Source organism: Rhododendron vialii, chromosome 3a (assembly GCF_030253575.1).
Source record: "Rhododendron vialii isolate Sample 1 chromosome 3a, ASM3025357v1".
NCBI lineage: Eukaryota > Viridiplantae > Streptophyta > Magnoliopsida > Ericales > Ericaceae > Rhododendron > Rhododendron vialii.
Window position 1 is genome coordinate 13,626,952 of NC_080559.1, and position 144,179 is coordinate 13,771,130.

The following is a 144,179-nucleotide window of genomic DNA, read 5'->3' on the forward strand; positions in this document are numbered from 1 at the left end:
CTGTTCCTGGTTATTCTGGTATTGAAAAAAAAAAGAAGAAGAAGGAAAGCTTCTTCAACAAATTGGTGCTGTTTTGGATATCGGTTTTCCACGAGACAAGATGCGTAAGGTTTTCAACGCCTTAATTATTACGGAGAGCTACCCCGACAGTCATTGAGGAGGTTGCACTTATGTAATTATCTATTCAGATGTCACGAAAAAATGCTAAGGGAGAAAGATGTTAGGTCCAGTCACTAAATATAGCATCACTGGCATATGGATTTAAAGCGAGCTGCCGCACCTGCGCTACTGATTATTTCTACATAATGTAGCAAGTTAGCAACTAGATTGGAACATTATTAGAATATAGAGTGTTACTATCTTAGTCCCACATTGGTTAGTAGAATTTTGTAATGAGGTGTCACTTTATATAAATGAGAATCAAATTAACACCCTCTACACTATGCGTCAGGGGAAGTTGCTTTCTAGCCCTTACCAATTTTGTCGCTTGGTTGATAAATTGAACTATCTTACTATTACGCGCCCTGACATCTCAGTTAGTATGGTGAGCCAGTTTAAGTTTATGTCTACTCCTCGTCTTCCACATTGGGAGGCCGTTCTCAGAATTGTAAAGTATCTCATTGGGTAGAAGGACCATCATTGGTGGAAATCTAGCGTGGTCTGTTTTATCGAGTTAATGGTCACTTGCGTATTGAGGCGTTTACTGATTCTAATTGGGCAGAAGGACCATCATTGGTGGAAATCTTGTCAATTGGAAAAGTAAGAAGCAAACAGTGGTAGTGGTTGCATGGTCAAGTGCAGAGGCAGAGCCATGGCTCACACAACCTGTGAAATTGTGTGGGTGCGATCTTTTCTTGAGGAGCTAGGATTCAATGTGCAATTGCCTATGAATCTGTACTGTGGTAATCAAGCAGCAATTCCCATCGCATAAATTGTGTGGGTGCGATCTTTTCTTGAGGAGCTAGGATTCAATGTGCAATTGCCTATGAATCTGTACTGTGATAATCAAGCAGCAATTCCCATCGCATCCAATCCAGTATTTCATGAAAGGACTAAGCATATTCAAGTTGATTGTCATCTGGTGCATGAGAAGTTAGCCAGTGGTGTGATAGCTACTCCATTTGTGTCCACAGGCTCTCAACTGACTGACATGTTTACTAAGTCGTTCAAGCAGCGATTAGAAATGTTATGTAACAAGCTGGGACTATGTGATATCTATTTTCCAGCTTGATGGAGAGTGTTAGAATATAGAGTGTGTAATCCCACATTGGTTAGTAGAAAATTGTAATGAGATGTCACATATTATAACATTGTGATGTGTGTTAGGGTTAATTAACACCCTATACACTTTCTCTCTTCTCCCTCACAACAAACATAATGCAATTGCAGAGAAAAGATGGAAAACAACAGGCTTATGACAAGAAAACAAGATCCCATGAACTTCACCCAGCTATTAAATCAAGGAAGAGTACAAAACTTTGGGCTGCTATCTCATGTTCTTGTACCCATCCTTGTTGCATGCAATACAAAATGAGCGGTAAAGCAAAACTTATAAGCTCTATTAAATCATGTGACTTCAGATGCTTGGAACTTCCTAATTCAGAATATGGAGTAGATAAATAGCCGAATAACTATCCTGCCACTCACACCCATCTACTTTCATTGCTGGATGGAAAAGCTATTGAGATCTCTCTTCCCCTCTCTACACCATCTTAATTCACAGCCAACTCACAGCTGGTTATTCTTTCTAATAGCTTTTACTTGTCAATCAAGTAGCATTGGTATGTTTTCCAACCCATACTAATCCCTGATTCATGTCTCTCAATCATCCAGCATCTCAAGAATTTGCTTTCAATTTATATGGTTTAATCGTTGGGATTATAAGTACATAGTATTTTCATGGATGAGCTTAAAGAGCACAACAAAGACGATATTTGGGTATAACATTACCATAATACCTTTTGTTACCTCTTAAAGGTCTAAAAATCCCCTAGACCCCGTTCATTTTGGGATTTTGGACTCTCTCTGCGCACAGTCCCCAATAAATTTTCTCTCAATTATTACTCTCATTTCTCTCTCTATCTCTCTCTACTCACTATCCAAAATCCAAATCCTAAAATGAACAAGCCACTAGATACCTAGTTAAAAGTACTTATTTGTCCCATAATGAGAAAAGCAAGGGTTTCAGCCCCATCGACCAGGGATCATGTAAAGCCTTTTTCTTCCTTCGTAAGTTAGGGATGCTGCTTGCTGCCTGGGAGATTTCTTCCTTCGTAAGTTAGGGATGCTGCTTGCTGCGTGGGAGATGCCTGCCCAAAAGAATTATCAACTAGCTAGTCAGACAAGCAGGGTCATAACTGGAGACACACTGAAAAGCATGCCCTTCAACCTCTTCAGTTTTTTTTATGCTTGAGATTATCTATGCACAATTACCTGTTTAGCCACTCTCTAACAATTTTCCATAAATCCTATTCTGAATAAAGCAAATATTATAATTCCTCTGCCCAAGAATCATAGTCATGGTTTTATTTTATTTTTTTTGCAAATTCTCGCACTGCCCAGGACTAAAAGTGATAGTTCATATTTTCCTTTCCTGATGCCAAACTTATCACTCACAGTCAAAGGTCAACGATTTGTACTAGCCTCCCACCGGCCAAATATAAGCAAAAATGGAATGTTGTAACATCATAATTGTTTACGGGTTATACTATTATGCTGTCCTGTTTAAAACAAGACAACAGTTCTCTGGTAGTGGGAGTCCAATATTACAGCTTTACCACGGAATTGCATGGGACCAAGTGCACAATGGAGAATCTTTAGTTGGCAGTTGGCACCAAGATGGCAATGGTTCTGTAAAATCTATCATATCCGCAAAACAAGAATAAGAAACCAGGATAATGATATAGAAGAGAATCAGGTCTCGCCTAATTAAAACAGGGCAATAAACATGACAACACCATGCCGTTCCACATTATCCTACAGTATGTGAAGGAAGAAATTAGTAAATTACCTGAGGAAGCATCATCAAACGCAATATTAAGAGATTGACAGTCAGAAAAATACAGTCTGGCAAACATCCTGAAGTTCCCAGCACTTTCAACAGTTCTAAACTTCGGATGACATAATGGTGAAGAAACCACAACAGAAGATATACCGTTGACCAAGGAATCCGGGTGGCTTAAAGATCCAGGCCTTCCAATTAGATCAACTACATATTCTCTGAAAATATCATACATCCACATTATTGGCAAGGACTGATATATGACCTCAAGTCTGACAAGTATGACACGATAACTTGACGTTTAGTCTATTGTAAGGACTTATATATCAAGGTGAAACAGACATTCATCTTTGTGAACAGAGTCTAGAAGTTAACCAAGAAGAATTAACTGAATTTCCAGCCAACCAGTAAATACTTGTGCAACTTCGCTTCAGTAAATGAACAAAAGAGAACAAATTCTTGCAAACCCCAAACTCCTTATTAAAAACTTTAAAATGGGAGAATCAGAACATAATATTACTATGCAGCGGAAGAGAAGGATAAATACAGAGGGGAAATCAATAGCAGACATATACCCAAATTGTTATAACCTTCTTATAACTAGGTCCTCCAAGCCTTAACTACTCCATAAATCGTTTTTCCATGTCAAATAAAAATAAATAAATACGCTACTAAATCAAAAATAACTACTTCATTAATCTCTCACAGCCTAATAGATGGAAGTAGCTAATAGATGCAAATCTACCTTTACTTAGATGCATCTTAATTCCCATATACTTGTGTACTCTCACTTCTAATGCCCTTGAAAGTTACCTGTTTTCGCAATTCCCATGTACTTGTTATCATCTTTCTTCCCCTCTTTTCACCCACCATCACGTATGATCGTCAAAACAGTGAACTTTTGCATCCCCACTCTATTAGTGTTCTTCAATTTCATCCAAAATTCCCAAATTTTCTCGTCCCCTTATTTTTGTTATGGTTTGTGATGGCTATTTGGTCTATTCATTGCCTGAATCAGCTTCCATTATTGGGTGTGGGTGTGAGTGTGTGTATTTATATATGTTCCAGCCTGCAACTAGAACTTTGATGGTGGCCTGTATACCACCTCAAATGTCCCCTAGGAACTTCATCAGTTTCTGTAAATTTGACAAATCAAAGACAACACACCTGTCATTGTCAAATCGCACAAGACAGGAGAAAGCCAACTCCCTCTCACAGTATTTACACCCCTTAGCTATTCGGCATGGTAAGTTAACCATGTCTGCTAACACCTGTGATAATGTAATTATCAGGTCATCAGCAAGCACTGGAAAAGCAGCTACGAAATTTGACATGTACACCAGTGCTTATAAGAAAAAATAAGTTTGATAGGTGGGTATGAGCACACTATGAAGCACCGACACGCCTAATTCGTCACCGTATACGGGTCAGACAGGGGAAAACACCAACGTACATATGGGACACACCAGGTGGCATGTATATTTAGCTTTATTAATTTCCTTTTTGACTTGACACATCTTGGACGCATGTCCCAACTCAGACACCACATGGGATGCGGCAGGGCTTGTGCTTACACATTATAACCTTATTTCAGGGGTCAAATGAGTAATATTGGAAAGTAAAGAGTTTGTCACCTTGCCCGTGTCCATGCTTCTTGTGACTAAAGATTGCATGCACTACGTAAATAACAGGTAGCGAAATCTCCATATGCGTGTGTACTACAGACAATATCAAAGAGTAATCAGTTCATCAAAAAATTGAGTTGGGGCATTTACTTTAAAGAGAAGTGGCTCGATGAACGCAAAAGCCGACACACAAGCTTCCAATAGGAAGCATGACAGAGCCTAACCAGTCCTTCAAAAGTCCAGCTCCCTCTTTCCAGCGGTTATCAAAACATTCTTCTCCAGAAGAAGCTACACCCCTTACGACAATAGTGCAAGGTTGCAATATAAAATCACAACACACTTAAAATCAGAGGATTCAAAAGCAAAAGAAGTGAGGGAACTTACCCCATACGATTGCATACAAGCTCAGCCAGGTGATCAACCACCTCTTTTCTAGTTATCCAGTTACTAGATAAGCTCAGTACCATACTCTGAAGTTCTTTCAAACCAGAATCCCAAGATTTATCAATCAAAACAACCTCTGTTGGTGAACCGTCGGCAGGGTCAACAGCCTTCAATGTATCAAATGATGGGACCCAACCACTATCTTCTAGATCAGTGCTCATAGACCATAAATATGGATCCATCCCGTGAATCAAGTAAAATCCATCAGGAACTTTGTCACAGTAAGACATGCAGCCCTTCAACTGGTGCAAACAGACAAATAAACCATATGCGCTTTAGTCATGAACTTGCACGGTTGAAGTAGTATAGAACTGCTTAAAGCATTGACAAAATTTGGCGTTTTGAGGATTTACCCAGTTAGACAAGAAAAAAACACAAGCCATTACCATTTTTCTGATTCAGGAAGGGGAAGAAATTCTTGATCTTTCAAGCCATTATACTTTTCAGATGAACTAGGAGTTCGCTAAAGGAACCCAGAACAGTTGTTACAAAGTTCATAAAATCTCTACAATCCTACATGTGCAGCAAATTCTTTTCGTGGATGTGATAGATACGTCAAATCCAACCCCACGATTGGCTGAATGATTATCCTACGTTATAACTCAGCTGCCTTCATTGGATCTGCCAAAAAGAGGCCACCAAAACAAGAAGAATATGAACCCAATTTTGTAAGGAATGCATTTCTAAGTTCATTTGTTTGGGCCAAGCCAATATACTTAAAATCCATTTAGCTCATACAATGTCTCAGCTTGTTGCAAGGATACGAATGACATTTAACAAACATGCTACCCCTTGCCTTTTCTAGTTACAAATACTCCTTTTTTCCACACGACTCTTTTGTCCATAAAGTTGAAGATAGTGGGGAATTATTGATAGCTCAAACTTCCAAAAATAATCTGCTAAATCTCCCTTGAGTTTTATGTTCAAAATGCATCGATGTAAAAGGGATAATAAAACTTCTGTTCTCCACAACACAAACCTAAATTTTCTCATTTCCCACGTACTCCATGGCATTACTTCCAAGTGTCAAATGATTTTCTATAGGATATCGCCTTCGTCAATAATTCACCTAATTGCAGTAACACTTAAGGCAATTTTCTCGAATTTGACAATGTCAAAAAAAACCACCGACCTTAACTAGTCTTCTCCAAATTGCAATTCAACTTGTTTCTACATTTCTCCACTTAAGCTTCAATCAAAGCACCTAATCAAACTTGCGTGGTTGATCTTGACAACAACTACTAACCAAATTTCCTTCAAAACAATCTGCCAGCCCGGTCCCCTTTCCACTGGTCAAGGAGGACTGTGGCAGATAATGATTTTGAAACCCCAATACTTAACGGCTGAATATGCAATATAAAAGATCCAAAAAGAGGCATATCAAAACTACAGTTGTCACAGTTAGCCCATTTGTAAAACCTTTTCTTCTCGAACATTTCAGCAATCTGACACGGTATATGAAACAAAGTTAAAATAGCCCTGGCTAATTCAGGGGGGCTAACAAACATCATCACGTTTTAGTATCCAAAACAGCTGCCATTGGTAACAGGGCAGCTCTCTCATCCAAAAAAGATGATGTGATGATCTTTATACATTCATTCCAGGTTTTTGAAAAGAATTCTGAAACAGCCACCTCATTGTAAACAGTGTAAGAATTGCTTTAACATACCCAACCATTACATATAAAGGTCGTAGAAATAATATGTACAAACAATCACAGCTGCCAACAGATTCAAAGTGGTCAGCACCAAGCTGGGTTAAGAAAATGAAGAAGCATGATAAATAAGATCGCATTTCAGCTACCGGACGCTATAAGATACTCACATTGACGTCTTTTTGACACTGCTTGTTGTTTCCTCATAAGCAATCTAAATGTAATAAGAGACACAACTGCATATAATGTGACTGTGCCTACAACTGCTCCTAGTACAATGCCGGCTAGTGCCCCCTTGCTAATACCAGATTTTGAAGAGAAGGGAATCACTGGAAGAGAGAGAAAAATTATAAGCACTGGAAGAGAGAGAAAAATTATAAGCCCAAACCAATTAAAAGAAGCCACGAACATAGGTTTGTCTTTTGTTGCTGCAATTAATATCATCCCTAGCATATCCATCACTGTTGCAGCAAGATGCTGTTATACAGCCAAACATTTCATTGTTATGACCAAGGAAAGAAAGCAAAGACAGCAAAAGAAAAGAAAAACAATAGAGATAACAAAAATAAAACAGAAAACTGGACATAGACCCGGAGGTTTCTACATATCGAGATAACACTATCTTTATTCTACAAGGCCCAACTCAAAATCCATTGTTGAAGAATGACAGCAAAAAAGAGAATGTTTCCAAACAGAGCTTCTAAAAGGGAACCAGGACTGGCAAAATTGAAAGAGGCCCAAATTTCTATAGCCTCAACTCTCAAGTATCAAACCCCTCAAAAGGTAGTTGTTACTGGGTTCATTTTTTTTTTAAACTTAACTGGGTTCATTCTTTAGTTCATTTTTATCAAAAAAAAAACTCTTATCGCATCAAGAATGTTAGTTTTTAACTTGTCTAGTTTAACATGATGTTTGTACTACTTTAGGAAAATCACTCGATTAGTTGATTGCAACCTTAATCCAATCCACCAACCAGCAAAGTGAAAACCTCCATATGATTGACCAACGACCATGTCCAAAGGATACATAGTTACAATAGGTTCTTTTGATTTAATTATCAACCTATACCAAACCAAACCAAGCCTTAAGTCCCAAAATTTGGGGTCGGCTAAAATAAACAGAATGCCCTAGCATAAGGAACATTCATAATCGGATTCCTGTCATAAGGATCTAACGAAGTTTTTTATGTTCTGGTTGTCAGCTACCTAACGCACAACCCTCCTCCTTTGTCTAGGCTTGGGACCAGCTGTTCGGAAAACAAGACTCGAAGAATGACACAAGCGGGGTTTAAAATGTTCGTTAAAAATGATCCCTCAAAAAAAAGCCATGGACCACATATTGTTGACCACTTTGCGTCCATTGAATAAGGGTCGCATTAGTAGCACACAAAACTTAGAAAAGCAGTTCCAATTCTCACCATTTGTGACTCCACTCCAGCTGCGCCTGCCCATCACTACTACATGGTCACTCCACCATGGCCTCTCATGGCTCTCTTTCTCGTTCCACATCACTGAAATCCTTCATGTGGGCCTCTCTCACTTTAAATCCAATCCATCCAGCAGAAAAGAAACAAAGGTTCAATATTCTCAAGATTCCAAAACCCCAACCCAATGACATTGTCGTTTGAAATAAATTAATTATGATAAAATTAACACTATTCCCATATTCGAATGAGGGACCATGTTTCCCTGACCTTCTAACTCAATTATAGCGTAAATGGGGTCATAAAACAGTGCATTACGTAAATGTACCAATAACAACAGTTCCAAAATCCAATCAAAAAACCACAGTTCTAAAACCCCTATTCAACTGTAGCTTTAGGCAGTCTTAGGGCATATGTATTTGCATGTTAAAAATCCCAAATGTGGTAAAGAGAGGTATAGTGAGAGTTTCTGACCAGTCTTTTGCAAAAATAAGCAAAACCTAGATAATTGATTGAATATAAAGATGATTGCAATTACGAATTTACAATCATTTGTGTCGAATAGGAGGAGGACCAAGAACAGTTTTGTGTTGAATAGGCAGGCCATACGAAACTTGTAAAATTAATTAATCGGCTAATTCAAATCAAGTTTAAAACATTTTCTTTTTCACGAGATGCACAAGAGCAACAAACTAAAAAATTCATGAATCAAATCGACAAAATTACAAGATGCCTGCTTTACAATTTCAAAGTTCTAAAAACATGGAAATGTGGGATTCAAGTAACAAAAAATCAACAACATATAAGGGGTTTCAACAACGAGCGGTACTTGGAAATAAATGACGACATCTACCTCTACAAAATCTAATCTAGAAACCTCGCCATGAAACTTTAGATCCTTCAAACAAAAGTAGAGAAAACAAAATGGAATCTGTACCAAAATTTTGATCATCCATACCTTCAAAAATCAGCTGGAAAAAAAATGTTGATAAATTTATGATTGAGAGTTGATAGAGTCTCCGCCGGCAAGGTGCTTTCGAGGGTATCCACTTAATACCAATAAAGATGATCGCTATTACGATCAGAGAGCCGCTCCTCTTCCGAGACCCAGCCATGGCCTCCATCACTTGTATCTCTACAGCAAGCATCATAACCCACATCGCAAGTATCACCTGACGAAGCTGACTCCGATGGACGGCCAAGCAATCGATGCACAAGAAGTTCCCGTGTGTAGCGGATTGGAAACGAATAACCCCCAAAGAGAGAAAGCAATGCAGAAGAGCCCAGAAAACACAATTATCAAGAACGCGAATCCACGGCCCAAGATACCCACACGCTTCTCTTCTGACACAAGCACCTAACACTCATCAACAGTGGACAACGGTCCACGTACACCGCTATAAACAGGCAGATGACGCCACCCAAATCAACCACCCAAAAAAATGTACTTACTACGCAAGGCAGCAGGATTACAGCACTTGGGCCACTAACATAGCAATGCGCAAAATTATCATATTAGACACCAAACCACTGCGCCACGTACAATCAGGGGGCACAAATTAAAAAATCGAGCCAAAATTGACAACCCACCGACTGCTTCTTTTTATATCATGTTAGCACATTCCACCTATGATTAATCCGTGCTCAATGTGTGCAGATTCTCAGCTAGCAATATTGTTTTTGAAGGCTAAGAGAAAAAACAAATAAAGAAAATACCACAAACAAGCCGAATTTTATAATATTCAGATTCATTTGTTAAGTTTTTAGGGAACTTGAGCTTTAACTCAAACAGTTCATGAATTGTTTGGTTCATTTGCAGCCCTATACAACAATAGACGTGATACTATATAAAAAGATCCCCCACATGAGAGAAAGAGAGAATCTAATGCACATTGCATTCCTTTCAATTGTATGTACATTGCATACAATTAGTCCTCAAGAGTAAAAACCTAAAACAGAAGGTTTTCTCTATGTGAACAATTCAAAAAACTGCACTGCAAAATATAATAGTCTTTACTTTTTTTGGTTAAAAAAGTGGATAAAACATCACTTCCTCTACTTGAAAAACAGGACAGCCACCAGCAATGTAGAATCTCTCAAACAAAAGAAAAACATCATGTCGTTTGGCCTAAAATTTGCACTTGCAAATCCCATCTCTAATCAACGCTTCATGTGGATACACTAGCATCTTTCGTCCTGTTAATAACAACCCATACTTAACTGGGAGACACAAACTGATTCTCAAACCGAACTGCAGTGGCTTGAATTTTGACATGGCAATCAACCATTCTTACCCGATATCTCTTAGGGTGCACCTGCAAGAGAGAAAGACTAAAATCACAAGGCATAGACATGTAAGTGATGGTATTCCTTATTCAATGAAGGCCCCATAGGGTAGGATTGCAAACGAGCTAAGATGAACCAATTAGTTAGTCATTCAATCTTGATATAAAATGTTAATGTGCTTACGTATTATCATTATATAAATGGATCTCAAACGATCTTTTACAAAAAGCCGATATTTTAATAACCCTACCTTAAGGTTCAAATACATTAGGAAGTTCAAACAAAAGACAAGCTACCTATGCATGACTCTGGTCTCCCATATAGAAGTATCCTTGCAAGGAAAACAACAACAAAGGCGCAGTTCCTGAATAGAAACCAAAAAGACAAAAATTGGTAAGCATACATTTTAAACTCGGATGAAATGCATCTCAATATCCCAGAAAATGCACACATTCCTTCTCCAGCCTCCAGAAACACTTCACATTTGCCCAAAAAGGAACATCAAACCAAGCTTGCTTGGCTATTGCCCTCCTGAAAAATAAAATCAATAATTGAAGAACTCCGAACACATAGAAATGAACACCTAGAGCAACAAGCAAAATGAATACTTGTACTAGACAAGTGAAATAAATCGAATAAGCGACACAACCTAAGAAGATTGAAAAGTATCCTCTACCTTCTTGTAAGTGCAACACGAATTAGGAAGGATTACCTTAACTCTCCTTACCGACTTGATAAAATGGCCTCAAAAGCAGCCCAACCAGAACGGTAAAATAAGCCACAGTTACAATGCACTTTACCCAAGCACACCAAATGCTCTTCCTGTGGAAAACATCACTGTCAAGCAACATTTTCATCTATCTTGCAGGTGGAAACCCCCCACCCACAACTCCCAACAACACACACATAAATACGATCCAAAATAAACAAGTGAATACCAAAATTTGTAGTGCAAAACTTTTCTAACTACGTTTGTTCTTTGACAATCCCCTATGGTTTTCTGTAAGTCTTAATTCCTTCATAAAATTTGAGTTACAGATATGATCATTGAACTCCGCTAGATGAGGTTTAAGGCTAACAAAGGGCAAAGTCAGGGGGCTCAACACATAGCTTAAGCAACAAACACCTACACCAGTTTGTCACAGTTTAGCTTAAGCAACAAACACCTACACCAGTTTGTCACAGTTTAAAATTCTCATTAAATGCTTGAGATATCTCACAAAAAATGCTACAAGCAACATTAAAAGGGTAAATGATGAAAAGCAATAGGGAAATTCAGAATACCTTAAAGAGTAGCAGGAGATACATGCCCATTGCATTCAATCTCCTTAGCGCAACTGATGTTAGCAATCTCATTAAATGCCATGATTACCAAATAGTTCAAGCCGTAGTAAAATAGAAAACCCTACATTAAACACATGCAGTAGAAGATTGATATGCTTTCCGACTTACGAGCATAATTAATGTTAGCAATCTTGTTTAACGCCATGACTACCTGATAGTTCGACCTGATGTTGAATGGAAAGCTCCTACATACACCACTTGCAGTCAAGTCGTCTTCTTTTATGCTTCAAAATCACCATATAACAACCATCTCACTCAACATATCAGGTCAGTTGTATCTGAGCAATGAGGCAAATGTTTACGCTTGAACTGAGGATTCTTTAACCTTCAAATTTTCCTTATGGAATTCAAGTACTCTCCGTTGATAACCAGCTTCAACTTTGTGAGAAAAGAATTCTCGGAGTCTCTGGAATCGGTCCCAACTGGTGATGCAGTAGCAATAAAAATAAAATTCTCTCCATTTCCGACATCTATCTCGTACAACTCCACGAAAAACTCCTGCAACTCACGCACCAATTTCTCATAGAATGACCTGCTTGGCGGAATCACATTAATTACAAGAATTCCATGGTCCGAAACAACCAATCTAGCAGCATGAAGAACAGACTTCCCCACAAACTCCAATGGTGGGGCCATTGTACCCATCCTGGCATCACTTGAATCCAAATCAACCATAATCACATCGAATATAGAATCTAATTTAACACCAAAGCAATCACTCAAAGAATCAAAATTTGCATTTTCGCCTCGGCCTGCAATTTGTTGCACAAATCTTATTCCATCTCCAACACAAACTCTAACAAACTTAGATTCTCGTAACCCGAAATACTTTCTTGCGACGGTTAAAACAACCTCATCAGCCTCCACCCCTAACACCTCAAACCCCAACTGATCATTCAAAAACGTAACCAAAGCCCCACCTCCTACTCCCAAGCACAATGCTTTCAGCCTAAACCCGTCTCGAACCCTCCGTTCCAAACACGAACCGATCACTGACAGACCAGCCACCATTGGACCCAAATAAGGCTGAACCAAACTACCCATGTCCAGCCTAAACAACCCTAAATCTCCCAAACCAGCAAAACCCACATCAGAACTTCTATCAATGGGGACAATTCTAACCTGGGTCTGAATCAAATTGGGCATTCGCTTGAACCTCAACCTCCTCCTAAACCCTCTTCCCTCCAACTCAACATCCTCGACCAACATCTCACCAACACAAGACCCCACGCATGTGTCCACCACAGCACTGCGAATGAGATCGTCTTCGTAATCCAAGAAGGGTATTTCGGGAAGACCGTGTTGGAAAGATGATTTAGGAGACAAGGCAAGGAGTAATGGGGTTAAAGCGTCTTGGACGTGGGATAGAGATTGTATAGAGCGTGTGTAGGGTGTGGGGTGAGGGGAGGAGGGGAGGTTACCGATGAGGATGAGGCGGGAGATGTGGTGGTGGTGGTGGTGGTGGTGGGAGGCGAGGAGGAGAAGGTGGCCGGAGTGGGTGGAGAAGGTCCAGTCGGACTCGCGGTGGGTGGGGACGAGCATGGCGGCGATGAGAGGGGTGGTGTGTTGAGTGGGTGAGTCGAGGACGGCGACTCGGAGGAGTGGGGTGTGGAGAGGGTTGGGGGAGAGAGAGGAAGAGGAGGAGGAGGGGTTGGGGAATGTGAATGTGGTGAAGCGGGAAGGAACTAGAGATTCGAAGGTGCCTTGGTCGATTGACATCGCGAGAGAGAGAGAGAGAGGCTGTAAGCTGCTGGACTGCCTCAAAGATGGATCCGGGATGGAGTTTTGAAACTTTTGTGGGGTTCTTTTTTTTTTTCGTTGCTACCCACAAGACGAATTGTGCACAAACTGTGTACATTTTTTGTTATGAGCCCACCACGAATTTTCAGAAATGCTAATTCGAATCTGTGCCGACAGACTTTTTGTTTTTTTTTTAAAGACTCTCCTGTTTCTCCCCCTTTCTCTCTTAAGTCCCATCCATTTTCGCATTTTGTGGGGCGGGGAGGGTGAGGTAAGCAGATCAGAGCCACTTTGGATGACACTTACGGCCCGTTTGGATGCGGGTAAAGAATTTGGGGTATTAGTTAATAAGGGGATAAGATAGTAGGGGTATTAGTTAATAAGAGATGGCCCACATTGATGTAATATTTATGAAGAGGGATTAAATAGTAGGTTGTTTGGATGAGGTATTAGAAAAGGGAATTAAATAGTACTTCGTTTGGATGAAGGATTAATAGGGGTATAAGAATGGTGGATGATGTAAAAACTGTGAAATGACCATTTTGCTCTTGTGCAGTTCTTAAATTTATTATGTATTACGTTTTATATATAATTGCAAATTTAATTATTATTTCACAATTTTAGACGTAATATTTATTTGCACTAACAAATTAATGAATTTAGTATTATTATAATTTAAAAAAATTTATATATAAAATTCGGTTTTTTTAAAAAAAATTCGGCATTTTTTTTTAAAAAAATTCTGGAATTTTTTTTAATAAAAAAAACACATTGTTTGGTAGTTGAAAATGTGTATCAAACTAGTTAGGTCAATTCTCATGTGCACAAACAATATTATTTGGTGAAAACATGTTTAACTAATTAGTTTGGTCAACTTTTTTCTTATAAATTATGGAAGTTACTCTTCCTCTCATATCACATTTCAACTTCATTCAAAGAATTAGTTTATAATTTTGTTTGTCAACCTCTTTAATGGCACGCCAAGTTTGGACTGCGGTCGAAGAACAAATGTTACGAACCTTGTAGATGAAGGGATTTGGCAAGCCAAGGGCGGTGGGTGGCATCCCGGCTACTTGACAGTTCTTGAAAATCAAATGCAAACTTTATTGCCCCAAGCCGGTATCGATCAACATCATATCGCTACTAAGATGAAAGCATGGAAGAGGAATTATTGTTATCTTGCATCTATGCTTTACCATCCTGGGTTTGGGTGGAATGCAAATGAAAACAAGTTGGTGGTAGAAGATGAAGTTTGGAATGACTTCGTCCGAGTAAGTTAAAATGTTATAAAGTCTTGTTTAGTAAATACGATTTTGTCTCATTTCGTAAATTATCTAAATGATTTTTCCAACTTGATGTAGGATCAGCCACAGGTGACACGTTATCGAGACATGCAATTTCCGTATTTCATCCAATGGGGCCATATTTTTGGTCGTCGTGAAAACTAGAAGTTGAAGTTAGGTGTTCGAAGAAATATTTAATTGTGACAATAAAAAATGGATTTGCCATTTGATGGCTTCCCTTTTCTTTTTCTTTTTTTCCGTATTGTGTTATAATAAATCGTAAGTGTGATTTGCTTTTATGTTTGAACCCATTATCGGCTTTTGTTGTAGCATGTTTTGAATTGAATTTAAGAACCCAATCTACTTCCTACTTTTTTAAATTACACACATTCTCTGATATTTCGATGATTTCATACTCCCAACAAAGTTAGCTTTTAAGATAACAGAAAGGTAAATAATGGGAAATACCCAATCATATAAAATAAATAATTAACTCTAGAATTCGTAACAGAGAGAGGAAGGGGGACCAATTAAGCTCCCATCCCGTAGTGTTATCGTTCAGTCAAAGTCTTGAAATTACAAATTTTTACAAGGTTATTCCGAATCGAATAGATGTGCCAATAAAATACAACATGTGAATCCTAAGAAAAATATCTCAATAAAGTATGTTATTAGACTTCTTCGATGTTCATCTTCCAAGGCAATCACGGATGTGGAAGCACTGTCACTTGATCGACGTTTGGTTTGGGCCAACTGCATCTCTTGATTCAACAGGTATCTTTCCTCATGAAATTGTAACAATGCTCCTTCTGCTTCGTCGAACGTGTTGTACCGTTTCTTCAAGTTCCCCGGGTATCCATTAACTTGCAATTCCGTGGTCTCTCAACTTGTATATATCCCCGGCTTACGGCCAACAAATACCACCCAATAGTTCTCTTTATCTTCGCTCCCCATCGAAAAATCTATTAGAATACAACAATATCGTATTTCAATGTCAAACAATACTAATAGTATGCTCAGAAATTCTATTTGGCTCAGATATATTTGATTGGCGCATAGTGCACTACTTGGCTACAAGTTATGTTGCCGAGCGATGATTGAACCATTGGCCCTCATAACTTGTCCCGCCAAGATAAGTGACTCGCCTCAAAATGTCTCGTTTCATATCATCATAGCCTATAATGGGACCATAGATAAGCCAACAATAAAATAGCCCACAAAACTGCTGAAAACAGTATGACAAACCACCACCACCACACATAGAGGATGCCGAACAGCATGTCACTGCGCTGCACTGCACATTTGCACAGTAGTGTGATTTGCAATTTGTGGGCTATTTTCCTGCAGTTCATGGGCTGTTTTTCTGCAGTTCGTGGGCTGTTTTTTTTTTTAGTTTTAGGACACAGTTTGGATACAGCTTACATTCAGCGAAAAACCAACCACTTAAACCCAAAATACAGCATGCTGCAACCCATAAAACTGCCACAAAAACAGCCACCTAATCTGCAGAAAATAACAACTTAGATAACTACAGAAACAGCCACCAAAACTGTAAAAAATTACAACCTAGAAAATAGCAGAAAACAGCCACCAAAACAGCACAAAAAACTACAGAAAACAGCCACCAAAGCAGTCCAAAATACTGCAGAAACAGCCACCAAAACTGCAGAAAATTGCAACCCATAAAACTGCAGAAAATTGCCACCAAAATAGCCCAAAAAACTGCAAAAAAACAGCCACCAAAACAGCCCAGAATACTGCAGAAACAGCCACCAAAACTACAGAAAATTGCAACCCAGAAAATTGCCACCAAAACAGCCCAAAAACTGTAGAAAACAGCCACCAAAACAGCCTAGAATACTGCAGAAAACAGCCACCAAAACAGCCCAGAATACTGCAACCCATAAAACTGCAGAAAACTGCCCCCAAAATAGCCCAAAAACTGCAAAAACCAGCAACCAAAACAGCCCAGAATACTGCAGAAATAGCCACCAAAACTGCAGAAAATTGCAACCCAGAAAACTGCAAAAAATAGCCACCAAAATAGCCAAAAAACTGCCACCTAAAGTGCATAAAATAGCAACTCAGAAAACTGCAAAACAGAATATCCACCTAAACTTAGTCAAAGTTGTACAAAAACAACTTGCATACCCATAACGTAGCTTACTAAACCAAACATGGGCTCAGAAATATAATTTGGAAATCAGAAGGCTACTCATAGCTGCAACAAAAAAAGTTACCCCGCCAAGGTATCCACGTACAAAATTTATCAATTCAATTGATTCATCATTGCCCATGAAAAAAGAGAACACACACATGTTTCAATTTCTGAGTTTAGCATGCTATTTTTGTGTTTAACCTGTGACTGACTCAGTTTATAACACACACACACACACACTTGGCTTTGCTTATAACACATCATATCCATCAAATTTGGACATGTATTCTCATAAAAGCATGCTAACCGTAGAAAATAGCATGGTAACAGCAGAAAACGCCCATGTCCTGCACTACCAGTTGCACCACAACACAACACACACAGCTGCACTGCATTGGAATTGCAGAAACCATCCAAACCTAGGTACAACAGACACTCAGAGCAGCAGCAGTTTGTTTATAGCAGTACCAAAAAACTGCACTAGAGTATAACACATACACCCACTTGGCTCAGCTCATAAGATATCATAGCCACCAAATTTCTTTTCTATGTCATAGTTTAGCATGGTAACACCAGAAAACAGGCTTGTAAACCTCAGAAGGTGCAATAAAGTATGCCGTAAAGTATGCCACACAATTTTCCATATGCTGTACAGTTTCTACACTAGGACAATTTCCAAATTTTCTGAGTTTGGCATGCAATTTTCTGCACTCAACTATCCACAAACACAGTTAAGCAGCAGACACAAGACATAGATTTAAGGTCCGTTTTTCTGCAGTTTGCACACACACACACACACAGTGCATAAACTGTACAGCACATAAAACTGCACTAACAGAACAGAATCTCACAAAAGTGCATAACAAAACAACCTTCAAAACTGTTGAAAACAGCCACCTAAACTACAATAAATACCAACTCAGAAAACTGCACAACACAACAGCCACCTCAACTGAGTCAAAGTTGCAGAAAACAGCTTAGAAACTTGGGAAATAGCTTACAAAACCAAACATGGGCTCAAAAAATTGAATTTTTTTGGGAATCACAAGGGTATGCTTGGCTGCAACAAAAAAGTTATCCCGCCAAGGTTTCCACGTAAATCACACAATTACTCATGGCTTAATTCATTCATCATTGCCCATACAAGCATGGTAACAGCACAAAACAACATTGTAAACCTCAGAAAGTGTAGCAGCAAATATGGATAGCAGTAGCACCTTGTAAACCTCAGAATCTATAAAACTCATAAATTGCAGTAGCACCTAGGTACTGCATTGCAATTGCAATTGCAACACACAAACACACCTGCACTGCATTGCAATTGCAGAAACCAACACACACACACACCTGCACTGCTTTGCAATTGCACAATCCAACACCGACACACACACACACACACACACACACACACCTGTACAGCTTTGAAACTGCAGAAAATAACATTCTAATATTATCTTTAAAATTGCTCAAACCTGTTGTACACCTTAAAACCAGCATTCCACACATACACACACACACACACACACACACACCTGCATAGACCTGGAAAGTGGGCTGTATTTCCACTAATTTTCTGCACCTGCTCCACATATGAACATAACCACAGGTGAAAACTGGATTGGGCTCAGTCAATATTTATGGAATCATAAGGGTACTCTTGGTTGCAACTAATGTTACCCCGCCAAGGTATCTACCTTAAGTAAAAAATTAATTCAATCATCATTGCCCCAGTATGACAAAGATTAGTTGCGAAAACCTGTCATGCAAGAAATATTCATATTACATTCCACATTTTCAAAAAAGTTCATCAATTATAGCAACATAAGTCATACAAGGCCAAATCGTATGATCACTCACCATTGTTCCTAGTTTAAGTCCTACAAATTCATGACTTAAGTCATTCATTACACATTTACAAATGGCATATACTATACGATGAGGTAGTTCAGCCACTTCAAAAAAGTGGCTTAACTACCAATCATGCTTATAAAGGTACTTAAACCACTTCTAAACCAGTTCAAAAGGGCACAAGTTGTTCAAACACTACTAAATTGGACCATACACAACGCCACTAAGGATGGCTTCAACATAAGCTTGTCTCTCCTCGGGCTTGATGCTGTAGAAGTTATCTACCATTTGCTTCTCTTGGCAAATCACCGCACTTAACTTGAACTTCTCCGTCAAGGTAATATCGAGCTTTGATAGCTCATCTGGCACTTGAGTGCGTCGTGCGGATAGCTCTTTGTCATAGCCGAAGGAATTGACCATCTTCTCCATATGGCCCGTGCTCAAGGTCATCCAATTCTGCATGCTTGCAAGCATGGACAACTCCTCATCACCCATTCTTGTCCTCTTTCTCTTTGTGCCTCCGGCATTGGGCTGCGGCACTGAGGTTTGGGGAGTGGAAGTGGGGAGTGAGCTATGAGGTGTGAATGTTTGAGGTATGGGAGTTGCGGGAGTTGCGGGAGACAATGGCCTTTCATTTGGGAATGCACCATACTCTTCACTAAATTGAGGAATATAGCAATCATTGGAAGTTGGGAGTGTTTGGTTCACATTAGTTGTGCGCCCCATTGTTGCGGGAGTCTCCGCTCCCACCCCCGTAGCTCTATCCTTTCCGAATATGAATTGCCAATCATCAAAGTACCGGAAGGTCTTCCCGTACATGCTAGTTACCTTCTTATGGGCCTACATATATAAGTTGGCCGTTAGTACAAATATTGACTTCAAGCATTGGAACTACAAATTCAAACTTTGGAAGTTACCTTTTCATAATTGTCCCATATGTCTTTCTCCGCTAATATGCGCTTGTTGACATCATCCCACCCGAAGCCACTAAGGGCAATAATGTCAACAATTTTTGCCTACGTGACTTTCCAATACTTAACTTTTGAGTCAATGTGGGGGTTAGCCTTAAGGTTAGTCCCCGGTAGAAATTTGTCCAACTCTTTCTCCAAGTGGTTGAAGAAACCACATTTGAAGCCATTACCGGCTCTCCACTTGTCCCCCACCAACACATTCACTATGCACTTCATTAGTGCACCCTCCTCCTTACTCCTCCAATTCCTACGTTTTCCCTTCGTATGTGCTTCCACTACTTCGACGTCATTGTCCATTGCTACAAATGCATTGTTTAAGTTGAATATATGCACGTAAAAGTACGACCTCACACATTAGTTTAAGTACATTGGAAAATAGATTAGTACATTAAATGTTTTGCAAACTCAAATGTTACAAAGGAAATGGTACGTTACAAGTTCTTGAAACACAAATGTTGCAAAGGAATGCTATGTTACAAATTCTTTAAACACAAATGATACAAAGATGTTCCAAACACAATTACAATGCCATCACAAATTCGATAAACTAATGGTTATACAAGAGATTTGGATCTTGTCCCCCACTGTGGGCACGCCACCCAGAAAATTTTGCTTGGAAAATTGGGTGCGGCCCTTTTGTGTTTGGAAAAGCGCGGCGAAACGCCTCGATTCAGAGTCGCCACTCGGGTTTTAGCGGTGAAATCACCCAAGGAACCGAACTCGAAAACGTTTGCCACGTTTGTTTGATTTTGAAAAAGGCTTGTAGACTGGTCCGTCGTCACCTTCGATATCTGAAGTTCGGGAGCCAGATTACGATAGGGGAAGGGTTTTATGGCACCCCTCTCGCCCAATCCGGAGATCAGTCTCTACTCGGGCATTTTATAAAACGTTTGCATTTTTCTCTCATTTGATCATTTTTTAGCCAGTTAGGGCGGGGGAACAGTTAACGGGGGTTAAAACTATAACAAGTTGTGATTTATGTGGCAAAATGTTTATGGATAACTTGATTGCAATGCTAAATATAGATTGAGAACAAGCACTGAACAAACTGGACAAATTGCAGTACGCTGCCCCGCAGGGGCATGAGCAAGTTCTACCAGCATGCACTGGTCGAGCCACTGCATGTTGGTTAGACTTGCGCACGCCACAGCAAGACTGGCGTACTCCACTTATCTGGTTTCACAGTCTTTGTTTGCAACCCTCTGGGCTCTGAAAAAGGACCAGCGCACACCCAGGACAAACCATGCAGTTTAAACAAGCAGGATATATATATTTACAGACAGATGAAATGGCTTGCAGCCATAAAAAAAAAGAAAAAAGACAGAAAACCCCCCTAAACAGAGCGGGGACATGCAGCAGGCCAAGATCATACCAAGATGCAAGGGCCAGCCACTGGGTCGTGGGACAACTGTCGTACGCCAGTCTTTATAGACCGTACGCCAGTTGGTTTTTGGATCCAGCGCTTGGTTTTGCATCATCTGGGCTCTGGAACATGACCAGAAGGATCCCAGGGGCCCTCTAAACAGATAAAGAATAAGCAATAACCACTATATCTAAACAGTTCTAAACAAACAGAAAGCAGTAAACTGGTTACTTAGCATGCAAGGGTGATTTGACAGAAAGATAAAATAAAAGGAATGACGATCCATAATCCCCACGCCAGTTGTGCTCGTACTGCCATGACTGGCGTACGGCATATAGAAACTGGCGTGCGCCAAGTATCATCACATACGATTGTTGTATTTTACTAGTTCAAGGCCAGGACTAGTATTGTTTACTAGCCTGGGCCTTGCTGGTTCCCCTCAGGGGCCGAAAACAGAAAGGAATACAAAGGTGATATACCTTTTGGGTGTTGAGGTTTGAAGGTAGTTTTGAACCTAAAGGTTGAAGATGGATGTTGTATGGTGACTGGATATCAGTGGGGGTATATGGAAGTGGGTTGCTTTCCTTTCTCTTTCAATGGAAGAAGAGAGATAGAGAGCAAGGAGAGGGGGATGAAGAGAGCTTTTCTTCTTAATGAGGCTAACCCCTTGCAAATGAATGCAAGGGGGGGTATTTATAGGGGAGAGAGACTGAGATCAGTCTGGGACCAAGGCCTTGTTTGGCTGGTTGGGGCAAGGTTGGAGCCTTCCCATGCATTAAATGCATGGGACTAGTTGATGGGGGGTGTAGGAGAGAGGGGGAGCGGGCCTGGCCGATATAATCATCAGGGGCTACTGTGGCCGACGTCAGGGTAGCACAAAAGTCTCGTCCATGTGGCTGAATAAAGTTGATTTGACTGGGTTTGACTTGCGTGCGCCACACATTGACCGGCGTGCGCCAGTGATAGCTGAGTCAACGGTCGATGACTGACACGTGGCAGCTAACTGGCGTACGCGTCCAATACACTGGCGTATGCCAGTTAGGTTTTGCTGGGGCTGTTTGGCTCTGGTTTGAAAGGTCTGAAACGGGTTTGAGAAAGGTTAAGGGCGCTCAAAGCTCAACCACACCTTTGTCCTTAAACTGTTTTCGACTAAAATCATCATTGGGGAAATAAAAGATCGACAAATAACGTTATCTGGACAGTCCAAAATGGGGTGTCTACAGAAGCCCCCCTTTGACGGCACTTGAGGCACCATCGACTGGAGACAAGTAACGTCAAAGGTTTTTTTCTAGACACCCTCTTCGAGGCTATTCAGAATACGTGAATTTTTAAAAGACCTGTTTGATTTTGGGATTGGACGGATAGATCGTCGTTGATTTGAAATTGGGCGAGTGGATCGCCGTTGATTTGAAATTTGGACGGATAGATCGTCGTTGATTTGAAATCGGACGGATGGACCGTCGTTGATTTGAAATTGGACGGATGGACCGTCGTTGATTTGAAATTGGATGGATTGACCGTCGTTGATTTGAAATTGGACGGATAGATCGTCGTTGTTTTGAAATTGGACGGATGGACCGTCGTTGATTTGAAATTGGTTGATTTGAAATTGGACGGATGGACCGTCGTTGACTTGAAATTGGACGGATCTCTGCTTGGTGATGGGCCCAAGACTTTCTTAGGAAGAGCCGGGCTTGTAGTTGGGGATGAATTTCAGCACAGGACACGAATTGGGCCTGAGGCCCACAAATTACTGGCGTACGGCGTTAAATGACTGGCGTACGCCACTATTTAAGGAGATCCGAGCCCAGATCCGAGCCCAGACCCGGCCCAACTGCTCCCTTACGTCGTATGAGATGCCGAACCAGTGCAGAGAACCGCCATTCGTTCAGTTTTGAAGTCCAAACTCTCAAAAACTCTCTTAAACTTCCAATCCCTCCCTCAATCTTTCATCCTTCTCGCAAAACCACTTACCCACACTCATCCATGGCAGAATCCGGAGGCGGCAATGGCGGTGATAGAGGTGGTAGTGACGAAGTTCGACCAAGGGGCGAACCCGAGAGCCCTCAAATCGACGATCAAACGCTAGGCGAAGCCCCGTCGGCGACTGGTGTAGGGGTTTCTAGCAGCTCGAGCGGCGGTGATGGCCATGCAAAAGAGGTGGTTGGTGGCGAGGAGGGGCGTACGCCAGAAGGGATGAGGCGTACGCCAGGTTCTGTTGTGATAGTGGGTCCACAGGTTCGTCGATTAGATCCAAGCAGTGGGGTAGAGGGTGTGGTGATTACCGGTTTGGGCTCGGCGGGGGCCAGCGGCAGTGGCAGCCATGGTGGCGGTGATGATGGTGGTCGACCGGAGACACCGGTGAGAGATCCGGCGAGGGGCAAGGGTCCCGTGGTTAAGGAGGGCGCATCCGAAGAGGTACCCGTGGAAGGGGCTGAGTTTCGGCCTGCAGTGGGGTCCTCGGTGCACGTACCCATCACTCGGGGAGACTTTGCCGAGTTTGTGTCCGAGGAAGAACTCGGCCGGCTGCTCCGAGAGAATCCGGGGGTGGTGGCTGCAGTGCTGGCAGCATGAGAGGATAGGGCCCGACAAGTGGAGAGAGCGCAGGAGGAGGAGCGCCTGAGGGAGGAGGCCGAGAAGGCCAGGGCCGAGGAGGAGGCCTTCGTGAGCGAGACTGGGGCAGCAGAGGAGGCTCAGGGGGAGGTGTGGTCCTTTGAGCGGGCAGTGACGCTCGTAGAGTCCATGCGGCTGGCACCCCATGCTAGGTTCGATGAGGCCACCTATGCTTTGCCCGAGCCACATTTGTTCATTCCGTCGGGGGTCGAGAGCCTTGCACCTTTGAGGGAGAGCTACGACGCGGAGCTTATACTGAGAGACCCACAGAGGCACCTGTCCGTGGATTGGGCGCAGGTATTCCTTTGCACGCCTTGTCATTTGAATCAATAAGTAGTTTCGAAACTATCGCAGCTTGTAACGTACGAAGGTCAGAACCTTGAACTGTAACTTGACCGAGAAAGTAGGACTTTGAATAGCGTGCCTTGACTTTTGAAACTTAACTTGAATGATAGAACACTTGAAATAGTTGAATCGACTCGTAGAATGCCCATGATTTCGACAAAATCGTTGGTGCCTAACTTGAATGAACCATAAGCTGCCTTGATCAATAAGACTGTCCTTTGAACTTGAATTCGACTATGTAGATTGCCATGACACGTTGAACGCCCGGACGGCATGCCTAATAGCTTGAATCGACCATATTGATAAACTGAATACTTGTGAAATCGACCGAGAAGTGTGCCTCGAGAGAAATAAAGCCTTCGTCGACTGAAAAATACCTTTGAATTGATTCGACTGATAGCAGAGCGGGATAGGATAATATAGGTGCCTGATAGTTTTGTTCGACCTTTTACGATACTGATGAAACTCTTTCTGTTGCCTGTCTTTGTTGTACAGAGGGGAGCAGCCAGCACTCGGGGCCATACAGGTCCAGCGAGTTCACTTGAGTTGTACAGGAGCTTGCCCGAGCGAGTCAGGGCCTTGGTTGACGCCGCAGGGTTCCGGCCATTTATCCTCACGCTGACGCCCGTGAAGAGCGACCACGCTCTGTTGACAGCGCTGGCCGAATGGTGGTGGGATTCTTCGAACACCTTTCACTTATCGATTGGGGAGATGACGGTGACTCCGTCTGACTTTGCAGCACTCACTGGTCTGAGGGTAGGGGGAGAGCCTATCCCGCTCGACTCAGAGATTCACAGGGATCCTGAGGCTCTAGCATAGTTTTTGGGGCAGGCGCCGGCGGGTGAGGCGGAGACCGTCCATTATGACCAGTTCAAGCGGTATTTGCATGGGAGGGAGCCGGAGTCAGACTTGGAGGCGGAACAGATGGCGAGGGCCTACTTGTTGTACTTGTTCGGGGCTACCCTGTACCCGAACAAGCGATCTACGGTGCACCTGTCTTACTTGCCGGCCCTCTACGACTTGAGCACAGCGTCGAGGTTTGATTGGGGAGGAGCAGCGCTGGGCACCTGCTACGGCTTCATGGGGGCGTTCTCACGCGGAAAGAAGGCGACGGCCGGCTACTAGAGGGTGTGGGAGGTAAGAAGCAAGGCTTGTCATTTACTTCCTGCTTTTCCATTTCTTGCACTCGTATTTGATCTGTATATGAACTGTATTTTGATGCTTTGATTGCCTGGCCATTTGCAGCTGTGGGCCTATGAGGTGCTGAAGATGTACCCGCCGGAGAATAAGTGCCCGAACCTGAGGATGCTCCCTCGTGCCATGATCTGGGGTCCCATGTATTGCGGCAAGAAGAAGTCGAGGGGGAGCCTTCTAGCCTTCCGGTCGTACCTGGACGAGCTGTCGGGTACTCAGGTATGTAACACATCAAACTGATCATTCTGCCTTTTAGAATTGCTTTAATGCTGTCACTGATGCCTTTGAATCTGTGCAACTGTCTTCGCAGGTAGAGTGGAACCCGTGGAGCAATGCAGAGCCTGAGCCCGAGTACCTAGCACGGAGCAGGGTGGTGACGGCGAGCCGGGTGCTGTTGGAGTCGGCCTTCGGGTGGCGGTGGTACCTGGGTGACAGGGTGACACGGCAGTCACTGGGCTCTCTCGAGTACCAGGTGCCTGGGCCACTGCCTCGTCACGCTTCTCACACGGACAAGTACACGCTGGCCGAGCTGAGGCGTTTCACTGTTCCGGCCGAGCTTGCTGTCTTTCTGAGGCCTGGGCGTGACTACGCCGTCTACTGGAGGCAGCGCTTGGCTAGGCCGCTTGGAGTGTTGGAGCATGTCGCCGTGCAAAGTGAGGCACTTGAAGCTGGCGAGGAAAGGCGGAGCCGGGAGAGCAGGGCAGCTCGCCCGAGAGAGAGGAGTGACTATGCCACTGCAACCGGGCTGCCTCGGCTTTCTTGGACCCTAGCAGTGCGGGACGCCAAAGGAGAGGAGGCCGTAGTTCAGTTCGAGCCTGCCAGGACAGACCCGGCAGAGATCACAGGGCCGGTAAGACATTCCTTTATCCTTTTATAGCTTCTATACTTTACCTTCAGCATGCATACTTGGCTTGAATTCTGATTTTGCCCCAAAATCGTCCCACAGACTCCGATGGAATGGGTGCGGGAGGCGGCTCGACTGATAAAAGCCATGGAGAAAGAGTTCCATAAGATAGCTGGTGGTGCCTCCTTACAGTTGCACTACCCACCTCCAGTTCCGGCTCCCATTGAGCAGCCTCAGGTATAACTCTTCCCCTTTACCTTTGACTAGAATTTGCTTTCGACGTTTCCTGCACTCAGCATTTCAATATATACAATATGCACAATGTATGCTAACTGAATTGAATGACTATGTAGGGACATGCTAGGGCGGCTCCTAGGAGGAAAAGCGTACGGCCTCCTCCAGCAAAGAGGGCAGCTTCGAGCTCCTCTCGGCCAGCGGCAAGGGTGGAACGGGGAGTGCAAATCACTCCGGCCGGCGAGGAGCTCCAGTTCCGTCGGGAGCTGAGGAAGAGGCCTGCAGAGAAGAAGCTTGCCGAGGGACCCTCGCAGAAGAAAAGGAGAGAAGAGGAAGAGGCAGAGGAAGAAGAGGAAGAGGGGACGTCCCTCAGCAGCGGCTCTGACTCAGCGAGCGACCCCAGGTTCTGAATAGACCATCGAGAGGTAGAGGCCAGCGAGGAGGACGACGACGACGAGGACCTTTTTGACGACTGAGGGCTACCACCGAGCCTTAGTCTATTTTGCCGGTACTTGCCACTTTTGAGTAGATACTTTGATACTTCGACATTTTGGATGGGGCCTGCGTGCCTCTTGACTTTGTGGGCGAGTGTGCCCTGACACTTTTTAGTTCTGCCCGGGCCGTTGCGCCGCTTCAATGCTTGATACATTCCTACCGTTGGCTTTGACACAGTAGTATATAACATATGCAGTTTCTGTTTACCGCTTTTTCCTTTACTTTTGATGAGACTTTATAAAGGAAAAGGATAAAACCCTCCACTAATATCTAACATGCATTAGCGAATGCTCTGAATCGACAATAGACACTTGTATATGTACATGATGGACTTAGCTCGAAGAAAAAGACGGACAGAAAGGCCCTAGGATACGACACATATCCCAAACACGCGGGGGATACAGGATTTTTTGGGCATTAGCAAGCCAAATTCTGAGATTCTCCCCGGGAAAGAAACTGACCCTTGTAAAAGGTGACATAGGTGTATGGAGACTTGCACAAACCATCCAAACCGGCAGAATTGCCCCGGTGCGAGGAAAACACCAAAAAAAAAGCTAAAAATGCCGCAAAAATGGACATAAGACGCAAAAGAAGACTTGATATGGTCCCGGACTGAAATCGACACCCCCATACAGTCACATAAGGCCTATGTAACATGTACGGTATGACAAAATTTGGCAAAAGTCCCTGAAACGAGTTTTGTCCTCCCGTACCCTTGATTTTAGTTTGAAACGGGCCACCGAGGGTCCAAAATCTTCATTGAGCGTGGCCTTTGGAATCCAATGCCTTGCCATAGCCTTCAATGATGTTTGTGACTTGTAAGAACCAACAAACGGTCAAAGCCAGCCCCGGAATTAAAAACGACCATGCGGAGGCAGTAGCTGCTGCAAACTGGTTTCTGGTGAGACCTACTGGCGTACGCCAGAAATGGAGGCTCGTACGCCAGTAAGTGGGGGACACGGACACGCCAGTTATATACTGGCATACGCCAGGTTTCTGAACGCCAGATCCACTTGACTGACCAACTGTCCTTTTTCAGGGGCCACTTTTGTTTTTACCCCCACACGATTTTCACATGCTTTCTGATCCTTCAGAGGGCAGTGTACCCTGCTGCAATGTGTCTTGGACACTAGCATGATGCTTGCATGGATCTTTAGTAATGGGAAGGAAAGGCCAAGGCTTATAAAGCAGAGGGATTACACTGAGGCCTCCACGGCTTGCTCTGCTTCCTCTTTTCCTCAGTATACTTCAATATTTGCCATGGATAACCCCCTCCCAACTTTGCTTAGGCCCTGGTTAGCACAATTTCTAAGTGTCGACTGGCTCAACTTTCAATATCACGGCCTTGCTTCGTTCCGTTTTCTTCGGCATGTGCCACTCCGCCCAGCGCTCCTGCAGGCCGCCCTCAGATTCTGGGATCCTGACGTCCATGTCTTTCGCTTTGGCGATGACGAGATGTGCCCAACTGTTAAGGAATTCCAGGTGTACCTTCGGACCTACTCATCCCCTACGCTTGTAGTTCCGCCCTACCAAGCGAGCATGCCCAAACTGTTGGCCAGTTCACTCAACATTTCCCGGGGCCTGGCGAATACTATCCTCGAGGGCGGCCAAATGAATACCATGCGGCTGATTGAGATGTACTGCCCGGACGGCGATTTGGATAATGATGACGCTCAGGCGCGCCGCCGCTTCGCCTTGGTAATCTGCTTGCTTGCCGCTTATTTGCTCGTGCCGGCCCACGGGCAGGCTAGCCCTTCACTTATGAGCGTTGCTGCCCAGATGGGGGCACGAAGGAATGTGATCCCTTTGGTCCTGGCTGAGACACTCTTGGGTTTGGACTTGGTGTATACGGGCCAGTCAGCCGTTTTCAGCGGCAGCCCGCTTTTGCTTCAGGTAATCTCACTCAGCGCACCTTTTTCCGGTTTTTCACACGTTCTCATTTTACCTCGACGCTCGGCTTAGGCTGCTCCCTAGCTCCTTACTTGTCTTTTCGCTCAGGTTTTATCTGACTTCTTACTTGTCTTTTCCTCTCATGCAGTTGTGGCTGTCGGACAAATTGAATCTACTGCACCCCCCGGTGGCGGGTTGGAATCTCTTTCCGAAGAGGATTCATCAAAGGGAGATGCGCTACCTTGATATGGACACAGAAGGCTGGTACGAGTTCATGCGGCAAATGCAGCCTGACGAGATTGCCTGGAGGTGCCCCTGGCTGGACCTCCCGGACATGGCCATTCACTCCGATGGGTTCGACAGGGTGGTGATCGCGGGCCTGTCGAGCTTTACTTTCTACATCCCCGGCCGTGCTCTTCGACAGTTGGGCGCTTCTCAAGAGAACCACCGCATCAGCATTGGGGACTTTCGTGTCCCGAATTTCAACGCTCAAGCACTCAACGGTTACCAGAGGCGCTGGGGCCTTAGAGCCCTTCAGGCTGAGATGCCGAATTTTGCAACAGGGCTAAGGAGTCGCTACAGGCAGTGGCTGAGAGCCGAGGTGAATGCAAGGGAAAATATTGACTGACTCCGGGCCACTCTGCTATGCTTAGAATAAACTGCGAGCCGTTAGGCTTCTTAAGCATTTTGTTCTGTTTTTCATGCTTCAACTGTTTTTAAGGCTTTTATGCTCAGCTCATGTATTAGAAGTAGTAATTTGCAATAAAGTTGAAAGACAACGGGTTTCCCCTTTCTGATTCGCTTCAGTGCGGCCTTTGACTTGTGCTCAACCTCCTCAAACTGCGATATTGACCCAAAAATGTCGAACCTGGATCGAAGTCTTGATGGAATGTGACCGAATCTCAAGGTGAGATTGCCTACGTATCCCTTTTCAGGGAATCAGGTCAGAACGTAGTTCAGGCTAAGGTTCGCTCGTGTATTTTACCTCTCCTTTTACGCTCTAACTTTTGCCTAGCACCGCCTTTTCAGGTTTTCGGCCTAGCGAGCTTTCGACTCTTACCTATTTATTTTTGCCTAGAACCGCCTCCTTAGGTTTTCGGTCTAGCAGGCTGCTCTAACTTTTGCTTGGAATCGCCCACCCTTGTGGTTTTCGACCCAACGAGCATCTCTCAGGGATAGTAACGTTTGAGTTGATCCAGGTTGACCAGGGTGTTGAATTCGTTGCCGTCGAGGTCAGTGAGTTTAGTAGCACCCCCGGATAGGATGGTCTTGATGATGTACGGCCCGGATCGCTTCGGCCTGAACTTCCTGCGGGGATCAAACATTGGGGCGCGAATTTCCTTTGTGACCATGTCTCCTTCGACCAAGCCCCTGGACTTCACCTTTTTGTTGAATGCGCGGGCAATTCGACGCTGATACCCCTGAACATGATACAAAGCCCGGAGCCTTCTCTCATCAAACAACATCAACTCGATAAATCTTCCGCTTAACCAGTCAGATTCCTCAAGACCGCTTTCGACCATGACTCTCAGCGACGGTACCTCAAGCTCAATGGGAAGTACTGCCTCCATCCCATAGACTAAAGAAAAAGGAGTTGCACCAGTTGAAGTGCGGATAGACGTCCGGTACCCCCAGAGGGCGAGAGGCAGCTGCTCGTGCCAATCCCTTGCAGACTCGGTAGTCTTCTTGATGATCATCTCAACATTCTTGTTTGCAGCTTCGACCGCCCCATTTGTTTGTGGGTGATAGGTTGTTGAATGGTGGACCTCGATACCAAATTCCTCAAAGAGTTCCAGAACCCTTCCCTTGAAATGACTCCCGTTATCTGACACAAAAGCCTGAGGAACCCCGTACCGATAGATGATGTTCTTTCGGATGAAATGAGCAACCTGAATCGTTGTCAGTGTCTTATAGGACTCGGCTTCGACCCACTTGGTGAAGTAGTCTATCGCCACTAGTATGAACTTATGGCCGTTTGAAGCAGACGGTCTGATCATCCTAATAACGTCGATGCCCCAAACGGAGAACGGCCATGGTGAAGTCATGCCGTACAATTTAGACGGAGGGACATGCTGCAAGTTCGCGTGGATTTGACATTTGTAACAGCGCCGGACAAAGTCGATGCACTGCGTCTCCATTGTAGACCAGTAATAACCCTACCTGAGGATTTTCCTAGCGATCATGACGCCGCTCATGTGAGGCTCGCAGACTCCTTCGTGAACCTCCTCCATTATCCTTGTCGCTTCGACGCCGTTGACACGGAGCTTGTGCATCCCGTAGTGCGACCTTCGATACAGCTTCCCCCCCACAGATGATGTACTGAGAAGCTAGCCTTTGCAAAGCAATCCGATCCTTTTTCGTGGCCTCGGTAGGAAACTCCCCACACTCCACAAAGTTCCAAATGTCATGGTACCAGGGTAGGCCATCATCGACATCATCAATGGCGTTGACATACTCGTAAGCAGGCAAGTCCCTCTGTTCAATCACGATCGGCCGCAACTTAACACCTATTGGAAGTTCGATCATTGAAGCCAAAGTCGCCAAGGCATCGGCGAACTGATTCTTCAAGCGTGGGACATGGGTGAAAGTCACCTTATTGAAGCGAGGAATCAGTTCTTCCAAATCTTGGTGATAAGGCTTCAGCTTTTCCTCACGAACTTTCCAATCTCCATTGGCTTGAGAGACCACCAGGTTAGAGTCTCCGATCACCTCCAACTTCTCGACCCCTAGAGCAATGGCTGCTTCCATTCCGACGATGCAGGCCTCGTACTCGGCTTGATTGTTGGTGACATTGAAATTCAACTTGAAGGCGAGCGGAATGTGAGCGCCGGCGGGCGTGATTAACAACACTCCAATCCCAAGTCCCCTCTGGTTAGCAGCCCCATCAAAATAGAGCGTCCATATTTCCTCGATCACAGTTAGAACCTCTTCGTCGGGGAATGTGAAATCCACGTCTTCCAGGCCGTCGATCGGGTGATCGGCTAGAAATTCGGCCACAGCGCGCCCCTTTGCAGACTTCCTCGTGACATGTTGGAGTTCGAACTCAGCTAGCAGAAGCAACCAACGTGCTAGCTTATGGGTGAGCGCAGGCTTCTCGAATAGATACTTGATAGGGTCCATCCGAGAAATCAGTCTCACCGAATAGGCTAGCATGTAGTGTCTAAGCTTTCTGGTAGCGCAAACTAGCGCCCAACACGTCTTTTCCAGAGGGGTATAGCGCTCTTCAGATCCGACCATCTTCTTGCTCAGGTAGTCCACAGCCTTCTCGACCCCATTGCTTCCTTCCTGTGCTAGCAGACACCCCATGGCTGTTGAAGAAACGGATAGATAGAGAATCAAAGGTCGACCCGGCGTTGGCGGCATCAGTACCGGTGGGTTCTGCAAATACCTCTGAATAGACTCGAAAGCGGCCTGGCATTTCTCTGTCCATTCGAATGGGACCCCCTTTTTGAGCAAATGGAATAACGGCCCGCAGGTTAGAGTCAACTTGGAGATGAACCTGCTGATGAACTGGACCTTCCCTAGAAAACTTCGCACACCTTTTTCAGACTTGGGCGGCTCCATCTCAAGAATCGCTTTGATTTTGGAAGGATCCACCTCAATTCCCCTCGCGGTGATCAGAAACCCCAACATTTTGCCTGACGTGACCCCAAACGTGCACTTTTGTGGGTTCAGGCGCACATTGTACTTGCGGAGCCTTTCGAGAAACTGCCTGAGTGACGGAAGATAGTCCTTTTCCTCCTTTGCCTTCACGATCATGTCATCGACGTAGATCTCGACGGTCTTATGGATAAAATCGTGAAACAAGGTCGTTTGAGCCCGTTGGAAAGTGCACCTGGCGTTCTTTAATCCAAACGGCATCTTCACATAGCAGTAAGTGCCCCATTCCGTGACAAATGTCGTTTTCTCTTGGTCCTCGGGCGCCACAGAGATCTGGTTGTATCCGGAGAATCCGTCGACAAAAGAGAGCAAGGCATGCCCCGCCGTGTTATCCACAAGCACGTCGATGTGTGGCAAGGGAAAACTATCTTTAGGGCTTGCCTTGTTTAAGTCCCTGAAGTCGACGCAAACTCGGATCTTTCCATCCTTCTTGGGGACAGGCACGATGTTGGCGACCCATTTGGGGTATTCTGCAACCCTTATGAATCCCGCATCAATCTGCTTTGTAACCTCTTCCTTGATTTTCTGAACCCAATCCGGCCTCATCCTGCGGAGTTTCTGTTTGACGGGGATAGCCCCAGGCTCCAACGGGATTCGATGCTGCACTATTTCGGGATCAATGCCTGGCATATCCCTGTGAGACCACGCGAAAACCTCGGGAAATTCCTTGAGAAGCTCGATTGTTCCGGCGTGATTTTCCGGGGATAGATTTGCACCGATTTGCATCATGCGGGGGTCATCCTCATCTTTCAAATTTACAAAAATTACTTCTTCTTTTAGAGGCTGAGCACGCCTTTCGTCTTCCTTTTCGATGAGGGAACGCAACTCAGCCGGGATGTCCCCGTCGAAGTCCGTTCCTTCATCGTCAGGGTCGACACAATTTATATAGAAGCTAGCAAAGTAGTCAGAAGTAGGGTCATGCATTTCATAAAACCCAACAGGGTTGCCAAGTACAACAGACTCGAACTCGAAGTAAAAGCTACGACGTGGAGGGCCAAGAGGCACAAACTCCGACTCTGAGCTAGACTTAGACTTGACAGACTCTGTGTCATATTCAGACTCATCGTCAATGCATGTTAGATGCGGAGTGAAAATGCAGTTATTGAGACTTCCCTGTGCCTTCACGATGAGAGAGGTAGGATCCTCGAGAGCATTTGAGGAGTCGGGCCCGAGCATCAGCACTTCAGCTTCTTCGCCCATGCCAACCAAACCTACTTGGGAGAACAGCATCTCCAGACCCCCTTGATCAAAAGCTTTCAACCAGTCAAACTCTCCTTTGGTCTGACCCAGCCGTTTCTCGAACTCCCTTTTGGCCAGTTTTTCTTCGGCTGTCTCCTCATCGGACCAGGTGTTCGCAGCAAAGATTTCAAATCCCGGCAGCCAAGTGGAAGTCTCCGGATCCCAAAACGGCTCTATCTGTCCCGAATAAGCAGAGCCTCCTCCCTCTCGCACAAAGTAGCTGTCGGGGTTACCAAAAAGGGTTCGAGGTTTTCCCGTGTCTTTCCTCTTTTCGGCGTCTTTGGCCGGCGGAGTGTAACCAAGACCAAAGCGACCTTTGTTGGAAGGAAAGACAGGGAACTCAGCGATCCCTTGTTGGTTGATCCCGAGTCCTAGGCCCGGCATGAATGACATCTTCCTCATTATTTCGAGGACAGTTGAGCTTATGGTGAAGTCATCATCCATGGCGATGGCGAGGACTAAGCCAGATGTGTCGAAAGAGAATCCTCCGAAGTCTGAGTCTTCTTCCCCGTGCATAATGCCCAAAACAGGTGTGCCGTCGTCTGTGAGCGAGCGGATCCCAGAGTCCGCGCAGATTGTTAAAGTTCCGGTAGGCAGCCCCAGCATGACTTTCTGGTGCAGGGTTGAAGGTACGACCATGATGTCGGCCCTATGAAGCCAAGGCCTGCCCAGCAGCAGGTTAAAGGTGGCAGGGACGTCGACCACGTGGAACTCTACGTCCATTTCGAAGCCCTCAGCATCCAGTTTCAGCATCAGAGTTCCTTCCACCATGCGGCGAGTGTTGTCGTATGCCTTGACGGCCAGATTGGAGGGCGTTAGGTCGCTCTTTGAAAACCCCAAACGATAGGCAACCCTCATTGGGCAAACGTTGATGGCCGAGCCGTTGTCAATTAGCACGGTTGGCACCCAATGTCCCCGGCACTTGACGGTGATGTGCAGTGGGCAGTTGTGAGCGGTTCCTTCGACGGGCAGATCCCTTTCGGTGAATGTGACAGAGTGCTTAGAGAGAAGTGGCAGCACGAGGGCAATCATGGCCTTGGGAGTGATGTCGATCGGTACTATGAGCCGGGCCAACGCGGAGGACAGCTTTTCACAATGCTCCTTTGATGACGATATCAAACCCCAGATAGAGACAGCGGCCGGAATCCGTTTGAGCTTTTTCAAAATGGCGTCTTCTTCTGGAACCCCATTTGGAAAGAGCGGATCAGTTCTCTGAGCAGCGGGAACAGTGGCTTTCTGACCAGGCGGATTGGACGAGCTTCCAGCCTGGAGGTTGGATGGCTGAAACACTCGACCGCTCCTAGTGACGTTGGCCACATCCCACCAAGAAGATGAGTCAATAGAATCCCATAGATCGGCCGGTACTTCTTCCAGCTTGCGCTTCCCTTTGTCCATTGATGCCACCGTTGCAGACGAGTCTGTCCCCAGAGCGATGTCCCATTGTGAGTCCTCCATCACTAGACCCTCCCAAAAGGCAGGATCCTGTGCAGCCTCTTCTTCAAATGGCGCTCCCGGGTTAGTGACGAACGGAACATCCCAAAATCCTCCATCGATGAGAGCCGCGTTAATGGTCCACACTTCGTTCCCCATGTTTAGGTCGACAATGTTGTCAACGTCCCAAATATCAGCAGGCGGTGAGGTCTGAACGGCTTCTTTCGCATCCCAAAGATTGGCTGGAAGCGCATCCAGGACCATGATTGAGCAGTCATCTCCGGGAGCAGAAACAATAGGGCGAGGCTGTTCCACAGAGACAAAGTCGAGAGTAGGATCAAACTCATGGATGCGACGGTCGAGCGTGTCAGCAATAGAATTCACCAAAGGTAACATGGCGCCTAGTGGGCGACGGATATCGGGCACAATCTCCCCTTCTTGGAATTGGTCCCAGTACTTCTCACTGAAGTCGTTTTGGTTCACATCAGTCTCGAGACCCTGACCCAATTGCCATCCATCAGGCTGTGGATCCCACACGTATTCCTCGGCTTCCACTTCGACTTGGTTTAACTCGGGCTGATAAAAGAGCGCGAACAAAGAGAGACCATCCAGAGGGTCAGCCTGAGCCGCGTTCCATTCTCCCTCCCACTGGTCTAGCCATACTTGATTGACTCGAGGGTGCGCGGGAAACCCCATGTTAAACTGCTCAGTCCAATCACTGCAAAGTTCTTCCCACTCCTTGGCTCTGTCTTCCATGGCCCAACCGGCCGCCATCATGTTAATGCTTGGTTCGGAGGGAAAGGGTACAACTGGTCTTGGGTTGATGGTTGAGGTAATATGGTCGGTGGGGTTGAATATGGTGGAGCTGAGGTTTATCTGGTTCACTTGAGGGTTAGGGTCATGTTTGGGTAAGGAGTTGGAGATGACATTGAGCTTTGTGGGTGGAGTCGGAAGGGTGCCATTGTCCACCAAATCCTGTATCGCATGGCGGAGGCGATAGCAGGAGTCGGTGTAATGGCCGGGCATTTGGTGATACGCACAGAAAGTGTTGGGGTTATGGCTAGGGGGTGGATTTTGAGGAAGCGAAGTTGGGGCTAGAGGCCTGAGGTGTCCGGTTTTGATTAGCTTCTCCAACACCGAGGAGAGAGGCGCCTCGAAGTTGGCGAAGTTACGGGGTTGATTGCGGTTTCGGGGTCTTTGAGGGGTTTGAACTTGGTTGATGTCGGCAATGTGGTTAGAGCTTTGGGCAGAGGGGTTGTTGGCAGAGTTCGCGTTGGCGTAACTGTTGCCACCGAACAGAGCAGTGTTGTTCCCGGTGTATGCACGGGGCTTTGATTTTGAGGCTGAGGTGGAGGAAGAATTGTCGCTCCTGGGCAGAACGCCAGTTTGAAGGGCCTCTTCGATGGCCAGCCCGGAATCATAGAAGGTTTTGAAATTTGCGCCCTGAACCAACACGAGGTTTTTGGCGAAGTCGGGCTGCAGATTACGGGAGATGATGCGGATCTGATCCTTCTCGCTGGGGCGGTCGGGCATGAGAGCGGCCTTGGCTCTCCATCTTTGGATAAAGTCTGCAAAGGACTCCTTTGCAGTCATCTTGGTGGATTCCAACTCCCGAGTGGTCATTTTGAGTTGGGCGTTGTAGCTATACTGAGCATTGAAGGCCGTGCCGATGTCCTCCCATGTCCGCCTCTTGGAGATGTCGAGCGACAGGAACCACTGGAAGGCGGGACCAGCAAGAGTTTGCGGAAATAGCTGAGCCATGGCATCCTCCCCGACGCCATGTAGCTTCATGGCTCCATGATAGGCCAACAGGTGGGTTTTCGGGTCTCCAGTACCGTCGAATTTTGCAAAGTCGGGCATTTTGAACCGATCGGGGAGCCTGGCATTCGGAAATGGGCAGAGGCGGTCCATGTCTAGTACTCCCGACCCTTTTCTTTCGGATTTGGCCACAGCTTCTTCCAACTTGGCCATCTTGGCGGCCAAGGCTGCCATTTCTGGACTTGGAGCGGGGTTCTCAACCAGTGGCTCTTCCTCGGCAGCGGCTCCTTGTACACGCCTTTCACCGCCTTCCCCTCCTGCTACAAGGGGAAGTCGCTCCTCAATTAGGGTTTGAAGATTGGCCATAGAGGCGTCGGCCTGGTCAGCCCTTTGTTGCATGATGGCCAGGTTGCGCTGCAGATCGGCTAGCACAGTTGCAAGATTCGGAGGTGGGACATCCGTCATGGTTAGTACTTCTGTTTTAACAAGCTTGGGAGATGCTGGTGGAGACGGAGTAGACGGAGGAGACTCGTGCGGGGTAGTCGGCGGCGAATCCTCCCATGGCACAGTGCAGGCCAGAGCTTCCGTTGCGGTCGACTGAGAGACGAACCCCAAATCAAAACCTCAAACAGACTCGACGGACGGTCCCAAATAGGTTTGACTCTTGATTTCGGAATTCTGCTTTGGCATTGGCGTGGCTAGACAGCAAGGTATAAGAGCTCAGTGACAGCCTGCAGTCATTTTATTTGAAAGAATCGACAAGAGAGGAAAAATGATCATGCCAACGTCGTCGGTGTCCTCCTAGACTCTAGAACTAGGGGGAGTCTGCTTCACGCCACTCAGACAGTTGCCATGGAATCCTCGGATTTTCTTTTCGACGGTGTATCCTTGATTGAATCGAACGTTACTAAGGGATGCCAAAACAGCCTAAGTCTTTGACTTCCTCCCTTCTCGAAGTTTCAAATTTTGATTTTGGAACAACTCGGTGTAGATGGCATGATACCGTAACCGAACTGGCGTTTAGCAGCACTGTGCCGGAGCCTGGTGTAAGTGATTAGCACTTTTAACCCGAGCGGTGTAAGCATCATGCCATTCTCTCCGTCGCTCCTAGCTTTCGGTTTGAAACCTCGATGGGGTTTTAGACAAGGACTTAGAAAGCATCGATTTCCCGAAGTCTCATTGATTAAGGATTTGAAAATTTTGGTAACGTGCAACATCGAGATGCACGACTCGTCATCGGTCCAAGGTAACGCCGAACGGGCGCGAGACAGACTCGACAAAAGATATCCTAAAAAGCCGCCCTAGCACGCTCCTACGCAAAAAACGGTCATGAATATATGTACAAGCATGCGATAAGGAAAACGGTAACATATAGACAGGATATGGGGTTAGAAACAAGTAATCCTACCCTGCGGGTTCCTGTCCTATGTTGAAAGGTTCTAGTGCTTTGTAAACACTGTAGAGGCCGGTTTTGGCTTAAAGGGGTTCCTCTGACTAGAGCCGCGATATACCTCCCATTGCAACGCGTGGAGCAAAACAATGGTCGAATGGTAGTACGACTCATCATCGTCCAAGGTTGTTGGGCGTTCGAGGACCCCGGGCTCCAGTAAACTGTGCCGGTTACCCAAAACACCTCAACGGGGCTGACCAACCATTGATACGAACGGAGAAAGCCGAAGAATGATTCAATGAGAGAGAAATGCAACGCTTTTGAAAACAAATGCCTTTTGAAGCTTGGCTCACTTTTGTTAACTAATACTGGAGAAAAAACTACACAAGAGAACAATAGAAAAAGCCCCAGTTCGGATTGGTCGGATGCTGAGATCCTGTTACGTTACCATTCCGTTCTTCAGCAGCGCGAAGCGTGCTGTTTTGACAAGCTTTTGAGAATTGTTCAATTATGTATTAATCGCCAAATATCAATCAACGCAATGTTCCCCAGCAGAGTCGCCACTGTGGGCACGCCACCCCGGAAATTTTGCTTGGAAAATTGGGTGCGGCCCTTTTGTGTTTGGAAAAGCGCGGCGAAACGCCTCGATTCAGAGTCGCCACTCGGGTTTTAGCGGTGAAATCACCCAAGGAACCGAACTCGAAAACGTTTACCACGTTTGTTTGATTTTGAAAAAGGCTTGTAGACTGGTCCGTCGACACCTTCGATATCTGAAGTTCGGGAGCTAGATTACGAGAGGGGAAGGGTTTTATGGCACCCCTCTCACCCAATCCGGAGATCGGTCTCTACTCGGGCATTTTATAAAACGTTTGCATTTTTCTCTCATTTGATCATTTTTTAGCCAGTTAGGGCGGGGGAACAGTTAACGGGGGTTAAAACTATAACAAGTTGTGATTTATGTGGCAAAATGTTTATGGATGACTTGATTGCAATGCTAAATATAGATTGAGAACAAGCACTGAGCAAACTGGACAAATTGCAGTACGCTGCCCCGCAGGGGCATGAGCAAGTTCTACCAGCATGCACTGGTCGAGCCACTGCATGTTGGTTAGACTTGCGCACGCCACAGCAAGACTGGCGTACTCCACTTATCTGGTTTCACAGTCTTTGTTTGCAACCCTCTGGGCTCTGGAAAAGGACCAGCGCACACCCATGATATATATATATATATATATATATATTTACAGACAGATGAAATGGCTTGTAGCCATAAAAAAAAAAAGAAAAAAGACAGAAAACCCCTCTAAACAGAGCGGGGACATGCAGCAGGCCAAGATCATACCAAGATGCAAGGGCCAGCCACTGGGTCGTGGGACAACTGCCGTACGCCAGTCTTTATAGACTGTACGCCAGTTGGTTTTTGGATCCAGTGCTTGGCTTTGCATCATCTGGGCTCTGGAACACGACCAGAAGGATCCCAGGGGCCCTCTAAACAGATAAAAAATAAGCAATAACCACTATATCTAAACAGTTCTAAACAAACAGAAAGCAGTAAACTGGTTACTTAGCATGCAAGGGTGATTTGACAGAAAGATAAAATAAAAGGAATGATGATCCATGATCCCCACGCCAGTTGTGCTCGTACTGCCATGACTGGCGTACGGCATATAGAAACTGGTGTGCGCCAAGTATCATCACATACGATTGTTGTATTTTACCAGTTCAAGGCCAGGACTAGTATTGTTTACTAGCCTGGGCCTTGCTGGTTCCCCTCAGGGGCCGAAAACAGAAAGGAATACAAAGGTGATATACCTTTTGGGTGTTGAGGTTTGAAGGTAGTTTTGAGCCTAAAGGTTGAAGATGGATGCTGTATGGTGACTGGATATCAGTAGGGGTATATGGAAGTGGGTTGCTTTCCTTTCTCTTTCAATGGAAGAAGAGAGATAGAGAGCAAGGAGAGGGGGTGAAGAGAGCTTTTCTTCTTAATGAGGCTAACCCCTTGCAAATGAATGCAAGGGGAGGTATTTATAGGGGAGAGAGACTGAGATCAGTCTGGGACCAAGGCCTTGTTTGGCTGGTTGGGGCAAGGTTGGAGCCTTCCCATGCATTAAATGCATGGGACTAGTTGATGGGGGGTGTAGGAGAGAGGGGGAGCGGGCCTGGCCGATATAATCATCAGGGGCTACTGTGGCCGACGTCAGGGTGGCACAAAAGTCTCGTCCATGTGGCTGAATAAAGTTGATTTGACTGGGTTTGATTGGCGTGCGCCACACATTGACCGGCGTGCGCCAGTGATAGCTGAGTCAACGGTCGATGACTGACACGTGGCAGCTAACTGGCGTACGCGTCCAATATACTGGCGTATGCCAGTTAGGTTTTGCTGGGGCTGTTTGGCTCTGGTTTGAAAGGTCTGAAACGGGTTTGAGAAAGGTTAAGGGCGCTCAAAGCTCAACCACACCTTTGTCCTTAAACTATTTTCGACTAAAATCATCATTGGGGAAATAAAAGATCGACAAATAACGTTATCTGGACAGTCCAAAATGGGGTGTCTACACCCACCATTGGCTAACCAATGGTTATACATGGCCGCAGCCAGCGCATCCCTCCCCACAGTCCACTCATTGGAAGAATCTACATTATCAATGTGCTCATCATTAGGCACATCGTTCACATGATCTTGTTCCCACGCGGAGTATTCTTGTTCAATGGGATCATTGGGCATCTCTCTCTTAATTAGGTTATGGAGAAGACAACATGCTGTCACAATACGGGTTTGAGTCCTTATGGGGTAATAGGAGGCTGATCTCAAAATTGCAAACCGCATCTTAAGAACCCCAAAGCTCCTCTCAATGACATTCCTAGCAGCGGAGTGCTTCATGTTGAAGTACTCCTCTTTGCTCACTGGCATATGACCTTGTCTCCAGATGTTTATGTGATACCGTTGGCCACGGTATGGTACTAGAAAACCGTTCCCATTTGTGTAACCAGCATCGACAAGGTAATAATGTCCTGTTATGAATGAGAGTTAAGAGAATAACTTAGGAAATGGATAGCTAATGGTAATGGAGCGAAGGGAAACATTAACTTAGGCTATGGAACATACCATGGGGGACTATAAGACCCTCAGGTCTTTCAATGGCGTTCTGAAAGATTCTAGAGTCAGTGGCCGACCCTTCCCAACCAGACAAGACATAGACAAATTTTTGGTTTCTAGTACAAACACCTAAAATATTTGTAGCAATCTCACCCTTCCTTAATCTATATCGCAGCCTGTCAGCAGCTGGGGGATTAACTGGCACATAGGTTCCATCCAATGCCCTAAGATAATTCTAACAAATGTTGGGAAGAGTATTAAAAAATTAAATATGGCCAATTATAGGAAATATTTCAAATGGAAGCAGTCAAATAATGTAAAAACACGAGTGTACCTGAAACCAACTCCATCTACTGTCTTCGTAGTTAGGAGGTACAGGCTCAGGCGTTACTAGGAGCATGTTGTAAAGGCGCAAGACAGCTAGGAGTACATCATTGAAATGCCTACTTACAGTCTCGATAGATCTCCAAAAGTCATATTTCGTACGTCTCTGCTTTGTATGGTGACCGAGGACCCACAAGAATATTGCGACCCTCTCCTCCAAACATACGTTGCGTGAGTCCCCTAATCCAACACCTCGGACTAAAAAGCACAATCTTAAAAAGGTATGCCTATTCACCCTCAACTGGTCGTGGCAGTCAGTGTCATTGCCCCTTATAAGCCTATTGATATTGTTTACATGCATCTGGTAAAAGTTTGGATTAGGAGATAACTCGGGACGAGGTTCAGGTCGGCGTGTCGTGGACGTGATAAAGAGGTAGAGGCGAAATATACCCATTGCAGCAGTAGTAAAGGCATGCAATGCCACGACTGCCTCTTCCTCTTCTCGTCTCCTCACTTGTTTTATGTTTAATCTTAGCATCCTGAAAAACGCTAACAAGAGTTTGATCGATTAAATCTCAACTACAACTATTTATAAGTACTTATACTTAACTTCATTAACATATGATTTAACAATTCCTAAACAACATTTTGTCTCAAATGTTTTATGATTACACACTTCTCAACAACAATTCATAAAAACTTCGAAATATTGATCCAAAACCATCATTAACAAAAGTAAGTAGTTAGTAGCTACATGTGCCATGTACTAATATTTTTCTTATTCAATTTCCAAAGTCTACATTTCTATGACAAACCATTAACCATGTAATAAGCCTTTTCAGCATCCCTACATCCAAACTGAAATGCTAACTTCAAATATGCTGCCTATGCAATCCCATTGAGGAAGGTTTACCTACAAAATCTGACATATATAAAGTTATATGTACACCATAAAGTCACCTCCAACTCATCTCTTCAAAACCACTTTTCAACAATCATAAACAACATATCTGTATTTGATTGAGGAGCTTATGTTTTCTGTTTTACTCTATTCACGCAAACCATTACTTCTCTAATCAACCACAGTGTCAAATCAAAAAAAACACACAATTGCCAATTTCAATCAAAAAAAACACACAATTGCCAACCACAGTGTCAAACCCCATCAATAACCCGATAAGCACACCAGACAAAAAACCCAGCAACATGAGTGCTAATATAGACGTACACATACATAAGATTTTCATGCACAAAATACAACACAAGATTGGACATATGGACAGATATATAGCTTCTGTAGCCCTTTCGTTCTTTCTTTCTTCCTTTGTTTTGATTTTCGGATGAGTAAGCTCATTTTCTACGCTACACAAATCACTTTTTCTTACCTAATAAACAATCACTGAGTGTTCGTATTCCACAGAACCCTATTTTCAGGAATTATGACCAAAAGCTTTGAAATTCACAAAAGGAAAAAATAATCCAAAACAAACATTTTATTATTATTTACATAGTTGTCAAATCGTGAATCGAATCGAGAATCGAAAAGGTCCGGTGGCGAATCGTGAATCGAATCGAATCGTGAATCGTTCCGATTCGGTCAAAATTTTTAAAATGCATAAAAAATATAGATTTCAAGTTTGAATCAACAAAAGTATTGTTTCCAAAGATAAATAGATGATCACATGGTCTAAATAAGCAAGACACTTGCTTTTATTGCAAAAATGTGGGTCTGAAATCTGAGTTGGGAGTGGAAGTGAATAGAATATCATACATTTGGGAGTGGAGAATATAATAACATATAGTTGGAAGTGGGAGTGAACATAATATCATATATTTGGGAGTGGAGAATATAATAACATATAATTGGAAATGGGAGTGAATATAATATTATATAAGTTGGGAGTGGAGAATATAATAGTTGTAGTGGGGAATCTAATAGCATATAGTGGAGAATATAATAGTCTAAATGGCGGGAAGGGGACAATATAAGCCTCATTAACTGTTTACTCTGCCTATTCGATGGCAAACAAATTCGGTGGAATAGATTATCGGTGGCTAAGCTCTTCCTAATCGACGGCCAACAGTTCGAGGGTCGACGATGTTATGATGTCTTTTATTCTGTTAGAGATGCTGCATGAAGCTCTGTTTGAAGCTCGGTTCTTTGAGCTCTGTTCTTCCGGAACCCACAAGTATGTAAAACCCAATTTTTTTTGGATTACGACTGTGGAGAACCAAATTGATCCTCTTAAAATCTTCCTTAAAGGGTTTCGACCCTACGTATGGCAGAAAAAACTATTACAAAACCTGATATTCAACTTTAATTTCATTTTCGGTGGCAAAAATTCAACCCCACCTGCCGGGCTCGAAAACAGACTGAATCATACGATTCTAACGATTCATCGATTCTCGAATCGATTCGTCGATTCTGTCTACGATTCTCCCCCATTTACGATTCTTTGTATCGGTTCGAATCGATGATACCCCGAATCGAACCGAATCGTACGATTCGAATCGCGAATCGTACGATTTCGACAACTATGATTATTTGTCTCTTCGGAACTTTTTTTGAATTTAATCCATATTTTTTAAAATTTCTCCTGTTGAGATGAATACATAATCTAAAAAATAGGGTTTTGCTGTTTCTGCTGTTAGTATTCCACATTGAGCAGAACCCTATTTTCAGGGGTTCAACTAATCTAAACACACAGCCCTGAGTCAGCCGTGTTTAGCCACTAACCACACAAATGTACAACACAGTCGTTCACCTACAAACCTAATCTGAGAGAGAGAGAGAGAGAGTTGTAGATCGTGGAGTTACACAACAAAAAATGACTTCACCCAAAACCCTAACTCACCCAAAACCCACAGCCACAGAACGCAGGAATGATAAGCAACATAAAACCCATCACGCACCTAGAATATGAGTTAATCGAAGTCATACTTGAGTTAATCGAAGCTCCAAGTGGTTGTACACACCAAATCGCCACAAAACCCTCTCTGCTCCTCGAACAACACCAGATTAGGGTTAGCAGTTGAAATGGGTTGCTGGGGGTAGGGAAAGGGGGATAAGGAGGGGTACAATCGTTAGATTTTGAGGGGGATTAGGGGGTATAACGTATGCCCTCCTCAAACCCTGGCCGAAAATAACACCGGCGTATGCCTTCTGCTCCGGTCTTACCCAACGAAGGGGATAACGAAGACCCCAGCCATTTTGCCTTTCCAAACGGGGGATTAGAAGTGGGGCCAGGTATAAAAGAGGGGTCTTAACATATCCCCACCTCTTCTACTCCATCCAAACGGGGTCTTAGGGGTCGTTTGGATGCAGTAAAAGAAGGGGATAAGTAATACCCCTCATTTTAGACATGGGGCCCATCTTTTGCCCTCGTTTGGGAAGGTAACTCGCAGGGGTATTCCATAATCCGACAACTTCGGTAAGACTGGAGAAGAGGGGATTCGCCGGTCTTATTTTCGGATAGCGTTGGAGGTGTTATTAAGTTGTCCCCCCAATACCCCTGCAAATTGGACGATTTTAACCCTCCTTATCCCCCTCCCCCAACCCCCAAACCCCAACACCGAACCCGCCTGAGTTTTTGAGATGAACAGTGAAACAAGAACAGGAAGAAAAATAAGAACAGTAGATCGGAGAGAGGGAGGCGTTCACCAGGAATCGGAGAGAGGGAGTGTGTCGTAGCCGTTCTCTCTTCTTCTTCTTCTTCTTTTTCTTTTTCTCCTCCGCTTGCTGTTGCTGTTGCTGCCGCCGTTCTCTCTCTCTCTGCGATAAGAACAAAGAAAAGGACAAAGGAAAGTGCCTGTTTCTTTTTCCAACCCTACCACTAATTAATTAAAATGAACCCTTTGACCCATGAAAAAAATATCTCAAAAAAGCACACTTTGACCGGGAAAAAATTTAAAATGAACACTGTGAGGCTTGGCGTTGGGGAAAGCCGAAAAAAAAATTTAAGTGTTCCAAATTTCAATCCGATTGAATCGATGGAAAGATTTTAGTTTTCTGATCATTTTATCTTAAATGGTCATAATTAAATTTTGATTCTAGGACTCTCATTAGTTAGCCCTAAGAGATATTTAGTTTTACGATTTTCTTATGGCTAATTAATGAGAGCCATATAGTCAAAATTTAATTATAACCCTTTAGAATAAAATGATCAGAAAAATAAAATCTTTACGGATTGAAATTTGGAATACTTAATTTTTACATCATCCACACTTAAATGCAGGAACACTTAATTTCGGTTTTATTAAACATTTTTAAAAAATGATAAAATTTCCTACATTAAACATTATTAAGTATTTTTATTAAACATTTTCAAACAAATATCCGGTTTAAAAATATAACATAAATATAATAAAGCACTTAAAAAATGAAATGTTAATATTTTATTTATTTTATATAATTATTATATTAGTTAAATAATTTTTGATTAATCATGTGTGGAAAAAAAAAGTTGAATTTCATAATTATATATTTAATTTAATGAATAATCTAACTCAACACTGCACAAGGGTAAAAAGGTCATTTAACAGCTTTTTACATCATCCACCCTTCCTTATACCCCCTATTAATCCTTTATCCAAACCAAGTACTATTTAATTTCCATTCTCTAATACCACATCCAAACAACATACTATTTAATCCCCATCTATAAATATCACATCAATATGGGTCCTCCCTTATTAACTAAGAGCATCTATATTGTAATAAACAAATTAGTATGAATAAGCAAACTTAACAACAATGCTAAAAAAATATCTCACATTGTAATAAGCAAAGTTACAAGTCTTTTAGCAAATAACCAAATTTCACCCATTTCATAACCAAACTTAATAGCTTTTACCAATAATCAAAACTCAATAATCAAACCCAATAACCAAACTCAAAACTAAAAAACACCCCACATTAGAATCGTCTCATCGAGATAAATAATTTGGTGTGGTTGGGTACGTGATTAGAAGTCGTTTGCAATTGGACATAGGTGCATTGCGTATCGTGGAGTTTTTTTTTATAGGGATGCAAAAATAACCAATGTGGAGGTAAAGTTTGTTAAGTTTGATTATGAACTAAATGGATAATCAAATGCTGACGTGGCACATTTTGGTTATTAATTTTGATTATTCTCATTGCGGATGCTCTAATACCTCCTACTATCTTATTCCCCCTTATTAACTAACACCCTCGATTATTTACCCGCATCTAAACGGGCCGTTAACTACAACGTGGAAAGATAATTACCTGGACTGGGCTTGTAGGGGAGCTCTGTTTGATGCTACATAATTGTAGTGATGATAAAATTGGCAATTGATTGACCAAAAAAAAAAAACACACTTTCACAAACTTTTATACGCTTTAACATTAAAGGAAAATTGTACTGAAATAGTTGTAGTACATAACAATTTGTGAAGGTGACATGGCAAAAAGGTTTTAGTGACATAACAAAAAGGGCCCGGTGACGAAAAAATTAAGACTATAATCAATAGGGCAGCGCTAAAGCCACGAGCACTTTTTATAATGCCACGACATGTAAGTTTTTCTCTCAACTTTACCCTCAGTCATCTCTCTCTCTCTCTCTCTCATATCTGCTTCATGCTTCCCCCCTTCTCTCTCTCTGAGTCAGGCAAACCCACTTCTTCTCCTTGTTATCTCTTGGGCTCTCCTTTGATTTCCCTCACCATGAATCTTAATAAAAAAAGATGACCCTCCCTAGATCCCCCTCGTAGACCCTGATCACCGTCCCTTTTGAATTGCTTTTGTGATCGATCCTCTATTTTTATTTGCCCCTCTTAATGAAAGGAATATGGCTAACCCAATCACTAACTTCTAATCTATACTTTCACATGCAAGTAGAATACTAGAGGAAAAAGCATCAGTTTTTATCCCAAAAGTATCAAACCTACACTCCTCTATTCAATTAAGTTGTTAAATTGCCCCCCTCCACAGAGACGAAGAAGAGGAGAGTGAAACAGAATATCACACCTAAACAAACATTACCACTATTTCTTTCAGCAATTTTCAACTTTCTTCTTATCTCTCTCGTTTTGATTTACAATTGTCCCATTTTTCATGAGATACAAGATCTGGCCTTCAAGTCTTCTACGATTCAAGTTTTACATATTTCTAGTGGCTTCTATTTGACAGTATGAGAGAGAGAGAGAGAGAGAGAGAGAGAGAGAGAGAGAGAGATATGAGGAGAGAAGAAACCAGTCGACATAGAGAGAGAGGGGGGGAGGGAGGAAGGTTAAAGAAGAAATAAATGAGAGAGAAGCAGAGAACTTGAGGGTAGAAACGACAAATGAAAGATAAATGTCGTGGCATTAAACAAAACACTCTTGGCATTATCCCCCTCTTAATCAATACAGTAATACCAATAAATACATAGAGTACTAAAATAGTTTAAAGAGACCTTTAATACGCTAAAATAGTAAAAAGGTAGTTTGATGCTATCGAGTATGGTGGAGTTGGATGGGAATGCAATGAGTTTTGATTCTCTCGATGATAAGAGAGACAATATAGAGATCGGAAAATTAGTCAAAACTTTCAGATCATTTCCTTCAAAAATTAGAAACATTAGATTGATGGGCACACACATACATATATAATACTAGCGATAAACCTTTTCAATGCACGGGGATAGGAAAAAAAAAACATTAGTGAGAACCTTTCCCTAGTGTGTTGTGCATTAGTAGGTCAACATGTGTCATTTTTTGAAGAATTAATTTTCTTACACACACACACACACACACACATATATATATATATATATATATATATCTGTGTGTGTTTAAATTTTCTCGCCAAAATATTAGAAAAATTCCACAACAATAAAAAAAAACAATTAAACAAACAAAGAAAACAGGGTTCAAACAAAGGCAAGTATTTATTTCTTATGTTCTTGACTGAACGTAGTTTCCTTTCCGAGCAAACTAAAGTAGATATTTTACATTTTGTAAAATCATATAGAATAATAAAAAAAAGATGGAAAAATGATGCCGTTCAAAAAAAATAGAAAAATGAAAAAATTCCATGTAAGAGCAAGAGTTAAGGAGAAAGCTTCCTTTTATTTTACGTAACTACATTCTTTAGTTATATAGTAAAGTATAGATATATTTGTTTTTCAAAAAATATGGCTTAATTTGTTCATTGAATTAACCTAATTACTATATTATTGAATAGCTATAAAATAGTCCACAAACCATAGAACAAGATCCCAATGATATATATATATATATATATATATATATATATATATATATATATAATGTCTTGCAGAATTTATCCGAGTAGGAGAATTAATTCAATCTCAAGAAGGATGTCATGGATCGCTATCTAGGATGACACTAGAAGCTTGATCCTCCCAACACATGTGAGCAAAGCTTGCGGAAGAATTTCGAGCACCTTAGAATTTCTCTTGTTCCATAGTTGATCTTATTGAATGAACATAATCTTCGCTTTGGCTTGCTACTAGAGACTGTGTCGAAAAAGTTCATTATCGTACCTGGTGCATCTCCAACCGGAGCTGTCAAATTAGTGATGTCAAATTTTTTTTGAAGGCTTATGTTATATTTTGACATCTCTCATTTGACATCAAGCTCTCTTTCTCCAATCCTTACGTTAAAAAAAATAAAGCTCATAAACTTAAAAGAAAAAAAAAAACTCGAAAGGCAGTAGGCAAAATCATGTTTGATCTGAACTAAAAGTTTTCAAACTTTCCTAACAGTTACTTTTTGAAATTTGGCAGGCGAGGGGTAGGCTGTCAAAGTTGGCAATCGAGTGGAAGTCGTCAAAACCATGTCGGCTTTAACACGAGTGAAGGCAGATGGGTTGGATTGTGAGTTGATGTCAAAAATGATTGTTAACTTGTCCACGCCAACTTTGACATCTCCCTTTGGAGATGCTCTAACAGAGTGTTAATTTTTCGAAATCAGAAAATCTCCATAGTTACTCTTTGACCTACTTGCTATATAAATCCTGCTTGAATGTTTTCCTGTGCATCAATTTGACCAACTTTCGATAAAGCTATTACTGCAAACTTGAACGTGCATGTTGCCAATCTTTTTGGCCAAAAAACGACTGAAATCACAAATACATTCAGCACGATGTTATTGTCTGATGGATCGAACTTTCTCATTAGGATGTAAATCTCTGATAAAAATATGTTTGCCTTCGGTTTTGAGAAAATGATCCGAAGATTCCTACTTATATGCATCTCCGCCTATTTAATCTTTGACACCCTCGTTGGAAATTTTGCTCTCTGCATTTATACATGGAGAAAAATTCTTGACTGGAATTACACGACAGTGCTGGTTTTGCAATTGAAGGCCACCTTGCTGAGTTCGAGCCATTAGAATCAACATTCCCTCGAAGAAAATAACCAAACATTGCTTTACATGTGTTGGCATCCAGACATGTACACCGGTATTATATTGGCGTTGGTAGTTGTTGGATTGACTGCTCGAAAAACAAGAACGTATTACCTCGGAATCTGCTACTGAAATATAGAATACCAAAATGAAGAACAACGGCTTGGTTGAGTCGCGGACTAGGTCACTCTCTTTAAGACGTTTCGCGGCTCTGCCCATATCCTGCAAGCAGTTCGTTGAGTACCACGCCGTCCCCAGGATAAAACAGGCCAGAATCCACCACCTCTGCTCGGCCTTCTCTGCACAGAAGAAAACCGAAAACCAAACACAATTCTACCTATTGCTCGAACTCGACAGAAACCATTTTTTTCGTGGAGGGAGAGAGACGATTTTTTTTTTTCTGTATTAAAACCATTCTGAAATACCGATATTTATAGGTGCAGGAGGAGCGGGCTTGGTTTTGGAAAACAAATCAAATCCCTTTGATTATGCACACGTTTTTTTAATCAATCCGAAATCATCTTAATCCGCAACAAATTAGATCCCCCTGATTATGCACATGTTTTTCTTAATCAGAGAAGGATTTTGATTGACTGAACATTCTATAACAAAAAAAACGTGTATCAGAATTTTAGCAAAAGCGTGGGCTTAACTAGCACGTGGCTCAAATCCCGGATTTGCACACTCCCCTGCGCGATTAATCCGTGACGCGCACCCGGTTAACTAGTTTCCGAATCAGTTTTTCAAATTGCCGCCCATTTTCCTGAGCGCGCGAGACCTCTACTTGGGTCCTTATTCACAAATTCATTTGTGTGCAAAGTCATTTAAAGTGAATAGAAGTTTTGTGACTTGGCAATGTGGGACTAGAGAAAACATGCACAATGTGTTTTACAAATACACACCAAAGTTCCAACAATCCCCCACTTATATTTTTAAAACAAAATATTCGAGCAAAGGTATAAAGCTGTGCATAAGTAAAGGTGTCTTTCAACTTGAACCCTTACATAGTGATAGTGCTTCAGATAGTAACTAGAGTGACTTGTGATCTTGAACTCTAAGTCTGAGAGCACTACACACACAACTCTACTAATGTGTAATGTTTAAAGCTAGCACTTTACGGCCATGTGTTTATATCCCAGTTTCATGAATGACCTAGAGAATTTGCCCAAATTCTCCCGAGAAGCGGCCACACTTCAACATTCATATAGGTGAGTCTATCAAGAGTACTCCTGTAGTCTAGGTACTCCACTCCACATAGAGATATAGAACTCATTAAGTGTTAAAAAAAATAACACAACCTCTTTCACTATAGGATGTCATGCTTTTTAGGGATGGACTTGGAGTGTAACTCCTTACAGCATGATTCTTACCATATCACCATGTGACTCGTTTTTCCCTTTGAACCTATTTCTTGGGATCTCCAGTTTATAGGTTGGGTATCCATCACAAGTGACTCATTTCTCAATGGGCTTTAGCCCCATCCCTTTCGAGGTGTTCCACACATTCTCTCGAGCTAATCCTTTCGTCAAAGGATCAACCAGGTTCTCTGCTGACCGTACATAATCCACTCTAATAGCTCCATTAGAAAGCAAATTTCTAACTGTGTTATGTTTACGACGTATTTGTTGTTTCTTACTGTTGAAAAAACGGTTCTGAACTTTTGCAATAGCCGCGGTACTATCGCAATGGATTAGTATGGCCGGTATCGGTTTTTTCCATAAGGGAATCTCTGACAGGAGGTTTCTCAACCAAGCTGCCTCCTCACTAGCCACAGCTAGTGCTATCATCTCAGACTCCATAGTGGATTGCACCAAAATTGTTTGTTTCTTGGACTTCCAAAAGACTGCACCTCCTGCTATGTTGAACACATACCCACTAGTTGCTTTGGAGTCATCTGAAAGGGTGTTCCAATCGGCATCACTGTATCCCTCTAGAATAGCAGGAAACTTCTGATAGTGTAATCCAAGGTTCATGGTTCTCAGATACCGCATGAGCCTCTCAATAACAAACCAATGCTCCATTCCTGGCCTGCTAGTAAACCTGCATAATACCTCCACTGCATAAGCAATATCTGGTCTCGTACAATCACAAGCATAACGAAGACTACCAATAATGCTAGCATACTCAGATTGTTTAACACTATCTCTAGTGTTCTTAAACAATTTAATACTAGGATCAAAAGGAGTGCAAGCAGGTTTACAGTCAAAGTAATTGTATTTCTTCAAGATCTTTTCAATATAATGTGACTGATCAAGAGAAATTTCATTTGCAGATTTAGTAACTTTAACTCCAAAGATTACACTAGCCTCACCCAAATCCTTCATGTCAAAATTTTGGCTAAGCAATAATTTGGTTTCATTCACAACAGATAAGCTAGAGCCAAATATCAGAAGGTCATCCACATACAGACAGATAATGGTGCATGTATGATTATCAGACTTGTAATATATGCATTTATCACTCTCATTGACTTTGAAACCATTTGAAACAGCTAGACTGTCAAATTTTTCATGCCACTGCTTTAGAGCTTGTTTAAGGCCATAAAGAGATTTAACTAGTCTACACACCTTGTGTTCTTGACCATGGACAACAAAACCCTCGGGTTGATCCATATAAATCTTTTCTTCTAAGTCTCCATTTAAAAAAGCAGTTTTAACGTCCATTTGATGTACAACTAAGTTATGAACAGCAGCTATGGCAATCAAGACTCGGATAGAAGTAATCCTTGTCACATGAGAGTAGGTATCGAAAAAATCTATGTTCTCCCTTTGCCTATATCCCTTAGCTACGAGTCTAGCTTTATATTTATCCACAGAACCATCAGGTTTCAATTTCTTTTTAAGCACCCATTTGCAGCCTATTGCTTTGCAGCCCTGTGGAAGATCTACTAATTCCCAAGTTCTATTTGACTCTAACGAGTCCATTTCATCATTTATGGCTTCTTGCCAAAAATCTGCGTCTGGGGAAGTCAAGGCCTCATTGACAGTAGTGGGGTCCTCTTCTAAAGAGAATGCAAAGTCAGGACCAAAATCCTTAGCGATTCGAGCTCTCTTGCTTCTCCTTGGTTCAATCTTAGTGTCTCTAGAGTTCTCGTTTCTAGGTTCTTCTAATCTAGGCACACTACTACTAGATTCAGCACCCCCACTATTTCTGGATTTAGAAGGGAACTTTTCTTTGTAAAAATCAGAATCTATAGATTCTACGATCACCTTATTGTTAATATCGAATAATTTATATGCTTTACTATTCATAGCATAACCAATAAAAACGCATTCATAAGCTCTACTCGCAAGTTTTGACCTTTTCGGGTCGGGAATACGAACATATGCTAAACAGCCCCAAACTTTAAAATATGACACATTGGGCTTTTTGTTTTTCCACAATTCGTAAGATGAAATCAGAGACTTAGAATTAGGAATTCTATTCAGCACATAACATACAGTCAATAAAATTTCACCCCACCAATGTGAAGCTGCACCAGAACTAAGCATTATCGCAACTACGAGTTCACATAAAGTTCGATTCTTGCGTTCTGCCTTTCCATTCATTTCAGATGAGTATGGAGCAGTTTTCTCATGAATAATACCAGTAGATTTATAAAAAGCAATGAATTCATTTGAATCATACTCAGTGCCTCTATCACTACGGAGTCTTTTAATCTTTCTTTGGAACTGGTTTTCGACCTCATTAAGAAAGATTTTAAACATATCAAATGCTTCACTCTTATGCTTAATCAAGTAAACAGAGGTATAATTCGAATGATCATCAATAAACGTGATAAAGTATCGATGTGCATTTCTAGTGAGAACTCTATCTAACTCACACATATCGGTATGAATCAAATCTAACAATTCAGTCTCCTTAAAAGTTGATTTATGAGGCTTCTTTGTGATCTTAGCCTTACTACATGATTCACATTTTTCAAAATCATTTAAGGAGATATTAGGAATAAAACCTAAGTTGCTCATATTCTTAATCAGTTTCTTGTTAACATGACAAAGCCTAGCATGCCACATATTAACAGAATAAACTATGTAAGAAGAAGATGCACTTTTATTCATATCAATAGTAAGCTTAAACATGCCATCAGATGCATAACCCTTTCCAACAAACATGCCATTTTTAGTAAGAGTATACTGATCTGATCCTATAGTCTGGGTAAATCCGGCCTTATTGGGGAGGTAGCCGGATACAAGATTCTTCCTCATTTCTGGAGTGTGCAGGACTTCCTTTAGAGTGACATTCCTTCCAGAAGTGAACTTGAGATCAACCTCACCAGTACCAAGAACCTTAGTGGTGTGGGAGTCTCCCAACAACACTTTCTTATCATCAGCCTCAGAATACCTTTTGAAGAAGGAGCGATCATAACAGACATGGCGAGAGGCGCCAGTGTCTATCCACCACCCTTCTGAACCACTTATCAGATTAACCTCTAATATCATAGCCACTAGTGGTTCTCCATCCACCAGGTTCGCCTGTGGAGCGCGACGCCTGGGGTTCTTGCAATTTCTTGCCATATATGGCCAGGCTTGTTACAATTGTAACACACAAATTGGACGGAGTCCGTGTTTCGAGCCTGGCCTCCAAAAGGGGGTAACTTCTTGTTCTGATTTGGTTTTCCGTTCCGGTTCTGGTTCTGATTTGACTTTGTAATTCCTCCTTTCGGCTTGAGCACAGCCGAACTGTGGTTCTTTTTGTTTGCAACAAAGAGAACCTCATCCTTCTGATCCTGTTTCCGAGCCTCCTTCTCAATTCGGAGCTGAACAATCGAACTTTCCATTGAAAAACCTTTTGACTTATGACGAAGATCCTTTTTAAAGTCTTTCCAACTAGGAGGCAGTTTATCAATAAGAACAGCAACCTGAAATTGTTCACAAATAGACATGCCCTCGGTAAGAATTTCATGTGCAATTTTCTGTAAATCGTGTGCCTGGGAAACCACGGATTTTTCATCAATCATAGAAAACTTCAAGTAGCGACTAATAGCATATTTCTTAGTCCCAGCCTCTTCGGTATCATATTTTTTCTGGAGGGCATCCCAAAGTTCTTTAGCAAAATCAAAGATGGAATAGTAATTGTAAAGCTCATCGGTCAAAGCATTCAGAATGTAGTTCTTGCACAAAAAATCATCATTGGTCCATTTTGAAATCTCTTTAGTGTTTTCAGTAGTAGGGGGATTCGCAGCAACAGGTTTAGTCGAATCACAGTATGCAGCAAGTTTTTGAATAGTCAGAAAGAAAAACATCTTTTGCTTCCAACGTTTAAAGTGCAGCCCCTCGAAGCGAAAAGATTTGTTGATATCAGTGGTGGTAACAGAAATCTTGTTTTCAAAATCCATGACAGATTGGTAACAGAAATCTTGTACACCGGTATTATATTGGCGTTGGTAGTACAAACATGATGCGCTACATTGTACTTGGCAGCAAACAGCAGCCACCTAAACTAGAACTAGAAAATCAAATTGACGTATGGTCCTAGTGGTAAGTTACCAACTTTTACAAGGGGGCGAAAAATGAAATATATAATACAGAGTAAATCAGAAATATATCAAATATACACAACTGCAGTTAGTACCATGGATTTGCTATGCACGTTGAATCCTTTAAACATGACAGGAGCCATTTTTAGCTTCAATCATTAACAGACAAACCTTTTGTTAGAAGGTAATGCATATTCTTCCGACCACCAGAGCACCAAAAAATCATATGCCAGCATAAGAATTACTCTTATGGTGCTTCCCATATTTAGGAAACTTGTGGAATATGACCATGAACTGGTTGATCTGTGGAGTAGGAGATCAATTGCTGCAAATACTCCATAATGGAGGAGAATGATGGACGCTTCCATGGCTCACTGCAGCACCATAAAGTTCATGAGAGAGAGAGAGAGAGAGAGAGAGAGAGAGAGAGAGAGAGAATAAATCTTCCTGTGAATTACTGCCCTGTTCGGATTCTCTGTTTTATTGCTGTTCCCTTGTATAATGTTTGGGATATTTTTTGAGAAGACTTGCTTTTGTTAACGGAATTCGAAACATATTATTATTATTATTATTTGGTAAATAACTCAGGCTTATGAAAACACCAAAATGTATTTATGTATTCTCGAAAATCATTTTCACACAAAAATAAATTCTATAGACCAGTAAGTATTTGTGTATATAGAAGTACTTTTCAGGAACTGAATTAAAAGCATTAAACGAATAGGGAAAAAATTAGGCAATTAATTTCATTCACACTATCATGAATTTCTACTCACTCAGCCCAACAGGCTTCAATTAAGGCAGCTACTTGAGGATTGACGTTGCTGGGAATTTCAAGCCTTTTTCCTTTAAATCCAACAACTACCACCACCTGTTAAAGGTAAGCAATTATTAGTGAAGCTTTCATTTTTAACAAGTAGCACCTATACAAAGACTAGATGAAAACGAAATTCCAAGTGAACTTATAACTTTAATTAATCCTATCCTAATAATACAGGACAGGCAGAGTAATATGATAATAACCTGTCTTGGATCTAAATTTTTCCATGGCTGTTGAAGGGTCACAAGTTCCCACAAAATTACACCAAAACTGTAAACATCTGACTTCTCATTTGATGGCTCATCACGGAGGATTTCTGGTGCCATCCACTCAGGCTAATAAAATAAAACAATAAGCATAAGTCAACAGAAAATCTAAATCATTCATCTAAATACATGAAATATGACACAAACATGTCACACAGAAAGTCCTAGACTCCAGTCAAACTTACAGTTCCGGCAGCTGTTTTAGATGAAAGAAATGTATTGGCTTTTGAACGGGAGAGGCCAAAGTCACAGACCTGGAAAACCACAACTGTCATGATCTAAAAAAGAAAAGAAATGGAGCAACGGTATATCATCTAAAGCAAGTGAAATGGTACCCCTGTAGTAGGCACCATGTACTCCTATGCATTTGACTGGGTTCAAACCTTTCTAACTACAACTAGTCAACTAACCCTACTGACTTTAGCCAAGCAAAAACAAAAATCATTTGAAGAAGCAAAAGGATGCAATCGTAGATATAAATATCATGTTCATTAACTTATATCAGTTGGGGAACCAGTTAACTGCTGGTGTAGTTGATGAACAGAAATTTACTAAGCCCAAAGGTCTTTCTTAACGAAGTTGGTTTAGCTACAAAAAGCCCATAAAACAAGCAAACTAATCTCCTTGGCTAATGATAAATCTAGTGGAATGCAATAACGAAAGAGGTAAGTGAACCAAAATGAAGAGGGAAGAAAACTCCAGTAAACCAATACAATCCAAAATTCACCTTTACAGTATATTTGCTGTCCACCAAAAGATTGGGAGACTTCAAATCTCGATGGACGATGGGGGGTTTGAGCTGATGAAGGTAATTCATTCCCTTGGCCTGTCATAGAAACAACCAGCTCCTAAATCCAAGAAAAAATGCATCGCACAGTAAGAGGAAATAGTTATTCTTTTTTTCCGTGTAATTCATACAAAAACAAAACGTTAGCTACATGGACACCGGTTTTATTCAGGTATCATGCCCCACCCTCCTAATGTGATAGTGATAGGTTCGGGAAGCAAGTCATCAGGGTACCCACACATGTTTGAATACAACGATTCAGGTTTGGGGAGGAGGAAGCATTCAAATATCTCATCTTCCCCGATTATGTTGTATAATTAACAAACTTCACCCTACATGACATTTAGAATTTCCACTCCTATATCTATCACACACACCGATGAACATGGATTCAAGAAGTGGTGCCCTCATTTATGAAGTCGCAGAAAGTCTTTATTTTTGTTAGTGTGTGCCAGAATTAATGTATGCTTGATATTATAGTTACATGAAATTTTTTGAAGTATACAAGAACTACGTCGTCTGTCCAATGGATAACCTGTGCCACAATTAAAAAGCAGAAGCCAAGAGGTGCATCATATATGACAGCAAGTCACCTCTGTGCAATTGTTTGCAAGGCAGGCATCCCTTCTTTGAGTGTCGTTTACCCAATGAGTTTGCGCAAAAGTGATAGAAGAGAAGAACTTAGAAAACACCTGATTGTTAACCGGTAGTTTGCGTATAAGCTAATGATCTATACTTTCAAAGCTTTAAGAAGAAACAGGTTACCCACCAAGCCCTAATTTCCACCAGGGAAGGGGGTCAAAAAATTCCAAGCCTGAACCATCGCCACCCCCACTTAGCTTACATAGGGATGGTGGACGGATCAACTTCATCAAAATTTGCATATACGACACGAACAAGTGATAGATTTTCGTTGAGATAAGTAGTCTACTTTAGGCCTACCACATCATAAGCCATATTCAGGCGTTGCCTATCATCCAGTATTACTCCTGCACCATGCATTCGCAGAAGTTTAAACAAGCTTCCCCTGCAGACCAAATTAGAATATCCATTAGACATTGGAAGCAGTTTCAAAGTGACCTTTTTGGTTGAGGGGAAACAATTAAGCTAAAAAGGATAAAACTTGCTGGAGCAGACCTGGACAAATACTCTGTAACAATGGACAAGTTCGGAGGCTGAGTCACTGCACCCATGAAGAGAACAATGTTTGGGTGCCGTAAGCGTTCCATGATTGACACCTAAAGAACAGCAATAAAAGACCTCTTTCAATATTCCTCAAGTCTTAAAGAGAGAAACGTGAAGAGAGGGGAGAAGAGGCACCGGAATGTTGCACTTTTGCTCCTGTGTTAATAGTAAATCTGTAAATGGAAAGCACAACATAGCTAAAGCATACCTCTGTCTGAAACTCCTCGAAGTGCTCTGTATCGAAATCTTGTTCCATTAGGATCTTTACAGCAACATCCTAAAAGCAAAGCTTTGGTATTAAAACAGAAATTTCAAAGCTCTCCAGTAGGAAAGTTGAACACTGTTGGTACAATGTTTTATCAGTGGATTTGGTAAATGAACCAGAAACAAATTCAAGAAAAATTTTGAAAGAAGAAAAGTAATAGTAATAGACTAGTTTGAAAAGAAACGAGGACAATATATGAGTCTAACTATCTGGCCTAAGGATGCTTTAGTGCAAGTAGATGACTTTCACAGCTGAACCTAAGTTTTAAAGACTCTTGAAATATTAGTCCTGTGCTTCTTGGCACTAACATACGTGGTCAACTGGATGTAACCAAAACATAATATTAACAAGACAACAAACAAATAGTCACAATTTAAGAAACACATGTATGAATGCACCAGCGTGAACACTTTGCATGGCTTTGAGTTTGGCCCCAAAAAGAACTTTGAACTGACTACATGCAGCCATTTAATACTCAACTCCCTTGCTACATGCAGTTCTCAATCAAAAAGTAACAAGTGAGAGAATAAGATTGAAGTCCAAGAATCAATTGGGCAAGACCTTATTATGTTGTCATTACTTAGGAGGTATCCCGTTGACTTTTCAAGGCTCTTTCTTCCCTTTTTTGAGCCGTTTTTCAAATATCATGGACTAATTGAGGGGTACTTCGAAACTCTAGTCAGCTTTAACAAGGTTTATTAAGGGTGACAAAACTAAGCTTCCACATTCATTTGAAATTTGGATTTCAGAGTCTTGGAAATAGAAATCGCAGATCTAGACACTCTCTCACTAACACTTCAAAACCTAGATTGCAGCTAGTTAACCAATTCTTGAGTGCACTCTCGCAATTTCATCAATTCAATTCCTATCCACCTCAATATCAAGTATTTCACCATTAACCCATGTCCACTCATCATTTTTAGTGTCCCTTTTCATAATATTATGCCTGAGTAGCTAACTGTCACTTCTTAATAGAAAAAATACTTGTGCATAAGTGATAAAGAAGCAGAGAAGAAGAGAAATCCCATTGAGTATGAGTGTTAGCCCTTAAACAACATGATTAATGACAACACACATCTGTTGTGTTCTTCGTTTTTTACAACCGGAATAAATTAGTTCATATATTTTACGAGGAAACTTATCCCTCCTCTCCTCCTATGCAATCATTGGGGAAAAAAAATTCCTAGGAACTTACACAGATCAAGCGACGATTACAAAAAAGAAAAGAAAAGAAAAAAAGAATCAAAATCGATGGTGATACATTTTCACAGTATTGCTTCAAAAAGCATTTATCTCACCTTACAGTCAATTGATCATAATGAAATATGTTCTTCAAAAGTCATTTGCTTTCAAGTTTGGCAAGGGCTGGTTTCTGACTTCAAATGCGCACACACTTCCCTCACGAGTACAAAAAAACACGTCGTGCACATAACAATCTCTTATAGAACTCAATAATTAGCTTGCTAAGAACACAAAAATAGCAGAATTTCATGGTGTATTTTCAAAGTACACAAGAATCATAAGGACAGGTGTGCTTACTGAACCACGCCACTCAGCAAGATGAACAGTTCCAAATGAACCTGAAATGTACACCATTACGTTCATGTAATATCTCAAAAAAATAAAAATTACACCAATCCATAACAATTACTAAGTCTATACAAAAAAATTGACCAAGCATTTAACAGCTATGTGATCCACTCAGCAAAGAAAAAACACATACCTGATCCAATTTTCTCCTTCAACACAAGATCATTCCATCTGATGTCCAAATCCTTCTCGTTGAGAAACAATTCACGACCTATTTTATTGGATTCCAAGTGAGTCGATTCCATGAACCTCAGATTATTAGCTGTATCGACTACACCTGGTTGAGCCTCTCTTTGTGCGTTTGGAGGGATCTGAATTGGAAGAACAGGGCCTTTGAATAGGTGTGTAGAGCTTATAATATTCAGAAAAGGATTCAATGAGCTTGGTATCCAGGAACCTCTGTCCTGGGCAAATGTCCCAGCAACTCTTCCCGACAAAGGTGATACAGATAATTTCCTCTCATTAATTGAATTGGAAAGAGGCCAGCTCCTACCAACGCTTTTCAATTCATGAGGGCTAGAGAAGTGCAGACCTGCGTTATCTCGATTAATAGCAGCACCTGTCATGATATCTGTTCCTGGTCATTCTGGTATTGAAAAAGAAAAAAAAGAAGGAAAGCTTCTTCAACAAATTGGTGCTGTTTTGGATATCGGTTTTCTGTGAGACAACTCAGACAAGATGTGTAAGGTTTTCAAAGCCTTAATTATTACAGAGAGCTACCCCGACAGTCATGGAGGAGGTTACACTTATGTCATTATCTATTCAGGTGTCACGGAAAAATGCTAAGGGAGAAAGAAGTCAGGTCCCAGTCACTAAATATAGCATCACTGGCATATGGATTTAAAGCGAGCTGCCGCACTTGCGGTACTGATTATTTCTACGTAATGTAGCAAGTTAGCAACTAGATTGGAACATTGTTAGAATATAGAGTGTTACTATCTTAGTCCCACATTGGTTAGTAGAATTTTGTAATGAGGTGTCACTTTATATAAATGAGAATCAAATTAACACCCTATACACTGTGAGTCAGGGGAAGTTGCTTTCTAGCCCTGAGTCCCTGACCAATATCGTCGCTTGGTTGATAAATTGAGCTATCTTACTATTAATCGCCCTGACATCTCGTTTGCAGTTAGTATTGTGAGCTAGTTTAAGTTTATGTCTGCTCCTCGTCTTCCACATTGGGAGGCCGTTCTCAGAATTGTAAAGTATCTCATTGGGCAGAAGGACCATCATTGGTGGAAATCTTGCGTGGTCTGTTTTATCGAGTTAATGGTCACTTGCATATTGAGGCGTTTACTGATTCTAATTGGGCAGAAGGACCATCATTGGTGGAAATCTTGTCAATTGGAAAAGTAAGAAGCAAACAGTGGTTGCATGGTCAAGTGCAGAGACAGAGCCATGGCTCACACAACCTGTGAAATTGTGTGGGTGCGATCTTTTCTTGAGGAGCTAGGATTCAATGTGCAATTGCCTATGAATCTGTACTGTGATAATTAAGCAGCAATTCCCATCGCATCCAATCCAGTATTTCATGAAAGGACTAAGCATATTGAAGTTGATTGTCATCTGGTGCGTGAGAAGTTAGCCAGTGGTGTGATAGCTACTCCATTTGTGTCCATAAGCTCTCAACTGACTGACATGTTTACTAAGTCGTCGTTCAAGCAGCGATTAGAAATGTTATGTAACAAGCTGGGACTATGTGATATCTATTTTCCAGCTTGAGGGAGAGTGTTAGAATATAGAGTGTGTAATCCCACATTGGTTAGTAGACTATTGTAATGAGGTGTCACATATTATAACATAATGATGTGTGTTAGGGTTAATTAACACCCTATACACTTTCTCTCTTCTCCCTCACAACAAACATAATGCAATTGCAGAGAAAAGATGGAAAACAGCAGGCTTATGACAAGAAAACAAGATTCCATGAACTTCACCCGACTATTAAATCAAGGAAGCGTACAAACTTTGGGCTGCTATCTCATGGTCTTGTACCCAACCTTGTTGCATGCAATATGCCAAAATGAGCGGTAAAGCAAAACTTATAAGCTCTATTAAATCATGTGACTTCAGATGCTTGGAACTTCCTAATTCAGAATATGGAGTAGATAAATATCAGAATAACTATCCTGCCACTCATACCCATCTACTTTCATTGCTGGATGGAAAAGCTATTGAGATCTCTCTTCCCCTCTCTACACCATCTTAATTCACGGCCAACTCACAGCTGGTTTTTCTTTCTAATAGCTTTTACTTGTCAATCAAGTAGCATTGGTATGTTTTCCAACCCATACTAATCCCTGATTCATGTCTCTCAATCATCCAGCATCTCATGGATTTGCTAGGGAATGCTTCTCATTTTCAATTTATATGGTGTAATCATTGGGATTATAAGTACATAGTATTTTCATGGATGAGCTTAAAGAGCACAACAAAGACGATATTTGGGTTTAACATTACCATAATACCTTTTGTTACCTCTTAAATCTAAAAATCCCCTAGACCCGGTTCGTTTTGGGATTTTGGACTCTCTTTGTGCACGGTCCCCAATAAATTTTCTCTCAATTATTACTCTCATTTCTCTCTCTATCTCTCTCTACTCATTATCCAAAATCCAAATCCTAAAACGAACAAGCTCCTAGATACCTAGTTAAAAGTACTTATTTGTCCCATAATGAGAAAAGCAAGGGTTTCAGCCCCATTGACCAGGGATCATGTAAAGCCTTTTTCTTCCTTCGTAAGTTAGGGATGCTGCTTGCTGCGTGGGAGATGCCTGCCCAAGAGGATTATCAACTAGCTAGTCAGACAAGCAGGGCCATAACTGGAGACACACTGAAAAGCATGCCCTTCAACCTCTTCAGTTTTTTTTATGCTTGAGATTATCTACGCACAATTACCTGTTTAGCCACTCTCTAACAATTTTCCATAAATCCTATTCTGAATAAAGCAAATATTATAATTCCTCTGCCCAAGAATCATAGTCATGGTTTTATTTTATTTTTTTGCAAATTCTCGCACTGCCCAGGACTAAAAGTGATAGTTCATATTTTCCTTTCCTGATGCCAAACTTATCACTCAGTCAAAGGTCAACGATTTGTACCAGCCTCCCACTGGCCAAATATAAGCCAAAATGGAATGCTGGAACATCACAATTGTTTACGGGTTTTACTATTATACCGTCCTCTTTAAAACAAGACAACAGTTCTCTGGTAGTGGGAGTCCAATATTACAGCTTTACCACGGAATTGCATGGGACCAAGTGCACACTGGAGAATCTTTAGTTGGCAGTTGGCACCAAGATGGGAATGGTTCTGTAAAATCTATCATATCCACAAAATAAGAATAACAAACCAGGATAATGATATAGAAGAGAACCAGGTCTCGCCTAATTAAAACAGGGCAATAAACATGACAACACCATGCCGTTCCACATTATCCTACAGTATGTGAAGGAAGAAATTAGCAAATTACCTGAGGAAGCATCATCAAACGCAATATTAAGAGATTGACAATCAGAAAAATACAGTCTGGCAAACATCCTGAAGTTCCCAGCACTTTCAACAGTTCTAAACTTCGGATGACATAATGGTGAAGAAACCACAACAGAAGATATACCGTTGACCAAGGAATCCGGGTGGCTTAAAGATCCGGGCCTTCCAATTAGATCAACTACATATTCTCTGAAAATATCATACATCCACATTATTGGCAAGGACTGATATATGACCTCAACTCTGACAAGTATGACACGATAACTTCACATTTAGTCTATTGTCAAGGACTTATATATCAAGGTGAAACAGACATTCATCCTTGTGAACAGAGTCTAGAAGTTAACCAAGAAGAATTAACTGAATTTCCAGCCAACCAGTAAATACTTGTGCAACTTTGCTTCAGTAAATGAACAAAAGAGAACAAATTCTGCAAACCCCAAACTCCTTATCAAAAACTTTAAAATGGGAGAATCAGAACATAATATTACTATGCAGCGGAAGAGAAGGATAAATACATAGAGGGGAAATTAATAGCAGACATATACCCAAATTGTTATAACCTTCTTATAACTAGGTCCTCCAAGCCTTAACTACTCCATGAATCGTTTGTCCATGTCAAATAAATTAGCTACTAAATCAAAAATAACTACTTCATTAATCTCTCACCACCTAATAGATGGAAGTAGCTAATAGATGCAAATCTACCTTTACTTAGATGCATCTTAATTCCCATATACTTGCGTACTCTCAATTCTAATGCCCTTGAAAGTTACCTGTTTTCGCAATTCCCATGTACTTGTTATCATCTTTCTTCCCCTCTTTTCACCTACCATCACGTATGATCGTCAAAACTGTGAACTTTTGCATCCCTGCTCTATTAGTGTTCTTCAATTTCATCCAAAATTCCCAAATTTTCTCGTCCCCTTATTTTTGTTATGGTTTGTGATGGCTATTTGGTCTATTCATTGCCTGAATCAGCTTCCATTATTGGGTGTGGGTGTGTGTATTTATATATGTTCCAGCCCGCAACCAGAACTTTGATGGTGGCCTGTATACCACCTCATATGTCCCCTAGGAACTTCATCAGTTTCTGTAAATTTGACAAATCAAAGACAACATACCTGTCATTGTCAAATCGCACAAGACAGGAGGAAGCCAACTCCCTCTCACAGTATTTACACCCCTTAGCTATTCGGCATGGTAAGTTAACCATGTCTGCTAACACCTGCAAGAATGTAATTATCAGGTCATCAGCAAGCACTGGAAGAGCAGCTACGAAATTTGACATGTACACCAGTGCTTAAGAAACAATAAGTTTGATAGGTGGGTATGAGCACACTATGAAGCACCGACACGCCTAATTCGTCACTGTATACGGGTCAGACAGGGACACAGAGGGAAAACACCAACGTACATATGGGACACACCAGGTGGCATGTATATTTAGCTTTATTGATTTCCTTTTTGACTTGACCCGTCTTGGACGCATGTCCCAACTCAGACACCACATGGGATGCGGCAGGGCTTGTGTTTACACATTATAACCTTATTTCAGGGGTCAAATTAGTAATATTTGGAAAGTAAAGAGTTTGTCACATTGCCCGTGTCCGTGCTTCTTGTGACTAAAGATTGCATGCACTAAGTAAATAACAGGTAGCGAAATCTCCATATGCATGTGTACTCTAGACAATATCAAAGAGTAATCAGTTCAGCAAATAAAAATTGAGTTGGGGCATTTACTTTAAAGAGAAGTGCTCGATGAACGCAAAAGCCGACACACAAGCTTCCAATAGGAAGCATGACAGAGCCTAAGCAGTCCTTCAAAAGTCCAGCTCCCTCTTTCCAGCGGTTATCAAAACATTCTTCTCCAGAAGAAGCTACACCCCTTACGACAATAGTGCAAGGTTGCAATATAAAATCACAACACACTTAAAATCAGAGGATTCAAAAGCAAAAGAAGTGAGAGAACTTACCCCAAACGATTGCATACAAGCTCAGCAAGGTGATCAACCACCTCTTTTCTAGTTATCCAGTTACTAGATAAGCTGTGTACCATACTCTGAAGTTCTTTCAAACCAGAATCCCAAGATTTATCAATCAAAACAACCTCTAGTGAACCGTCGGCAGGGTCAACCACCTTCAATGTATCAAATGATGGGACCCGACCACTATCTTCTAGATCAGTGCTCATAGACCATAAATATGGATCCATCCCGTGAATCAAGTAAAATCCATCAGGAACTTTGTCACAGTAAGACATGCAGCCCTTCAACTGGTGCAAACAGATAAATAAACCATATGCGCGTTAGTCATGAACTTGCACGGTTGAAGTAGTATAGAACTGATTAAAGCATTGACAAAATTTGGCGTTTTGAGGATTTACCCAGTTAGACAAGAAAAAACACAAGCCATTACCATTTTTCTGATTCAGGAAGGGGAAGAAATTCTTGATCTTTCAAGACCTTATACTTTTCCGATGAACTAGGAGTTCACTATAGGAGCCCAGAACAGTTGTTAGAAAGTTCATAAAATCTCTACAATCCTACATGTGCAGCAAATTCTTTTTGTGGATGTGATAGATATGTCAAATCCAACCCCACGATTGGCTGTATGAGTATCCTACGTTATAACTCAGCTGCCTTCATTGGATCCGCCAAAAAGAGGCCACCAAAACAAGAAGAATATGAACCCAATTTTGTAAGGAATGCATTTCTAAGTTCATTTGTTTGGGCCAAGCCAATATACTTAAAAAATCCATTTAGCTCATACAATGTTTCAGCTTGTTGCAAGGATACGAATGACATTTAACAAACATGCTACCCCTTGCCTTTTCTAGTTACAAATACTCCTTTTTTCCACACGACTCTTTTGTCCATAAAGTTGAAGATAGTGGGGAATTATTGATAGCTCAAACTTCCAAAAATAATCCGCTAAATCTCCCTTGAGTTTTATGTTCAAAATGCATCGATGTAAAAGGGATAATAAAACTTCTGTTCTTCACAACACAAACCTAAATTTTCTCATTTCCCACGTACTCCATGGCATTACTTCCAAGTGTCAAATGATTTTCTCTAGGATATCGCCTTCGTCAATAATTCACCTAATTGCAGTAACACTTGAGGTAATTTTCTCGAATCCGACAATGTCAAAAAAATCACACAGACCTTAACTAGTCTTCCCCAAATTGCAATTCAACTTGTTTCTACATTTCTCCACTTAAGCTTCAATCAAAGCGCCTAATCCAACTTGCATGGTTGATCTTGACAACAACTACTAACCACATTTCCTTCAAAACAATCTGCCGGCCCGACCCTAGGCATAAGCTCACCAAGCCACCACCTAGGGCACAATGTGGTTCAGCGGTAAAGAAGTCGCGCTCAACAGAAAGAATCATGCTGGTAAGATTTGAACTCAAAACCAAAGGCTAATGCAGCAGCACCTTTACCAGCAGACCAACACTATCAATTGTTGAATAATTGGAATAATTATATATATACACACACACACACAGATTTTTGTATTTATATTACCAACTTGTGATAAAAATAATTCCAACTCAGTGACTTTATAATCATCTTTTATTCTTTGGAAAATGATTTCTACACTCCCTTTTTTTTATTTATTATGGCACTCATTTTCTTGTCTTTTAGTGAGAAAAATACACACAAAAACTTCATCAAAAGACAAGAAATGGAGTGCTATAATCAAAAAAGGGAGCGTAGAAATCATTTTCCTATTCTTTTTAAAAATTCAATTTGATTAAAATAGAGTAGGACCCCATTTGGATAAACATGTAAATATCTAAGACATGTTAAATAAGCACTATTGTACCAATTTTTTTTGCACGGGTCCCTCATAAAGGCTTATAGGCCTTTTAGGTGTCACTACTTTTTGTTTTAATAAATGCTCTGATGTATCTCTCTGAAAAAAGTATTATCATATGTCTGTCATTTTTTCATTTTCTCTTTGATCATTATTGAAATAGTTAATAAACATTAACATATATGAAAAAAATAAGCACTTAATTTTTACTTCAATGGGCTTTTTAGCCAATACCATGAATGCTTTTTTTAGTCTTTCAATTCCCCCATCTATCTAAACTATAAGCAAATGTGTTTACTAATTTTCTATATTTTTAATTTATTTGTTTATAAAAAATTGAGAGAGAGAGAGAGAGAGAGAGAGAGAGAGAGAGAAAAACGTGTGGAGGAGAGAGTAAATTGGGAGAGAGTGATAAACGTGGGGAAGAGAGAGAGAGGTGTGAATATAGAGGAAAAATTATTTTATGCCCCTGAAGCATCGCCACATGTGCCCCAAACTCATTCTCCACCACACATGTCTTTCAAGGCATAGAATGGGAACAATATTAGCATCCATCCAACACGGGACTGGAAAAGAATTAAACTATCTTTTTTATCAACTAGCATTGGCTTCGATACACGAGGCCAAAAGAAACACCAATGTGATTTTTTTGGCCCCATACATAAAACTGGCAGAAAGCTAGTTGAATAGAAACCAAAAGAGTAAAAGTCTTTAAACAAAAATGCCAATGACAAGCTTTATGCCAAGGAGGGCCTAAATGGTAACTATATAAACAGTGCACAACACTCAATAATATTTTTTCGTATAGAACCTAGTATACTGTAATGAAATAAAATAAAATTACTCAATCAAAATCTTTAATAACAGCTTTTAATTCAAATCATTTAGATGTGAGGTAACATTGACCTCCTTTATGACGCATAATCCTTGTGATAATTTATTTTTGAAAATAGTTTTTCTTGTTTTGAATTTTAACAAAGAAAATCTACATGCCCCATTTTGTAATCTCGCTCGGGGCCTGAAAATCTCATGGCCGGCCCTAACAATCGGCAACCTAACCCATATTTTCCTCCGAAAGAGTTTCATGCACCGACACCTCTAGAGGTCGACATATTGTAGTGTCCGGACACAGGCACACACGTGGGACACGTGGCGTGTCCAATACTTTAATCTAATTTTTTTAGGGGGGACACCGATGGGGACACGGCGGGGATCCAACTGTTATTTTTTTTAAAAAAATTAAAAATCTTTGGGGGCCATTTAAACTTGAAAAAAAATTGAATATATACATATATATATATATCAATAAATATACACGTGGCGTGTCCCCCGCCATGTCTATGTCCCCATTTTTTAAGAATTCCCGTGTCTGTGTCTGTTCATCATAGGTTCCATGGCTCTAAGCTTAGTCACATAATCTTTGAGAGTTGAGAATGCCCTCACCTTTCGCACTCAATCCTCGCTCTAGCGGATGTTAATATTTTGGGATGTTTTCCAAAGACGTTTTCACGCTCCTGCACACGAATTATGAGATTTATGTTCTAAGACTGCTAGTACCCAAAAATGACCACCAATGTGAAAGCACCACATCGCGAATATTTGGAAGAAAATGGAGAGCAAAATAGATTTGTTCGGGACAGCAAATGAGGTGCAAGGCAACCCCATTTCCCTAGTGAAAATGTGAACATGGTTTCATGGGAGCATGGGTAACCAATGGTTGCTAAGGAAAGTGGGACACATGGCACTAGTAGAGCAAAGAGGAATGAACATGTTGTTCATGGAAACATGGCTTGTAAGTGCCCCTTTTGGCAGTATAAAATGAGAAGCTGAAGAACAGAAGAGGGGTCCCTAAAAGGGATGGCCATTTTGTCTGACCCGTTCATATCCGATCCGATCCCTACCCCGAACGAATCGCCAATATGGAGATCTGTTTGGGGATTGGGTAGGATATGGGGATTTATTTTGAAGATTTTCGAGGATCGGGTAGGAGGTGGGGACAAATATATCCCCGCCCCGATTTCCTTCCCCGTTTGCTCCCTGCCCCGTCCCCATCCCCGATTCCCCGAAATATATGAACAACTATTAGTATTACTTATATTTTTCTAGGGTTATTTCTCATTCCCTACTCCCAGTTCCCACTTTTCAAGCGCCACACACAACAAAACTATGGAATTATGAACTAATTTTAACTTTTATTTGCTTAATGTTGTTTGCTCCGATTATGTTTGGTTTGGGGATTTTGGAAATTAAGGTTCGTTTTGTTGTTTTACTATATGGAATTTGCAAGTAGATTTGGATTTAGTGGTCAAATTCAGCTCATGAATCATGGTCTAATATTTGAGTCCTTATTGTTGGGCCCAGAGTGCTCCCATAAATTTGTTTACACAATGACACTCCCTGCGACTGCTCTAAAAACAGACTTGCGGGTGCGATGTCGAATGTCATAAAAGACATAATTGAAACCCTTCTTAACACCAATTGGTTTTAGGAGAGATAGTAAAAAGCGGTCTGACAAGTGGTATTAGAGCTAGGAAGTCATGAGTTCGAGGGGAGGGATTGTTGGGCCTGGAGTGCCCCCATGGATTTGATTACACAATGCCACTCCCTGCGACTACTCTAAAAATAGACTTGCGGGTGCGATATCAAATGCCATAAAAAACTTAATTGAAACCCTTCCTAACACCAATTGATTTTAGGAGAGATGGTGAAAAAACGGTCCGACACTTTTGAGACTCAATCTTTTGGTGTCATGACTCTTATATTACTACATATGTTTCTCTATTTGTGCTTGTGATTGTGATTGCGTTTGTGTCAGAGTTTTTTTCATTTTTATTGTCGTGGGCAGTAATAATATCCCATGAATAGCAGTAGATCGAGCAACCCTTTCTTGTTTTCTTGTGCTCTACTGCTCTCTGTTATTCACTTTATTTGGTTGCCTATATTGTAAATTTGTGCTCATTTTACTTTAGCTTCAACTATAAAAATTTTCTTTTTTACTTCAACTTCAGCTATAAAGTCTTTACAGTTCTGCAACTTACTTTGAACCTTTTATTGAGAGGTGACAAATGGGCAGGTTTGGTCGGGTTGAAACGGGTCGTGGATCAAATATGGACGGGTCAAATAGTAAACGGGTTGCAGCAGGTCAAGTTGAATATGGGTCAAGCCAAACCCAAACCCGTCCACCCGACCCGTTCCCCCCCCCCCCCCCTCCTTTTTTTCTCTCAATCTGGAGAATTCAACATTTTAGATTCAGAAAGAAAAGATAATTAAGATCGGAAAAAAAAGAAAAAAGAAACATAGTCCCATAATTTTTTGAATAAAACGAAAATAAGCCAAAAAGACAGAATTTTTACTTATTTTTGCCGTTATTTAAAATAATTCTGAATTTTGATCATAACTTTTTATTTTTGGATTCCTCCCAATGAGACAAATCAAAAAATCACAAAAATTTGACACAAAATTAACAAATGCACAATTTTTTTGGGAATGCGAAGAGAATAACTAAATAAGTGTGTGTGCCTGTGTGATTTGTAAAAGTTTTGCTTGCTTCATTTCGTTTGACCCAAAAAAAAATGTTTGGCTAGTAAAAATGTGACCCCATTTTCTAAAAAATTTGAAAATTTCTTTCCTGGGGAGTAAAAGAACGAGAGGGAGAGAAAAGTGGGCTGTACGCTCTCCAGTCCAAAGCTGCGGGAATTTAGATTCTCTTTGGGTCTTTAGTTTCAACCCATATTGAACCCATTTTTAACTCACCTAAACCCATGTAAATATGGATTGATATGGGTTCAATCCATATTAACCCATTATATAAAATGGACGGGTTGGGTTATAAGTAGGCGGGTTAAAAAAATATGGGTTCAGATTGTCACTCCTACTTTTATTCATTAAAAGTTTCTTTCTTGATCTTTGTTGTTTAGCAAATCTATTTTTTTCTTTTTTTAGTAAAAATTTTAGATTCCCGAATCCCCGTATCCCCATGGAGATTCCTGTTCTCCGTTTGGGGCAGGGATGGAGGGAGCAAACAAGTCCCCGTTGGAGATTGGGGCGGGGAAAGGGTTCAGGGACGGATATAGTACTCTCTGGCCCAGATCTATCCCCATTTGCATGCGACAAGGATCCCAATTCTGTGTATCTGGTTAAGCAAGCCCTGCCGCCAGCTTCCACCCAGACAAAAAAGGTAAGTGCCTAACCCTAGTCCCTGAGCACACAACAAATGTCTTTCCTTTAACTATTTAAATTTTCATCGGTCTAGCACCTTCAATTGTGTTTCCTTTCATGCAATTCTATATTGCATCTCTTAATGGTAACTTTCATTTTCAGTAATGGAATTCCCGAACATTTCCCATTTCAACGGCATTTTTTACGTTTGAGCACCGTGCTTTGCTAGTTTTTCTACATTACTTGAGAAAATTATGAAAGTCCTCTTCGGTGAGCAAAAAAGAACCGTATGATGAATCTACCGCGCACAATTTGTCTGTTTAGAAGTCGGTCTTTCCACATTCGGACCAAACGTGGTCTATGGCACGCCCGAGCATCTCGATTACACGGCTAAGGCGTTTTTTGTTTTTTCGAGGGAAACAAAGACATCTATTAATTATCCGCAGATAAAATTAAAAACCAGGCATCGTTTAACACGAACACAAACTTAAAACACATAACCAAATCCATACCCAGAACCGATGCGAGAGGACCTCGGCCGATGCCGAGCCGGCCGCCGTAGGCGAATCCACCGTCCCAGGTTCCAAGAAATTGGGATCGTCGGCGCATGTAGCCTCCGCCGACAGCCGGAGGGCCAGTGCCAGCTGCAGCTGGTAGCTCTCCTGGGTCTGCTGAGCCCAGCTCTTGTACGACGACGCAGTTTCCCTCTCGTTCCCATACACTTCCAATTGGAACGAATCCTCGACCGTTATGACTCGATCGTCCCGAGTCGAAGGCGAAGGGCCCGTTTGGTTCTGGGGAAAATGACTAGATCGTCTCCCTGGTGTTTCCATGGAAATCGATCTGGTTTACGGAATGTGATAGTGTAGGGTGAGAGATGGAATGATTCAGTGAACTGTACTCCTATTGCTTTCTCTCTCTACAATTTTTGCAGGTGCGTATGGGGGGAATGGTTTTGGACAATTCAGGGAGGAGAGAGAGAGAGAGAGAGAATCAGTTATTAGGTACGAAGCGGTGTACAGTATGTGCATTGAGGGTGGAGAGAGAGAGAGAGAGAGAGAGAGAGAGTCAGTTATCAGGTACGAAGCGGTGTACAGTCTATGTGCATTGAACGGTATGGGAGTGCGACGTCAGGAGTGTGAGTCAGAGGAGTCAACTTCAAGAGAGACGATTGTGTGCGGGCAGTCTCATTCGGGGGTCCAGCTCTTCTCCAATTCTAGACGTCCATTACTTCCACCCTACTGACCTCATCATGCATTGAAAAAAGAAAAGAAAAGGAGCAGCATCCTTTTCGAAAGAATGAAAAAGGGTCTTGAGTAGGAGAAATTCTTGAGTACAAATAGGATATAGTCTACGTGGTATTTGAGAGTGCATTCGAAAAAAAGGAAAGAATGTGTTATAATTTGAATCGTCAAAAACACGTTTGGACAATTCGGATGGATGTTAGGTATGAATTGATATTCGAAAAAAAAATGATACTTACACAACAATTCAAACACAACAACTTACACAACCTCTTACATGCATGTGGACTCTACACACACTACTATGTGTGGGCCCCACATATATGTGAGAGGTTGTGTAAGTTGTTGTGTTTAGATTGTTGTGTAAGTAACATCTTTATATGCGAAAATACATCAATTAATAACATGCAAATATGGTCTGAAAACATACCAATCCAATGAAAATATTTTATTGTTTGTTTCTTCTTTTCGACGATTTTTACAAAATAAAATATTGTGGTCATCAAAGTAAGCCCTATAAGGATCACAAGATCTTGAACATTACCCTCCGGAGCTGGAAATGATCCCATTTTAAAAAGGTTTTGGATCATCTCTAGTCCATCAAATTGTGATTAATTGGACTGGACAGTCCGACCCATTGTTGGTCTATTTTGGCCCATTTTGAGGTCATCTCAATGATAAAAACCAATCATTTGAAGAACTCATCGAGCACTCCATCATACACAAAGTTATGTTAATCGGGTACCGAACCTAATAAAAAAAAAACAAATACTACGTATGTTTGACGTCACAATATTTTCAAGATATATATGTTTCAGTGAGGCATTGATCTCTATCCAACTAATATTTTGACATTGTTGTAGTTCTAAAGTCCGGCTCCCCTTCGGTCTAAGTGTCCATTGTGGTCCATTTTGTGGCTAGGATTGTACTAGAAAAAATCTATGATCCACATCAAGCCACATTTCCAATTCTCTCCACGAACAGCACTAACCCAACTTAATTTCATTTTACTCCCCTTTTTATGCTAGAGATCAACTAAGAACTCCACTAGGCGTGCAAGTTAGTCTTGTACAGACAGTGTACAGATCTCCGCACGGGGTCCACTTTTAGATCTCATACAAATAATCCAAGTCATTAATTAATTTTCAGATAACTTTTTCGAGTTGCCTTACAAAAAAATCAGCTCAATCGAATAAAAATAAGTTATATAGGCATTGATCTCTATCCATCTAGATGACAAGTCCTATTAATGAACAAGGCCAATCCAATCATCAATGTGGAGCTGAGATGGGCCGCACCGCGCCAAATGGTGCGGTCAAGCCCCTCTACGGGACTGGATCACAAATTAAGGGTAATTCTAGGATAAAAAATTAGTACCGATAATTATTATTATTATTATTTTTTGGGAGAGTTAAAATGAAAGGTTGCACAAATCCAAGCAATCATGACTGTTAATTCTGAATTCGGGAGAGTTTATTAATGTCAATTCTAGACTGTAGCACCTTTGTCCATTAAAGTGAACTAGATCAAGGACTCCGTGCATAGCACGAATGTTATGCCCATTGATTTGTTGTTAAAGAGAAAGGCTTCGACTTATCACAAATTAGTTTAGCTTGCAATAGTGAAGTTGAGAATGCAAGAAGCAAATTGAAATAGTTATAGAAGCATATTACATGGGCTGGTTAAAGTAGCAAATGGTCCACCTCATTTAAATATGCCAGTAAAGAGTTGTTGCTGACTACCCCTGCCAATGAAAGCAACCTCTCCCAAAATTCATAATCAGCCTAACATAAGAGAGTAATCAATAGCTAACATAACTTGTCCGATATCTAGGCCAAAACAATATTGATAATACACATCCTTTATTATAATCAAAGATTTGAGATGGTAAGGAGAGAATTATAATAATTCCGTTGCGGCTGTGTTCCGAATTACTCAATCCTGAAAAAATAAAAACAAATAAAAACTTTGTTCAAAAGTATGTCATCCTAGCTTATCTAGTTTTGAAGTAAAATTTGCTAACATATCAAATGTAAGTGAAATCAACTATCAGAAAATAAAGAGGCAACAAAACTGAAATATTCAAAACTAATGACATAGTACCTTTTGATTCAACATCCCTCTAACCACCCTCCTTAACCCACCATTTTTTAGATTAAAAAAAAAACGCTTTCAATCCATGACTAATGTCCTACACAATAACAATAGGTTTACGAAAGTAGCCATGGCACTCACATACTTGAACTTCTAAGGAAGTCCAATTTCACATTACTGTGCAATTATCCTTGCTAACATTCCTACATTGAGCCCTAAATGAGTTAGAAACGTGCATGGCCACAAGTGATCCATAAAAGGTGTAGGAATGTCAAGCCCCACAACCAACCATTTCACAATTTTACTTAAAGAAATTACTGGTTTTGTTTTGAATAAACAATAACAACAACAACAACATAACATAACCCATCTAATCCCCAATCATTGGGGGTATGGGCGGGGGATGATTGGAGACAGACCTAACCTTTAACAATATATGCACAAAGTGGCTGTTCTCAGAATACCACTAAAACAGTGGCCCCCCTAAACCTCCAAGAATTGAGGAGCTACAAGGACATTTTGTTGTAAAACCATGGCCCCAAATCAAAGCCAAATGGCATCAAAGAGGGCAGGCCTAGAGACCTAAATCAATTTTTGTGCACATTACCATACTTCCTTCATTGATAGTCCAGAGCATCGGTATGCACATTGTTTTGAATAAACAATGAGAGACGAAAAAAACAACCAACACAATTATTTTCAGCCAAAATGTTCTAACTTGGAATATTAGAAAAAGCACCCAAAAATCAAGAAATAAGTTCAAAACCGATATGTCTCAATGATCAACGAAATAACAAAGTAAACTAAAATCCAAGTAAGCCAACATGCATCAACGTCTAGAAGAACCAAAGTAACTGAAACCAATAAAAAAGATGGAACTCTATGTGCATGAAGAAAAGCCTGCAGTAGCTACATCCTGTCACTTATTCCCCATATCATCTGAAACACATATGCAGCAAAAGAAGCCGCAAAAGAAATGTTACATTGGCATGAGTTGCCTAAACGAGAGACCCTTGCATATGGGAGAGAAGAAAGATATCTAAATCTTGGCCAGGTATAACACTATTTCCTCTCTCAATCAGATTGAAAAACCCCCACTCTCTCCATCAATCTGCTCGAAGACACTATCTCTTCTCTATCGATGACTGCTACAACCAGGCATGCCATCTCTCTCCAATATGTTATATATAAATATAAATGCACGATGAGAACATGCCTTTGAATAGGCCTTGTTTTTGCTAAATCACTATCATTAATTTTTTCCATGTAAGTAAGGAAAATGCGTTTTGGGCATGTCCCATGGCGTGTCCTTGTCCCCAATTATTTCAAATTTTCATGTCCATATCCGCGCAAAATTGGTTGCCACAATTTTTCACTTGCAAAAAAGCAAGAGAGAATGGGAAAAAAAACCCATAGATGCTTGCAGGGAGAAACAAAGAAGAAATCATGAGGATGGGATAATCAATTAAGAGGTGCATAAGAAAGCTAAATTTCTTATATGCACTCATTAGGCAGGGTAACTTTTGACCTATCCCTGCAAGGTATATAAACCAAAACGCTCACAAAGCCACATGTATCGGGGAAGACAAAGGTTGCTGGCAAGAGCTAGCTGAACACAAGCCTCTGGGTTTAAAGGTGATCTTATGGATGACCTTAAACCGCTTGGAATGCACACTCATTTTATTAGTAGATGTGTGAGCACACTTTCATCTACAACCGTCTCGTGTTGACCATTCTTCAAATCATCATCTTTTTGGCCTCATTTTGCTTGGGTGTGTGCCCTTAAATCACGAGTTTCAATTTGATAGGAAGTGATTACCAAAAAAAAATTGATAGGAAGGGACGCCAAAGATGGAGACCTGGTCTACAAATAAAATGACAATAGCAAGAGAGTGGAGTTAGAAGTTGTAAGAACAACATCGTTTTCCCCTCGCTTTCCCTTGCTATCAAATGGTTGTGGGATTCATATTATTGTGAAGATGCCTTACAAGGTGTATGTGCTCGACAAAGGGGAGCAAATCCTTACTTGCTGCTGTTAGACCCTATCTTTCTTGTGCATGTTTTAATGTTTTATGGCCTCAACAGTGCCATCAGCAAGAGTACCTTTGTAGACCTTCCCATACCCTCCTTATCCAACTTGAGCAGAGGCATCAAAATGGTTACTCGCCAGAGCCAATTCTCCATAAGTAAAAGTCTTTCACACCATCAATTTTGATAGTGATCTTGGATACAGGAAAAAAACATATTATGGGGCCAATGTAAGTAAATAACAATTCATTTGATGAAACTGTACTTGTAAATACTAGTTACATCTCCGTACTTATAATTTTCGATACGCATATATCTGAGACAAATAATAAACAACCCCAAATGGTCCGCTTTCCACTGGTCAAGGAGGATTGGCAGATAATGATTTTGAAATCCCAATACTTAACGGCTAAATATGCAAAATAAGAGATCCAAAAAGAGGCATATCAAAACTACAGTTGTCACAGTTAGCCCATTTGTAAAACCTTTTCTTCTTGAACATTTCAGCAATCTGACACGGTATATGAAACAAAGTTAAAATAGCTCTGGCTAATTCAGGGGGGCTAACAAACATCATAACGTTTTAGTATCCAAAACAGCTGCCATTGGTAAAAGGGTAGCCTTCTCATCAAAAAAGATGATGTGATGATCTTTATACATTCATTCCAGGCTTTTGAAAAAGATTCCGAAACAGCCACCTCATTGTAAACCATGTAAGAATTGCTTTAACATACCCAACCATTACATATAAAGGTCGTAGAAATAATATGTAGAAACAATCACAGCTGCCAACAAATTCAAAGTGGTCAGCTACCAAGCTGGGTTAAGAAAATGAAGAAGCATGATAAATAAAATCGCATTTCAGCTACCGGACGCTATAAGATACTCACATTGACATCTTTTTGACACTGCTTGTTGTTTCCTCATAAGCAATCTAAATGTAATAAGAGACACAACTGCATGTAATGTGACTGTGCCTACAACTGCTCCTAGTACAATGCCGGCTAGTGCCCCCTTGCTAATACCAGATTTTGAAGAGAAGGGAATCACTGGAAGAGAGAAAAATTATAAGCCCAAACCAATTAAAAGAAGGCATGAACATAGGTCTGTATTTTGTGGCTACAGTTAATATCATCCCTAGCATGTCCATCACTGTTGCAATAAGATACTGTTATACAGCCAAACATTTCATTGTTATGACCAAGGAAAGAAAGCGAAGACAACAAAAGAAAAGAAAAACAATAGAGAAAACGAAAATAAAACAGAAAACTGGACATAAACCCGGAGGTTTCTACATATAAAGATGACACTATCTTTATTCTACAAGGCCCAACTCAAAATCCAGTGTTGAAGAATGACAACAAAAAAGAGAATGTTTTCAAACAGAGCTTCTAAAAGGGAACCAAGACATGGCAAAATTGAAAGAGGCCCAAATTTCTATAGCCTCAACTCTCAAGTATCAAACCCCTCAAAAAGTAGTTGTAATTGGGTTCATTTTTTTTTAAAGCTTAACTGGGTTCATTCTTTAGTTCATTTTTATCAAAAAAAACTCTTATCGCATCAAGAATGTTAGTTTTTAACTTGTCTAGTTTAACATGATGTTTGTACTACTTTAGGAAGATCACTCAATTAGTTGATTGCAACCTTAATCAAATCCACCAACCAGCAAAGTGAAAACCTCCATATGATTGACCAACAACCATGTCCGACGGATACATAGTTACAATAGGTTCTTTTGATTTAATTATCAACCTATACCAAACCAAACCAAGCCTTAAGTCCCAAAATTTGGGGTTGGCTAAATTAAACAGAATGCCCTAGCATAAGGAACATTCATAATCGGATTCCTGTCATGAGGATCTAACGAAGTTTTTTACGTTCTGGCTGTCAGCTACCTAATGCACAACCCTCCTCCTTTGTCTAGGCTTAGGACCAGCTGTTCGGAAAACAAGACTCAAAGAATGACACAAGCGGGGTTTAAAATGTTCTTTAAAAATGATCTGTCAAAAAATAGCCATGGACCACATATTGTTGGCCACTTTGTGTCCATTGAATAAGGATCGCATTAGTAGCACACAGAACTTAGAAAAGCGGTTCCAATTCTCACCATTTATGACTCCACTCCAGCTGCGCCTGCCCATCACTACTACATGGTCACTCGCCTCTCTCATGGCTCTCTTTCTGGTTCCATATCACTGAAATCCTTCATGTGGGCCTTTCTCACTTTAAATCCATTCCATCTAGCAGAAAATAAACAAAGGTTCAATATTCTCAAGATTCCAAAACCCCAACAACCCAATGACATTGTCGTTTGAAATAAATTATACTAAAATTATGATAAAATTAACGCTATTCCCTTATTTGAATGAGGGACCATGTTTCCCTAACCTAACTCAATTATAGCGTAAATGGGGTTATAAAACAGTGCATTACGTAAATGTACCAATAACAACAGTTCCAAAATCCAATAAAAAAACAACAGTTCCAAAACCCCTATTCAACTGTGGCTTTAGGCAGTCTTAGGGCATATGTATTTGCATGTTAAAAATCCCAAGTGTGGTAAAGAGAGGTATAGTGAGAGTTTCTGACCAGTCTTTTGCAAAAATAAGCAAAACCTGAAAGAGTAAGCAAAACCTAGATTATCGATTGAATATAAAGATGATTGCAATTACGAATTTACGATCATTTGCATCAAATAGGAGGAGGACCAAGAACAGTTTTGTGTTGAATAGGCAGGCCATACGAAACTTGTAAAATTAATTAATCGGCTAATTCAAATCAAGTTTAAAACATTTTCTTTTTCACGAGATGCACAAAAGCAACAAACTAAAAAATTCATGAATCAAATCGACAAAATTACAAGATGCCTGCTTTACAATTTCAAAGTTCTAAAAAACATGGAAATATGGGATTCAAGTAACAAAAAATCAACAACATATAAGGGGTTTCAACAACGAGCGGTACTCGGAAATAAATGACGAAATCTACCTCTACAAAATCTAATCTAGAAACCGCGCCATGAAACTTTAGATCCTTCAAACAAAAGTAGAGAAAAAAAAATGGAATCTGTACCAAAATTTTGATTATTCATACCTTCAAAAATCAGCTTGGGGAAAAATGTTGATAAATTTATGATTGAGAGTTGATAGAGTCTCCGTCGGCAAGGTGCTTTTGAGGGTATCCACTTAATACTGATGAAGATGATCGCTATTAGAATCAGAGAGCCGCTCCTCTTCCGAGACCCAGCCATGGCCTCCATCACTTGTCTCTCTACAGCAAGCATCATAACCCACATCACAAGTATCACCTGACGAAGCTGACTCCGATGGACGGCCAAGCAATCGATGCTGAAGAAGTTCCCGTGTGTAGCGGATTGCAAACGAAGAACCCCCAAAGAGAGAAAGCAATGCAGAAGAGCCCAGAAAACACAATTATCAAGTAAGCGAATCCACGGCCCAAGATACCCACAAGCTTCTCCTCTGACACAAGCACCTAACACTCATCAACAGTGGACAACGGTCCATGTACACCGCTATAAACAGGCAGACGACGCCACCCAAATCAACCGCCCAAAAAACTGTATGTACTACTCGACGCAGCAGGATTATAGCACGTGGGCCACTAACATAGCAACGTGCAAAATTACCATATTAGACACCAGACCACTGAGCCTCGTACAATCAGAGGGCACAAATTAAAAAATCGAGCCAAAATTGACAACCCACCGCTTCTTTTTATATCAGGTTAGGACATTCCACCTATGATTAATCCAGGCTCAATGTGTGCAGATTCTCAGCTAGCAATATTGTTTTTGAAGGCTAAGAGAAAAAACAAATAAAGAAAATACCACAAACAAGCTAAATTTTAGAATATTCAGATTCATTTGTTAAGTTTTTAGGGAACTTGAGCTTTAACTCAAGCAGTTCATGAATGGCTCGATTCATTTACAGCCCTATACAACAATAGACATGATACTATATAAAAAGATCCCCCACATGAGAGAGAGAGAGAGAGAGAGAGAGAGAGAGAGAGAGAGAGTCTAATGCACATTGCATTCCTTTCAATTGTATGCACATTGCATACAATTAGTCCTCAAGAGTAAAAACATAAAACATAAGGTTTTCTCTGTGCGAACAATTCAAAAAACTGCACAGCAAAATATAATAGTCTTTACTTTTTTTGGTTAAAAATGTGGATAAAACATCACTTCCTCTACTTGAAAAACAGGACAGCCACCAGCAATGTAGAATCTCTCAAACAAAAGAAAAACATCGTATCGTTTGGCCTAAAATTTGCACTTGCAAATCCCATCTCTAATCAACGCTTCATGCGGAAACACTAGCATCTTTCGTCCTGGTAATAACAACTCATACTTAACTGGTCGACACAAACCGATTCTCAAACCGAACTGCAGTGGCTTGAATTTTGACATGGCGATCAACCATTCTTACCCAATATCTCTTAGGGTGCACCTGCAAGATAGAAAGACTAAAATCACAAGGCATAGATGTGTAAGTGATGGTATTCCTTGTTCAATGAAGGCCCCATACGGTAGGATTGCAAACGAGCTGAGATGAACCAATTAGTTAGTCATTCAATCTTGATATAAAATGTTAATGTGCTTAGGTATTATCATTATATAAATGGATCTCAAACGATCTTTTACAAAAAGCCGATATTTTAATAACCCTACCTTAAGGTTCAAATGCATTAGAAAGTTCAAACAAAAGACAAGCTACCTATGCATGACTATGGTCTCCCATATAGAAGTATCCTTGCAAGGAAAATAACAACAAAGAAGCAGTTCCTGAATAGAAACCGAAAAGACAAAAACTGGTAAGCATACATTTTAAACTTGGACGAATTGCCATCTCAATATCCCAGAAAATGCATACATTCCTTCTCCAGCCTCCAGAAACACTTCACATTTGCCCAAAAAGGAACATCAAACCAAGCTTGCTTGGCTATTGCCCTCCTGCAAAATAAAATCAATAATTGAAAAACTCCGAACACATAGAAATGAACACCTAGAGCAACAAGCAAAATGAATACTCGAACTAGACAAGTGAAATAAATCGAATAAGTGACACAGCCAAAGATGATTAAAAAGTATCCTCTACCTTCTTGTAAGTGCAACACGAATTAAGAAGGATTACCTTTACTCTCCTTCCCGACTTGATTAAATGGCCTCAAAAGCAGCCCAACCAGAACGATAAAATAAGCCACAGTTACAATGCACCTTACCCAAGCACGCCAAATGCTCTTCCTGTGGAAAACATCACTTCCAAGCAACGTTTTCATCTATCTTGCAGGTGCAAACCCCCCACCCCCAACTCCCAACAACACACATAAATATGATCCAAAACAAACAAGTGAATACCAAAATTTGTAGTGCAAACTTTTCTAACTACGTTTGTTCTTTGACGATCCCCTATAGTTTTCTGTAAGTCTTAATTCCTACATAAAATTTGAGTTACAGATATGATCATTGAACTCAGCTAGATGAGGTTTAAGGCTAACAAGGGGCAAAGTCAGGGGGCTCAACACATAGCTTAAGCAACAAACACCTACTCCAGTTTGTCACAGTTTAGCTTAAGTAACAAACACCTACACCAGTTTGTCACAGTTTAAAATTCTCATTAAATGCTTGAGATATCTCACAAAAAATGCTATAAGCAACATTAAAATGGTAAATGATGAAAAGCAATAGGGAAATTCAGAATACCTTGAAGAGTAGCAGGAGATACATGGCCATTGCATTCAATCTCTTTAGCACAACTGATGTTAGCAATCTCATTAAATGCCATGATTACCAAATAGTTCAAGCTGTAGTAAAATAGAAAACCCTACATTAAACACAGGTAGTAGAAGATTGATATGCTTTCCGACTCACGAGCATAATTGATGTTAGCAATCTTGTTTAACGCCATGACTACCTGATAGTTCGACCTGATGTTGAATGGAAAGCTCCTACATACACCACCTGTAGTCAAGTCGTCTTCTTTTATGCTTCAAAATCACCATATAATAACCATCTCACTTAACATATTAGGTCAGTTGTATCTGAGCAATGAGGCAAATGTTACGCTTGAACTGAGGATTCTTTAACCTTCAAATTTTCCTTATGGAATCCAAGTACTCTCCGTTGATAACCAGCTTCAACTTTGTGAGAAAAGAATTCTCAGAGTCATTGGAATCGGTCCCAACTGGTGATGCAGTAGCAATAAAAACAAAATTCTCTCCATTTCCGACATCTATCTCGTACAACTCCACAAAAAACTCCTGCAACTGACGCACCAATTTCTCATAGAATGACCTGTTTGGCAGAATCACATTAATTACAAGAATTCCATGGTCTGAAACAACCAATCTAGCAGCACGAAGAACAGACTTCCCCACAAACTCCAATGGTGGGGCCATTGTACCCATCCTGGCATCACTTGAATCCAAATCAACCATAATCACATCGAATATAGAATCTAATTTAACACCAAAGCAATCTCTCAAAGAATCACAACTTGCGTTTTCGCCTCGGCCTGCAATTTGTTGCACTAATCTTATTCCATCCCCAACACAAACTCTAACAAACTTAGATTCTCGTAACGCGAAATACTTTCTTGCTACGGTTAAAACAACCTCATCAGCCTCCACCCCTACCACCTCAAACCCCAACTGATCATTCAAAAACGTAACCAAAGCCCCACCTCCTACTCCCAAGCACAATGCTTTCAGCCTAAACCCGTCTCGAACCCTCCGTTTCAAACACGAACCGATCACCGACAGACCAGCCACCATTGGACCCAAATAAGGCTGAACCAAACTACCCATGTCCAGCCTAAACAACCCTAAATCTCCCAAACCAGCAAAACCCACATCAGAACTTCTATCAATGGGAACAATTCTAACCTGGGTCTGAATCAAATTGGGCATTCGCTTGAACCTTAACCCCCTCCTAAACCCTCTTCCCTCCAGCTCAACATCCTCGACCAACATCTCACCAACACAAGACCCCACACATGTGTCCACCACAGCACTGCGAATGAGATCGTCTTCGTAATCTAAGAAGGGTATTTCGGGAGGACCGAGGTGGAAAGATGATTTAGGAGACAAGGCGAGGAGTAATGGGGTTAAAGCGTCTTGGATGTGGGATAGAGATTGTATAGGGCGTGTGTAGGGTGTGGGGTAAGGGGAGGAGGGGAGGTTACCGATGAGAATGAGGTGGGAGATGTGGTGGTGGTGGTGAGAGGTGAGGAGGAGGAGAAGGTGGCCGGAGTGGGTGGAGAAGGTCCAGTCAGACTCGCGGTGGGTGGGTTCGAGCATGGCGGCGATGAGAGGGGTGGTGGGTTGAGTGGGTGAGTCGAGGACGGTGACTCAAAGGAGTGGGGTGTGGAGAGGGTTGGGGCAGAGAGAGGAGGAGGAGGAGGAGGGGTTAGGGAATGTGAATGTGGTGAAGCGGGAAGGAACTAGAGATTCGAAGGTGCCTTGGTCGAGAGAGAGAGAGAGAGAGAGAGAGAGAGAGAGAGAGAGAGAGAGAGAGGCGCTACGCTGCTGGACTGCCTCAAAGATGGATCCGGGATGGAGTTTTGAAACTTTTGTGGGGCTCTTTTTTTTTCGTTGCTACCCACAAGAGGAATTGTGTACGGATTTTAATGTGGATCCACCGTGAATCTCACACAAATAACAGAAATGTTAAAGGTATAGCAGTGGCTGCATCCGCGCACAGATCAGTTGTGCGCCCGTCTCGAGTCCCGCATATATGGCTCAATTTTGAAGCAAAGTTGGATGATTCGTAAACATCCTTCCCGATATCGGATTGAGATGATTTTTTTTATAGGGACGCTAAACGAAGCATTTTGAACAAAATGAGCGGCTCTGATCATCTTTACGGAATCCGAAACGGGCGCAAAACTGATATGTGAGCGGCTGCACAGCAGCCACTGCTGTACCTATAGCAGCGTCCCACAAATAATTTGAACATGTGCACATTTGTACACATTCATCTGTGCGGACAGACTTTCTGTTTTTTTTAAAGACTCTCTTGTCTCTTCCTTTCTCTCCTAAGTTCCATCCACCTTCGCATTTTGTGAGGCGGGGAGGGTGAGGTGAGCGGATCAAACTAGGCTTGTAGGGAAGCTCTGTTTGATGCTACATAATTGTAGTGATGATAAAATTTGCTATTGATTGAAAAAAAAACACTTTCACACACTTTTATACGCTTTAACATAAAAGGAAAATTGTCACGCTCTCGATTTTAAATATAAATATTGATACTTTTCCATAAAAGAAATCCTCACGTGATGCCCACAAATAAAACCCCAAAATAGTTATTTGTTATCCTTCTTAATTCGGAATTCAAAATATTACATCTTGTGGCACTGCGGTCCAATAATTTCATAATTGCATGGGTTAGAAAGATAATTAAGGTTTACATTACACCTTCAAAATGTGAATCTGAAGTAAACAAACATATCTTCACTTTCTCAGCTTTCAAAAGTATGCACATAAATGCATGCACGTCACTCCATGCTACAGTTGCGGGCTCACACTTGAAAAATGAAAGTTGAGCAAACACGTGCCCAGTAGAGAAATCTACACAACTATTATGTGCAAATGGGATGACAGGTAGAATGAATTACTGGAGTAGGTACGGTATCTCAAATGTGAGACAAAACATGACTGGTATTTATTCCTTCGTTGATTACGAAGTTTAAGTATAATGACCATGCTCTAAGATTTTAGTCTAACCACGAAGATTTGCTATCCATACGACTTATTCACTAATACCTTGACTCTTTATCCTATTCCGCATAACCTATCTGATATCTCGACTTCACCATAGACATAAAACACACGCTTAGAAGAAAACAAGAATATCTCTATAACATCGTATCCGAACAACCAAACATTCCTCTCATATATTCATTCCGCTATCCCATCATTCATATGTATATCACTATTGCAACCAACATCACATGTCGCGAGCGAATGCTCTCACCAAGCCATTCATAGAGTCTCGTTACTCGTCACAAGTACCCTTCTCGCAGACGGAGCTAACTCAAGTCACACAGCATAGATCACCGTACTACCTTCCCGTAATATACTTTACAATTTAGCCATTTATTTCAATCACGAAATAGTGGATTCATAAACAAGATTCAATCACCCAGAAGTAGTAAAATAACTTCATTTCAATCGACTCAACCCGTGGAACTTTTCCCTAAGAATGATCTGGTCAATAACAACCGTTGAGCATTAGGGTCATTGGCTTAATCCGGTCTCTTCCCTAATGGCTAGAGTCACCCGCACACAGAGGATTAATTTCCCCGGACTTCCAAAATATGTTCCCATCGATATCCACAAAGTTCTCACCAAAAAGATTATCAAAACAATAAAGAATTTCACCAAATGTTTTACCGCATACCAATTTAAGTAACCAAATAAACAGTTACGGGTTTCCAATTCCAATCATAAAATCTTCTAAACAATAATTTAAGGAACACGGAGAAGTTCGAAAATACGTAACATGTTTAACTACTCACCTGGGTCCAAAGCTAATGTGATCAAACAACTCGAAATCAAGTTAACCGGAACGACAAGATAATTCACATAGGGTTATTACTGTATCCACTAACGATTATCATTACATCTTAGATTTAATATATAAAAATTGCAATGAACTAAACCTATAACTAGACCCAATCTCAATCACCAGAAACTTACAAAACCCAATTTGTTTATCCCAAGTCTAAGTAATTATTCTCCCACGTACACACCACCTGTCAACATCTAAAACACCTTAACCAACCATCCTCAATCTATACAATATAAAACTAGGTCCTACATATGCTATAACCCAAAATATGCATTCACCTTCACACCACCAAATCTCCACGACAACAGATCACCACCCGCACACACCGCACAAACTACCAACCCGATTCACTTCCAAACTCTATGGTCCAATAGCATGATGAAATGAAAATAATTCTCACCAGAGAACTTGTGCAAAACTTCAAACAAAACCCATTTATCCCATTGTTAACTCCATTGATCTACACCACCAATAAACCCAAGTGTTGTTTTCTAGTTAAACCCATAAACTATTGTAACGAGGGAAAAGGAAAAGAAGGAAAAGAAAACAAAAATGAAGAGGAACAAACCACTTACTTAGGCAATCTCCAACTTGACTGCTTCGGCTTCTCTCTCTCGATTGATATACTCCAATGTAAAACCCTAGTCTCAAATTAGTGACCCACGTTCTCCCCCAAATAATAGGTAACCAGTTAATAAAAGTATTTAATACGATACAACACCAAATACTAAAACTATTTAGACTTATACCCCAGTGCTATAATTGTATTGACAACAGTTATACTATTTGGAGAGACAGAAAATATCAATTAGGATCCAAACCATAAAATCTTCTTTTTTTTATTACAAAAATATAATTATTAGGAATAAAAAAAAAAAGACGGGGTGTAACATACTCTCTTTAGTGTCTATTTTCTCATCATTTGTTAATTTGGCTCCTTTCATAATGAGTAATGAATAGGTAATTGCACATTGAGGGAAGTTTGAGGGATTGTCAAGTGGGAGTGAGAATTCTTATAAAAATATCGTGTGAACCACACGTGCTTAGTATCCAGTATTTATTGTTAGAAGATAGTTGTTTACATATGTACATGCACGCATATTACAACGAAATACGTGTTTGTATGATTACTTGTATTTTTTTTTTTTGACGTTTTTTAGCTTTAACTCAATCTTGCTTTCATTTTCACGTTCTCTTGACAAGATTAATCAAAAAGAAAACTATCTAGGATAAAAATGTGTCATTGTCTCTAGAGATTAAAACAGATCTTTTAAGTTCCATAGATGGCCATAATTATTAACTTGATTGACAACTTGTTTTCATAATTTCATGCATTGTCAATTATTTTGATTTGAATCAAAGATCAAAGATTAGTAAATGTAGAGACCCGTATTTTTCGAAAATGGTTTAAAGGTTTTATAAATGCTAGAATATCGAATAAAAGATAAAATTTGTAAATTTATTTGATTTGGGGCTTAAATGATAGGATTGAGACTTAAGGGAGTGTGGGTATGATAAAAAAGATATAGGAGTATAAAAGGGGTGTGTGTGTGTGTAGGAGATCATTTTTCTCCCATTCCTCTCTCTCTCTCATTCGTTCGCTCTCCCTCTCACCAGCCGAATCTCTCTCTCTCTCTTGCTCTCTCACAAAACTCCACTCCATCTCTCTCAAGAACTTCAAGAATCTACCTCCCTTCGGCCTCCGAATCATGTTCTTGAGCTCGGAAATCTTTGGGTTAAGTTTGGAGCGAAGCTTTGAGATCCGAAGAGGTTAGGGCTTGTTCAAATTGCTTGGATCTTTGTTATCGTTGCGAGGTAGAAACTTCCTTACCTCTTTTATGTATTTATATGTTGATATGGTATGAGAATCGAGCTTTGATCGTCCTCCTTTGCTCTCTTGAAAGTCTGTCAAAATCTGCAGAAATCGCCTAGGGATCGATCCCTAAACAAGATGGATCGATCCCTCATTCAAATCTGGACTTTTTCCTCTTGGGGATCGATCCCCATGAGTGGAAGGATCGATCCCTCCCTTCTCTGGAAAATTCTGTTCATTTTCTGAATTTTAGCCCAACTTCAAATGGCCATAACTCCTTCGTCTGATGTCCATTTCATGCAAACTTTATATTGATTTGAAGGTCTTGAAGTCAGCTTTCCATTGCCACCGGAATAACTTTAAGACTCTTAGTACACAGAAAGTTATGATCATTTGAGGAGAGGTGTGTTAGTCTGCCGAGGACTGTGGCTATTCCTAAGGTTGTTCTCGTTCCGTGTTATGACTCCCTATATAATTAGAACATGTTTAAGTTACTCTTGAGCATGATTGCTTGTGTCCTAATGATTCATTGTTCTTGTCTCTTGGTATTCATTAGAGTATGATATGAGTGTCGTTGGGTAAAGAATGTACCGTAAGGTTGATAGGAGTACCGTGGGCTACAAGGGGTAATGTGGTGAGTGTTATGGGTAGACATGAGCTTGTATAGTGATCCGACGGGTAGTATCGTGATTCGTATCCTTGTGCTTCGTCTTGTTGAGCTCCCTAGGTTTCTTTGGCACTCGTTCTATAAGATTCTTGTTTAGAACCTAGCGGGTGGTGTGTCATGGAGTTCTTGTGGGTTTGATGCGCAATGAAGGACGTCATGATTGACTTTGAAGAATAACGTGAACTTAAAGTATTTATCAATGTATAATGGGAATGTTTATGAGTTTGTAATGCATTGTGTGATGATGAATGAAAGAATGTGAAATTGGAAAAATGTTGTCTTATTGTATACAGATTGATAATGTGTGTGCGTATGTCTGAGTTGATAATTTTAAATTGAGAGTCCTTCCCCCTAATCGTTTCGACTCCCGACCGCTTCTAAACCCCTTTCGGACACTTCCTAACCTAACTCGAGTGTATTCAATTGACTTTCTATGATTAGTGGATGTTATCCTTGACTTGTTGGCCTTCCGTTAGTAAGGAACGAATAGAAATTTACTTAGTTAAAACTTCGTTTAAATGCATTCTATTGATTGTATGTTACTTGTGAATGTTTTGTGGCACATTGGTGGCAATGTAGGCATGTGGTATGGTTTCTCTTGTAAAAAAATGTGAACGTTGGGAAGTCTTATCTTGCATATTGAATAAGAAAGTAGTTGTATGTGTCAGAAGCTGGGATAGGGAGTCTCGTAACGCAATGGGTGGTAATACGGAGACTTGGGTGGGTTACGTAACGCAAATGGTGGTAATACGATGACCTAAGTTGTTAGGGTTCACTGTAACGCAATAGATGGTAATATGGTAACCCTCGTGGTGTTATACTGTAATGCAAGGGGTGGAAATACAGACGGTAGAAATTGGTGATAGTGAGTTGAATCAAAATCATAGAGTTACTTGTGTTTTGTGAACATTGTGGTTGAATTGTGATAGTGGCATATCTTAGAATGATCATTGTGAACGATTGGTTTCCTTATGAGTTGATTATTATCCATCGGTTGAGCTATCCATTCATGTCATCTTCCCTCTGCATTTATCATCATATTTGCACATAGAACTGGTAAAAGATTTTTCTATTAGGCTAGTATAGCTCAACCTATCATTCTTTTTAGGTCAAAATGTTGGACAATAGCTTGCATGCATTGTGTGCTGGAAAGTGAAGACTTTTGGAAGCTAAAACTATTTAGTTACTTAATCATCTTTGTAATAACTTTCTTCGATAAATATGAGTTTGTAATTAATTATTCTTGAATTCCTTTTGACTAAATCGTTTGTAACTTGATCGTACCTGTATATAAGCTTATTGTGGGCCGGTGCACCAATGTTGGATATCTTTAAACTTGGGAACTTGTTTATAAAGTTAAACAGGTGGGAACTCTTTTGAGTATTATTATTGTTGTGCGAGGATCTTTTATCGAAATTGATTATTTACTTATGTTGAAAATCAAGGGCGTGACAGTAAAATGCTATGCAAAAGTTCGACGAAGACTCGGGACAGAGAAAAATTTAAAAATATGAAATGAAATTAGCATAAAGTCCTCTTTTTTATTTTCAAATGCCGGTAGATGAAAACACCAAAGCCTTTTACAAAAGAAAAATAGAAAGTCATCCCCCACAACAATTTTTTTAAATTTTCACTGTTATCCCCTCATCACAATTTGTTAGTCTTTTATGAGATCTGTGTCAATGTCGAGATAGAAACATAAAATGTATTCTTGCAAATAATATTTGTTATGCCAATTGAAAGTTCTAAATAAGATACTCTGAATGTTGGAAGAAAATTCAGGAAGATTGTTTGTATTTATACATTGTTTTAATAAATAAATAAAAATTCAAAGGAAAAGACGAACCTCAAAATTTTTGTAAAGTTATTATAGGATGATTAAAATTATTTATTTTATTAGTAAAAAAAATGATTGTGTCAGATTGTAACGATAAAATAAATGGATTAGTACTATGTCCCAATTTTATTTTCTTTGAGCAGGCCTCTAACCCAATTTTAAACTTAGTACTCAAAAATCCGTGATACATATATCTACTTTTATGAATTTTAAATTGAAACATGTAAATAAATTAATTCAGTTTAATTCAAAATTGAAAAAAATATAGGAGCAACAAATCAAACAAAAACAAAAAAGTGTTATTTATTTATTTTTTTTATACAATAAAACCCGAGTGTTGCTATATGTACCGACAGGGGGGAGGGATTTCGTACTGACGGCCGTCGGCGGACCGTCTCCGGCCACCGGACGGCCGATCCAAGCCGTCTATATACACGAAAAAGGGGTGCTCGGATCAAGCACCCTACACACCTCGGATGCCGTTGAATCTCGCGATGGGCCCCTCGGTTTTTTTTTTTAGAATTTTTGGATGGCTTGGATCGGACGTCCAGTGGCCGGAGACAGTCCGCTGGCGGTACGAAATCCCACCCCCCAGTCGGTTCCTCTATCATTTCTGATAAAACCCAACTCCACACCTTTCTCTCTCCCTCTCTCTCTCTCTCTCAATTTAAAAAAAAAATTAAGAATTGAAAATCGGACATTTGGAAGCTTTTGTGTCTCAACTAGCATTTGTGTCCATTCAATGCACGGGATACAAAAAAAAGAGTCCTGCTATTGGTACAGACGAAAGGGTGTACATACGGTGTACATCGCCGTGTGTAGCCCACTATGGGTCCCACAAGAATGATCCGATCTGTTGATAAATTGTAAAATATTTTTTTGAATGCCCTTGCAAAAAAAATCAGCTCAATTGAATATGTGTAAGTACTTGATCTGATCTTCTAACATTTCATTAAGTTAGATAATGAAAAGTTAGAAGATTGAATCAAGTACTTACACATATTCAATTGAACTGATTTTTTGCAAGAGCACTCAAAAATTATTTTAAAATTTATCAATGGACCAGATCATTCGAGTGGGACCCGTAGTGGGCCCGACACAGCAATATACACTGTATGTACACTGTTTCATATGTACTCTTAGCATTTCTGTAAAAAAAATTCCATTGGTTTATTTTTCAATCCCATGCATTGAATGTGCAAAAAATGCTAGTTAATAAAAAAGATAGTTTAATATTTTATCCGGTTCCGTGGTCGATACACGCTAGCATTGGTCTCATTCTATACACTGAAGGACGTGTGATGAAAAATAAAATTGGAGTACCACGTAACGGTATCCTGTAGTGACATAAAATAATTTTTTCTGTCTCCGTACCTCTCCCACTTGTCCCCCTCCTCTCTCTCTCTCTCTCTCTCTCTCTCTCTCTCTCTCTCTCTCTCTCTCTCTCTCTCTCTATATATATATATATATATATATATATATATATATATATATATATATATATATATAGAGTTAGGTTCCGGTGAGGGATCCCTCATTTTATTAAAATGCGGGACTCCCCTTTCCGATTGAATTTCGATGATCCGAGCCGTTCAAAGTGATCAAAACGTGATTTTAAGGGTCCTTGTGAGAAATTAGCAAAAAAAATGACCGGGAAGGGCTTCATCCGAGCAGTTTTCATTGAATGGTTCAAAACAAACTGCTCGGATGACGTCCTTCCCGGTCATTTTTTTTGCTGATTTCTCGCGGGGACCCTTAAAATTATGTTCTGCATACATTGAACAGTTTGAATTTTCAAAATTTGATCGGGAAATGAAAGTCCCTTGGGATCCCTCACTTGAAAATTCCTCTATATATATATACAAAAAAAGTGAAAAATCCAAGAAATTAAGAATAGGGGTTTGAAGGCTTGTAGAGTTCAAATACGTTTCTATAGGATATTGATAGATCGATAGATAGATTACATTTGCTTATAGTATAGACTAATTGATTGTGCAAGTTAAATCAATAATTGACGGGCCTTACCCTTCTTTTGTTGTTCCCTCCGTCCCTAAATAAGTGTCTATTACGATAAGACGTGTAATTTCTGAATAAAAAAAATAAAGTGCTTATGTGCATAATTTTTTCAATTTATTTGCACAAAATTAAGCATTTAAATTTGGTGCGGAGAAATTTTAAAAATTATGCATGAAAGTACTTTATTTGTAAATAAGAGAGGAGGGTGTATAGACAATAGGTGCACTCAAAGAACCCGGGGGTCTGCTGTGCACTTTGCATAGCATGCGTGTTGTGCACAAGTACACTGTCCGTTCGACCATCCGATGGTTCAGATCTCATTTCGGCAATAAATAACTCTCGGTCTTTCATTGTCGAGATGAGATTTGGACTGTTGGATGGCTGAACGGACTGCCGAGATGGTGCACAACAGGGACCCAACTCCCAAATTCGCACTCAAACTACTGGCCTGCCCATCACTCGGGACACGTGTTACCACATGGATCATGTCTCACGGTCGCTCCCTCAAACCACAGGTGACACCAGAGCATTTCCAAATATAAGAGAGGGAAATTTTCGTATGGAGGGAAGAGCAAGAGGCGGCAAACTACTCAAAAACCCCAAACTAATACACACACAAAGAGATAGTATATGTATACACACATACGTATATATAGTATATAAGCACGAAAACGCAGAGCAGTCTCTTTCCCCAAATCTCTCCGGATTCGATCACAGAGGTACGCTTCTCGATTCAGATTCGAGCACTGCTTCGTATATCTTTTAATCTTGTTTTGGAGTTTCGTTCTCGACTTGTTAATTTGGTTGAGTAAAGACGAGGGAAGGAATCAAAACGGAACCGAACCGAACCGAACGGAACGGAACGTTCGATCCTTGCACATGTAGCAGATGTCTATTTTCCTCTTCAGATTCAATAGCGTCAACGGAGTCAATGTATAAAAGTTTCGAATCTTTTATCCAAGTTCTTAACTCCATTGAAGAAAAGACGGGCTATACCTAATGCATCTAATGTAGAAATATACGGGTCGGGCATGCACGCCGTGTGCGCGGGTGTAGATATGTGGGAGCGGGAGTGTGGGTGGGTAGTTGTTTTTGGGTGCGGGAGTGGGTGGCTGAGTTCAAGTTATTTTACTATTTTTGCCCTTATATTTAATCGTGTTATAGTAAAAGCAGTTGTAAAATTTGGTTTTTTACATTGGAAATCACTTTTGTGACAGTTTCAAAAATTTGTTCACGCTTCAATTGGTGTTTTCCCTTGCTATATGAGAATAGATTAAGAAAATTGTAATAGAGTTTGTCTTGATTTTGACTGGATCCATTCCTACACCAAACGTCCTTTGTGGATTATTAGATACAGAGTTGGGGAGCGTTTTTGGAGCAAATCTTGTTCTTTGGATGTTATCATTCCACCTTAGTAAAGCACTTGTTAGTTTCTGGTGATTTGAGTTCTAAAACTTCTGTTTCACGTTTCCAATTGTAGTTTATTGGTAAGGTAGGCCGGATTCTTCATTTTCCATCAGAGAATGATGATGTTGGATATTTTTAAGTAGAGGGAAAGTTTGAAGTTTTGAGCTACAGATCGTTTAGACCAGGTGAGTCTAATCTGAGATCACTTTGATGTAGTTTCAACAAGTAGGGTAAGTTTCAAATATTTGTTTGGTCCCTTGAACTTTCATCCTAACTCAAGTAAGCACTTGTCTTTGCACTTTATATTTAGCAAGGCTTCCAGTTTTGACAGATTTGGCAGAGCTAGGATGACTCCTGCCTTATATTTCAGCAACTTCATCTCACCCAAAGATGAGGAGAGGAGGACTAAAACAATTCTACTTATTATTTTGGGCTAGCTACATTTTGCTTCACACAAGGATTGTTCGGACACGAGTTTGTATGGAAACTTGTGCAATTAGAAGTCAGTTTGTTACATCCTTAAGAAAACTTTATGAATAATGAACGGATATGAGTTACGTAGAGGATCAAGGAGGACTTCTTACGAAATGAAAACAAGATTATTTTTTTGAACTTTAGAGTTGTTGCTAAGTTTCTTTGACCTAATTTGTAGTATATGCCATCCTTCAAGCCAATATATTCCACAATATACTATAGGAATTTATAGTTGCTCACAATGACAATAATCTATATTAGTGCAATGATGAATAACCCTGTATGCAGATATTTGTTATATCGTGCACTGTATATGTATCACTTGTTTGATGTGCCTGCGTTAAGGCTTAGACTGTTGATTTTATGGAACACTTTTTGTGTGAATCAACTTCAGGAAGACATGGATGGGCACATTTTATCATTAGTAAACTATTGATGAACTCATTCAAAAAGTAAAAATCATGTCTTAGGCCAAGTGCATAAATCATGAGATCGATTTTAGCTGGCAATTATATACAAGAAATGAGAATGAATAAGTTTCAAAATTGCAAGAGAGATCTTCTTCTTCACCTTCTACTCCTTTATGACTGGCTTATCATTTGAATGAATGCTCATTTTCGAGCATTAATTTGGAACAATTATAATGTTAAATACAAATGAATTCCTAGCTGTAGGGGATCTCAGAAAATGACCTAATTTTGTTTTCCTTATTTCTGCTGCCTGGATTATATGTGAATGCATCTCATGTTAGAGAAGGAACAATTGTATGTACAACAATGTGTTAGTCCCTGGTTGTGTTCAAGCTAGGCAATGAATTTTTCTCCCTGTACTGAGACTCGGTTAGCACCTTTTGGCACTCTTCTCTGCATTACACCACCTTTTTATTTGTCTTCATTTTTTGTCTTGGCCAACTTGCTTGCAGGGAAGTGCAGTCTGGCCATGAGAGGTCGAGGTGCCCTTGTTCTATGGTCAAATCCCCTCACACACACAAATCCTGTCAAAGAAGAGGAAAATGACGTCAGCAAGTAGTGCAGGCTTGAAGGACAATCTTCCTTATTAGTAGGTACAGTTGACTGGTGCATCTTTGATTGAGGCACATTAGATATTGTAAGCACCTCAAATTATGATAATCCACTGTTCTGCAAAGGTTTCCTTTGACTTTGTTATCGTCAGGCATGTTTTCATGTTGTTCTTGCACTTAGTTTGTCTTCATATTGCGTTTGATGTGTGTTCGTAGAGAGGGAGCGTCTTGTGTTCATGGTTGAAAGTGGCGTGGACTTGGGTTGGGATGGTTGGGTTGGTGTTTGCTAGTTACTGAACTATCGATGATTCATCATTATGGTTCGGGAGGATAATTACTCCAAAAACTTGTCGTAACAGTTGTATAAGATGAACAATGGGCAAGGAATGTGTTTTTGTTGCGTCCTTTTATACTGATATTTTTGTTACTTATGGCTAACCATTATGATTCATGTGGCCTTTTAATCATTCCTCTCTGACAACATATGCACTTTCTGCTTATCAAAAAAAAAAAAAAACAACAAAAACATATGCACCTTCTGAAATTACATCTCAAGTCAATAGATGCCTTCCTGTCACCCTCGTATTTCAGTTGCATATATTCTATCACTCTTCCAGACCGTCACATTTACATTTGCTACTCCAAGTGTACGAATGCTATCATTTCTAATTCCATGTTTTATGATCTTACAGTACCACACCACACCTCACATCCACCTCAACACCTTTATCTCAGCTAAAGTCATTCTTTACCACACATCCACCTTGACACCTTTTTTTAATCTCTGCTACGCTCATTTTTATGGGTGGACACTTCCTTTCTAGATTTGTATAGTGGAACGCACCTCTCAGACCATATCTACAACCAACACATGTTATTGTCAGGGTGGTTTTAAGCTTTCAATGAATGCCAATTTGCTTGACCATAACATTGAAGGGTGGAAAAACTATTTGGCCATTTGTCAGTTGTCAAAGTAAGGATTTGACAATCCTTCCCCACACCCCAATTTTCTTCAAACATGGATAGAAATAATACTCTTTTCTTTCGACCTATGCTGTTTCTAGCAGCTAAGATGTTTGTACTTTGTACGAGTCAAGGAGTTTCCAAAATGTGTTACCATCCCTTTCAAGTTCAAGAATGCAATTGGAGAAAGGGAAGAGATATCAAAGTATGAAAACGAATGAGTTTCATTTGGCGTCCGTAAGTCATTATGGCACTAGTTTGGTTTATATTTGTTAGTATTTACTTAGAATTATAAACATGTAAACTTAGTTTTTATTTAGTTTCAAGGGGACATGTTTAACGAGATGTCACCATATTTACGCTATATAGTTCCACTTCCTTTTTGCCTTACGGCCCCTACCCCTTGTTGTTCTAACACCTCAAACTTGATTCCAGTAAACCCAGTTAACTGGTGGTGCAACTGTTCATTTTCCTAACACATGCATTCAGGTTAAGATTTTTTTTTTTGTGTCAACATACTTTGTCCAAATGCCCTAGTTACTGACATGTAGCTTAATCACTTCCTATGTTCATCCTGAAACCTGTGGCTTCACTTCATTTCATGAAACTTTGCTCAAAGTCAGCGTATTGGAGATAATTTAGAATTCTTTTCTACTTATTCCATGTACTATCATGGATTAATCCTATTGTCTTCCCCTCCTCATACTATGGGACTAAAATTATACTAAAGGGCAAGTAAGCTTGAATGAGCAAAGCAGTCGAGGCATGAAGCAGCTTCTGATAGGCTGTTAAGTAGGAGGGTGAAGGCTTTTTTAAAAGTCTTACAAATTGCAAGAGTACGTAACTTCTTTGCAGGAAATTCTGTCTCTTGTTTACCCATCCTTCGAGTTTCGGTACTGACCTAATCTAACTAAGTTTTTAAAGGATTTTTTAATGAAATTATTGGTTATATTATGAACACGATAATGGACAAGAACATGTGCATACTATCTGCATCAAAGTTAAAAGCACTTCATATTCACTATTGCTCCTGCAGTACTACAGAAAGCAAAACACAATGTTTTTGCTAATGAAGCAAAAGGTAATATTTGGAAGATTGGCCCTTTACTTCCAGACACTTGGCATTAGCACCATGCTAAGCTTTGAATTTTTCGAGTTCGGCTAGTTCAAAATTAGTCTAGCTTGAAACTAGAGCTCGCTTGAGTTGAACTAATATAAGTGAGTTGAGCTCAAGCTCAAACTAGAGCTCTTGAAGAAAATGAATTTAAATGGTGTAAATTATTGCTTATATACCTAAATTAAGATATCATAAAAAAAAATGTTGGTGTTCATGCCCCGACTCAAGCTAAGCCTTGGTTGTCGACCAGACGAATGCAAATTCCAGCTCGAGCTTCATTATTAACTTAACCGACACATGTAAAGAAGGTGACATGTCTGTGTGCGACATGTGTTGGGTGCCAACACATGTCTGATACTATTTTTTCTGTGTCCATAATTGGAAAATGAAAATAATAATTTACATCTGTGTCCGACACTCTTTTTGCAACATGTTGGACACTTTTGGTGTCTAGGATGAAGAAATAAATATGTTATCAACATTTCTTAGTCTTAGACAATTGCAGACATGTTATTATCAGAAATTTGGAATTTTTCATATCAGTGCGGTATACAAAGTTCAAAAAATATACTAATAATATTTAATTTCTTAAAATTCGTATTGAGCTTTTTTAAAAAGATTTATTGAGGATTCATAGCTATGCCGTTGCCCTATGTTTTCTAAAAATTTCTCCAGTCTCATGTCAATCTAGAATCTTCATGACTTATTGTATCTTATCTATTATTTAGTTTGGCATGCAAACTTATGTGACATACGTCCATGACAATATATTTTGATATACATATCATTGAACATATCCCCAACATGCTATGTCCTGCATTTTATCAAAATAACATATCAGCATCTCTGTATTGTGTGTTATCCATGTCCCATGTCCCATGTCCGTATATTTGCTTCTATGAACTTAACAAACCGAACCCTTACCAAGCCAAGCCTCAAGCAGCTCACAAGCGACTTGGTTTGTTTGCATTGCTACTTGGCAACAAGTAGGGGTGGCAAATTGAACCCAGACCCATAAACAAACCCAAACCCATCAACTAAAAAATAGACCCAACCCAACCCATTTATTAGTTGGGTAAGAATGGGCCCAAACCCAACTAACCCATTATTAATTGGGTCTTAATTGGGCATCAATTGGGTCAACTTAGATGACCCAATGGGTCATGAAAGTAACCCACCAATTGTAACCAAATTTCCCGTTCGGAAAGAAAGCCACTACTATATTCCCCCTGTTCTTACGGAGGAAGAAAGTCTTTTACCAATTGTGACCAAATTTCTCTCTTTCCCGTTTCTTTATCAGATTACACGCGTCCAAAAATATTTTGAACGGTCCGGATTAAAAATCAATTGTGACCGGTAATAATTATTTTGACCAGTCAAAATTGAAAACACATCTCATCCATCGATTGCGCGAATGGACTGGTGAAATTGCACTCCGCCGTGAATAAGTTTCTCTCATAGTAGTCCGGTATAGGGTTTAGGTTAAAAAATTAAGTGACTTATTTTTTTGCTGTTATTCAATTTTTTTTTGCATTTTTTTTTGTTTTGGGTCAAACTTTTTTGATTTATTGATTCGTTTCGACGAGAGGAATCGGAAAAGTAAAAAAGTTTGATCGAAACTTATAATTTTTTGAATAAAGACAAAAATAAGTCAATAAGACAAAAAAATTTACTTATTCGTCTTTCTGAAAAAAATTATGAGTTTCGATAATAATTTTTTATTTTTTGAATGACGACAAAAATAAGCCAATTTTTTCATCTCGTCATGACAAAAATAAGCCAATTTTTTGAATGAAGACAAAAATAAGCCAATTTTTATGATTCTTCTCGTCATGACAAAGCAATAATCCTCAAAACTTTGACAAAAAACTAGAAAAAGAAAAATATTTGAATAAAGACAAAAATAAGCCACTGGGATCTGGTGTGATTCGGTAATTAAGAGCGACCAATATGGTAATTAAGTGTACAGGGGTAATCTGGTCATTTTGTTAGCGGAGGGATAGTATGGTAATTATAGTGTACATGGTATTTTACTCCTTTAATTTACAGGGGTAATATGGTCATTTTAGCGTACATTGTATTTTAGACATTTTAGCATATAGAATGTAATTGGGCTAATGGGCGGGTCGGGTTTGTTTTTAAATAAATGGGTTGGGTTGGGTATGGGTAATTAGACTCATAATTAATGGGTCTAAATGGGTCAATGACCCATTAAAGACCCAACCTACTTGCAACTTACCCATTTTGACCCAAACCCGCCCATTTGACACCCCTAGCAACAAGTGAGGAAAGTCTATGGAGATATGGCAACTACTTAGTACCCTATATCGGAAGGGGATGATACAATGCAAAGATGATCATGCTCATCGTGCTTGCTTCTTAATTATAGAGCCAAGGATCAAAATTTCATTGGTTTCCATTAGCACGGAACCACATATGTTTCACAACATTTTGGCAAGGTTTGTCAACATGACAACTTTTGTGAAACAACAAGTATAATAAACAGTAAACGGAAAAGAAAAGTTGGAAACATAAATAGAAATGTAACATATCCTTAACAGAATAAGGCTGAGATAGAAGTAACTATGATTTTGCTAAGTCCAATAGCTGGTGAGGTAGAAAAATACTTTTGTTTCACAATTCATAGGAAGGCCAGTTACTGTTTGTCAGATTTCATTGTATTTTGGTGTGTTTCACTATATTTAACTTGCACTTCATTTTGGTGTTTGGGGAAGGATAATGTTTGAACCATCCTGGCGGAATCAGATGTGACTTTTTTCCTTCTAAAGACCTTGAAAAATTAACCTTTTAAGATTAACATCTGTCAATTCGTATTGGATTCGGATATGGAGAAAGGCAAGACCAAATTCTATAAAATTACCTCTCCAAAAGCAGTATTGAATTCCCTCTGTTGTTAGGCCTGGCAAAGGACATATTAATTTTGTAAGGCAGTTTCTAAGGTTCATACTTGCTAAAAATGATAGAATTTAACTTTTATGGCCAAAAGATCTATTACCTTTGAAAATTGTTGTTACAGAGGTCCCAAAGTAAACTGTACGTCTTGGCAAATTCCATATCCATGCCCTTGGAACATCAATTGGGTTAAGACTGGATTCATGATCTGCAAACATCTGCAATAGTGGGACTTGTTTTATAATACGATCTCTGATCAAATAATGCATGGCTTTAGCATTGCAAAAGTACAAGCTTCAACACATTCATAATCTGTTTGTTGGTTGGTGGTGAGGTTATCAAGCTGCATCATGTTCTATCTGAAGTGACAGCACTGACACACAAATAGTGACTCCTAATGGTAACGAGAGAAATCATATAGCAAGAATCAGATTACCTCATTAACTTGGAAGTAAGTGCCATTTAGCGGAAAGCTCCCCCTCATTGCTGTTCTACATGGAATCTGCACATGAGATCAATATCAGTAAACAGCGCATCTGGCCTTGCATGCAACTTTTAGTACTATTGCATGTTTCTTGTATTCCTCACCAAGATTGTCCCTCTAACTGTGTGTGCATTTGCTTCTCTCATACTATTGCATGAGAAGCACGTTTTCTCATTGCAGAGTTTGCCTGATTCTTGAGACCCACACCTTCCTTCTGGTAGTTGGACTGAATTCGCTGTTTCACCTGGTAGAAACAATCTCAAAGTAGGTGAAAAGAACTAGTACTTGCCAAAGTGATAATAGCATTAAATATTGCACTGTCCCTTGGATTCTTATGATAGAGACATTGTAAGCACAAAATTATGTCCTTGTAGGTATGAGAGTACGTTTGAACTCCTCCATGATGGAATACGATGCCTAATGGTTTATCGAAGAACAACTAAGGCAGTCGTAGACTTATAGTTTCCGCTGTAATGTATCTTTTGCATACCTGGTGTCCATATAGCAAGCAGGTATGGGCTTGGATCATCAGGTTCTCGTTTATCCAGCTGAATATTGTAGAGGGCAACAGTTAGTTGGAACTAAGCTGTGTTGTATATAGGAAAATCAAGACATAGGATGAATAACTAACCCCATTTAGCAGAGGGTGTGAATCTGGAAGTTCGTACCTGCAGCAGGATGGAAGGAGTTAATTGTGCATGGAAAAATATTTTTACCGAGAGTTAAGTGTCTAAATGACTTTGTGTTGCTGCTGATACATTGATTTTACATAGTGTTCTGCAATCCACGTGTCTTGGTTAATCAGGCAAGGATCAACCTGATACAAATAAGTTACCAGCTAGGTTTTGTATTTTTGGGTCTTTCATTTGTGAAGGAGTTCACAGCTGTTGTCTTCTGGACAGTATTAGTACAGTCAACCTGTATCAGCAGCAGCCGATATGTAGACCTCGTCATCTATACCCTTAGGAATCCAATCTATGAAGCAGACTCAGCTTTGCTGTACTAGCATTTGTCTGTCCTAAATTAACATTTAAGATGTAGTTGGAAGATGTGTACTCACACTTGGTGCTCTGTTCGTAGTCGACTCACATTCTTCAGTTTCTGTGTAGGGATGGAAGCAGCTTGTGGATTCAAAGCAACTAAAGCTTTGGACATATCTCCCTCTTGCAGTTCCATATTTTCTTGCACATAGTTATGTAGATTCAGCGTGAACTCTTCAAGGTTGAGTTTGATTGTAGGAATTTCGTCAGGATCCTCATAAAACGCATCTTCGATGTCACTTACTGTTACTTCTGCAGTTTCTGGTTCTGGTGTTGCTGGTTCCTCGACAATGGGTTCACAGTTTCTCAAAACTGATCCGATCTCTTTCGGTTCATTTCTACCAGCTGTTAATAATGGCATGGGCCTGATTCCTATTGTAGCGCTTTTGTCAGTGGCAGCAGGAGGAGTTGAACTCACTATACTTTTCTCTTCTGGACCTGGGAGGGCAAGCCTTGCACTGAACCAAAAACAAAGTTCAAGTATTCATATCGAGTATAAAATGCTAAAAATTCATTGCAAGTGGGGTGTAAGTTTATGCCACTGTTCAAAATGGAGATGAGTGGTTGCCACGTCCCTCCCACCCCCAACACCCACACCAAAAAAACAACAAAAAGGTATAATGTCCTCTTGTTAGATATGTACGAATGTGCTTTCCATTGAAAGAAAATCCTTTCTATACGAAGTTTGAGAATGTGGTACGCCACATGCCCCACCTTGTTGCACATTATGGGTCGGCTGCTGCGGATGATGATTTCAGAGTATTTCTTTCGAACAATAAAGCAGATTTCTAGGATCACTAGGACATTTTTTTATAGTTTTAGATTTTGTCTTAGCAAATCTTCATACTCTACATTTCTATCTTCTTATATTTGGTTATTTTCTCCCAAGGAAATTGTTGGGGGAATAAATAGGAAAATCTTGTTCTCTTTGGATAGTTAATTTAATCATTTTTGGATGAAGGTGGTGTTGGAGCTTGCCCCACATTGGTTAAATATAACCTCCAAATCTAGTATATGAGCCTGGGCAGCCTTTCCACTCATTAGTCATTACCAATTGGCTTTGAGTTGGATACCTTAACATAGTTTCAAAGGTAGGTTTTTGAACAAGACTCTACGTTGTCGATGGTTGGTTCTCCCTTTGTTTGTCGTTAATAGTTGATTGTTGTCATATGTGTTGAATCATTTGTTTACCTCACCACGTGCGAGCCAGGGGTCTCACGTGCGGGAGAGTGTTGGAGCTTGTCCCACATTGGTTGAATATAACCTCGAAACCTAGTATATAAGCTTGGGCGGCCTCTCCACTCATTGCCAATTGGCTATGAGTTGGATGCCTTAACAGGTGGCATATCTGGGAACGGGACTTCCGAAAGGAAGCTCGCTCGGGGATTATTTTTTTCTAGTAAGGTAGGTTTTGATCCTTTCACAGGTTCTTCCATCCCCGTCCCAAAATGTTTTTCCTAATGGAACAGCTTTTCTATTTGTAGACATCCAAAGTGTATAAATAGGGAATTCAACAAGTAAAAGCACACGATCTTGTTCTTCCCAAATTTATGAACAATTTATTTGTTTTTGTATATAATATTGTTCCACATGATGTTCAGTAGGTTGTAGGCCTTTTCATTTTGTTTTCCTACATCAGATAATTAAGTGGCAAAAGTATTAAGGATGTTACCATATGATAGCCCCCTCTCTTCCGGCTACATTAGTCAAACAATTGAAATATTGTTCATATACCTCCACCTATTTTGCCCTTATTCTTCCACTTTCTCTTTCCTCTTTTTCTAGCAAAATTAGTCACATTTAGATATAGGTCTAATGTTTCTTCTTTATTTTCTCTAAAAATATCTGATAAACAAAACATTCATGCATATTTGGTACTTCAGAGTTTCTTTTTGGATTTTGTTACAAACTTAAAGGTTTATTTCCAAGACTGATGATCAGTTTTTTAATCTTGCAATATGTGAGTTCATATGTAATGTGTCATGGTTCTAAATGATGGAAACAAAAACACCTCAAATGTCATTGCCCTTGATGCATCTAGAGTTTGTTTGGTTTGCGTTTTGAGTGAGGTTTTTGGAGTAATGATCGGAGAGAGAGAGAAATGAGAGTAATAATTGGATAGAAAACTTATTGGGGAACACAGTCCTAAAGTCTTAGTATCTTCTCGGATTGTATCGGTTCTTTCTATACTTAAACTTTGGGAGTGGTTCAAACATTTGTGTCCTGGGTCCAAACCCAAGTGTTAAATTTTTTTCAAATTTTCTTTCCCTTTCAATGTGTGCTGGAAATTGTGACCTCCTTCGTGACTAGTTGAGCCAGTGGTTTTCCAACTAACTATTTTTGAGGACAAAAAAAGGCACATAATGTGGTTAATTTTCCTTTTTTATTTTAGTCAGTGCCATTCAATCTTCTGTCATAATTTTAGGACCTAATATCCACTGGCTTACATCATTATGACTTTTGAATAAATGCATAATTGGTCATCTCTTTGATAACCACCCTCCCCTTCTGAGCTTTGATCCAATAGGAAATGATGATGATAATGCTTCTTGTTGTCAACTGAAAGTGTTTTTGAACGAAGGTTGAATGGTACCTTGCAAAAGCACTTGCAAAGTGTCTGCACTCTCCTCTCATTGGACATGCATTACAGTTTGGTTTGCTCTTTGTGCAGAAAACCTGTATAAATATCCAGGAATGAATCATCATCGTCAGTGCCTATCTAGGGTACACAAGCCACGCCTATTTTCAAATGATAAAGATACGAATATGACAGAAATACAGAGAAATTATACTTACTAAGCAAATATTCTCTTATATAAAAAGTTACATAAACTGGTACACATACCTCTAAAGAACCAAAGAAATGGCACTAATTCAACAGCAAAAGATTTTTCACTATGGAATTTAAGCTTCACAAGCATCAAAATATTTATGACCTGTTTCTGAATTCTGGAAATAGTACACTGGAAGTCTAGATGGTTGAAAGTACTTAATTGGAAGTCCAGATGTGGAGCTGTCAGCAAGAATGTTCATTTATGAGGGAAAAATTACAGGATGGAACAAAGTTGAAGATTTATCTGGGGGAAAACTGATTTCAACCGTACCATCCGGTTTGGTAGTAAAGACGACTGTACAGGTGTAGCCTTTTGTTGGGTTTTCTCATACTCTATATGCGACAAAGTAGACCAACTTACATTTAATGACCCATATCAAGAAATTATTGCAATTTGATTAGAAGTTTAGAACTCAATTATGAACTTGCGAATATACAAGCAACATGGTCTCTAACATCTGTTGATGTGTCTGGATACATGACAAGTGTGTAGCCCTGACGTATCATCAAGATTCTAGCAATAAGTATAAGGTATGCTGTATGGCGTTATTGATATGTATTCAGGCTTGTCTCTTTTTTCTAACACCCGTTGAACACTTCAATAACAGCTAAAATGAAGAGTCCGTGCTTCATGCAATCATTAGTCACATCTGATGCTTATGGTAAGGGAAAGATCATGATTACATACCTTTCCAAATGTTATCATCTGGTAATGTAGTTCGTACCTGTACATTCATGGCATGCCGATCAGGGAAATACACAGAATAAAATGAAATTAATTCCTAATTTTTGGAATTATAGAAAAAAAAGTAGATAATGCGACTCATTTAGATAAATGGTTCTTGTGAGTTCTGAATTTACAATGTTCGCTGATCCAGCTTGCATAGTCTGGGCCACAGATATTTCTGAATTGTCTCCAGCATTGGATATCTACATAGAATAATGGTTAGAACTTCTGTTTTTCTATAGAAAAAGTTTGGCTTAACTTAAGAAGCGACCCATTGCTTACAATTCCAGAAGATGGAGTTGAAGCGATTCAGGAAGTGGTTGGAGAGGGACCCATCCCAGTCTCACAGCTATCCTTCCGACATTTGTGTCAACCTAACAAACAAAGTATGAAACTTCATCAAGTTTGTTAGTGATCAGTAGTTTCCAAATGAAGCAAATGAAACTTACCGGGAATGCAAGATGATGAAGAGTTAACAGCCGCACACACTCCACACTTTTTAAGCCCAATCCCCATATACTTAGAAGATAATCTCTGCAGAAAAAAACATGCATGGAGATCAAAAGAAAATTCCTTGTGGACATTATTTGATGTCGTGCTGGGACAGAGATTCAGCCAACTTTTGTGGGGAACCAGAAGTTAACTGCTGAATAGTGCGATCAAGCGACAGTATGATATCCATTTCAGGGCTACTGGTTATGGTGAATAACCAAACCCTCCACGATTGATTTTGTTTTCTTTCAGACAAAAGTCGTCTCTACTTTGATTGGGCCATCCTTTTGGCATCTAAATCTTGCCTTTTTTTTTGCTTGGAAAACCATAAGTTGACTATGCTTGTTTCTTTTGCGTATCTGCTATGTGGAAACTACGGTTGATTTATGTTCAACCAAAACTGAAATATGATTTATTCTTTCTTTCCCTCTAGAAAAAAACAGAAATAAGCTATAGAGGAATAGCAAATGTTTCAAGAAAATCTTTGACAAGTGAAATATAGCGAAGAGCTTGATACTCTTGCATAAGCAATAAGAATACGAAACAAAAATTGTAACAGTTGACCAGACAAATAAAACAGGAAAAGGATTACAAATGAGAAAAATGGAATGCGGAGTTGATTTGTTTTCAGGTTTAATTCAACTACTGGGTAGAAAATATGATATTCTGCTCCACTGTTGGTCTACACCGTGGCCATTAGAGGATACAGTGTTTAGCTAACAAACTGGCCGTACATGTATGCATGATTGCAGAGCGGTTCTAAATGACTTACTTTGCCTTGTCTGGAGGAACATCCCTCAACCACTCAAGGTCAATGCTTCCATGATCTTTAACAAGTCGGTTAAGGAAATCCTGCACAGTTTAACATCGTAATCAACTTGTTTTGGGAATTTCTGCATTTAGCTTATAATTTCAGTGTTGTAGCCATGTGTAGCTGATCTTGACTGGTATGACAACTTCTTGCATGAAACTTATATCCATACCTGTATCCGTTCTGCCAGCATGTTGTTCATTCCTCTTTCTTTGATAGCATTAGAAATCTCACTGACATCTGCACATCGAATTGCTTCGTAGTCCAGGGAATCCATTGCCTCCTTGCTTCTGTTCTTTCTACCATTGGGCTCCACCAGCTTTCTCAAGCTATCCCAGTCAAATGAGTTCCTTTTTTCATCCTCACGCTTTGCTTTTCTTGCATTTGACATATTTGTACTCATGCCAGTGGTTGTCTTGCCAGAAGAATACGGTTCATCTTTTGCATTTGCTTCAACTATTTTTGTCTCTTGGAACTTTTGCTTATAACTTGAGTTAATTCCCTTCTCCGCACCAAAAGCTTTTGATCTATTCTGAGGGTCCTTAGGAAGTTGATGCCTGGTATCACTTTGCCCCATAGCAACTGTTTCAGTAGGTCGTACAGGCTCTTTAGCCGATGCGCTTTCCGAGTGGAAGGTCGTTGACCTTTCTTGTTGATGAGTGCTGAGAGAAAAATGACCTTGTCCATTCTGAGAAAAATGGCCAAATGTTGGTGCCTGCATCATTGGCACTCCATTCTGTTCAACAAAGGTTTTTTCTGTAGTATGTCCTGTCCTACTCGCATAATCTCTCTCTTTTCCGTTGGTAACTCCAGAAGGAGTTGAACGCAAAGAAGACATGGATTCTTCAGTGAATATTCTAAGATGGCCTACTCCCTGTGCTGCCAAGTTTTGTGTCATGTGCGTTTGAAAATAGGTGGGGGGATTTGGACCTTGCTTGTGTTCGGAAACGTTAGAATTCATTGGGTGGGTTGAGGAGGCAGGGCTTTTCATTGTATTGACAATGTCCAATCCTGGGATTTGCCAATTGTAGTTTATGTGTGCTGATTGCTTGTGCAAATGTGTGGACCTCTCATCAAAGTGTAATCTCCCATTTACAGGGCTTTGAAGTTCCTGGAATGGGGATGTTCTCATATGTGGAAGAGTCGGAGGACCATTAATCAAGTTAGCTTGGCTTTTGCGTCTTGAATCTTCTGCTTCCGAGTTGGACCCTGTGTAGGACTGGACTCCTTTATTGACTTCAAGGCTGAAAAATTCTGAAGAATTTTGTGATGAACTTAAGCTTGCATCCCCTATTCTGTTGTGTTCAGTCGCTAGACTTGTTCTTCCAGTTCCTGAAGTAGGATCTCCTATTCTGGATTCTGATGTTTCATGATACTGTACAGATGCATGGTTGTACAGGGGTTGCCTTGGTATTGTATCATACCATTTGATGGTGCCATTTGGGAATAGCGTCTGAATCTCTGGTTCTTTAGCCGATACAGTTGTTCCGCTTTTGTAGCATTCTGGGTCTGCAGTTTTTGACTGGAGGGGAAATCTCGCTGCAAGAGACATGAAAGCAGAGCTGCACAAAAACGGAGAAAATCAAGGGATTGTCAATAACTACATGGCATCTTACCTCGGAATATATATGAAGTACTTCAATTTACCTTGAAAGATGGTCTGAAACATTCTGGGTGAGGAACACTCCGATTACTGAGTCAACAACTGATCCTTTCCACCGTGAGAAACGTCGATCTCCTGCAGATATTATTATTGCGTTATAGGGAAATGTCTACTTAACTTCATATGCACTTGACATAGGATCTCCTAGAGAAGTTTCCGCACATTCAGTGTAGGTACAAGGATTGATAATACTTAATCTGTCTGATCCATGTCATAACAACGGAAATAAATGCTAGGTTTGAGTAGATTCACCAGAAAACTTCATTTTTGTGCGGTGTCTTCCAGCGAGCTAAGCTACTCTATTCAAACCTTTGTCAATGGACAAAAGGTGAAAAGAAAATCAGTTTTTGATAGTTTACATTGCTTTTAAGATTCATAAAGTTGGGCAAAATGACAGCACTGTATAAGTCTTTTCTTATGTTACATGGACTCAAGTATGGGTGTTTGGTTTAATATGTTTCTAGGTAACGGATTCATCTACTTCTATTTCTTTCCTCATCTTTTTGAATCGTAAAATGATGCTATATAAATTTTAATAGTTAACTTTGTATGCAAAATGGACTTGCACGTAGTTATACAGTGAACACAAATAATTGTACATAGTTATTGGATCGGATCCATGCCTACCCTCACGTGCAAGGGTCCAACACTTGTACTTCACAAATTTAGAAGCCTATATAGCATAGGTTTCTTCTTTGGTCAAGGCATTTTTTTGAAGTGCTCTTTGCTGTCATCTCTACATCTAGAAGTTCTGCTTGGATGTGAGTTAAAATGATTTACTCACCATTATAGTTAATAGCAGGCCAGTTCAATAGATCCATATATATTGCTTTTAAGTGTTAGTGGTGTTCATCTTTTGTTGTGATGATGACCGAGTGTTATATGTAGTTCACACTTATTACCTTCTTGGTGTCATTCTTTGGGAACCAACCGTGATTTGTGCAATACATAATGGCAAGGGTTTAGGGTACAAAGAACTACTTTATGAATGAGATTTAGGCTTTAAAGGAGTAAATCTAGCGTCTATGTTAAGGATTTGAAAGGTCTAGGTTGAGTTTGTAGTGAATTTCTTTTGGTACCTTGAACAAGATGCATGCGTGCAATGAACGAGTCTGCTCGTCCACAGAAAACTTTCCTTTCTTCTTCCCACCATTTTTCTTTGTTCTTGTCTCCTGCTTCAGCCCCCTCACTTCCTTCCTTCCCCATTAATAGCTGCCATATCCTATTTGTCTCCGGGTCAAGGTCCACTTTAGGACGTGGCTTGCGTTTCTTGATATTATCAAACCCTTCATACGGAACCATTGCGCCATCTCCTTTGTACGGAACAATTGCATTTTGCTCTCGCCTATGATTATCCTTGCTCAAACCAGTGATATTTAGCCCTTGTAGTCTGCATGTGATTTCATGAATGGCATCCAAGTATTGCTGTTGTCCTGGTTGGCCTGCATCAAAAAGTAAAGTTGTTTAATTATGTGGATTAACTATTTTGGAAGTTTATGTATTCTGATACAAAGTGATTCAAGTTTTCTGAACAGGTACCTCTTGTTTTCATGGAGGATTGTCGATAATCATGCGAGACAAGGCTGAATGAAGTCGATGCCATTTGGAGCCCATTCACAGACCTCTTCGCCTGAGAAGTTTCAACTCCTTGCTCAAAACTATATGTAAAAGGGCCTTTTTTGGAAAGAGTTGATGACAGCAGGTGGGGGTTGGCCATCATTATTAGGGAGGTCATATCGTGGACATAAGTTAATCCATTGAGTTTTTTCTGTGCCGTACTTTGTGTGTTAGGATGCAACTCAGATGCTCGAATGTGCTTCTGTAAATTATGCGCAGATGTCATGCAATGAGACTGCCCGCCACCACTATTACTATTGACCCCATTCATTAACTTGGTGGAGGTTTTGTCACCTCCAAAATTCGCGTCTGATATTCTACCGTTAAAGGTATAACTATTTGCATAGACGGTGTTCCTGCTTTCTGTTATGGGAAATTCCATTCTCCTCTTCTTTTGAGTTTCTGAACTGGTGCCAAAATTGTGGCTGTTAGTGTTATGGTCATGAACCTGATATATACCCCGGCGCAAAAATGGAGAACCCATCTGACTGTAAGAAGCGAAACCCGCCTGCATAATTCTGTTGCGATATTCCCGTTTCAACCCTCTTCTTTCATTGGAATTGGTCGAGTTTAAAGCTACTATTTGAGGGGTACTGTGCCACATCATCTGCCTTGTTTCCTCTGGATTTATGCAGGTATTTTGCTGTTTTTGGGATACATTTCTGTTGAATTCTGTTTGGAGATGTCGATGCTCGTGACTGCATCCGTTCTTGTCACTATTTTGATAGGGACTCCCATTTCTCATGCTCAGACTTCTTGCAAGAGCATTCAAAGTGTGGTGTTTGATTGCAGCTGGTGAGGCAGAAGTGGAATGTCTCTCTGGCAATGGTATTCTTTCTGCTGGCATTTGGTTCATAGGATGATTATGGGTAAATGTTTTTCCATTCTGCACCCTTATCTCTGATGCTTCTGCTCCAACACCGTTGATTCTAGTGCATAATTTGGTTGTATGAGAATCCAAATTCAAGTTAAAATCTGCTGGATTAACTTGATTGATTTTTTCCGGGAGATTATCTGCTTTGACCTGCATTTCAGCATTTTCGTCGTTTTCCAAGTCAAAATTCAACTTCATCTTGCACGACTTTTCTTTAGGCTCTTCCTTTGTCACGATTGGCTTTTTGCGAACATACTTCCTCTTACCTGATGGGGTTTCCTTGGAGTTGGAGTCCATCGGAGGTTTGGGCTTTGGAGTCCTTCTAGGCTTGCCTTCCACGACTACCTTTGGTCTGTGTTTTCTCCTTTTTGGTGGTTTCAACTGGGGCGTCTTGTTCAAGTCGATTCCCTGATCCCCTCCAACAAGATTGTTCTTTTCCATCAACGACGTAGATACAGCAGCAGATGATGAGTCCACAATGTTTCGTAAAAGTCCAGTGCAATGGTCCTCAATGGCTTCGCTAGATGACAATAAATTCTCTAGCTTGTCTTTCTCTTGACTTGAGCTTTCATCTACAGAAAAACTCAGCATTACAGAGCGACGATGGTTTTCAAACTGCTTTGCATGATCTGGTGTTACTGGTGCGAATGGGAAGGAATTGGTTGTGCTTGAAGTTGCATCAGCTTCGGACCTTGGTGGCGAGTTTAGATTATAGTTGGGACGGAAAGGGACAGGAAACCCATCTGTTAAAAACAGATTCTAATTAGTTGTTGAGACTCTTGAATATAATTGACAAAAGACTAAAAAACCTAGTTTTCATTAAATTTTGTAGACACTAAAATCATAATAGGTTTTCATTCTTTCTGTCAGGAAAAAGTTTTTTCAGACTCCTGTAATGTATATTAGTATATACTAGTGTTCTACTTCTGTTAGTGTTGGGAAATGATTGTAAGCCAATGACAACAGATTTAATTTTGTTTATTTAGTGTTTTACATGCATAATGATAAAAAGAGGCAATTCACTTTTTCTTTTTTAAGTGAAATTTAGCTACTCTGCAGTATTCTTCTGTTTCTTTTTTCTTTTTTTTAAAGCGTAGCTACGGTTCAGCCTACCAAGACTTCTGAAAATTGACTCCTTATCACAAGAGTGTGATAACATAAAATCAACATACTCCTGAAAAGATTGGGATAATTCAAAATCAATGGGAAATATTTAGTAATTAAATCTAACAACCATTTGCATTGTGATTAAGTATGATCTTGTGTTATACATGCTATTTTAGATATTATCGAAGCACAAAATGAATTGATTCATGCCGTTGGCCAACATCATTTCAGTGAAGACATTGCCGTGGAGGATGGAAAAGAGAACTGCCAAAATATCATATTCCAGTGTTAAGGTTTAATTTCAAGGGGCACAAATTTTCAATTATGTTGCCCTTGATAAATAAACAAGTGATATCTATTCTCAATACTCTGAAAAAAGAACAAGGGGAAATAACAAATTAACTTAGGTGACCAAAAAAATTCCAAGGAACTTACCCCCTGGCATCTGCGTTGATTTGTTAGCCATGATCAAGTGGTTGGAATCCAAGTTAGGATTTTCGCTTCCAAGTAGCAAGCTAGTGAAGTTGCCTTCTGTCCAACTACTATCAACTTGGGTGTAAGAATTCAGAATCGTCGGAAGAATATTTTCTGACGGCATATTTCGGCTAAATGCTCCATTTGCAGAGGCCATAGAAGCAGCGCTCTTCTTTGTAAATACTTCCGCCAAAGGATTATTATAGCAAACTGCACTGTCATTACCAAAGTTATCAGTATAGGATCCGACCCTCTGGTTCAAACCCCCCGGTTGAGCTTGTTGAACTCCCAAATTATAGGATCCGACCCTCTGGTTAGAACCCCCTTGTTGGACTTGTTGAACTCCCAAATTATAGGATCCGACCCTCTGGTTAGAACCCCCCTGTTGAGCTTGTTGAACTCCCAAATTATAGGATCCGACCCTCTGGTTAGAGCCCCCCTGCTGGGCTTGTTGAACTCCCAAATCATAAGAACAATCATTTTGACCCATGAATCCGATTGTGCCGAAATTTTCCCGGGTTGCATTGTAATTCATGTGCTGTTGAAATTGTTGATCGGAACATCCAATCAAATCCTGAAAATTTGTTATTACTGGTTCATTGATCACATGCCGTCCAACAGGCACACCATTTCCATTCGATCTTGAAATAATTGGATTTCCTGGGGTTTGAGGCATCCATGGAGCCCTAATCCGGACTTCATTTTCCGGTGGGTTTACAAAACCTCTCCCATAATCCATCCTCGAATTCATCGAAAACCCTAGAAATCGAATCTTTTCGAAACTTACTGTGTTCTCAAACCTAGAGATTCCATTATGAAACCTCTAGTTTTGCCCCCCAAAACCTAAAGCATGGGTGAATTTGCCGAAATTTCCTGGTTATATCAGTAAACCCTTGTTCATCCCCTCTGCCAATTCCCTGCACCTACCCTGCCAAAACCCCCAAATTACATTTCTCACCAAAACAGGCCCTAATTTCCATAACAATCAAAATGAAAATGCTAGTAACCAAACAATGCATATCCTGGGCAACAAAACAGCTAAAGATCCATGCAATTAATGGCTTAAATTCCAGTTCCAGGTTCCCCTCCCCCCAAAAAAAAAAAAACAAAAAAACAGTTTCCAAAAACAAAAATATTTCTCAACAGCTACACACCCAGCTATCTTTACTTATGCAGCAAAATCAGGCAGAGAATCAAATGGAAACACAATCAGAGCCAAATTGCAAATCCAGAAAGCAGTATAAATTTGTGAATCTCCGTGAATTTTTGTGGGTTTAAATTGGCATCACAGATACTGAAATGAACCCAGAAAAACAAAATCTGCATAGGATATCACGCGTGGTTTGGCTTTGTGGGAATGGAATCGCGTAAGTCTATAAATTTGAGTGGGAAATGCAAAACAGGGAGGAAAAAAAATTGGGGAAAAAAATTCAGTGTTGTTCAGCTCACCGATCTCTGGCTGTCTCATGTGGCCGGAGTTGGCCGCCGGAGGTATCCAGTCAATGCCGGCGGAACGAAGTCAGTCTTGGGTAAACCAGGAAAGAGTTTTAGAGAGAGAGAGAGGGAGAGAGAGAGAGAGAGAGAGAAAAGCAACAAAATACATAGAGGGAGTAGTTATATACTCCAGTTGTACTAAAATATGGTTGTGCAGGCCTAGCTTTTTACTAGGGGCACATCCCCTCCCTTCTAGTTTAATGCCACTTAAATTGAAGAAGATTCACCAGTCTTATTTAAATTAAATGCAACATTTACACTATGAGTTAGATTTTTATCTACTAGCAAGAAAAAAAAAGGGTTACTTCTTTGGTTCTGAAGTTGGCAAGATTATTCTGTTTTGCAGAATGTGGTTACAATTGGGTTTTTAAAGTGATATTCGCACTTCATTTTTAGTCTTTTAAAAAAGGAGATGATAAATTATGGAGAGTAGAGCGTGTAAAATTAAAAGGCGGGCGCCGTGGTTACAATGAGAGACTTAAAAATGATATTCACACTCTACTTTTAGTCTTTTAAAAAAAGGAGATGGTAAATTATGGAGAGTAGAATGCGTGAAATTGAAAGGACAGCGCCAAGATTACCTACCTCATTCGTCATAAAAATGGGTCGTACTTTTCTAAAATAGGTATGAGGAGTTCACAAGCCGAAAAACCAAATACACGTCTTTCGCGGTCACATCTTTAGATAAAGTGAGATATTGTCATTGACCGAATGACATTTAACCGCAAAATCGTAGGATTTTATGATTAAAAATTCTCTCCAGTCAAATGAATTGGGACTCAAGGAATAAACGTTTTTACAGCAAATGCACTTTATGCGTACCAAATGGTTTAAAGTTAAATGTAGGATACTTACAGATTTATAATACAATACCTGGGATACGTTCATAATTATAATTTATGGCGGTCAATAATCATTACATTTTTCATATACGATTCATTGCATATCAAACGTATTGGATTTCCCACGTTAAATCAGGCATAACCATTATTGTGTACATTTGCTTTATAATCATTCTTGATATACTGTACAGATTATAGATACCGTAGTACAAATGCACAATGTAACTGTTGCGAAATGTAAGTAGTGCTTGGACAGTAACATTGTTATTGCAAAAGGGACAACATTTTTTACAACCTCAAGAAAAAGGTTTCATACCATTATTTTATTTTTGGGATTAAAAAGGGATCTTTTATTCACATAAAAGTGAAGTAATTTTATTAGCCTCCAACAAAATTAGATTCTCATGACTATCATCGTTGTTTAAAAGGATAACAAAAAGGGTGGGGGGGGCGCGCTCCACAAATGATATTCTTGGAGTGCTCGAATGACAAGTCAAGTATATAAATAATGAAGTGTGTGTATTAAAAAAGATGTTAAGATCACAAGTAACATCCTTGTCCTTGTCCCTTGCTAAGGGTGGTTCCAAAATTAAAGTGATAATTACCCAACAAGAATTTATATAAAAGAGAAGTAAATGCGAGTGAGAACAGCTTAACACTAACCAGAGAGATTCTTTGCATATTTTGGGGATCCAGTTACCAAATTGTGAGAGGTAGGCAACACTCTTTTTTTGTCATCTCCCTCACCATATTTCGTCTTTATTTATGTAAATTTTATACTTCTTCCATCTCAAAAAGGATGATAATTTTTAAAATTTGTGCCATTTTTCATTACTTATATTTTTCAATCTATAATATTTTTCATGATTTTGAAAATTTTGTATAATAGAATTAATCGAGAACTTTTAAACAAGATCCATATTGCATATTTTTTGAAATTCATATTGAAAGATATAAGGAATTAAAATTGGCACGAATATAAAAAATTGTCATTAAATTTGGGACGGAGGAAGTACAATAATGGTTCTTATGTGTTAAAACAGAATCAAGTAGACGAATAACATAGTAAATTCAAAGTGCCTGTTTATTAGTGTTGAATTAGACTATATATCCAAGGTGACTAAATATTTGATATTTCGGTAAAATATTTATAATCTTATCACAGTTAATCTCATTAGCGTACCCATTCGTTGTTAGTATATTAATTTTACTACTATTTCCTCCGTTCCATTTTGTTTAGTATAGAAAACCCAACCCGTTCCATTTTATTTAGTATAGGAAAATTCAACTCTTTAAGGACTCAAAGTCAAAAGTTAAAATTTTCACAACAATCTCACAATTCAACTCGAGTATTTACTTCAACTCAAAACTCAAAGGGTAGAATTGGAAGTACATCTGTTCGGTTGTTATTCTTAAAAAATTAAGTAAACATTTTCCAACTACTTAGAATGAAAATACGAGCGGACAAAATTGGACGGAGGGAATATTGGTTTCGTCAAACAAATACTCAATACACTTCATTACATAATAAAGAAAAATTGCGGGCAATTATTATTCAATCACAAGCACTTACACACATTTATATCTTTTGACGGGACACATACATTCTGGAGGTATAGTGTATGTGGGCCCCAATGTAAATATGAGCTCATATCAATCATTGAACTACCACACTCATTTACACACTCATTCACACATTCACACTCACAATAAGAGTGGAGCCCGCACACACTACATATCCAGTAAGTGTGAGCCCCATCCTTATTGTGAGTATGAATGTGTGAATGAGTGTGAAAATGAGTATGGTGTTAGAATTTTCCAAGTAGATTTGTGTAAATATTTGTGATCGTAGAATGATTAAAAATGCGGGTATTAATTAAATAGTGTGGAAACGTCGATCAAGGATTTTCCGGCTTTTATAAGTGCGCGTGCAGCGCGTGATTAGTCGGCCAAATTGAAAGTGTAGCCTTACCTAAACACGTGCCACATGAAACCTAAAACGGCAACAGAAACACAAACCAATCAACTACACGTGTTTTTTTTTGCTTGGGGCACTAAAGGAGAGGTTGATGCGCTGGGTCAGATCCTCTCCAATCCTTAATTCAAAATGACAGTCCCTTCAAGGCGTGTGGGGCTCACCTCGGTTATATTTTAAGATTGAAATCCAATCATTTTGTAGGTCGTAGTAAATCATTATAAAATAGATAGATTAACGCGGTAATTATTAGCCTCTAGATAATAGATCTTTTGTCCAATGTTGTTTGTTCATTTTGAAAATTTCAACTAGATAAGGAGACATAATCATTACAAATTTTAAACTTCGAACTTTTTTCGATATACACCTACTGTTTTGTATTTCCAAGATGATTTTTTACACTTTAAACCAAAAGAGGATAATTCTAACAAAAAAAAAAAAGTACTTTGACTTTTGAAAAGGACAAACTTTGAGACATCAACAGCTAAGGAAAATATTGAGCAAACAAAATGAGACGGGGAAGAAACATTTATCTTTAGAAAAATTGTGGGGTATTTGCAATTTCAAGAATAGATAATCTACTGTGAAGACAATGTATAATTAAATAAGAACCGTATGGTCTGTTCAATATGGTGTTATGAAAGGGTGATCTCTATTGCAGTGTCTACAAGATAAATGGTACAAATTGCTAAAATATGACCAAGCTAGTTTCAGGTGTTACGACTTAAACTTTCGTTTCAAATTACAAATTTTAAAGAATTCGAATGACAATTGTGATCAGGGGTTGGATCCCATGTTGTACCAAATGTGTTATAGAGTTGTAGCGTGTCTCCGTAATACAGAGTATTTCCTTTCTATATATACCATCATGATTTGAATAGTTCATTTTATAGAGTTCGTTGAGAGCACTTTAAAAAAATTAGGTTAATCGAACATTCATAACCACATGATCGAGGCATGTTTGTGTTGCGATTCATTTTCTGAGCTGTATACCATTCATTTTTTAAAACATATACGTTGCACGTGACTTCCGATATCATTTTTTTTTCTTTTGCCATTCGTTAAATTTAATTTACTATATCCCTAGGGGACTTAGGAGGAAATAAGTGTTTATGGGAACCGAATCTTGCCCATATGCATAAGAGTATAAGGGAGACACTAATTGCACTCCACTCCACTTGTGACTTCCAATATCTAAGAAGCTTTACTTTTCATAAAAAAAAAATTAGCCTGAACAACTGATCATCAGAGGGTGATGGGAAATGGGATTGTAGAAATGGGCCTATCGTTTTCATTTAGCTGGAAGAAATCAATTGTATAAAAAAATTAATTTTTTGTTCCATTTATATAAGTGTGGAATTTTGAAAAAAGGATTTAAAATAGATGGAGACAAAAATGCCAATTTTATGGATCGTGACAATTACACAAATATTTTTATTTGTGAGGCTAACTAAAGGATAGGCATCGAGTTTTCAAATGAATTTGTGATGCAAAATAAATTACACAATGTAGGAATGCCATCTTTATTAGTATATCAATACATATTAAATTAAACTCAAGGCCCTATTAAAATACGGGGTGGTTTCGGGAACAACTAATTAATTAGACACCTAAAAACACACCTCATAGTTTCCGATCAAATTTTGATGATCCGAGCCGCTTAATGTGATCAAAACGTGATTTTAAAGGTACCCGCAAGAAATTAGCAAAAAAAATGACCGGGAAAAGATTGACTTGAGCAGTTTTTAGCTTAGATTTAATGAATGATTTAATTAAAAACTGCTCAAAATAAGCACTTCATTGTCATATGTTTTGCTAATTTCTTGAGGGCACCTTTAAAATCACATTCTGCACACATTGAACGGATCGAATCATAAAAATTTGATCAGAAACTATGAGATTGAAATTTGAGATGTTTTTTTGGGTGTTCCTTGAACCGTTCCGATTAAAATATTTCGAGTTCTTTTCTCCTAAAAAGAATGGTGGGGTAATCTGTAACGCGGACAATCAAGAAGTTCTTGATTTGTGGATAAGCTGCACCAAACAAGACCTAAATGCTCTTGTGCAAGAACATCATTAAGGATAAGCATTTAAGGCGACTTTCTATTTGAGGATTTGATGATATATGTCATTTTTGGCAATAGGCATGTGGGAAGTTAAACTTCGCATCCTCCAAAACACTTTGGCAAGTTCATCGAAAACTTGTGCAAAAATAAAATTAAAAACTTTGTAGTTGACTCTAAAACCAATCATCAATTGAGACTAAATCAAGTCCATATATCAAAAAACCAAAAAAAAAAAAGTTGCATATATACAAGAGGAAATATGCTACTAATATTTAAATTTTGACTTCGATGAGATTTGTCCAGCTCTTTCACATAACTGTAAAGAGCGTAAAAGAATGATCAACTAAACTAACTCTACTTGGTTAACAATTGCTGTTATGATGACTCCTATAAAAGAAGAAATGTGCTACTACCAATGAGTGACTACTCCTATACATGAGTATCAATTTTCAATTTTTGTCTTCGGCGAGATTTGTTCGGCTCTTTCACATCTTAGTAGAGAGTGTACAAGAGTTAGCTAAACTAGCTCCACTTGGTTAACAACTAGTATTATATAATTATGACAAAAATAAAAGTGTATATGTTCAAATTATATAATTCAATCAGAGGTCAACGGTAAAATCCTATTTGGTTAAACCATAGATATTCACGGATCAGGGTCACTATATGTAGCACAAATACAGACATTAAATATGAACACATGAACGCGTTAAATTTCATAACTTGGGCCCCAAGCTCGTTAAGGAGGCATTAAATAAACATATTTTTGTAGTAGTATTATAAGTTCATATGTAGTCTCAAGTATATTGACAAACTACAGATAAATAACACAAACAATGTGAATCATATAAGAGTACTAACTAGACATTAATCACAAATTATGCTTTAGTGTAATTTCGATGTTGTTTCAATATCTTAAAATTACTGTTTAATTGACCTCCTAACCTGCCAGACATGACTTAATTAACATGTCCCTTACTTGTTCCGATCATGTGTTTAACGTGTTCTCAATAATTGGGAAAATAAACGAAATGATAGGGGAGATCAAATAAAACTGTTACATCAATTATATAAATATTATTATTTGGCAGCCCTTGGGTTAACCCATTCGTAATTACATGGTGTTGCCTCTGACAAGTCAATAGCAAATCTGCATGTGATGTATCGTAAATGTGAGTATGTCACTATCTAGATATGGTAATTAGTGAGATGACTTGAATAAATTGATGACATTTAAATAGTAGAGTTCCCTATTTACATGGTAGTTTCAGTTGGCTATAATATCGTAGTATCACTATTGCAAATAGCATTTTTCTACTACTTAGGAACTAATGGCAATGGATTATTTTTATGAAAATCAAGATATACATTATTAAATTCAGTTTTACAATACTTACTCTCTTTTTTCCTTGTTCTTAAAATGTCTTGTTAGCACGAAACCAACAAGTTGAATTCCACGTAGTGCTCTATGAATCCTTCGCTAAAGCATTGACCAAAATATTAGGGTAAAGTAGAAGGATGCAAAGTGTATTTTGGTCAAAATATATGGTTACAAAAGTATAATTTACTAAGAAAAAGGAGTATTACAAAGTGTGACTATGATTTCTATAAGGGGTCGAAAACAATTGACTAGTTCATAAGTGCAGCCCAATCAAAGAAAGAAAGAACTGCACTGATCTCAAGGGTCGTGAATTATGATATAGAGAATCATTTCACAGGCCAAAGAAAAGAAAAAGTAAAGGGTAAATTTCACTGACACTCATGAGGTTTGTCTAAATGACAGATATTGATATAAATGACTATGAATCATTAAATCCTATGTGGTTTGATTTTTTATTTCACCATACCGAATCACCAATTGTTCGACCAAAGATATAATTAATTTAGCCAAAAGTGTTTTATGTTGGCAAATTCAACCTTTTTGATAGTATAATAAATAATAAAAAGTTCTTAGTTCTCAAATTTTTGACACAAAAATAATAAATCGGTCATTTCAAAAAAATAAAAAAATCTATTTTAGTAAAAAGTAAATACTTATTGATAAATTTCATTCCTTTGGAGCAAAACAGCTCCTTCAATGGGTAAAAAAAGTCATTTTGATTCAAAATAAATGAAATTTAATATTTTTTTATTACTTTTTAATATTAGAAATGGTGAATTTTTAGATGCAAGTCACCTTCGACTCGTTCCATCACATGTTTGGACGAAAAACTGTCGATCAGGTGTGTTCATGAAACGCGCATAGAAACCACAAGGGATTCATTGTTATTTCTCATGCACGGGAGAGGTATATGTCATTAAGACAACCCTTGGGGGATTTTAGTGAAATTTACCCAAAAGAAAAAGGAGAGAATCAAATTCAAAGGAAAACGTCACAATCACGCGCATTCTACGGCGCGTCATATGGATAAACAATTTGTTAGCTCCGGCCTCCGGCTTTTTTGATGGCCCATCGAGATCCTACTCTAGTTGCCTATATTTTTTAAAAACAAAAAAGAAAAAGAAAGAAGATCCTACTCTAGGTTTCTTATTATTATTATTATTATTATTTTTTAATGATTTTGTCACTACATTTTTTATTAACGCAACTTATCTGCAAGTGTATTTTTACACCAAAAATATAATTGCATAGGAGTTACGTTAACAAAAAAAGAAGTGACAAAATCAACAGCCTCTCTTTTTGGGTGTGTTCTTTTATCACCAAATACTATTTCATTCCCGCAAGAAAGAAATTCAAGTCTCTCGGTACTTCCTACGCAATCGGGATAGTTGACCCAACGATTAACTAGATACAATGGAATTATAAATTCAACTAGAAAATTGCTAATCCCCCCGACACACCCCGGCCCCACCTCCCTTTTCCCATTCTACCCCCCCCCCCCCCCCCCCCCCCCCCCCCCCCCTCTCTCTCTCCCTTTTCTTTCTTTCTTTCTTTACCGTTTGGTTCTTCTTCTTTTTTTTTCCTTTTCTTTTCAGTTTCAGTTTCGTTTTTTTTTTCATTTTATTTTCAGTTTCATTTTATTTTCATTTTATTTCCTTTTCTTTCTTTCCAGTTTGAATTTTTTTTCTCTTTAATAATAGGTTCAAGTCTAATTCTAGGCTTTGTAAAGTAATTAAGAAAAAAAAAAGTGTTTCAATTGATCATGTTTATCCGACTGTTTTATTTTTATTTTTTTGTCCTTTATAGATTAAAAAATATAGTTACTAAAATAAGTGTTTCAATTTTCAATCCGTTTGAACCGGTGCAAAGTTGTTATTTTTCTGATCATTTCATCCTAAATGGTCCTAATAAATTTTTGGCTCCAAGGCCTTTCATTGGACACCCTAAGAGAGTTTTGAAACTAAATAATGAGTCTTAGAGTATTTGTTGAAAGGCCTTAAACCAAAAAATTCATTATGACCATTTAAAATAAAATAATAATAAAAACGATCTTTGCTCTGATTTAACTGAATTGAAAATTAAAGCACTTAATTCTTGAATTATATTTTTAAATATACAAATGGTGTATTTATAGAAATTAAATACATAAGGTATAAATAATTAAATAAAAAAATAAATTAAAAAGTAGGGGGGACCCGGGGGCTCAACTGCTCTCATTGGCACAGTAGCCCCTACGAAGCCCCTAAAACGTTTCCGTTTTAGTTATAAAAAAAATAGAAACCAGCCATTTGCAATCCTATAGAGTAGAGACGTGATTTGAAGCAACATACTACTGAATCAGTTAAGAGAATTTATGCTAAATAATAGTTAACAAATTTATTAAATTGTACTATAGTTAAAAAAAAGTAATCCTAAATATAACATTTGTATTTTGGATTAGTATGTCGTTTGCAAAATACATTTCGTAATTAGTTTTCGAACACTAATTGTAATCTTAATTGAAAATAGAATTTGAGTTAACCAAAAAAAAATAAGAAAGGAGGTAAATGGGAAAAGAAACAAATAAAAAAAGTAATTGAAAAATAAAAAAAAAGATTCAAAGTAGAAGGAAATAAAGAAAAAAAAAACGAAAAAAAAAATCCAGCCGAAAAGAAACAAAAAGAAAATAAAGAGGGAAAAAGAAAAAAAAAAGAAAAGTAAATGGACGGAGAGGGGAAGCAGGAGAAGAAGGGAGAAAAAAAAAAGGTAGGAGCAGGAGAACGGGAGGAGGGGAGGGGGTAATATGGGAAATGGGGTGTGGGGCCGGGGGGGAAAGCAGCCCTCATTCAACTATTGTAACGAGAAAGTTGATACTTTTTTTACGTCGTTATGTTAGGATTATGAAAATAATATAATATATAGATCCTTCTGACATGAGATCATAAAATAAAAAATACTCCACTCTTGCGTGTGGGAGTCTGGGACTGGAGTTGAGTCGTGTTCTTTGGAGATTAAGGCAAGGTTCCGACTAAATTATTTTGGAGGGTTTCTTCGTCCATTTTGAACGGAATTGAAGACCGCTACAGGCGTGCACTACAGGATTAGGGCATAATCTCGGTTGTCGAAAAGTATTTTCAATAGTTCTGATTGAAGAACTTTTCAAGAGAAGAGAATGCTCTTCCAAGGAAGAGTTTTTTTTTTTTTTAAATTCAAACCGTTGATTTCTGAGATGGACGGTTGGCGTAGTGCACTATAGCCCTATAGTATAGGGGTGCACTATAGGGCCACCCAGTGGCGAAGGGAGTAAGGGACGAACGGGGGCACGTGCTTCCGCTGATTTTATTTATTTTTTAATTCAAAATTTAAAATTTTATATTTGACATTTTGTCTTGGTAATTGTATTTCATAAATTTACTTTTAATCACTATAAGACATTTCGAATATCATTCATTCTCAATCTTATTTCACATATTAGAATAATGTCATTACACTTGCGAAATGAGATATCTAATGCAAATAATAGCGGCTACTTACTCTTTGGAACTCTCTAATGCATAATGTCCACAGTTTAAAAATGCCTAAACCATGGGCTATGGGTTTTATACTTTAGAATTATTAACAATGGAAGCAAGATTGCTAAATATTGTGTAGTAAATCACTCTTAGACTTGATCCGCTAAGACAATTCAAATTTGTTTGTTTTAAATTTTATGTATGTTACTTTCTTAATAAATAGGTTAGGTTTTTCAATTCTCAGCACAAATGTTAATTATTTATTATTCTAACATTGTTTGGTATGAATTTTTTTTTGTTGAAATGTGTTCAAAAGGTGCCCTCATTTGTATAGATTCCTAGCTACGCCACTGGGGCCACCGATCCCTTTTGAACACTTATTATTTTTGCCTCATTTTTTTGCCTTTAAAATTCGAATTCACTGGATTAGTATAAATAATAAAATATGAGAAAAAATAGATTGTTCCTTCACTAATTAGCTACAATAAGTTCACCAAAGAAAACATTAGCCAAAAGTAATTTTTTTTGTCTTTTTAAAACTTCTTTCAATGTCAATCTATTTTTGTAGCCTTTTGATTTCTCTCGTCAAGACTGAATCGAACAAGTCAAATATTTTGACGAAAAACTGAAACAAAGCTAAAAATAGTTATCCAAAAGATTGACCTTTTCAGATGTTTTTGGTCTTTTAAAAATTCTTTGTCAATCTATTTGTATCTTTCTGATTCCTTTCGTCCCAAGACTGAATCGCAGAAGTCAAATATTTTGACCAAATATTAAAACAAAAGTTAAAAATCAAATTTTTTTTCGGTGCTCCTAAAGCAATACTTCATGAGACCCGAGGGTGCTGTAGTGCACCTCCCGCACTACACGTGTAGTGAGACCAATCCGGCAATCCATCTCGGCAATGGACGGCTCGGATTTTCATCAAAACAATGGACGGATAGGATTTGTAGAAGCTCGGATTATATCCAACCATTCATTGTCAAGATCAATGGCCTGTATACGCCTTACAAGGTGCCTTGCAGGACCTTGCACTACAGGATTTCCCAATTCTACTTGTTGACTTATTCTTCGTTTAAGTGAATAACATAAGTGTTTTGACCCACTAACTGTATGTAACCTTCAACGTCATGCTTTATATTGATTTATCCTTGTTTTGCAGATATAGTTGATCGTGTGTTCGGCATTGAGAGCAGACTTATGTTATTCTTTTGGGACTTGTGGGGTGTTTCGATTGGCCTTGGTTGGTTGTTCTGTTTGTTGGGTCTTTGTTTTGTTTTGCTAGGTTGTGTTTGTGTTAGTTGTGCGGGTATGGGGTTGTTTGTTTGGTTTGTATTAATTTGGTTGTAGTACATGCTTATTTTCTATCTATGATAAGTTTATGATATCTTGAAAAAAAAATGTTTTGGCCCGATTCTTTATTTCAAAGACATAAATAAACTAGGGAAATTCTTTATTTCTAAGTATAGTGTACTTTTTCACATCCATTTATTCTGTTCGTCTAATATTATATATATACAAGACGAACTGAAAAAACTTAAATTCTTTGATAATTAAAAGTTGAAAAGTACATAATTAAAGACATCAAATTCTTGAAAGTTGGCATTTTAGAGAGACGAAACAGCGCTCAGGTTGCTTTTTCGGTATTTTGAGAACAAATGCAATTTAATTTGGTCAAAAGAGAGAGAAAAATGACACAATGGAAACAAATACATCAATTTTGCTAAATTTTTTTTGAGTCCGACTGTTTAGAACTTATCAACTGCTTCAAGGATCCCAAGTCTTCTGGTCCTTGGGAGATTAGAGCACCGGTGGATGACATCAAAGATTGGGCAAGCTTTAGGAATTGGTCCTTTGTTTGGTGTTGTAGGGAGAAAAACTGCAAATTGCCTTTGTAGAAATTGTATTCTCTTTGGGTTGTATTCCGCCCAATCTGAAATTTTTACTAGATTCTAATGTACCGCGCTGACTACGTGTTATATGAAATTGACCCCTTTTCAAAAAATATAAAAATTTTTGCTATTTTTTGTGTGAATACATTCCACTTAGAGTCAGTTAAGAGCATATCCAATAGAAACTCTCCAATCATGCCATATACTGAATTTGGAGAAAAGTCTAAATAAATTGATCGACTCTGGACCGAGTTGCGATCAAAAGTTGTTCCTCCTGAATTTGAGGATCGTAGATTTGTGCACGCATGCAATGAGCACCTAACGGGCCCACCAGATTAAATAATTTGATTTGAACCTTTCTTTTTATAAATCTCGTTGAGCGGATTATCTCTGTAAAAGTTCCAGTTATTCGAATACCAGTTCCACATAATAACGTTAAATTTTTGTTTCAAAAAATGGATGGCTAGAGTTAGTTTGAAAATAAATTAACTGGAAGGTAAATTTTCTCTAATTGCTATTGCTGTCCGATAAACTTAATTTTTTTTATTCCGTTCAGTAAAATCCTTAATTGGAAGCATGATTTAAAAATAGGACTTACCTCCCGTGAGGTTTTGACAAATATAGACACCCCAGGTTTTTGAAATTGCACTTACCTCCCTCGTCAGAGTTAGGATCTAACAGGCTTTAACGGGGAAAGCGAAACTACATTTTTGCCCATTCTATTATACTAAATAAACAAAACGTAAAAAGGAGAAGAGAAAAAGGTTATGTGTGCTACCTACCAACCCACCACGTGTAGGGTTGTGATGACCTTCACCAATCCTGAGGTGTAACGATCAATCTTGTCACTGAGAAATCTGAAGCAAGAGAGAAATGGCATAGGGTTTGAAATCGACACCTCCCCTTTTGTAAAAAATGAAGAAACGAAGAGAGTGGTACCCTATGATCTGGAAGAAATGAAGAAACATGGGTGCTGTGAAGAACGACTTACTCTGTAATCCTTGTTTGAAGGTACGATTTTCTGCCTCAGTCTCTAAAATCTCTAAAATTAAGTATTTTTTGTTGCCAATCTGCATATTTTCGTTAGGGGTAGATTCAGTTAGGGTTTCCAGCTTTGAAGTGCATTTAGTGTTACATTACATGAAAAAATTGGTTCATTCAGTTAGGTTTCCAACCCTTATGGTTTATTTGGTCGATTCAGTTAGGGTTTCAAATACTTTAGAGTTTACGTTATCATTTTGTGGTTTTCTTTCCATGTTGAAACAATTTTTTTTCCATGTTTGATATTTTCAGTTATGGATGCTTTGTATTTTGGCATAACTGTGCATTTTAGAGGGACTCTTTCAAGGATTAAAAGTGTGAACCTTGCGAGTTATACCTACATTGATCTGTTGGATGATGTTGCTGAAAAGAGTTTATCTACAGTACAATGTGGGAGTGGTTGTATGATCAGATTCAAAAGAAAAATCCCTGAGACTAATGAAACCATGGTTGTATGTTGTGACCTAATTGTTATTTAGGTTAAACTCTAGAACTTGTCAAATTGAATTGATTGTTCATGTGGGTGAATATGGTGGAACAATTGAGCTAGGTGGAGAGGAGGGTGTTAGGAATGAAGTAATTGATCTTGGTGATACATATGATGTAGTTGAGGGTCTTATCAGTGAAGCTCTTAAGGTTCAGAGAATTGAGGGTGTTAGTAATGTTAGTGAGGGTAATACTGTTGGTTAGTTTAAGAGTGTTAGGAAGCGTAATAATGTCACTAGGCACGAGCATTATGACTATCTTGCAAGTTTGGACAGTGATAAAGATGCTAGTGATGCTGGTGATGTATAATTTTTGTTGCGTAAGGTGCAATTGTATAATTTTTTCAATAATTATTGCAGAATGTTGATAGCATAGGAAAATTAAGATAGAACAAATGCTAGGGGCAGAGGAGGGGGAAGAGATGTGGGCAGAGGAGGGGGAAGAGATGTGGGAAAATTAAAATTAATATATATATATATATATATATATATATATATATATATATATATATATATGCTCCATTCTGAGACTTATCTATTCTGTTTATGGACTTAATTACTTATGAACTTTAACAAATCGAATGAAGCCTGGTGAAACTCTTTTCTTGATCATATGTGGTATTTCCAAGCAAGGAGCTAACTCGCTAAGTAACCCTTACAAGGTAAATGGTGGTATATATGGGTCTTAGTTGCAACTCACTTTGATTTTTTGTTTTTTGTAAATTGATGATTCTTGTTGGTACTTTTGGTATAGATGCAAATGGTGGTATATGGCCTTTGTTTGGATGCGAATGGCCTTTCTTTTGGTATAGATACAATGGGTGTTGATATGTATCAACTGTTATATAATGATTATTCAATAAATATGACATTTAGAATTGCAATTAAAGCTAGTATGAAGCTTGCAAGCACCAACACATTGAACATGCTAATTGTGGCTTCATTGATCAATAGCCTTGTGTTAACCCTCCCTTCTGGGATTGTTGTGCCAGTTTCTTCAATTTATCACAGCTTGGTAGCTGGGATGTTGGTCTTGTATGTGCAATATTGTTGATCTGGTTGATTGGGTTGCACCATGCTCGGAAATCACAGCCCCCATTGTTTGCATATTTGCATGCGTAGTACAATTTTCTAGAAATTCAAATAAGATCTGAGATCTTCACATCAACCCTTTCTTTACATTTGCATGATTTATTCTTGTACCTTAGTTTTGGGTACCAACAGTTCTTGAAGTAGACATTCTTGAATTTCATCATGTACAAAAACCAACAAATAATTAATTACACTTAGTTTTTCATAAACTTGAATATAAACCAGAAATGGAAAATACTTTTATTTTACCTAGAAAAGAGGAGAGAGATGGAGGTTGAGAGAGGTGTGTGGGGAGCTCCTCCAAGATCAGTATGCAAGCAGGGGTGGACAAAAATGGTGAGAGGCCGAGGTTTATATACAGGTTATGAGTTTTGGTGACAAAAGGAATGAGAAAGAAAGGGAAAAGTGGGGGGAAATGAAAAGTGGAGTAAAGTTGGGTAGAAGGTTGAGTCATGGGTAAATTTGTCATAAAAAGTGTTTTATGCTGATCTCATCACCTTTATTCCCTTTTCGTTACGTCCAATGAACGGATGGGCTGAATTGTAGCTAAGAACTAAAGCCGATGGGAGGTAAGTGCAATTTTAGAAACTTGGGGGAAGTGTAGGGGAGTTAAAAAGTTGAAACTGTTTGGCTTGACTTTTGGGCTTTTAGGCATTTTTATTTTTGAATGATAAGTGTAGGAATTTAAAAAGTTGGCATTTCTTTTTCCTTATTCGGATTTGACTTCAACATTAAACAAAAAGATGGTAGATCACAGATTGAGGTGGATTTTTTTTTTAAAAAAAAAAAAAGAAGCTTGCTTAAATAACCCAAATGAAGCCGGCAGCCCGGTTGGTTTCAAATCCTTTTGACTGTTTGTTTTTCATTTTTTGCCATAATTTATACCATCCCAAATCTCTTTGTACCCATCAAAAAGGGTATCAACTTTCTCTCTTTAGCGATTGAACCCACAATTTCACTACTCCAAGTGCATCTATACAACTACTTGGATCAAGTACCCCAGACTTTTTGGTTATTTTTTTAGGGTCTCAAAGGATATTTCCTCGGCCTTGTATTTATTTATTTATTTTTTGTGTGTGTTTTTCTTCGTAATAAGAATGAAATTAGCCAAAAGAAAAAAACAAAAAATGAAGCCAACAAAGGGTATGGTAGTTTGATGATGGTTGCTTTCTTCAATCAAGTTTCAAAAAGATTTGATATATCAATCCGTGCTTATAAAATAGTGGGTCCCAAGACTTACATAAATAAATAGAACCGTTTATACAGACCCTATGGATCTATCTTCCACATTAATAATTCGATTTATTCATTTTATAATTTTTCCGTAAAGATCATTCACGAGAAAATTGAATTGGTTTAATGATTGTAACCGTATGATTTCATCACATCTCATATCTTAAGAAATAACAAAGAGGAGTTTTAAATAAATTGTACATCTACATATAAACATTGTCGACAGTTGCCGCATCGATAAATTTTCTGAAGAATTTGCATGTATGAAATAAATAGCTCAAGCTAATGATTAAACTCTAAAAGAAATTTGCGAAAAAGTCAAAAAAGTAATAGTTTAATTGAATAGAAGCCAATACGAAAATAAAATTCCTGCAAAGTCTTGCGTTTTTTGGGGACGAGTATTGAGAGAAAATATATCCTAACAGAGTAAACAACCAAAAAACCGATCGAAATTAAGTTAGATATTCTCGTACTTTTTCTTTTCTTTCTATTGCAACTGAATGGAGCCTAAAGTGGATGTGAAAAAATCACTTTCCAATAATTAAAAGTGGTGCTGGCAATGCCCAAAAGATCCCGTCGATATGTGGTCCCATACTGATTTGGGCATTGAGAGGAGGCACTATAAAATAGTTTCAGCTGAAGTCAAAAAGAATGTCTACGAGGGGAAATTTTTTTCAGTGCCGAGCGGGTACCACGTGGTATCCGCTTGTGCATCCGAGCCGTCCATTCCGTGTTTGAACGGTTTAGATTTGGAGAGAGAAAAAAGAGAGAGAAAGTATTGGTGTGAGAGGAGAGAGATTTTCAATCCGAACCGTCTAAAAATGTATCGAACGGCTCGAATGCATCAAGCGGGTACCGCATAAAATATACCCGCTCCGCACTGAAAAATCGCTCCCAGGAGCGAAGGTGTCATTCTCAATAGGTAAATGCTTGTCCACCAATAAGTAGACACCTATATATACCTTAAAGTATCAATATAAAATAAAAAAAGTGATGGACCCCACGTTATAAAACTAACGCAACGGTTTTAATTGATGCGAAATCCAAGAGACGACCTTGTAGTTTGGATTCCCTGTCCTAACTCCATATCACAAAAAGCTATCCGTATCAATCATAAGAGCATCCATGTCTCACTCTTTGAGTTTTTGTGTGTTCTATGACAAAAATGTTTAAGTTAACCACAAAATAGTGTGTTAGAATTTATTTTTGATCGGCAAAAAAAATTTTATTAAAAAATCTTGACAAAAGGTACATCAAGATTGAGGAGCGGAGGTGAATCTAACCTTAAGAAAAATAGTTGTTGGGAAAAAGCCTAAACACACTCTAATGGGCCCCCAAATAGAGAAGTTCTAATAAGCACATGGGCCTGGCCCAATCCAAAGAACCAAAAACTAACCCTAGCTCTGTGAACAATCATCGCCGCACAACACAGACAACCACAGTTGCTGGAAAAACCACGACCCCCACCTCAACTTGTTGCCACTAGAACCCCACGAGATGCCAAACCCCATAAAAAAACGCCAAGAAGTTGCCATTCGATTCTCATAAACGCCCAGAGAACACTGACACTTGAACACTTCCATACAATGACACAAGCCCACCGCAAAACGTCACTGCACCACTAGATCTCCATGGCCACGACCACACCAACCGCGAGATCTCCAATTAGCCGTTAAGCCTGAACCGTAATTGCCCAAGAGCATAAAACATATGGAGATCTTGCCACTGCGTTTTCATCCGATGCCGTTAGGACAACAGATTACCAGGCGGTCGATCGGCGGCTCCGAAAAGAAACACAGCGGGGAGAACAAACAGCAACACTAAAAAGGCAACGGTGAGAAAATCACAGAAAAGAGAAAGAGAGAGAAAAAAGAAAGGGGAAAATGGGGGGGGGGGAAGAAAGGATGGGCGCCTCCCCTAAGTGGAAACAACAAGGCAACGGAGAATAGGCTAGGGTTATCTGAGAGAGAGAGAGAGAGAGAGAGAGAGAGAGAGAGAGAGAGAGTAGGCTAGGGTTCACCCTTTACCTCTTTTATTTTCTCTCTCTCTCACCTGCATTGCTACCTTTACTCTTGACATTTCTGCTGCCTCTCTCTCTCGCTCCCTCGATCTCCCTCCGCTTGCTCTTTCATTAGTGACAAGACGCAACTACAAAGAGTGTCAAAGTCGAGATGGGGTTTGTTACCTAATGCACTCCCAAAAGTTTTCAAATGGAGCAACAAAATGCACAAAAAGTTTATTAGCTGACACATGTCATAAAAATGGGTGACTAAATTTTTTCTCTAAGAGCCAAATGTGGATGCTCTAAGTGTACAAATACTGCACAGGCGATAAATGGGGCCTAAGGGGTCTCATACAAATGATTCAATTCATTTATTAGTTTTTAAATAGTTTTCGAGTGGCCTTGCAAAAATGAGTTCAATTTGATATTTGTAAGTGCTTGATCCAATCTTTTATTTTTCAAAAGTTAGGATCTTGAATTTTGAATGAAAAATTAAAAGATCGAATCAAGTGCTCACAAATATTCAATTGAGTTGATTTTTCACTAAATCACCCAAAAAAATATTTTAACCTTGATGAATGGATCAAATTATTTATGTGTGACCCTTTTGTGGACCCCAAACACCATCAGTACAATATATGTACTCTTGTGACTGGTCTCCTCGTTATCTCACTCATTCTTATAAACTACTATCACGTCACCACTTCTTTATTTATTTTTATTTTTTTATATACATCAGGGATATGCACTTTAAGTTTAATGACAATAAAAGTGTCCAAACAGAATAAGTGAGGATTTAAGATGAGGAGATACCAAAAAGTGAGCATTTTAGGTATTTAGGTTCAATTTTCAGCAATGATGGAGAGATTACGGGTGATGCAACCCATAGGATCCAAGTTGGGTGGCTCAAGTTGAAAGCCACTTCTGGTGTGTTGTGTACTTGATAGAAGGATACCTAACAAATTGAAAGAGAAATTTTATAGAACTGCTATATACAACCAGCGATGCTATATGGGATGGAGTGTTGGCCTATCATGACAAGTGAGTTAGATGAATAGAGTTAAAATGAGGATATTGAGGTGGATGTGTGGTAAGACTAGGAGAGATAGAATTAGAAACGAAACTACTTGTGAGATGGTAGGAGTTGCACATACATACATGATAATTTGAGAGAAAATAGATTAAGGTGGTTTAGATGAATTTACCACAGACTTGCAGACGTAGTAGTCAAGAAGAGTGACATGATATAGAATGAACAAGATATAAACTAAGTTTGGATGTCATGATACTGAAGGACTTGGGCTTACTAAATTTTAGTGAACAGGTAGCCCTAGACAAAGGTCAATGGAAAAATAGAATTCATGTAATCGACCCAATTAAGTGAAACACAACGCTCGGTTTGGTTTCTCAGTGAAGGGTTAGCGGAGAATTAGTAATTTAACAACCAAAGTGGGTTCGATGTTTCTCCAAAAACTCGAACCCCCGACGTCCCCTTGGAAGCTAAGGGAACGTATTATCAGATGAAACAAGAGCCACATCATCACTTCTTTATTGATGTGGTCAAGTGTGTACAATTTTGTGCTAAAAAATTATGTGCACTAGAAAATGATGTTGACACGGTAATTACTTTCGGATGAAAATTGTTGCAACCCTCTCTCTCATCGTACGAAGAAGGAGGGTAGATGAGGAGGGGTAAAAAGGTAAAAAAATCAAGTGGATTAGGACGGATGAGTTTTGCCCCGGTAAAAAGGTGGGCAAAAAATAAGTCCACAGCTCTGGCTTGGGCGGGATTAGAGAAAAAGGGGGTTGAATTCATCCGCCTCCCATTTTGCCATCCAAACCAGAGGAAATCAGTCTCATCAAGCCCTCGTCCCCGGATATCCTCATCCACCTTCCTAATCCTTCATCCAATCGGACCCCAAGGAGCTTGCAAAGAGGTATGTAGCCTGGAGGGGAGATGTTTGGGCCAGGTAAAAAATACCATGTAATGCTCCCTAGGGATGAAAATCCAGAAGAATTACAAAAAAATCCCCTAAAGATTACAAGAAAGTCTTGTCTCTTCCAAAAGTTGTTCCGCGCCAATCAAATATGGGATTGAAAATAAATAAAAGGACAAATGGTCCGAGGATTACTTATACCAAGGCTATTAACCCTGTACATTTTAACATGCAAATCAAACGTGGACTTAAGGAGTTAAGATCCTCTCATATGATGATCCATAATATTATTCCTCATGTGGTACAAAATTGGACTTACCATGATCTTATCCTCCGAGTTTTTTGCCTTTTGAACTTATCATCCATTCTAGAAGTCAAGCTCATCAGACATTGACAACGTTTTGTTTAAATCATTTTTTTTTCTTCTGAAGATTGTGCAACAAATATGCTGACATATCGACCTGATTTATGCAATATAAGGTAGCATATGACGTTTTTTTTTTTGCTTAATTTAATTTGATGTTCCAAGTGGAGATGCTCTATCGGACCAGTCAACTTTACCATTCTATTTGGACATTCTTGATAATTCTTAATATAAAAAAAAAAACGTTTTCGCTAAGTCTAATTTGTGGAAGAAAATGTCGGTCTTATTTTAGTGGAAGAAGATTTTAAAATATAATTTGTTTTAGTGATAGTTATTTAATTTGCGTGAGCATCACATTTATAGCGACGGTCTTTCCGCTTTAATTGTTTCGTTGACTTTTTTATTAGGATAGTTAAGGCAAATGATACTTGTGTCCCTGGTTTTCATCAAATAATTAGAGTGCAACTAACAATTACAATACTAGACTAAATTAAAAAAATGAATTTTAGAACTACGTACATTTTGACCTGTTCAATTATACGGTAATGATGAGAAAATCAACTTTTCTCTTACTTTCTTATTGTTCGATTATCAAAAAAGTTACAAGTCTAACAACTTTTAATTTTTTCACTCATGAATTTTTTTTTTTCAAACAAAAAAACTATAGGTGCACCATTTGGTGCCACCAACTCCACATAAATAGTCGGAGCCATATAATTTGTGTAAAACATGTTTTTAAGAGTCCTTGTATAAAATCAACACATTTAAATGCGGTAAGGGCTTGATCAATTTTCATCCATAATTTCCACGGGAAAAAATTGAATGAATTGATCAAGCCCTTACCGTACATATCTTAAACGGGTTCGATCATTAGTGGGGGACCATGAAATAGGTTCCATACAATTTGGTGTATATGTGATGTACATCAAATGTTATACGCATATAGTTGGGCTCTTTTGTGAAATAGGTCTTACAAGAATAAGGAATTTCATTTTTCATGCAGAATTCTTTATTAACAGAACACACATGATAATTACTTAGAATACATTTTGCACACAACATTCTCGATAACAGAACCGAGCCTTTAGCATGAAATAGTTTAAAGCCCTTACTACAAAATTTGACCCTCTAGTATGAAATGGCAAACAAATTAAGATATTTCATGGAATGCATTCAAACGATTATCTATTTCTAATTTTCTGTAAAGCTCATAAATTTGGCATGGGGTGAATGGTAAATTAATAAGAAATTACACCCGCTAAACTCGTGAGGTAAGATGTGATTTGAAAATTGATGGTAGAATTAGAAAGATTCAGTTTTTTTTCTCAATAATTGTAGACATACTGACAATAATTAGTATGGGCCATCATTTAAATTAATCTTCCAATACAAGTAATTTTTTTTGTCAATCAATAGAAGAGATCATTTACATTATATATGAAGTATAAAGTACAAACCCATGACACTACATCAGTTGTGAGAGTCAACGAGAAAGTCAAGCTCAACAACTCAATGAATACAAGAAATAAACCTATTATGATTATAGGGTAGAACAAAAAAAGAAAGGAACGAAAAACCTCTTTAAGAGAAGAACACCCATATGTAAGTAGAGAGATTCAAATTCATGACCAACTAATCGAATGGGACACTAGCACACTAGCTTTGTGTCTCATTCAATTACGTTGAACGGTGATTGATCATATTTACAGATCGGCAAACTAGTGTGCGGATTACCTTGCTCGAGTTGGGGCGGAACAAAATGAGGAGCTGGTAGTTGAGAATGACATGCCTAGCTATTTCCATTAGGGAATTTCTCATTAGAGATAGCTGCAACTAAGACAGGCTTTAGACTAGTTTTGGTGCCCAAGATGGGTTTGCTCTTGTTCCTTTTATTGTCTGGATTGTATGCTCATATGTATGCCTCTATGTATGCTCGCTTGATGCGGAACTCGTGTTCGTAGTGTTTTAATGAATTTCTGTTTGACCGGAAAAAAAAATTACGCTGAACGGTTACAAGAAGCATGACTCATATATATCTAATTAACCGTTCATTAACTGCTAAACAATTTGGTCAGATATACTATTAGGCCCTAACACGTTGCTAGGTCTTGAAAGGGTGTGAGTGTTACAAATGGTGTTACAGCACAATCTCGGTTTGCATGGTGGGAACCGCCTCTAGAATTTATATGAGCCACCCCTTGATTGCAATAAGTGTTTTGTGTAAAACTAAGTGTTATACCACGGCCACACAGACAAAACTTGTTGGACCATGGCACAACGAAAAAGTTTCGAGTTAAGCTTGGAGAGATTATAACACCCCATCGTAACTATCGACTTTAAAATGCCTTACCAGGGGGACTTGCTGAAGCTAGTGTTAATATTTCTCTTTCCCTTTGTGTGCAAGCATATATGATGCATATATAGTACCAAACTGTCTCTGCCCCCATATAATGGGTTACAAGAATAATTCGTGAGATCATGGTTCACGGAACTATCAAATAAGTTGGGCTTAAGTACATTGGGTTATGATGTCAGGATCCAACATGTTATTGGACCAAGAAATTGTAAGGTACCACGAAATATCTGTCGGATATGCAATCACATAAAAACTCGAGATAAAACGACACTGATATGAAATCACGGATCTCATAACTATCAGTCTAGTGCGCTACAGTACATGCTCTGTTTCGGCGTATACCTAGCTAGTTACTACTAGTCAGTCCAGTTAAACAAAAGGGACCTTTAATACCGTAATTTTAAAACTGATGGGTCAAATTGTAAATATGTTGTTGGACCAGCAAAAAATTGGGCGTTATGAAATATATATTTGTCGGCTACCAAATCTCATAAAGCATGTGATAAACGACACCGATGTGGTATCATCGTTCTCATCGCTACTATTCGTTACATGCTATTCATACGGAGTTAGTATTAGACCAGTCAAACAAAGTGACATTTAATATCGTAATCGTAAAACTATTTATAGTGTTTTAGGCCTGTCAATAGACCGGATTCGATCCGGATCCGGATCCGATAACATCGATCCGATAATCCAATAATCCAAATCCGGTAATTCAATACGGATCCGGATCGGATCGGATTAAATCCGTTATCAATCCGAATCCGAACTTTATTTTTTTTTAAAATTTTAATTTTTTTAAAAAAAATAGTAAAATTTTTATTTTGAAAAAAAAAATGTTTAAGAAGTTGTATTTTTATTTTTATTTTTTATTTAAAAATTTTTTTTTTGAAAATAATTTTTTTTTGAATAAAAAAGTTGTATTTTTTTGAAAAAAATATTTTTTTTTGCTAAAATTTTTGAAGTAAAAAAAGTTTCCGGATCGGATTCGGATTTTCGGATCGAATCCGGATTTTTTGGATTCGGATCCGGATTACCACTATCGGATTTGAGTCTTATCGGATCCGGATCGGATTATGTCTTATCGGATCCGGATTGGATCCGGCCCATTGACAGGCCTATAGTGTCTATATGATTTTAGCATTGGTCCACACCAATTTTCATCTCCTGGCAACGTCAAACATGTACCTAGTTTTTACATTTCACAAACCTTCTTAAAAAATAAATACTTATTTTTTTATTTTCAAGCTTAAAAATAATGCGCTTATAAAAATAATTTTTTTTTACATCGTTTAAAAGATCTCATCAAGATTGTTCAAACAATATCCATATTGTATATTTTTAAATTTCAATAAATTAATTATTTTATTTGCTGAAAAAGACGGGACAAAAAAGTACTTTTTGGAGTTACTGAAACGGTTAAAATTGTGTGAATCTTCTGCACCTGATAATAAGGCCGACATAAATGCTTGTGTGGTACAAGGGTAGCTGAGGAATTATTTTGGTAAATTTTCCACGAGCACCACGTGACTTTAACTTGTACACTTGGTAACAAAACCAATTAGGGCTACTCTAGTTGGGACCGGGGGGCTGCTGTCTACTTGGGGACAGCAGCGTGCTGCTGGGTTCACTTTCGGATCCACTCCGGTCTCGCTCCGATGATCGGAACCATTTACTTTGTAGAGTTTGTCGAGTAGAACAACTTTGAAAAAAATCAGCTTAATTGGATATCATTAAGTGCCTGATCGGAGCCCATATAATTCTCGGTCCATGGGTTACTGTGAATTTGATCCAGTGTTTCGGATTCATTCTTTTCAAGATAAAAAAGTTCCGATCAGGCACTTAATGATATCCAATTAAGCTGATTTTTTTCATAAATGTTCTACTTGACGAGCTCTACAAAGTGAACGATTCCAATCATTGGAGCGAGATCGGAGTGGGCCCCGAAAGTGGGTCCAGCAGCACGCTGCTGCCCCCCTCACCCCCCCCCCCCCCCCCCCCGCTTCCATCTAGTTGGAAGGGTGTGTTCCACTAATTAAAATAAATAACTTTAAATGTCCTCTACGGGAATCTGGTGCATTTTTAAACCCTAAAAATATATATTTCTATATATGTTTTTTTAAATTTTTTTTTACACCAAATTAAAGTATTCAATAAGTGCTTTAATTTGGTGTAAAAAAAATAGAAATATTCTTTTTTGGGGTTTGAAAATGCACAGATTTTCATAAGAAATATTTAAAGTGGGACGAAAGAAGTACTTATCTTTCAAATAAGTACTTACTTTTTGAATTGCATGTGATGTATTGTGAGAGAATAATATGTCTCATAAATAAGAAAATAAGTACACTTAGAAAATAAGAACTTTAACGGAACGGACCTAAGGGGTCAAATTTTGCCGAATGTAGGACTTGATTATTACTCTCAGTTGTAGGATATATTCTTTGTTTGTTGGTTTATTTTTCTTTTCAGTACTGGGTGATTTAGGTTATTGTCCATTGAGCTTGATTTAGTTATTGCGTACTCTGATTAACCTAGTGTTGATCTGTTATTCTCTTGCGGCTTTTTTTTTTTTTTTTGATAAGTGCACACTTTTATTAAGCTCAAAACAAGGAAAACAAGGATTTCCAGGGAGTCAATCCCTTTACAGAAACAACTTACATCATAAACAAAGCAAAAACAATCACTTATCAAACTAGAACTCCTAACTATACGACCTCCATGACGGAATATTTATATGGAAAATGATCGAGGTGGTTAGAATAGGATAAAATCATTTAAATGAATTGCTTACAAAAGCATGATTTGGTTATTTCGCTCATCTCTTATCTTGGTTGCCTTTATATTTTATTTTTTTCAATAAATTTTCGTGTTTGATTAAGTTGAACGTATTTTATGACTTTCTCATCGTTTGTTAATTGTATTTTGATTGTAACTTTCAGCGTATATCGATATGGAAATCTACGACTTAAAAGAACGATATATTGATCGCCAATGATCGAAGTCGCAAAAGGTTAAAGACATAAAAAAAAAAAAAAAAAAAACCTTAGAAATTTCATTCTGTTCCAAGTTTAGTGTACCTTTTTCACATTCATTTCTTTTGTAATTTTGATTTGGTTTATTCATGACCAATTGAAACTTTTGAATTTTTTTCGATAAACACTTAAAAGAAGTATATAATGGCAAAACTTCTAATAAATTAAGTTGGCATTTTGGAGAGGCCAAACAGCTTCTAAGTTAGTAGTACTTCATAGGTATTTCGTGTACAAATGCAATTTGATCATTGTTGGAAAGAAGAAGAAGAAGAACTGGAGCCGCCTCGAATTAACTATTAAGAGCATCTTCTCTACTCTTCCACAGTCAAATTTGAGGATGTGAGGTGGTGAACAGGTCGAATTCGATTGAGTGAACTTTCATCTCCCCCAAGCAAATCTGCAAAACAAGGACTGGTTAACGCCGTCCGGCTGTAGTTTGCTGGAGGGCAGTGCTGGCAGAGGGGTGAGCCTTGCAAGCCCGTGGACTTGGACAACCCCCGGGCACATGGGGCAACCAAAAAAAAATGTAAACCCCAAAAAAAAAAAAAAAGTTTCAGATCAAACAAAGTTTCTTGGAACACAACCAGCATAGAGATATTTGTATAGATGTGTTATTCTAAAAACCTAGACATTTGAAAATAATATTGCCGAGAGAAATAACAAAATCGATTGACATTTTTGATTTTATAAGTTCTTACTAGGAAGATGGTTGTTACCAAAATGGTATGGGTTGGTTATCTTTTGGAAGATGATTGTTTTCAAATGGTATGAGATGCTTTATCTTATCGAATTTTATTGACTATAAGGATTACAATTATTTCAGCAGAGATAAGTTTTCTAAGTCGTTTCACGAGAGCGATTAAGTGTATTGGCTATGATATGATCTTAATTGGAAATGAGTACTTGGATAAATTAAAGTACGATAACTTCATTAAAGAATTTGTGTAAAAAATGCAACAAAAAACTATTTTCTTTGAATTAGATCATTCTAATTATAAAGCACTATAATCGGGATTACATTTTGATTTTGATTATGTAGATGTAATTCAATCTGAAAGTACAGTGTTAACCTGGAATTTTGTTTTTGACTTCTATGTCTTTTATTTATTATAACTCAATAGTAAATAGGTAACTAATTAAGGTTGGGATCGGACTTGGACAATTTAAACATTGGGGCTGACACTGCCGGGGGGCACTCTCATACCTAAGTTAGACACTGGGAGAGGAGAAAGACCAAGTGAAGATTTCAAATCTAGACTATAAACGGTGTACCTCTCCATAGCCTTTATCCCTTAGGCTTTATATATAGTTAGTTTGTACGTACTTGCTCCTCAAGGTTGAGCCCCATGGTGTCACTTGTAACCGTTTCGGGGCAGGTAACATCATGCATGATGCTTGATGTCTACCTAGCCGAACACAAGTGTTTTGAACGTGATACTGAAACGACATGTAGAATCCAGTTGGCTGCTGAGTCATCTCTCAGATCTGGATTACGTGCTCCTGCTGGCCCGAGCATGCGCTTTCCATGGGGTGGACTGGCGCGTAATGGGCTTTGGTGAGCAGCTGGTCTGAATCTGTGCGGCCCACGTGTGTCGGCCCGAGTGAGCCCAGCAAAAGTGGGCTGAATGTATTGTCAAGCCCAAGCTCTTGGTTCGTTCGGCCCACTATAGAGGATGAGGTGTATGTGCACTCATGCTATGAGGGCCATAACGGCCTACAGGGGTAAATAATCTAATCTGAACCCTTAATTTTATAAGGTTATATTTCAATTGATTACTTAGGTAGGAGACAAGTAACTTGACGCAGCGGAATTAACAAAGAGATTAGTTGCGTACTAATCAAACGAATGATAGGTACTCGTAGCCACGAGCAGTTCTTGAATCTTCAAGAGAAAAAGACAAAGTCTGAATATTATTGATAATAAGCTGCATAAACTCTAGGTTACAAACCCTTAAATAGGCTGAAACCCTAGAAACCCTAAAAATAAACTTGGAAAATAAAAAGTCCCAGAATTTGGGGCTTTTCCTAAAATTGAAAACGGGAAAGAAAAACAAGACTTTCCCAAAAAGAATCAACTTAAAAGGAATTACGGTCTAAGAGTTATTAACGAAACAAATCTTTCCTAAAACAGCAAAATAACACAATTGAATGCCTAAACGAAGGAATTAGGCCGAAAAGCACCATCGATCATCAACTTAGGGTTATGAGTATTGACCGGAGCGCGAAAATAAGTCAGCCCACCAAGTTTGGGCCTATTCCGAGCTCGTCCGATTTTAACCAATTTGGGTAATCTGAAATTAAACACCGTTTGGACTTTCGAGGCTTGGCTCGGTCCAGCTGATCATGGAATTGGGCCTCCACGTGTTCTACATCATAACTAGACAATTGGATTGGCTTTTTCGTTGAAAAAAAAAATGAATGGCTACTATGATTTTGAAAATCAATCATACGGTAAATACAGTCAAACCATGTGATCATTATTAATGTCCAACTAATTAGATTTTTTTGCTGTATCACTTAACTAGCTTAAAAAATTAGAGAATTAGGGTTGGATAGTACCAGTAGTTGTACAATGACATCCTAGTTGAATAGTATTTGTTCCTTAGAAATTACAGTTCTAATTCATAGTATTTAATTTGGGTGTTTCTAAGGCCAAAATTGTTTTTTTTTTTTTATTACCAAAATTGTAGTGCATAAAACCTTTATAACATGTGCAAGCAAGGACGGAACCAGGATTTTACCCTAGCAGTGGCGAAATGTATACTAAAAAAATCTAGTGGTGGCGAGACTATATAAGTTGGGCATAAATTTTTTTTTACATATAATAATTGCATTTTTTAAAATTCTTGTCGTGGCGGTTGCCGCCACTAGACCTCCCTGGTCCCATGTGCAAGGTACAAAGCTTTTATGCACAAGAGTTTTGGCACAAATTAAAACAGTTTCCATTCTCATTTTCCTTTAATTTTGTTGCACATATCTATATCTATCATGCTATTCTTTTGTACCCTTTTTTATCGTAGGGCTTTTCCCAAACATAACAAAAAAATATTAGGCCGGCAGTGTTTTGTGTGTGTGTGTGTGTGTGGTAGACAAGGTGCATTAATAAAACTAATAAACCATACAAGTGTCTAGGGTATCCAATCTCAACAACATTACCGTGAAGTTGTGAGTGAATACAAAACCGGAGAAATATCTAGAATACGGAAGTCTGCCACTTTAATTACAAGGCATGTAATTGGCCATAATATCAGCACGCAATCTGGGAATAAGATAAGAAGAAGAAAGGAGGGGAAAGAAAAGAGAGGAGGGAAAGAAAACACAATTGCAGCGCCTCCCCCTGCTGCAATTGTGTTTTTAATTAACTGTGGCATCCCCATCTTAATTTTGAGCATAAAAATTGTATGCTCCTGGAGAGATTATTCAGTGCCCTTGGCGGTGTCCCAAGCCTCTTCCCACGAAATATTGTTGTAGGGTTCTTATACTTAGTCACGAACCCCACAAAAATGTGTGGCTGAGGAGAGGCTTGGGTGTGGCTGTGCCCCAGGGGCATTGAATAATCTCTCCATTTTTCGATAACACACTCCAATATTTAATTTTTATTGTTCTTGTCATGTGTATTATGTCCAAAGTTCTGAATACCGTTTCGGACAGGGTACCGGTTTTCTTACTGGTATGGTACGTATCGGTACCGATTAGGTACCAGGTACCGTTTCGGATTTACCGCAACTATAATATATATAATAATTATACATAATTATAATTCAATTTTTTTTTCATACCATTCAATTCATCATAAAATACATGTATTAAGACAACAAAATCCACATAATTAACTTAAATTCATTATTTTCCTTACAAATCCAAAAAAAGAAAAGAAAAGAAAAGAAAAACACTCTAACATTGAATTTTACGTTGATGTGCAGCTGCACACCTCCTGCTCCTGCTATACAGCTGTTAGTATTACTTTACCCACTCCGTCACTGCACCACAAAACCAAAAACTTTGGCAGGAACCGACTGAAGGGTGAAGAGGTGTGAAGAAGACGGAGAAGTTCATCGGAATGTCTCTAAAAGACTAGATCTGAACAGAAATCGATTCCAGAAATACTTTTCCTCTTCCCTCTGTTCTCCATAACTTCATGTCTTCTTCCCCTTCTTTCTGTTTTTCTTTTATTTCTCCTATTTTCTCTTTGGCATGTAACGCGGGACTCGCCAGTAAGGCTGGAACTCGCCGGAATCGGATGAAATTACAAACGGCCCAGCTTTGCAAAATACCGGCCGAAATTCCCGGTAACG

The 144,179-nt window shown here is 39.4% G+C and overlaps 5 protein-coding genes, 1 long non-coding RNA gene, 1 other non-coding gene and 1 pseudogene across 28 annotated transcripts; 1 reads left to right on the top strand and 7 right to left on the bottom strand.

Annotated features, from left to right (window-relative positions):
• Positions 1-5,334, bottom strand: part of LOC131318950 (serine/threonine-protein kinase CTR1-like) — an 11,109-nt pseudogene extending 5,775 nt beyond the window's left edge.
• Positions 5,335-9,878: 4,544 nt separating this feature from the next.
• On the bottom strand, positions 9,879-13,616 carry LOC131318951 (uncharacterized). 6 transcript variants are annotated; one of them, XM_058349010.1, is made up of 5 exons: positions 11,929-13,616; positions 11,718-11,838; positions 11,146-11,255; positions 10,837-10,964; positions 9,879-10,462 (listed from the first exon to the last, which is right to left on the bottom strand). In XM_058349010.1, exon 1 carries the CDS (start codon positions 13,494-13,496, stop codon positions 12,105-12,107), a length of 1,392 nt encoding a protein of 463 aa, XP_058204993.1. In that variant the 5' UTR covers positions 13,497-13,616; the 3' UTR covers positions 9,879-10,462; positions 10,837-10,964; positions 11,146-11,255; positions 11,718-11,838; positions 11,929-12,104. The 6 variants fall into 6 exon arrangements, with proteins under 6 accessions (XP_058204993.1, XP_058204995.1, XP_058204991.1 ...); XM_058349012.1 differs by having other exon boundaries at positions 11,718-11,770; positions 11,929-13,552; XM_058349008.1 differs by lacking the exon at positions 11,718-11,838 and having other exon boundaries at positions 11,146-11,251; positions 11,929-13,552.
• Positions 13,617-39,721: 26,105 nt separating this feature from the next.
• On the bottom strand, positions 39,722-42,343 carry LOC131321124 (protein ALP1-like). Its single transcript, XM_058352134.1, has 4 exons — positions 41,662-42,343; positions 41,337-41,562; positions 40,793-41,242; positions 39,722-39,756 (listed from the first exon to the last, which is right to left on the bottom strand). Exons 1-4 carry the CDS (start codon positions 42,187-42,189, stop codon positions 39,722-39,724), a joined length of 1,239 nt encoding a protein of 412 aa, XP_058208117.1. The 5' UTR covers positions 42,190-42,343.
• A 13,023-nt stretch (positions 42,344-55,366) lies between these two features.
• On the bottom strand, positions 55,367-72,971 carry LOC131318949 (serine/threonine-protein kinase CTR1-like). The gene is made up of 15 exons (XM_058349007.1): positions 72,403-72,971; positions 65,884-66,182; positions 65,651-65,795; positions 65,032-65,135; positions 63,888-64,096; positions 60,550-60,975; positions 60,366-60,406; positions 58,770-58,838; positions 58,514-58,614; positions 58,319-58,403; positions 57,317-57,415; positions 56,775-56,843; positions 56,527-56,658; positions 56,280-56,374; positions 55,367-55,877 (listed from the first exon to the last, which is right to left on the bottom strand). Exons 1-15 carry the CDS (start codon positions 72,721-72,723, stop codon positions 55,769-55,771), a joined length of 2,304 nt encoding a protein of 767 aa, XP_058204990.1. The 5' UTR covers positions 72,724-72,971; the 3' UTR covers positions 55,367-55,768.
• A 2,772-nt stretch (positions 72,972-75,743) lies between these two features.
• On the bottom strand, positions 75,744-75,851 carry LOC131321452 (small nucleolar RNA snoR100). The gene has a single exon (XR_009198499.1). It is a non-coding gene; the product is annotated as a small nucleolar RNA snoR100 (small nucleolar RNA).
• A 4,525-nt stretch (positions 75,852-80,376) lies between these two features.
• LOC131318953 (uncharacterized) lies at positions 80,377-84,719 on the bottom strand. 13 transcript variants are annotated; one of them, XM_058349025.1, is made up of 4 exons: positions 82,982-84,717; positions 82,103-82,231; positions 81,635-81,728; positions 80,377-80,735 (listed from the first exon to the last, which is right to left on the bottom strand). In XM_058349025.1, the coding sequence occupies exon 1, from the start codon at positions 84,574-84,576 to the stop codon at positions 83,368-83,370; it is 1,209 nt and encodes a 402-aa protein (XP_058205008.1). In that variant the 5' UTR covers positions 84,577-84,717; the 3' UTR covers positions 80,377-80,735; positions 81,635-81,728; positions 82,103-82,231; positions 82,982-83,367. The 13 variants fall into 13 exon arrangements, with proteins under 13 accessions (XP_058205008.1, XP_058205002.1, XP_058205009.1 ...); XM_058349019.1 differs by having other exon boundaries at positions 80,377-82,231; positions 82,982-83,239; positions 83,366-84,719; XM_058349026.1 differs by adding an exon at positions 82,413-82,518 and having other exon boundaries at positions 80,377-82,231; positions 83,193-84,717.
• Positions 84,720-93,844: 9,125 nt separating this feature from the next.
• On the top strand, positions 93,845-95,887 carry LOC131318956 (uncharacterized). The gene is made up of 2 exons (XR_009197842.1): positions 93,845-93,900; positions 94,678-95,887. It is a non-coding gene; the product is annotated as an uncharacterized LOC131318956 (long non-coding RNA).
• Positions 95,622-114,811, bottom strand: LOC131318955 (transcriptional activator DEMETER). Of its 5 annotated transcripts, none has more exons than XM_058349030.1 (20): positions 114,648-114,811; positions 113,160-114,126; positions 110,666-112,360; positions 110,206-110,559; positions 109,111-109,201; positions 107,636-109,025; positions 107,425-107,504; positions 106,610-106,694; positions 106,443-106,534; positions 106,295-106,363; positions 106,122-106,158; positions 105,194-105,276; positions 102,621-103,058; positions 102,192-102,228; positions 102,051-102,108; positions 101,665-101,804; positions 101,513-101,578; positions 101,180-101,294; positions 101,045-101,083; positions 95,622-96,056 (listed from the first exon to the last, which is right to left on the bottom strand). In XM_058349030.1, exons 2-20 carry the CDS (start codon positions 113,947-113,949, stop codon positions 95,944-95,946), a joined length of 5,772 nt encoding a protein of 1,923 aa, XP_058205013.1. In that variant the 5' UTR covers positions 113,950-114,126; positions 114,648-114,811; the 3' UTR covers positions 95,622-95,943. The 5 variants fall into 5 exon arrangements, 4 of the variants coding, with proteins under 4 accessions (XP_058205013.1, XP_058205014.1, XP_058205011.1 ...); XM_058349031.1 differs by having other exon boundaries at positions 101,665-101,795; positions 110,206-110,568; XM_058349028.1 differs by having other exon boundaries at positions 110,206-110,568.
• Positions 114,812-144,179: the final 29,368 nt, after the last annotated feature.

What these genes read in the sequence shown, in the direction of transcription:
- LOC131318951 (XM_058349010.1), bottom strand. Translation starts at nt 13,496, where the DNA reads ATGTCAATCGACCAAGGCACCTTCGAATCTCTAGTTCCTTCCCGCTTC.
- LOC131321124 (XM_058352134.1), bottom strand. Translation starts at nt 42,189, where the DNA reads ATGCTAAGATTAAACATAAAACAAGTGAGGAGACGAGAAGAGGAAGAG. An exon ending in GTAGATGGAGTTGGTTTCAG is followed by an intron (nt 41,563 to 41,661) that starts GTACACTCGTGT and finishes AACATTTGTTAG; the next exon opens with AATTATCTTAGGGCATTGGA. An exon ending in GGGTCTTATAGTCCCCCATG is followed by an intron (nt 41,243 to 41,336) that starts GTATGTTCCATA and finishes CATTCATAACAG; the next exon opens with GACATTATTACCTTGTCGAT.
- LOC131318949 (XM_058349007.1), bottom strand. Translation starts at nt 72,723, where the DNA reads ATGGAAACACCAGGGAGACGATCTAGTCATTTTCCCCAGAACCAAACG. An exon ending in ATCGAGCACTTCTCTTTAAA is followed by an intron (nt 65,136 to 65,650) that starts GTAAATGCCCCA and finishes ACATTCTTGCAG; the next exon opens with GTGTTAGCAGACATGGTTAA. An exon ending in GTTACAGAGTATTTGTCCAG is followed by an intron (nt 58,404 to 58,513) that starts GTCTGCTCCAGC and finishes TTTGGTCTGCAG; the next exon opens with GGGAAGCTTGTTTAAACTTC.
- LOC131318953 (XM_058349019.1), bottom strand. Translation starts at nt 84,576, where the DNA reads ATGCTCGAACCCACCCACCGCGAGTCTGACTGGACCTTCTCCACCCAC.
- LOC131318955 (XM_058349028.1), bottom strand. Translation starts at nt 113,949, where the DNA reads ATGAATTCGAGGATGGATTATGGGAGAGGTTTTGTAAACCCACCGGAA. An exon ending in CACACCCTCTGCTAAATGGG is followed by an intron (nt 102,109 to 102,191) that starts GTTAGTTATTCA and finishes TACAATATTCAG; the next exon opens with CTGGATAAACGAGAACCTGA. An exon ending in CAGTTAGAGGGACAATCTTG is followed by an intron (nt 101,579 to 101,664) that starts GTGAGGAATACA and finishes TCTCATGTGCAG; the next exon opens with ATTCCATGTAGAACAGCAAT.